The sequence below is a fragment of the Bufo gargarizans genome, chromosome 1 (genome assembly GCF_014858855.1).
Source record: "Bufo gargarizans isolate SCDJY-AF-19 chromosome 1, ASM1485885v1, whole genome shotgun sequence".
In the NCBI taxonomy this organism is placed as follows: Eukaryota; Metazoa; Chordata; class Amphibia; order Anura; family Bufonidae; genus Bufo; species Bufo gargarizans.
Window position 1 is genome coordinate 409,133,280 of NC_058080.1, and position 139,433 is coordinate 409,272,712.

Here is a 139,433-nt window from a genome sequence, read left to right on the forward strand (position 1 = left end):
GGAGCAGCCCCCCTGGGAATTCATCCAGCATTGCGACTTCCTCATCTTCCTGCTCCTCCACAGCTTGATCAATGACACGACACAATGCACGCTCCAGAAAGAAGGTGTAAGGTACGATTTCACTGATGGCGCCCTGGCTGCGACTGACCAGTTTGGTGATCTCATCAAATGCCTGTCCTGCTGCAGAGTTCGTACAGGTAGTCATTAACTGCACGTTTCTGCTGGAGCAGCCTATCAAGCATATAAAAGGTGGCGTTCCATCGTGTCGGGCAGTCACAAATCAGACGTCTGACGGGCAGGTGGTGTCGCCGCTGAATGTCAGCAAGGCAAGCCATGGCTGTGTAAGATCTTCTAAAATGGCCAGAGATTTTCCTGGCATGCCGCAAGACGTCCTGGACCGCGGGTATTTGGCAACGAATCGCTGCACGACTAAGTTCAGGACATGTGCCATGCACCGCACGCGTGTCATTTTGCCCTGTTTCAGCGCGCTCAGCAGATTGACACCGTTGTCGCACACCCCTTTACCAACTGTCAAATTGAGTGGGGTTAGCCACTGATCTGCCTGTGACCGCAAAGCTGAAAGGAGTGCAGGACTGGTGTGGCTCTTGGCTTCCAGGCTCAACAGATGCAGCACAACATGGCAACGTCTCCCCTGGCACAACAAATAGGTTCTGGGGATTTAGGGGACCCAGCTGAAGACACGATAGCAGCGGAAAAGGAGGAGTCAGCTGAGGAGGAGAGGGAGGATGGAGTAGGATGAGGAGAAGAAGAGGCAGGTCTGCATGCAGTATGCATCAGTGGCGGTAACACCAAATCTACACGGGTGCCACGGGTTGCATGCTTGATGGCCATCAGAAGGTTCACCCAGTGGGCAATAAAAGTGATAGACCACGTGTCTGTGGTCAGATGTATCTTGGCACTGACACTGTGTGCCAGAAAAACATTCACTTGCTGCTGAACGTGGCCATATAGCTCTGGGATGCCCTTCTGGGAGAAATATTTCCTTCCGGGGACCTTCCATTGCGGTGTTCCAATGGCCACAAATTTTCTAACGACCTCAGAGTCCACCAGTTTATATGGCAGTAGTTGGCAGGCTAGCAGTTCTGATAAGCCAGCGGTCAGCCGTTGGGCAAGAGGGTTATCCGGCGTCATCATCTTTTTTCGCTCGAACATGTGGGGCAAGGAAGACTGCCTTTTCCAGATGAACGGCACAGTAGAAGGTGGAGTGGAGGATAACTGGGAGGAGAGAAGAGAAGGAGAAGAGGCAGGACGGTGAGCGTCGGGAGAGTGGCTTTGTGGGTTCTGACGGTGTTGCTCCCAATGGGCTCGGTGATGGGAGGCCAGGTGCCTTCTTAATGCGGTCATCCCTAAGTGAGTATTGGGCTTACCGTGACTTATGCGTTGACAGCACAGACTGCAGATGGCAACACTATTGTCAGCAGCGGACACCTAAAAAAAAGCCCACACTGCGGAGCCATGTGCCGGCTTCCTGGGAGCGCCAGATGTGACTGTGCATTGTGGATGTTTCGTTCCAGATACATTAGCAGTCTGCTTTTTGCCTCCTTTGCACTATAAGTTATGCCTGCTTCTCCTCCCTATCTGCTGCTCCATTTCTCCCTCTGAAATCCCTCCTCTTCCTCTCTTCTGGGCACCCACGTGATGTCCATTCACACGTCATCATCGGATTCATCACCTTCACCACCACTGACATTAGAGATCTCGGAGTAGTCAGCAACAGCGGGGACCACCCTCTTTGGGCTGATCTGGGTACTGTTGTCAGACTGTTGGGTGGCGACTTCTGATACATCCTCTTCCTGATCCGATGCCAAGAATGGCTGCGCATCGGTAAAGTACTGGAATGGATGGTGTGGCGAAACCAACCTCGCCACTGGGTTTTGGAGGGGCCTGGCTACTAGCCTCTTGCCCCAGGATTATGGGCCCTCTCATCAGCCAGGCCTCCTTTGTTCACAAAGGACTTGGACTAACTTGAACCCCTGGTCTAATTCGTGCCATTTTGGGATGTTAAATGTCTATGTGTATTGAAAGGGTGGGACATTGTATACGTTGAGTAGGGAGGTCTGTTCCATTGTCTCTCTGTGTGTATTGGCAATGTCCTTTGTCCTGAGAGATAATTGTATTACGTCTCGGTTGTCTCCAGGACAGAGGATATTGTGTATTCGCCTGCCTGTGATGATTGCATCAACCCAGTGTGAGGTAATTCTATCACGGGCAGAGGGGAGGATTTTGTGTGGGAGTGTCTGAGTGTATTGTACGTGGTTATTGGCTGTTTTTACAAAACCCTGTGGGTGGTAACCTTGTTGGAAGATGCTATATCACAATACTCCCCTGAGTATAAGCTCTTGTAAGAGCTTGTTCATGGCTCCTGCTCTTTGGATGTAGGAGAGGTTCACCCACTGGAAGCTGAAGCCTGGTCTTGGGTCCAGCGTGGGTGGAGGACGGTGAGACCCCCAACCAAGCTGCGGCAGTTCGTGGGGTCTGCAGTGCTTACGGTGTCAAGTGGAGGGCTTGGAGTCCTCTGAAAGCACTAGGAGCATCTATCGATGGAGGTACCCAGTCGGAGTGCCAGGAGATCCTTTACATTTGGTGGCAGCAGTGGGATGGCGTCCTAGTGCGAGGAGAAGCAGCTCAGAGACACCGGTAACGTGTGGAGTTACAAATTGAGGGCAACGCTAGCACTCGTGCAGCACCCCTGGGAGCAGAGGTATCCAGCGACTTGGAGCAGACAAGTATGGAAGGCTCTGAAGATGACTGGCTGGCCGAGGTGAGGCAGCGAGTGGCCCAGTATGGAGATAATGTGTCCATGGATATATACCAGGCCATCTGGAACCAGGTCACAGCCAAGCGACACGCAAGGATGGAACGAGAATTACGACTGGCGAAAGAGAGAGAAATTGCTCAGCAGAAGGAGTGTTACAGCAGCCAAGCAGAGGCTGCATCCAAGGAGGTTAGCAGTCTCCCCCTGAGGCGGCCAGAGGAACCTGAAGTAAGGGTCCTCATAGACTGGTCCTGTGAGGAACCACAACAGGCAGGTGGAGATTGGACTGAGGTCTCTCCACTGGGATGCTGGGCAGCTGGTCCAGACCCTCAGCAGCAGCCGGAGTTGCCAGGTGTGGACGCAGGTGGTCCTTACTCGCAAATGTTGAGGGACCTCACAGACTGGTCCTGGGAAGACCGACAGATGGCAAGTGGAGATGAGACCGAGATCTCTCCGCCGGCCCTACAGGGATGCTGGGCAGCTGGCCCAGATCTCCAACTTCAGATGGGGGTAATACAGGGAGAGAAGTGTGTCGTCCTCCCTTCCCAGCGGCAGAGGGTGTTAATAGGAGAAGAGACAGCCGGTCTCTCTCCCCATCGGCAGTGTACTTTGAAGGGAGAGGAGACAACCGGTCTCTCTCCCCAACCACAGGGGGACAGCACCCCTAACTCCAATGACGCGGATGGGACCGCAGTCTCTGCACCAGGCCTACCAGGATGCTGGACGGCCGGTACAGAGTCCCCACCAACCCCGCAGGAATGCCAGGAGGAGGAGGTAAGCGATCCCTCCTGTCCACAGCTGATCCGCAACAAGGTCCTGGGGGTAGGATTCCCTGACCCCATCCCAGCGGAAGAGCTGGCATCTGGGCAGAGCGCAGTTGGCCTCTGCCCTCCTCTATCCTCTTCTCCAGAGGCTGACTCCACACAGGCTTTCCCAGCAGAAGAGCTGGCATCGGGGCAGAACACAGTTGGCCCCTGCCCTCCCCTATTCTCTTCTCCAGAGCCGGACTTACCACAGGCTACCCCAGTGGAAGAGCTGGCATCCGGGCAGAGCGCAGTCGGCCTCTGCCTACCAAGTACCTACAGCTCCAAGCTAGAGAACCACAAGGAAGCAAGGAGTCGCAGATGCCCACTCAACAGCTGGGGACATACAGAACAGAGCCAGGCCCCAGAATTTAACAGGTCCAGTATTGGGTTGTGGTTGGACTGCCAGACTAAATCAGGTACTGACCGTGAGGTCAGGTATCTGGTTAGTCTTCCCTGGGAGGGGGAGATGTGTGATGAAACCAACCTCGCCACTGGGTTTTGGAGGGGCCTGCCTACTAGCCTCTTGGCCAAGGATTATGGGCCCTCTCATCAGCCAGGCCTCCTTTGTTCACAAATGACTTGGACTAACTTGAACCCCTGGTCTAATTCGTGCCATTTTGGGATGTTAAATGACTATGTGTATTGAAAAGGGTGGGACATTGTATACGTTGAGTAGGGAGGTCTGTTCCATTGTCTCTCTGTGTGTATTGGCGATGTCCTTTGTCCTGAGAGATAATTGAATTACGTCTCGGTTGTCTCCAGGACAGAGGATATTGTGTATTCGCCTGCCTGTGATGATTGCATCAACCCAGTGTGAGGTAATTCTATCACGGGCAGAGGGGAGGATTTTGTGTGGGAGTGTCTGAGTGTATTGTACGTGGTTATTGGCTGTTTTTACAAAACCCTGTGGGTGGTAACCTTGTTGGAAGATGTGTATAAAATGCTTGTGTGTTAAAATAAAGGTGCTGCTTTATACCTTCATGAAGTTTTGGCTCATGTTTGGGGAATGCGATAACTACACTCTTGGGGATTGCTATATCACAATACTCCCCTGAGTATAAGCTCTTGTAAGAGCTTGTTCATGGCTCCTGCTCTCTGGATGTAGGAGAGGTTCACCCACTGGAAGCTGAAGCCCGGTCTTGGGTCCAGCGTGGGTGGAGGACGGTGAGACCCCAACCAAGCTGCGGCGGTTTGTGGGGTCTGCAGTGCGTACGGTGTCAAGTGAAGTGCTTGAAGTCTTCGGAAAGCACTAGGAGCATCTATCGACGGAGGTACCCAGTCGGGGTGCCAGGAGATCCGTTGCAGATGGGAAAATAATTCCTCTGACTCGAGTGGAGGGGATATGGTGGTGGTGTTGGTGTCTTTGGGGGTGGACACAGCAGAGAGTGAAGAGGGTGCAGATAGAGAGGATGAGGAGGGTGCAGAAGCGGAAGGCTGAGTGAGCCACTCAACCAAGTCTGGTGCATCCTTTGATGTAATCGCATGCACCTTCTGCAACTTCCCACTTAGGCTCCGGCCTGGTGCACCTGCCCGACCCCTACCACCCCTGCGGAATGGCCTGCCTCTTACTCTGCCTGTCATTTTCAAAATGACCCTGTGACAAAAGTTCCTATAGAAGAGCAGTATTTGTGGAAGAAGGTATATCACACCCCTGCCTCAATCAGTTTTTTTGGGGGGGCAACTGGTAAATCACATCAGTTGAAATTATTGGTTCCAATAGTGTTTGTCACTCTGTGTAGATGCGGTAACGCAGCAAAACCGCAAACAAATACTGCACTACCTAAATGCACTATATATAACGTATATTATTGGTATATAAAATCCCTGCTTCAAACAGTTTTTTTTTTTGGGGGGAGGGGGGGGGGACTGGTAAATCACACCAGTAGAAATGATTTCTTCAAATAGTGTTTGGCACTCTGTGTGGCTGCAGTATTGAAGCAGAACCGCACACAACTGCTGCACAATACAATTGCACTATAATATACTTTCTATGTTAGAAAGTATATTATATGTATATTACACCCCTCAGTATGTCACACCTATCGATAGCATACCTATACCGGTCCTTAAAAGGACTTTTGTGGCCCTATTAGCTAGCGATTTGTGTCCCTATCAGTCTGTATCTGCTCCACGCCGCAACCTCTCCCTACACTGGCAAACGACTTAATGTAAAATGGCGCCCAGATCAGGTTTATTTATAAGGTAGGGGGTATGTCCATGTGCTGAAACGTCTCAATTGGCTGTCCTGTACCACCTGATGGATGTGTCATTGGTCAAAGTTCTTCACAATGTAATAGAATATGGCGGGCGTGAATATCGTGATATGTTTGCATGCTCGGCGAATCGTGAACGCTCAAAGTTTGCCGCGAAATGACCGCCGGGCTAACCCCAAGGCCATCTCTACTGTTATCCAGTATATTGGTGTGTACAATATGTTCACTGCTAGTATATACTGTATTTATGTGTGCAGTATAGCCACAGCTGGTAAACAGTGTATTGGTGTATATGATATGTTCACTGCTAGTATATATTTATGTGTGCAATATATTCATTGCTAGTATACAGTATATTTGTACATGCGATATGTTCAATGCTGGTATATATTTATGTGTGCAATATAGTCACTGCTGATATATAGTATATAGGTGTGTGTGCAGTATTTTCACTGCTTGTATATATTTAGGGTATGCTACACGGCGAGTGGTGGTGATCCCATAGAAATGTATGTGATAGCAGAGAGAATCACAAACAAATTCAGCAGTGTTGTATTTTTTGTGATTCGCGCTGCTATCATATACATTTCTATGACATCTCTGCCACTCTGCGTTCCTAGACGCGACCCGTGTTGCCATGTAGATGTACCCTTATGTGTGGGTTACATTCAGTTGGCTACTTGTTTTTCTAACCTTTGATTTAATTGCTAGAATTGGCCCTGGTGTAGCCCCAGCCTTTCATGGGTTTTATTGCAAAAAAACCTTCACATGCGACGTTATCATGTAACCTCAGCCTGAAAATAATTGCTGCATTTTAAAGGAAAATTGTATGTAACTTCTTTATGATACAGAAGAACTGCTCAATCCATGGTGTGAACATTACTCATGACTGGAGCCTGCTACCTTCAGTATGGGAGGGGGCGGCCACTGAGTTCAGCTTTGGGGAACTAATTACATATTCGAGGAGGGGCAGCACACCAGGAAGGGAAGTTGTAAAAAGCGCTTTCTTCTTGGATATTAAACAGTCTGTGGTGACACTTCAGCAGCACAAGGCTTACAGAAGGATTTGAGCACGTGGCCTTCACATCCTGCAGGTAAATCTACAGATACTTGGAGACCACTGATGAGAATGCTAGTCAGAGACCAGCCCCTTCTCCATTCAACTGTGGGCTACACACTGCACCTTCATATTATAGGGGGGTGCTGTAATCAATAGCAACCATGGGGTCTGTTGAATCTGTACAGGACATGTGCATCTTCACTTGTAAAGGTAACGTTTCAGTATGAATTTAGGTGGTGACGTTTCAGAGATTTCGACATGTTCACATGTGACAAATTTGTACTTGAACTTTCTGTGATTGTTCTGTTTATTTGAGGTGGACCTTGCAGAAATCCATACGCATGCTGCAAAAACAACCCCGTTCATATGGATGTAAGATATTCACAAAGCGGCCGTGAGTAAACTTATCCTGAAGGCTATTCACACAATGGCATTCCAGACGTATATTGTGTCCATAATGCTTGTGTGTGTCATGGCCCAGTGCAGAGTTAAAGGGGTTACCAGTCTGACACACATTTACAACAGGTTTTTTTACACACATATTTCTATATAGGACTCCCCTTCCTGCACCTCCCAGGATTAATTACAGTTAGCTCTTGTTAACCCCGTCCTCCCCTGCATAGAAAATAGTCCCTCATATAGCCCCAGAGATACATAGGGTATGTAATGTAATGCCCCCATAATTTCCTCCTCCTCTGTTTAGAGAGAGAGAGGGATTTCTCTGAATTTAGCAGTAGGGATAGATAAATGAATGGTGTCTAGGCCACAACACTTGCTTTATATGAGATCACTATGCTAGCAGTGAGAGAAGGGGAGCAGGGAAGCTACTGAGCATGTTACTCCACCACTAAATGCAGGAGAAGGTGGACCAGAAGGATAAGACTACTTTCACACCTGCGTTCAGTGCGGATCCGTCTTGTATCTGCACAGACGGATCTGCACCGATAATGCAAACGCTTGTATCCGTTTAGAACGGATCCGTTTGCATTATTCTTTAAAAAAAAATAATAATACTCTAAGTCAAAACGGATCTGTCCTGACTTACATTGAAAGTCAGTGGAGGATGGATCAGTTTTCAATTGCACCATATTGTGTCAGTGAAAATGGATCCGTCCCCGTTGACTTACATCGTAAGTCAGGACGGATCCGTTTGGCTCCGCATCGTCAGGCGGACACCAAAACGCTGCAAGCTGCGTTTTAGTGACCGCCTAAAAAATGCAACGGAGACCAAACGCAGCCAAATTGATGCATTCTGAACGGATCCTTATCCATTCAGAATGCATTGGGGCTGAACTGATTTTTTTTTTTTTTTTTTTTTTTGGGCCGCTTGTGAGAGCCCTGAAACAGATCTCACAAGCGGACCCAGAAACGCCAGTGTGAGTGAAAGTAGCCTAAACAGCAGGGAGCGCTACCATTGAAGAAAATGGTATGTACGTCAATAACCTTGCAATGTTTTTATTTCATGTGTATTGCAATATTTCATTTGGAATGCCTAATTAATTGCATAGCAATGCTTTTTGTGGGATAACATAACATCGTCGGGATCTAGCAGATTCTGCATGTCTCCACCTGCTTCTCCTTATTCACAAAAGTGGCCAATATGTCTGCACACATCTGGTCTACCCACCTCGAAAGTTATTAAAGGGGTTCTCTGGGCCCTCTTTTAGTCTGCGTTCACATCTGAAGAAGTTGCTTGGGGAGGGCGCTCATGGGGACCATTCAAAAAATTTCTGCAGGGCCCAGTCATTTCTTCTTACTCCATTGACCCACAGAGTATTTTTTCAACAATATTTACTCCTTTATCTAGGACTAAATGTTGGTAAATCTATCGAGGCCTATATCCGGTCTCTGACACCGCAGTGCAACTTTTTATTTTATTTTTCTGCCACACAATGGAGTAGCACAGTTTATAATTGACCCAGATTGAACAGTACTTGCCCTTCAGTCGCTCTGCTGATTCTTTGATCCTGGGATCATGTAACTGGCTGAGGGCTCTTCCTTTCACATTGCAACCGAATGTGTGCCTATTAAGCTGCATAATGTAGATGTAGCTGAACAGGGGTCATCTGGTTGTGACATCAGAGGAGGAGCCCACAGACAGTCTCGTGGTCACATGATCTCAGTTAGGATTGCAGAATCGGTGGAGTGTCAGAAGGGTAAGTAATGATCAATGTGTCTTCCCCTCACAGGTTAGCTAAAAGAGATGTTTTTCATACAGGCTCAGTCAACCCAAGTTTTTGGACGTTATCCCCTGTCGATAGGATAGAAGATGACTATTAGGCCTCATGCACACGAACGTTGCTTGGGCCCATTCGCTTCTACGGGGCAGCAAAAGATGCGGACAGCACTCCATGTGATATCCGCATCCGTACTTCCATTCCGCAGCCCCGCAAAAAAAAATAGAACAAGTCCTTTTTGTGTCCATATCATGGACAAAGATAGGACTGGTCTATTGAGGGACAGACATTCTATTCCGCCAAATGCGGCAGGCACATCGCACACAGCCGTTATCCGTGTTTTGCAGATCCGCGATTTGCCACTAATGCAGAGGGTCCTACAGAAGATTGCCATCTGTATTGTCAGTGGTTTTTCACGGACCTATAGGCTTTAATGGGAGTGTTGGGTTCACATCAGGGACCAAAGTGGCGCATGCTCACGTGATGGAACCACTGATATGTAAACAGACGCATTAAAAATCAATAGGTACATCGTGGAGAACATGGACAACACACATCCGTGATGCAGTGAAGTGCAAATGGAGGCCTTAGGCTACTTGCACAAGAAATTTGTTCTGAATTTCTGCAAGACAGCCCGCATCTGTGTGCAGTTAGCCTTGGGGCTGTTTCACACGAGCGGATGCCGTGCGTGGCATCCGCTCCGTGAAAGAGTGCCAAGACCCGATGCAGACTGCAGAGGCACGGAGCATTAACATGACTGATAATGCTCCGTGCCTCTCTGTGACCTCTTTACTACGAAATCACAGTTCTGCTCACAAGTGCAGATTTCAAAACAGAAATTCTGCATGGATTTTTGTGTGCATTTCCACACCAAAATCTGCTTATGTTACTTTAGTTTTTGTTGCAGATTTAATGCGGAGCTCAAGCTTTGCATTGCAAAAGTTGAAATCTACACAAAAAAACGCACAAACAACTGACATGCTGAGGATTTAAAAATCCGCATGGGAGGTCAATTTCTGTACGGAAAGAAAAGCGAAATCCGCATGGCAAGTCCATTTCTGTATGGAAAGAAAAGCGAAATCCGCATGGCAGATCCATTTCTGTACGGAAAGGAAAGCGAAATCCGCATGGCAGGTCCATTTTTGTACGGAAAGAAAAACAAAGTGTACATCAGATGTTAAATCGCATTAAATTTTGTTTTCTGCACGAAAATCCAGGAGGAAAAACTAAGCATAATCCGCAAAGTGTGCAGGTAGCCTTAGTTCTTCATTGACACTGGATGTTTAGGAACAATGGAGGTCATTTTGGCATAAAAAATGTCACAAGACCTTCTTTTTTATTTTTTATATTTCTTTGTGACAATATTTACTATCCGTGACACCTGAAAACAGCCAGAGGATGAAGTAGTTTTTACCTCAGGCGCATGGACTATAGCCTTACCATAAATTAGGCTCTTTTCTCTGCAAGCGCATCGGGGGAAACAAAGACCAGCATAAAAAGACGTTCTTTGTTAATGACTCCCGATACCTTTTATTTGCTTGAGGGCCTCATCATAGCTGGATTACTAGGCCCAGACATGGTCTTTGTCTGTCAGTCTGTTTGGTGGTTCTCATATATTTGTGGTAAAATGTGGTGAGAATTTTAAAGAGGAGCGTAGTTTACAAACCCTAGCAGCCTCTGAATGGCTTGTACATTGTCAGGCTTTGGTAAATCTAAAATTGCTCTTAGGGAGAGTTCACATCATCATTATATTGTTGTTCTTCTGAACAGAAAAATACAGAAAAAAAAATTGATCTAGTACTTGTACCCCATCCCCCCCCAATCCCTTGATGTCTATACAATTTAGATAGCTGAAGGCTAAATGATCCCTAGGCCATTGGGGTTCCCTCCCAACATCACCATACACATGCACACTTACTGAAATTCCTTATTCACATGTCAGTGATTCACATACGTGCGCTGTCTATGTTCTCCATGTACAGCACACGTACCTATTCATTTTAATGTGTGTATTCACACATCTGTGTTTTAAGCCTGGTCCGTGGTTTTAGCCCGGGAGCATGCCCTATTTTGTCCGTGTTTACAGATCAATCATGTCTTTTATAATCTATGGATCCTTGAAAAACACGGATGCCATTAATTTTCAGCTGTGCAGTGTCTGTGGAACACGGACACACGGACCAAACAGGGTATCTTTACAGACATCTTCATGGATGAATTACTGACCATCTTATCATGGATTTCATCACGGATATGTGAATTAGGCCCAAGGCTGCTGTTTTTCTGTCCGCAAATTGGTACCAGCCATGTGCGTTCCACATTTTGTGGAACGCACACTCCCAGCCCTGTGATAGAAATGCCTGTTCTTGTCTGCAATTGCGGAAAAGAATAGGACATGCTCTATCTTTCCAGGACATCGCCCATGACAGCACATGGGAGGATGTCCAATCCAATCTCTGTAGGGACAGGAAGTGAGACAGGTTAAAAGCCCCCCCTCCTTCCCTCCGATCTCCAGTGTCTTCCTGTCCCTACAGGGATAGGCAAGTGAGGCAGGATTTCTCTTAGGAGTGCTTACCTAGGCACCTGGGGCCAGGTCTGGTCGGGGGTCCCGCACTCCCCTCTCAGTCCAGATCAGGCGGCATCCCGCACGGCCCCGCTAGCTCCCCCTTCAGGGGTTCTCTAGCTTTGTCCCGGCCTGCCTTGGACGGCGGCAGGCGGGACGCCGAAGCCGCTTCTCCTCCGGGAGCTCTGGGCTCAGCGGCGCGCTCCTGATCCTAGATCACATCACGTGACGCGGCTATGACGTCACTTCCGGGTCAGCCGGAAACAAGATGGCGGCACCCAGTACAAGCGCTGGAGACCAGGAAGCCCGGTCTCGCACTCTGGGGTTGACTCCCTCCCCCTGGGGGGAGTTCAGGGCAGTCGGCTCTCCAAGATCCCAAAAGGAAACCGAGAAAATGTGCGACTTGCGGGGAAAAGATGCATATATCTTACAAGAAGCAGTTATGTGCCGATTGCATTGCCAGGTTAATGAAGGATGAGCAGCCGTCCTTTCTCACAGAACTTAGGAATATCATTCGTGAAGAAGTACAGGCTACGGTTTCTTCTCTAAACCCTCCGCCACCTCCTTCTCAACCTTACTCCCCTCCCCCAAAAAGGAGGACTCAGGAGGACTCTGATTCTGAAAATCAGGAAGTCTCGGACGGAGAGATTGAGGAAGACACCATCTCTGCTTCAGGTTCTTCAGACCACCCTAAAAGATATTTATTTTCTACTGAGGACCTAGACGCCCTCCTCCATGCGGTTAGAGATACCATGCAAGTAGAGGAAGCTAGCCCTCCCATATCCGTTCAGGACGAGATGTTTGGGGGGTTAGGGGCAAAAAAGACTCGCCTATTCCCAGTAAATTCCCATCTGAAGGAGATAATTCTGGAGGAATGGAGGGAGGCCGAAAAGAAATTAGTTATGCCTAAGGAATTTAAAAATCGGCTGATATTTAATCCCGAGGATACTAAACTATGGGATGAAGTTCCCAAGATGGACATTCAGGTGGCTAAGGTCACAAAGAAGACCTCCATTCCCTTTGAGGATTCCTCAAATTTAAAGGACCCTATGGATAGGAAGACGGAGGGTCTACTTAAGAAGGCCTGGGAGTGTTCGTCTGCTCTTATTAATGTCAATATTACTGCCAGGTCTATGGGGTTATGGCTGAATCAGCTAGAGAACCACCTTAGATTAAAACCCCAAGGGAGGACATTTTAGAATCCATTCCCCTTCTTAAGATGGCTACGGCCTATCTGGCGGACGCTTCGGCCGAATCCATTAGAATTTCAGCTAGAAACAGCACCCTGGCGAATACTGCTAGAAGGGCCCTTTGGCTAAGAAGTTGGTCAGGGGACGTAGCTTCAAAGAATAGGCTCTGTTCGATCCCTTTCTCAGGTTCACATGTGTTTGGCCCAGTCCTAGATACAATCCTCGAGAGTGCCGCGGACAAGAAGAAAGGCTTTCCGGAGGAGAGATCTAAGAAGACTAGGTCCTTTCGGAAAAATTCAGGCCAGGGACAGACACAGAATTTTTCAGGTAGAGGGAAAGGCAAGTCGGGCAGGTGGAGCTACCCCAAAGGTGGGAAGGGGAGGGGGTTCCTTCTCAAACCCAACACTTCCTCTTACCAGAACAAATGACGCCAGACCGGTGGGGGGGAGACTTTGGTTCTTCAGTCATCAATGGTCTCTAGTAACTCAGAACCCCTGGGTACTTCAGACTGTATGAGAGGGGTACAAAATAGAGTTCAGTCGTCCTCCTCCTCAGAGATTCCCAGTCTCCGTCACTAAAGAACCAGATGGTTCAGGACTTGGAGAAACTTTGCGCAATGGAAGCAATAGTTTTTGTTCCAAGACCCCAACAGGGCAGAGGCCACTACTCCAAACTGTTCTGGGTAAAAAAAAACAGACGGTTCACTAAGAACTATCATAAACCTGAAGTTCCTGAACAGATGGATTCAATATTTCAGGTTCAAGATGGAGTCAATACGTTCAACAGTTCCACTGATTCCAGTAGGGGCATTGATGTGCACAATCGATCTCAAAGATGCCTACTATCATGTCCCCATACATCCGAGCCATCATCAGTTCCTCAGGTTCGCGGTGACGTTAGACGGCATGGTTCATCACTTCCAGTTCCAATGTCTTTCATTCGGGATTTCAAGTGCTCCACGCATTTTTACGAAACTAATAGTAGAGATAATGGCTTTCCTGAGACAACAGGGAATAACAATAATCCCGTACTTAGACTACTTCCTCCTGACAGCATCCTCAGAGGTCCTTCTGCGGAACCATCTGCAGACGACGTTAAGGGTTCTACAAGATTTAGGCTGGATAATCAACCTAGAGAAATCAGATCTCAGCATGAGCGAAAGAAAGATCAAAACGCGATGCATTTACAGAAGAAGTATCCTCCTTCCAAAGAAGAAACCTCTGCTCCATTAGAGAGGCTATGCGTATACTAGGCTTGATGACATCCTGTATTCAGATGGTCCAGTGGTCCCAGATCCACTCGAGGCCACTACAGGGTCTAGTTCTTACCAAGTGGGACAAGGACCAAAGGTCTCTAGACAGGAAGATCAGGATTCCAATGTCCATAAAGGAGTCCTTGAACTGGTGGATAACTCCCGCCAACCTGCAGAGAGGGGTTCACTGGTTGAGAAGACCTTGTTTGACCGTGGTAACCGATGCCAGCATGTCCGGTTGGGGTTCACACATAGAAGATAATTTCTTTCAGGGTTCATGGTCCCTAGCAGAGAGTCAGCGTTCCTGAAACGTAAGGGAATTAATGGCGGTACTAAAGTCTCTCCAAGCAGCAGAACTTCTCTTAAGAGGGAATCGCGTTCAAGTTCTATCAGACACTATAACTACAGTCTGCTATATAAGGCATCAAGGGGGAACTCAGAACCCAGGTCTTCAGGAGGTCGCATAAAAAATCTTTCTTTGGGCACAGGAAAATATCCTATCTATCTCAGCCCTCCATATCAGAGGGAAGGACAACGTTACAGCAGACTACCTGAGCAGAAGAAGATTCCATCCGGGAGAATGGATGCTGAACAGGCAGGTCTTTTATCAGATCTGCAGGAAATGGGGGTACCCCCAGGTGGACCTTCTAGCCTCCAGAGAAAACGCCCAGGCATCTCAGTTCTTTTCCCTAGATCCCAGCGGAGATCCTCTGGGGATAGATGCCATGTCAAAACCATGGGACATTGATCTAGCATACAGGGCTGTGGAGTCGGAGTCGGAGTCAATTTTGGGTACCTGGAGTCGGAGTCGGCAAAAAATACTCCGACTCCGACTCCTACTAAATTTAAATTGGAATAAAAAAATAAAAAAGCAAGTTTAAATGTCCGAATTCATAAACAGTTATAATTAATGACTTCTCTACTGTAAGAATAAAGGCCAATGCATGCAGTGCCTCACGTAACCGCAAAACAAACGCGTTCAGTGATGTGAAGAAGCATGCTTTTCATATGCTTCACTATATGGCACGCAATGCACAATTAGGAGTGACAATACATATACTTTCCATTGTGTTGTGTTCTGATGTTACAGGGAACACAATGCCCATGGTTTACCTAGCCTCTCACTGATAAGGGATTAAGTAAATATGTGTTTTGCAGGACTAGAGACACTTGTATAAGTGAAGGGAATGGAGGGTCAATAGTTCAAGACTGAAGCTGTAAACCATGGATGTCAAACTCATGGCCCTCCAGATGTTGCAAAACTACAACTCCCATCATTCCCTGATAGCTGTAGTATGCCCAGGCATGATGGGAGTTGTAGTTTTGCAACAGCTGGAGGGCCATGAGTTTGACATCCCTGCTGTAAACCATTGGAAAAACTGCTGTCATTCAGCTAAGGCTATAAAACGTGTAAACTCAGAATGTTATCTTAAACTTTAAACATGACTATGGGATTCTTCTAGGGAAATCATGTTTTAAAATAAATGTCCCTTCTTGGATCCTCCCACTGCCCTGTCTTCAGCAGAAGATCAGCACACAAAGAAGAAAGGCAGCAGCTTCTGCCCAACTACCTCTCTGTGCTAGAAGAGCTTAGAAGAACTTCTTTCTTTCCTTCAAGGAATGAATAAAATACATTCGCATATTAAATACAGAGGAGTCGGAGTCGGAAGTACAAAAAACTGAGGAGTCAGTCGGAGCATTTATCTACCGACTCCACAGCCCTGCTAGCATATGTCTTCCCGCCAATCCCGCTTATCCCGGCCACCTTGAGGAAGATCAGCGAGAGCTCGGGGAAATTCATTTTCATAGGTCCAGCTTGGCCGAAGAGGAGCTGGTATCCCCTGTTAGACAGGCTAAGGGTAGAAGAACCTATATCACTCCCTCTGAGGCCAGACCTTCTCACTCAGGGGTCCCTTCTCCACCCGAAGCTGGAGAAATGGAATCTGAAAGCCTGGATCCTGAAAGGAGAATGCTGAGCAGGCAGGGCTTGTCACATGCTGTGATCTCCACATTACAAAAAAGTAGGAAACCAGTGACAAATACTATTTATAGGAAAATCTGGAGCAGATTTAATTCCTGGCTGGCAGATACACATCCGTCCAGATCAACTCCTTCCATCGTGCAGATTCTTGACTTCCTACAGAGGGGCTTTGACCTAGGGCTACGCCCTAGCACGATCAAGGTGCAGATATCAGCCTTGTCATCCTTTCTGGACTACCCGCTAGCAGAGCATCGTTGGATAAAAAGGTTCGTAAAGGCTATATCCAGACTAAAACCCACTCTGAGACAGACTGTTCCTCCTTGGGACTTATCTATAGTTCTAGATACCCTCTGTAAGGTGCCCTTTGAACCCTTGGACACCATTCCGTTAAAATTGCTCTCCTGGAAGACGGCCTTCTTGGTAGCCATCACTTCAGCACGCAGAATTGGTGAACTTCAGGCCTTATCCATGAAGGAACCTTTCTTAAGTCTGCCCGGATCGAATAATTCTTCAGCTAGACCCAGGGTTCCTCCCTAAGGTCGTTTCTACTTTCCATAGGGAACAAGAAATATTCTTACCTTCTTTTTACGCCTCTCCTAGAGATCCAGAAGAGGAGAAATTCCATTGCCTGGACGTCCGTCGGGCAGTCCTTGAATATCTTCGCCGAACAGAACCTGATAGGAAGGACTCAAACCTCTTTGTACAATTTGGTAAAGCAGGAAGAGGGAAGAAAGTGACTAAGAGGACTCTGACACAGTGGATCAAGTCAACAATTGTGGAAGCATATCGTCTTCAAAATAGTCCCTGTCCTATCTCTATCAGGGCACATTCTACTACAGCAGTCGCAGCTTCCTGGGCGGAGAAGGCGAACGCCTCTATAGATCAGATTTGTCAGGCAGCCACCTGGACAAGTTATAACACCTTTTGTAAACATTACAGGTTGAACCTGGCGTCCAATCGTCAGCTTTCCTTTGGGCGTAAGGTTCTACAGGCTGTGGTCCCTCCCGATGGCTAAGTTGGTAACTCTCCCATGTGCTGTCATGGGGGACGTCCTGGAAATCGGTAGTTAGTCTTACCGGTAACGTTCTTTCCAGGAGTCCAACATGACAGCACTCCTAATTCCCTCCCTAATATGTGATTCAGTGTGATGTTAACATTGCTTATCATATTAGTAATAAAATTGAGTTGCATCCATCCGGTGTAGTAATTTAGAAGACACTGGAGATCGGAGGGAAGGGGCGGGGGCTTTTAACCTGTCTCACTTCCTGTCCCTACAGAGATTGGATTGGACATCCTCCCATGTGCTGTCATGGGGGACGTCCTGGAAAGAACGTTACCGGTAAGACTAACTACCGTTTTTTTTTTTTTTTTTTTGTTTTTTGTGGGTCCACAGAAAGGAATTACGGATGTGGACAGCACACGCATCTTTTGCGGCCCCATTGACATTAATGGGGGCTGACTGGTGAGTCCTGTATTGGACCCAGAGGAGGACGTTCTATGTTGAATCAGACATGGCTGATATCGAATGAGGCTTAATGCAATCAGTTGCCATGCATCTGTCTGAATCCTTTCCTTGAGGGGTGAATCATAAGGCATCCTTCTGGAAACTAGTCACAATTAAACCGCGCTACCTGGTCGGAGACTCGACCCGCAGGTTTACTAACAGGGATGCCATGTGACCATCACAAACACACTCTACCGTACTATTATCTATCCAGTACGCCGCACTGAATTGGACATTGGGCACCTTATAGATACAAGGTCCGCCTTCTATTCATGACCGCTACGAGACCCTCATCTGCTCATTGAGTGGTTACCTGACCGTATGTGCTTCGTCCTCCTATACTTATCATCGCTGGGTCTAATCTAAAACGATTCCTTAGCACCAACAACGGTGCTTTGCACCCGCTTAACGGAGCTCGGTTTATTTACTTGCTCTCCTTTTTTGATTATCTAGGTTTATCTGTTTTCTTTGATTATCCATATATCTAACTTCATCACCCCCTGATGATCCCACTTTGTGGGGGAAACGCGTCGGGGTTCTTTTGGATTGCTATCCTAATTATCATATTATAGGGTGTGTTTTTTAGAATACTCGGTGCACTGTGTACCTCTTGATGTGGTCTCACGTCATTAGGGCTGTATACATTGGGCACCTTTTCTATATGTTTGTTTGTCTGATTTTTTTGGTAGCCCACCACTGAGCCAGCATCCACCACCTGTCTCCATTTTAGGGAACGGCAGGAGGCGGTAGGTTAGGCTCGAGGACAGGGAGTCCCCACCACCAGGGGGCGTCCCTGGGCTCAGGTGTAACTCAGGGCACCAGCGTAGGGATACTATTCCCCAACCCACGATTAGCTCACCTAGCCAGTTGAGGGTCTACCTTTTAAACAGTATAGTGGAGTTTGTCATGTCTTGCGTGTTTGATTCTCATTTAAAATTAGCTATATTTTCTCATAAGGGTTGACTCCATTGCTGGACTACATTGACATTAATGGGTCTGCACTAGTTCCGCAACATTGTGGAACGGATGCAGACCCAGTAATATGGTTGCGTGAATGGACCCTTACTAAGAACCCCCACTGAAGTTAGGTGCACATAAATTAAGAGGCGTACACTTCTTAATAAATTAGGAGCCTTTTTCAGCAGGCCATGCAACTGCATGCAAAACAATACCGCTCTGAGCTATGCCAAGCTGTGTTCTGCTAACAAGGTTAATGTCACAGATGAGGTCAGAAATTCTCTTCCCTACTCACACTAGAACCATACAAGTCACTGTAAGACTACCTGTGCACAGTGTAGATTTTGTAAGTAGAAGATCTACATAAAATAAGCATACCAAAAGCACTAAATACTGTGCCAAAACTTTACTTTTGTTAAGCCTGGCAGGATTTCTTCTGTGTTGGGCATTAGATAATGTGAGCGTTTCGGTGCTTTATTTAAAAAGTCACTGTTTTTCACACAATTTAATAGAGTACGGTGTAATTAGAAAATGTCTATATCACTTCATTTGAAAAGTCTGCCTCATCCACCCAAAAAAAAAAAAGCCATGGCCACTAGGGGTCTCACTTCTACCTAATTTGCAGTCAACTGCCTGTTAGGCACCATTCATCTCCAACAACAAAGACCTAGACTGTTCAAAGGAAATGGGGGCATGTCAGAGTTGAGATCCTGAGTCTGAAAAAAGAGCTGCATCTACACAGCTTTTCTAGAGCAGATGAGTAGCCTGTGTGTCTGGTCTGTAAGTGTGTTCTCAACCCCTCCCCATCTGCACTGTGGGCTACCTAGATGAAGCTAGTTGGAAGTAAGAGAAAGGTAGTCATTGCCAGTATAATACTGGCAGACTTTCAAAGTAGGGAGATGCCCACTGCTTCTGAGAGAAATGCATCTAGCTATGCACATGAAGCGGGGAATAACGTGGTTGAGAAAGATATAAAGGGAAGCCCAAACAAGACTTATTGCTTAATAGTTTTGATTGTACAATGAAGCACAGCCATTATGCACCTTCTCTCTGTGTGTATTCAGACATCAGTGTTTTAGCACGGTCTGTGGGTCAGTGTTTTTAGCACGGATGCATGCTCTATTTTGTCTGTCTTCATGGATCCATCACGTCCATTATAGTCTATGGGTCCGTGAAAACCACGGATGCCATCCCTGTTGCATCCATGTTTCACGGATCATTAAGAAGAGATGCTTTGAAAAAATTTTTTTTAGCTGTTCAGTGTCAGTGAAACGCGGATGCAACACGGACAGCAATAGCTGGATAGCTTCACTGACCACCTGCTCACGGATGTGAGCACGGACGTGTAAATGAGGCTTACTGTAACTCTGCTTTGAGTGGAGCTTGCACTCTAGATGGTTGTGTTGCACATGAAGTATTGCTTTATCGATTTCCCCTCTCATTGCCGATGGTGCGCCGCAATCTCGCGCATGCGCCCTAAATCCACTGGTCAGCGCCCGTGCGGTGTCCTGGCAGCAGCCTCAGCGCAAGATTACGGCGCATCATCGGCGATGAGAGGAGTGCATAATTAGCAGTGGGGCGGCGCTGGGCTACGAGATAAGGGGCGCTGCTGGGCACAAACGGCCGGAGGGACAGCCCCTTGGGCATGTTAGTAAGGTAATTAGCATGTTAATAAAACCGATTTTTATCCAAAATGAAAAGACAGGTGGGGTAAAACTAGTATATTTTTAATTAGATAATGGAGACTGAGAGGATGATATGAACAGCTCCATATCCACACTAGTATTAATATGTTCTACATTCAGAGTAAGGCTACTTTCACACTAGCGTTCGGAGCGGGTCCGTCTGATGTTTCATCAGACGGATCCGCTCCTATAATGCAGACGTTTGCATCCGTTCAAAACGGATCCGTCTGCATTATAACTTAGAAAAATTTCTAAGTGTGAAAGTAGCCTGAGCGGATCCGTTCAGACTTTACATTGAAAGTCAATGGGGGACGGATCCGCTTGAAGATTGAGCCATATGGTGTCCTCTTCAAGCGGATCCGTCCCTATTGACTTCCATTATAAGTCTGGACGGATCAGCTCGCCTCCGCACGGCCAGGCGGACACCCGAACGCTGCTTGCAGCGTTCAGGTGTCCGCTCGCTGAGCGGAGGCTGAGCGCTGGCAGACGGATGCATTCTCAGTGGATCCGCCTCCACTGAGAATGCATTAGGGCCAGATGGCTGCGTTCAGGGCCACTTGTGAGCCCCTTCAAACGCAGGTGTGAAAGTAGCCTAAGCGGACCCATTTTCTGACATGTATCTGCTGAGAGAAGTGGCTTGTGTTTTTCTTTCACTTGGAATTGCAGTAGATAAGCTTTATCATTGTATGTCCAATTTAGATTACATTGACCCAGAAGTATCATATATGTATCTGTCACCGCCGGCCTTGGGAGAAATCTTTAGAAGTTCAGATAGATCGAAGACTCAGGAATCTATCTGACAGATCTCTCTTGTTTTCATTGTTGCTGACAGGTTTTCACCCCTTCGCAGATGCTGCTCATTATCAGTCAGGTGGCTCTTTATATGTTCCGCCTGTCACTTGTTTCTCTGAGGCTGATAGTACTTCTGTGGAGTGCTCTGCTTGTGTGGTGGTTCTTTTCCAGTTACATCTCAAGCTAAGGGCTCATGTACACAAACGTTTTTTTCGTTCTGTATATGGGCCGTATTTTGATTCCGTATATGGAACCATTAATTTCAATGGGTCCGCAAAAGATGCGACCAGCACTCTGTGTGCTGTCCGCATCCGTTGTTCCGTTCCGTGGCCCCGCAAAAATTTTGAAGCATGTCCTATTCTTGTCCGTTTGGTGGACAAGAATAGGCATTTCTATAATGGGCCTCCTGTCTTGTTCCGTTCCGTTCCGTTCCGTTCCGCCAAAAAAAGGCACGGTCGTGTGCATGAGCCCTAAGTCCTTATCCCTTTTCTTGATATGTCTGTTCCAACTAGGCCCTAGGGAGACACTAAGTTCTTCAGTTTGGAAGGAGCCGGTTGCCTCTTTCCCCGTTCCCTAAGTTGAGGGTTTGGTGCAGTGTTGCAGCAGTCTTGGGATTTTGACATGTTAGCTACTTAGGGAGAGTATCAGGGATTGCTAGGAGGTGACCTCTTCGTTCCCTAGATTTGGGGCCTAGTCTGTTGTTGTTTAGTTGTGGTTCCATTTGGTTGTCTTTTCTTCACCATACTTCCCGTGACAGTATCCTTGCTCTGCCCAGCAGTGTTAGAAAATGATTCTATTTCTTTCTGCCAGGGTTTTGGTAATTCTCAAGTGTTTAACCCCTTAAGGACCAGTGCCGTACATCTATGGCAGGCTGATCAGGTGAGTGCAGGAGCTGTGCCCACCCGATCAGCGACAGGGGTCCGGCAGTCACTGATAGTCGGAGCCCTGCTGTATGCACCGGCATTGGTGAAAACACCAATGCTGGCGCAATAACCCTCGCACTACCATGGTCAGTGATGACCGCGGCATGTACTGGATCATGCCAGGTGTGCTGTGGCCATCGGGTCAACGCGCTGCTGTGACGGGGACCCGATGGCAGGGAAGGCAGCCCGATGCCTTCCTTAGGCATCGTGGCTGCCTTTTGTGACAGCCTGTGAGATCCAGCACCCTGGATCTCACAGGAAGCTGGCTGTAGGTGTATTACAGTGTGTAATACACTTACAGCCAATGCATTACAATACAGAAGTATTGTGATGCATTGTAAAGGGGTTCAAACCCCCAAAAGTTGAAATCCTAGAGTGGGACAAAAAATAACGTTTAAAAAAAATAATTGTTTCAAATAAAAAACAAAAGCATCCTTTTCTCAAAATAAAGTAATTATTATTATTTTTTTAAATGGGGAAAAAAGAAAAGTAGACATATTAGATATTGCCACGTCCATAACAACCTGCTCTATAAAAATATCGCATGACCTAACCTCTCAGGTAAACACCGTAAAAAAATAAAGAGTGTGTCAAAAAAGCAATTTTTTGGGGGTCATCTTACATCACAAAAAGTGTAATACCAAGCGAAAGCCATATCAAACAGTCTTCTCATACCGAAAAAAATGAGCCAGTCGCCCAAAAAAATACAAAAAACTTTAGCTTTCATAATATGGAGACGGTAAAAAAATTTAGAATTGTCATGTCCGTAACAATCTGCTCTATAAAAATACTACATGATCTAACCTGTCAGATGATGATAAAAAATAAAAACTGTGCCAAAAGAGCTTTTTTTTTTTTTTTTTTTTTTTTTTTTTGTTACCTCGCCTCACAAAAAGTGTAATATAGAGCAACCAAAAATCATATGTAGCCTAAAATGGTACAAACAAAACTATCCCGTAGTTTTCAAAATGTTTTTTTTTTTTGTTTTGTTTTTTTAGTTTCTACTCTAGTGGTGCATCATGGAACCCCTTCAAATGTGACATGGCAACTTAAAATTATCCCAGTAAAATCTGCCCTCCAAAAACCATATGGCGTTTCTTTCCTTCTGTGCCATATACGGGGTTTTTCTGTAGACTACAGAATCAGAATAAATATTGAATCTTGTTTGGCTGTTAACCCTTGCTTTGTTAACGAAAAACAATTAATTAAAATGGAATATCTGCAAAAAATGTGAAATTCTGAAATTTAATTTTCTTTTTCCTTTTAATTTTCGTGGAACACCTAAGGCCTCTTTCACACGGGCGTCCCGGATTTGCTCCGGATGCGTCGCGTGTGCATTGCAGGAAAACCACGCGAGTAGGCAAGCAATAGCAGTCAGTTTTGACTGCGATCATGTTCAGTTTTTTCCACACGAGTGCAATGCGTTTTGCACGCATGTGAAAAAAAACTAAATGTGATACCCAAGACCCAAACCCGGACTTCTAAAATGCGTTGCATGAAAAATATAGAACATAGAGAAGCCTCTAGTCACCAGGACACATCAGTAGAGCTGTCATTCTGCATATCTCCTTCTTAAACTCCACCATTCTTGTAAAATCATATTTGGTGAGAGATCTACCTTTTGTTTCAGGGACATGTTATGCAGAGCTGTTCATCTAGTTGTAATTGTTATTCAGGGAGTTACTACTGTTAGCTAGACATGTAATCTTATATACAGGCAGCCATTTTACCATATGCTTCAGTGTTAATGCAAATGTTATAGTACATGCTATCTAAACTTAATACTTATACTTGCGATTTGTATTCTTATAGATTTACCAAACAATACTGTTTTGCCAATCAATTGCACACTTGTACAATCTCTCTCACGCACATCGTGAAGAGAGTACAACCTGTTGACCAATAAACAAGTTAAACTACAAAGAACAGTCCTCTTATTTGGAAGACAGGAATGGTTTATGCTGAATATCAGACAGCATATTGTGTCAACGTGCAAGAAGACAGAACAATCATTATAGAATTTTAATTTGACATTGCTTGTCTGCACTGTTGACTTTTTTCCTCCATAAATATTTTTCTTTCAACTTAAGTCTTTATATGTCATAAGGTTGCAGGTCACCCCACAGTCAAACTGACAAAGTTAGAGGCATTTATGAAATATTTACACCACTGTTGTCACCAAGTTATAGCTTCTAGCACACTGAGGGGAAGTTTTATCAGAACTGGTTCAAATGAATACCCATAGCAACCAACCATATTGATCCTTTCATTTTCCAAAGGAGCTCTGAAAAATGAAAAGTGGAATCTGATTGGGTAGCCAAGCCAGTTTTCCTTAAACAGGCCATTATAGCTAATAAAAGGTATTTAGGAATATGTTTTATAATAAAGTAATTATTTAAGTATTTTCAGTAATTTTATTAATTCCTGGAGAATTCCTTTATGAGGCATCTCTTAATAAAGTAACTTTTCCAACTTTTTTGCCAATGCTGAGTTCTAGTGATACAAACCACTGTGTTTATTGCTCCAATTTGGTGAATAATAATGATTCTTCCGAGCTGCTGCTCTTGATCTGTTCAGCCATATATACTTTGGCATGTGATTTTTGTCTGCATACTCTAGAAAAATGTTTATTATATTTTTTTTTGCACTTAGAACAGGTTTCTCCATATTCAGGACAGTGGTCTTTGCCCCAGGGGTGGTAGCTTCCAGAGGATCTACATCTGATGCCAGAAGACTACTTTTCTTTTCACCTAGTTTTCTTTGATGTGCTGTTTTTTTGTGTGTGTGTGTTTTTGCAGTATAATTTAAAGCTCCAGTTTTGCTTTTGCGATCTTGCATTGCTTGTATTTCTGTAAGTTCATGGCTTCCATACATGCCAATAGCTCTATGTAGAATCAGGTCTGGTACTCTGAGTATTCTCTTTTTAGCATTAATGTCTTTTGATCCCAGAACTATGGTCTCTGATAAGTTCATTGTGTAATACTCCAAACTCACATGTTGTGGTAAGCTGCCTCAGCTTTGTCGCATATCTATAGTTTCTAATGGGCCTTGGCTTATGATATTAATGATCTACCTCTTTTATATATGATGTTACATGAGGGCATAAGATATTTTCAGTATGCCCTGCTTTTTGGCATCAGAGAGTGAGCAGTGCTAACAAATATGCAGACAGTCTCCGCCCATCTTTCAGAGTAATGTCGCTATCCTTACCTTGGCGTCTTTCTTACCATGCTCAGTTGCCACCTCTTCCCAATAGGATTTGAAATGTGTCCAGTTTTCTGCCAGCTCCCCCTTACAGTCCATTGGAGATGGTACATGGAAGTTGTTTGCAGCCATTTTCTGTACCACTATGGGTTTCTTATTAATTAAGTAACAATTCTTGTTGATTTTTGTTGTGACAATAGGACTTTAATAGCTTCTAAAATACCAAGTCCTCTCCACTTCTGACACCATGGGTGATATTTATCAAAACTAGTGTAAAGAAAAGTTGGCTAAGTTGGCCATAGCAACCAGTCAGATTCCACCTTTCATTTTTCAGAACTCCTTTGGAAAATGAGAGGTGGAATCTGATTAGCTGCTATGGGCAACTAAGCCAGTTTTCCTTTACACTAGTTTTGATAAATCTCCCCCTAGTTATTGAGACACATACAAATGCAGACGGTAGTAAACATGTTAACAAATGTATAACACCTCAGGAAGAATATATGCTCATGCAGCGAGCCCTGGAGGAGCTGGTGAAGAGGATGAGAGTGGTAGTGGCCCCAGTTGAAGTGTTGTCACAGTGTACTCCCTCAGACCGCTGCTCCCTGGGGATCGGTGCAGTGGAAATGTAGTTTTGAAAAATGAGGCCAGAAGTAAAAGTACATTCTAAGTGCAACATGGATCTTCAGGTACATTCAATAGCAGTGAATTCCAAGAGCTAGTAAGGAATACAGAGGCAGGTTGGATGGCTGCAATTTAGCACTAGTATTGTACTGGCCTATTATTATTCAGGGAGATGGGTGTCTTAGCCATAGTCCCTCACTGCACAGCAGAGTCTTTGATGGAGGTATTAGATGTCTGACTTCTCAAGGTTTTACTTGAGGACTTGTATTGCTGATCTCTATGGAGAATCCTTCTTAGGAGCAGAAGCTCAGCAGTGCGCTTCCTCTCCCTTCTGTGGTTACACAGGAATTCTGTCTTTTGGCAGGAAGCAGTACAAGCCCACTCCTACCAAGAGGGTATGAAGAGGCTGGTTAGCCTGTTCCTTACCAACCATTGCCAGCCATATACTTACTTGTAGTAATGACCATATAGCTAGGGATGAGCGAACCCAAACTGTATAGTTCGGGTTCGCACCGAATTTTGGGGTGTCCGTGACACGGACCCGAACCCGGACATTTTCGTAAAAGTTCGGGTTCGGTGTTCGTCGCTTTCTTGGCGCTTTTTGAAAGGCTGCAAAGCAGCCAATCAACAAGCGTCATACTACTTGCCCCAAGAGGCCGTCACAGCCATGCTTACTATTGGCATGGCTGTGATTGGCCAGAGCACCATGTGACCCAGCCTCTATTTAAGCTGGAGTCACGTAGCGCCGCACGTCACTCTCCTCTGATCAGCATAGGGAGATGTTGCAGCTGCGACGTTAGGGCGAGATTAGGCAGTGATTAATTCCTCCAAAAGACTTCATTCAGAGATCGATCTGCAGCTGTGGATGATTGAACTGCTGCTATTGAATTGTTCACTGTTTTTAGGCTGCCCAGAGCATTTTTCTGTCACTTTTTTCTGGGGTGATCGGCGGCCATTTTGTGTCTTGTGGTGCGCCAGCAGAAGCTGCCACCAAGTGCATTTAACCCTCAATGGTGTGGTTGTTTTTTGGCTAAATCCTACATCAGGGTCAAGCTGTCACACCAAGTGCATTTAACCATCAATAGTCTGGTTATTTTTTGGCCATATACAACATCAGGGGCAAGCTGAGCCTGTCACCAAGTGCATTTAACCCTCAATGGTGTGGTTGTTTTTTGGCTAAATCCTACATCAGGGTCAAGCTGTCACACCAAGTGCATTTAACCATCAATAGTCTGGTTATTTTTTGGCCATATACTACATCAGGGGCAAGCTGAGCCTGTCACCAAGTGCATTTAACCCTCAATAGTGTGGTTGGTCAAGCTGTCACACAAAGTGCATTTAACCAGCAATAGTGTGGTTATTTTTTGGCCATATCCCAGTCTAATTCTGTCGGTAAACGTATACCTGTCACCCAGCGTCTAAATACTAGGCCTCAAATTTATATCCAGCTAAATCTGTCGTTACTGCTGTGGCTGGTCAAGTTATTTAGTGTCAGTCAAAGCACAGTTTTTGTTCTGGGTTGAAATACAATTCCCAATTTAGCAATTTCCTAATTTAGTGGTTTCTGCTGTATCAGAGCTATTTTAAATCTATCCCTAAAAGGGTATATCAGATTCAAGGTGCACATAGGGTCATTCTGAATAACTTCACACACACACGCTACTGTGCATTTCCAAGTCTAATTCTGTCAGTAAACCTATACCTGTCACACAGCGCCTAAATAATAGGCCTCAAATTTATAGTCGGCTAAATCTGTGGTTACTGCTGTGCCTGTATTAGTGTAATACGGTACCTAAATAGATAGCCAGATAGTGTTAGTTGTCTTTAAAAAAAAAAGGCCTGAATTTGAATTCAATACATTGGGTCAAATAATATTTTTGTTGTTGTGGTGAACGATAACAATGAGGAAAACATCTAGTAAAGGACGCAGACATGGTCGTGGTGGTGTTAGTGGACCCTCTGGTGCTGGGAGAGGACGTGGCCGTTCTGCCACAGCCACACGTCCTAGTGTACCAACTACCTCAGGTCCCAGTAGCCGCCATAATTTACAGCGATATTTGGTGGGGCCCAATGCCGTTCTAAGGATGGTAAGGCCTGAGCAGGTACAGGCATTAGTCAATTGGGTGGCTGACAGTGGATCCAGCACGTTCACATTATGTCCCACCCAGTCTTCTGCAGAAAGCGCACAGATGGCGCCTGAAAACCAAGCCCATCAGTCTGTCACATCACCCCCATGCATACCAGGGAAACTGTCTGAGCCTCAAGTTATGCAGCAGTCTCTTATGCTGTTTGAAGACTCCGCTGGAAGGGTTTCCCAAGGGCATCCACTCAGCTCTTCCCCAGCGGTGGAAGACATAGAATGCACTGACGCACAACCACTTATGTTTCCTGATGATGAGGACATGGGAATACCACCTCAGCATGTCTCTGATGACGAAACACAGGTGCCAACTGCTGCGTCTTTCTGCAGTGTGCAGACTGAACAGGAGGTCAGGGATCAAGACTGGGTGGAAGACGATGCAGGGGACGATGAGGTCCTAGACCCCACATGGAATGAAGGTCGTGCCACTGACTTTCACAGTTCGGAGGAAGAGGCAGTGGTGAGACCGAGCCAACAGCGTAGCAAAAGAGGGAGCAGTGGGCAAAAGCAGAACACCCGCCGCCAAGAGACTCCGCCTGCTACTGACCGCCGCCATCTGGGACCGAGCACCCCAAAGGCAGCTTCAAGGAGTTCCCTGGCATGGCACTTCTTCAAACAATGTGCTGACGACAAGACCCGAGTGGTTTGCACGCTGTGCCATCAGAGCCTGAAGCGAGGCATTAACGTTCTGAACCTTAGCACAACCTGCATGACCAGGCACCTGCATGCAAAGCATGAACTGCAGTGGAGTAAACACCTTAAAAACAAGGAAGTCACTCAGGCTCCCCCTGCTACCTCTTCTGCTGCTGCCGCCTCGGCCTCTTCTGCTGCTGCCGCCGCCTCGGCCTCTTCCTCCGCCTCTGGAGGAACGTTGGCACCTGCCGCCCAGCAAACAGGGGATGTACCACCAACACCACCACCACCTCCGTCACCAAGCATCTCAACCATGTCACACTGCAGCGTTCAGCTCTCCATCTCACAAACATTTGAGAGAAAGCGTAAATTCCCACCTAGCCACCCTCGATCACTGGCCCTGAATGCCAGCATTTCTAAACTACTGCCCTATGAAATGCTGTCATTTAGGCTGGTGGACACAGACAGCTTCAAACAGCTCATGTCGCTTGCTGTCCCACAGTATGTTGTTCCTAGCCGGCACTACTTCTCCAAGAGAGCCGTGCCTTCCCTGCACAACCAAGTATCCGATAAAATCAAGTGTGCACTGCGCAACTTCATCTGTGGCAAGGTCCACCTAACCACAGATACGTGGACCAGTAAGCACGGCCAGGGACGCTATATCTCCCTAACTGCACACTGGGTAAGTGTAGTGGCAGCTGGGCCCCAGGCGGAGAGCTGTTTGGCGCACGTCCTTCCGCCGCCAAGGATCGCAGGGCAACATTCTTTGCCTCCTGTTGCCACCTCCTCCTACTCGGCTTCCTCCTCCTCTTCTTCCACCTGCTCATCCAGTCAGCCACACACCTTCACCACCAACTTCAGCACAGCCCGGGGTAAACGTCAGCAGGCCATTCTGAAACTCATATGTTTGGGGGACAGGCCCCACACCGCACAGGAGTTGTGGTGGGGTATAGAACAACAGACCGACGAATGGTTGCTGCCGGTGAGCCTCAAGCACGGCCTGGTGATGTGCGATAATGGGCGAAATCTCGTTGCAGCTCTGGGACTAGCCGGTTTGATGCACATCCCTTGCTTGGCGCATGTGCTGAATTTGGTGGTGCAGAAGTTCATTCACAACTACCCGGACATGTCAGAGCTGCTGCATAAAGTGCGGGCCGTCTGTTCGCGCTTCCGGCGTTCACATCCTGCCGCTGCTCGCCTGTCTGCGCTACAGCGTAACTTCGGCCCTCCCGCTCACCGCCTCATATGCAACGTGCCCACCAGGTGGAACTCCACCTTGCACATGCTGGACAGACTGTGCGAGCAGCAGCAGGCCATAGTGGAGTTTCAGCTGCAGCACGGACGGGTCAGTCGCACTACGGAACAGCACCACTTCACCACCAATGACTGGGCCTCCATGCGAGACCTGTGTGCCCTGTTGCCCTGTTTCGAGTACTCCACCAACATGGCCAATGGCGATGACGCCGTTATCAGTGTTACAATACCACTTCTATGTCTCCTTGAGAAAACACTTAGGGCGATGATGGAAGAGGAGGTGGCCCAGGAGGAGGAGGAGGAGGAGGAGGAGGAGGAGGAGGAGGAAGAGGGGTCATTTTTAGCACTTTCAGGCCAGTCTCTTAGAAATGACTCAGAGGGAGGTTTTTTGCAACAGCAGAGGCCAGGTACAAATGTGGCCAGCCAGGGCCAACTACTGGAGGATGAGGAGGACGAGGATGTGGAGGAGGATGAGGATGAAGCATGGTCACAGCGGGGTGGCACTCAACGCAGCTCGGGCCCATCACTGGTGCGTGGCTGGGGGGGAAAGGCAGGACGATGACGATACGCCTCCCACAGAGGACAGCTTGTACTTACCTCTGGGCAGCCTGGCACACATGAGCGACTACATGCTGCAGTGCCTGCGCAACAACAGCAGAGTTGCCCACATTTTAACGTGTGCGGACTGCTGGGTTGCCACCCTGCTGGATCCACGCTACAAAGACAATGTGCCCACCTTACTTCCTTCACTGGAGCGTGATAGGAAGATGCGCGAGTACAAGCGCACGTTGGTAGACGCGCTACTGAGAGCGTTCCCAAATGTCACAGGGGAACAAGTGGAAGCCCAAGACCAAGGCAGAGGAGGAGCAAGAGGTCTCCAAGGCAGCTGTGTCACGGCCAGCTCCTCTGAGGGCAGGGTTAGCATGGCAGAGATGTGGAAAAGTTTTGTCAACACGCCACAGCTAACTGCACCACCACCTGATACGCAACGTGTTAGCAGGAGGCAACATTTCACTAACATGGTGGAACAGTACGTGTGCACACCCCTCCACGTACTGACTGATGGTTCGGCCCCATTCAACTTCTGGGTCTCTAAATTGTCCACGTGGCCAGAGCTAGCCTTTTATGCCTTGGAGGTGCTGGCCTGCCCGGCGGCCAGCGTTTTGTCTGAACGTGTATTCAGCACGGCAGGAGGAGTCATTACAGACAAACGCAGCCGCCTGTCTACAGCCAATGTGGACAAGCTGACGTTCATAAAAATGAACCAGGTGCAGATTAGACATTAACTACCTCCCCTTAACCATATATTATTGTACTCCAGGGCACTTCCTCATTCAATCCTCTTTTTATTTTCATTTTACCATTATATTGCGGGGCAACCCAAAGTTGAATGAACATCTCCTCTGTCTGGGTGCCGGGGCCTAAATATATGCCAATGGACTGTTCCAATGTTGGGTGACGTGAAGCCTGATTCTCTGCTATGACATGCAGACTGATTCTCTGCTGACATGAAGCCAGATTCTCTGTTACGGGACCTCTCTCCTCTGCCTGGGTGCTGGGCCTAAATATATGACAATGGACTGTTTCAGTGGTGGCTGACGTGAAGCCTGATTCTCTGCTATGGGACCTCTCTCCAATTGATATTGGTTAATTTTTATTTATTTTATTTTTATTTTTATTCATTTCCCTATCCACATTTGTTTGCAGGGGATTTACCTAGATGTTGCTGCCTTTTGCAGCCCTCTAGCCCTTTCCTGGGCTGTTTTACAGCCTTTTTAGTGCCGAAAAGTTCGGGTCCCTATTGACTTCAATGGGGTTCGGGTTCGGGATGAAGTTCGGATCCCGAACATTTCCGGGAAGTTCGGCCGAACTTCTCGAACATCCAGGTGTCCGCTCAACTCTACATATAGCAAAACTGCATAACACAATAACTATATACAATATTGTAGTACCCCGAGGTCTTATTTTATCCTCTGCGCTGGGGCATGTCATTGCTGCAGCTAAGAAGATGATGCCATGGCTGTAAGACAACAAGCATCAGAATGTGGTGCTGGGGCATGTGAAATAGGTGAGTATATACACAGTATGTTCTATTTTATGGCAAGTCAGGGCACAATTTTTTAATAACTTGGGCAACCCATTTAGTACTTCCTTTTTTCATATAATAATGCTGGAAAATACAATATCTAGAACTCATATGTATGGCATTATATAACCTGATCTGTGTTAGCTCCTTTGTGTCCACTGTGAAAGCTCCGCTCAGAGGTGTCCTTGATACAGTGGTTACAGTGTGGTTGAGAAGGTATTTGGCTTACAGTACAGGGAGATGTGATCCTGAAGTATACCCACAAACATTTCCATTTAATGTGTTTTTGTTTTTTTCTCTCTCCTGATTTACAGGTTAACGAAAATGGTTGTGTCTAAGTCATGGACAATGGTGAAGCACTTTGTTGGTGCACCAAAACCTGAGGACTTCAAACTGATAGAAAAAGAGCTGCCACCACTGCAAGAGGGAGGTAATGGAACCCTGTTTCAAACACCGTTTTCACTTCTCAGAACCTTCCAACACCATATTCATTAATATTGCTACTAGGATAAAACACACATATAATATAACTTATGCTTCTCATACATTTTCCAGAATATGGGCTAAAGTCTACCATCTGTCAACTAATGTAGAGATGAGTGAATCGATACTAAACAAATCACATTTGTTACAAATTTCACAAAAAATCATCCACCAAACGAATCCGAAGCTTTTGGGATTCTCTTCGGACGAATTGTATAAAATTGTGCCATTGTACTGTTAATATGGGCAGTTAGAACCACAAGGGAGGAAGTAGACTGAGGATCCCATGACACTGGAAGGAAGTGTGTGGGTTGGATGGGGGGGAGGCTTGCCCTGATTGACTTAGAGGGGGAAAGACAGTCTAATCAGCCAATCAGGGGGCAGCAGGCAGGCAGATTCTTATGCCTGAGATAGAAGAATCATTCTGTGACCTAGAAGGAGTGTGTGTCTCATAAAAAATGATTATAAACACAAGCCACTAATGTAATGTGATGGAAATACTATAGGGAGAGAGAGAGAGAGAGAGAGAGAGAGAGAAGTAATTTATATAGATTTTAGGGAAAGCTTTGAGGCAGTAAAGGGCTGGTCACACTGGAATAATACAGCAGCGTGCTGTTGCAACAGCTCAGGCTGTCAGTTCTGCATTACAAACCCCCCCCCCCCCCCCCCCCCTGGCCTGCAAAAGAAAAAAATCTTTTTTTTTTCTGTATATGAAGGGGGACAATTTTTATTTTTTTTATTTTTTATTTTTTCTTTAGAACCTGAATTTTCTATGTTGCCAGGACAACACCCTAATAGCATTCTACTGCAAAAGCTACTATGTAGTAATTGTACATTGTTCAGTGCCCGTGCGTTATATCCATGCTATTAAATGCATTACATTATAGCTAAAGCATTTTACGGCAATAACGCCATGTTTTACCCATGTTATTGAATGCATATTTGAAAGACATTTCACTGCAAATACTGCATTGTTATTTCTTTTTTCACGGACTCATTACTGCATCAGACCATGTGTTTCATGGACATTTTAGTATGTACATTTTAGCATAGCTCAAATACATTTTAGGGTCCATTCACGCGTCCGCAAAATGGATTTGAATCCGTTCCACAATTTTGCGGAACAGATGTGAACCCATACATTTTCAATGGGGCCGCAATGTGCTATCCGTTCCGCAAAAAAATAGAAGATGCCCTATTGAAAATACATTTTCTATGAGAGTGCTGGCGATGTGCGGTCTGCAAAATGCGGGACGCACATTGCGGATATCCGTGTTTTGTGGATCCGCAAAACTCATACGGACGTGTGAATAGACCCTAACAGTGTGTTTGTAGAAGGGGAGGGACATTTAATTTGCCTCTGTTTTAATGACCGAAAACCCACTTGCAATTTTACTACTGCCATTTAATAATCTGCTTGTACCAGACCTATGATTTTTCATTAATAGGGAACTTGTAGCTTTTTTATGTATAGGCCTCATACTAAAATAAATGGATGAGTGCAAAACGAAAGACCTAGGCCTTGGCCTCCCAGAGTCAGAATGTAGGTAGTAGCAGTATTCGCAACGTCAACCATCCATCCAATAGTAGTAGTGGGCCACAGTTCTCCCAGATTCTAAAAGGGTCAACTCACAATATTGTACACAGTATTTCACAAACTCGCTGGGGGACATTAGCAAGGTGGAATGCAGAAGGAGAGGCGCAGCCAGGGTGCTAATGTTGGCAAGATGGCCAACACATGGAGCGTCAGTGGTGTGGGAAAACCGTGCCACTTGTCTAGTGTTACAGCCTGATGCAGCAAGCGCTGCATCTCCCTCCAGCCTGTACCCCCTCTCCAGCAGTAAGGGCTCGACAACGTCAGTAGAAGGAAAAAAGATTTTCAGTAGGATGCTAATGGCTTGAAAAAAAAGATTCATACCCCACTTCTGCTAGTCAGATGGTGCCCGGGTCCACAATGTGTGCAGCTTTTTGCTGACATAGCGGGAATGTTGCTCACCCAATCACTGGTTGCAGCAGTAATGTGCCTCACCCAGTGATTGGCTGAGTGACATTCCCAGCCATTTTCTGCTGTGTGAGGATCTCAGCAGGGAATTGATGACAGTGGAGACTTGGGCACCATCAGAATGGCCGCAATGGGGTTGGAGAGGTGAGGTACCTATTATTTTTTTTTATTTTTTTTTCCCTCTGGATATATTTATATATTTTCCACATGAATTTATAATAACATTTTTATTTACATGTATATATTTTCAGAAATTTTGCTGGAATCGGTCTTTTTAAGTGTGGACCCATATATGAGGTAAATAAGTTTAATAATAATCATAGTAAGGCCTCATGCACACGACTGTATGTATTTTGCGATCTGCAAAAAACACAGATGACGTCCGTCTGTATTTTGTGGAACGGAACATCTGGCCCCTAATAGAACAGTACTATACTTGTCCGTAATGCGGAACGGAAATACGGACATACAGAAACGCAATGCATACGGAGTAACTTCAGTTTTTTTGTGAACCAATTGAAATTAATGGTTCCGTATACGGTTTGCAAAAAAAAACTGAACGGACACTGAAAATACGTTTGTGTGCATGAGCCCTAACTTATACTTTGTTGGTCAATTTGATTGTTGGGTTGTTGGTGTACCAGTAAATGCTGAGTATAGTACTAGGTGAGAAGCCGCTAAAATGGCACAACATCCCAGAACAAATATTATGAATGTAAATATATATATATATATATATATATATATATATATATATATATATATATATATATATATTTATACACTTCTCTACATACATGAATATCTCAGCAATAATCATTTTTCCCCTCTTGTTTTGTTTTATGTGGTGTTTTTTTCTGGTGTTTTTTATGCACACAATGGGGGTCATTTATCAATCTGAAATATGCCTAAATTAGGTTTATTTCAGGTGCAAATTGAAGCGCAACGGTTAGTGGCGCTGCAATATCTGACTTCTCCCTTCTCAGGCTAGGTCTAAAATTATTGGATTGGGAAGGGGATGGGCCGTTAGGCTTATCTCATTTACCATTTTCTACGCCTGTTTTAGGGGTAGAAAAAGGTCTAAATGTAAGACAGTTCAAAAGCTGTGTTACATTTAGAACTGTCGGAGGATCTGCCGAAGTTATGGGGAGGCCGGCGCCTCTTCTTAACCTCGCCGGATCCACCGCCAATTTTACGGCTTTATTAAGACTGGCGTCTAAAATGTTGCTCTTAATCAATGTCTCCCCAATGCGTCTTAACACTAGACTTTTCCCCCTATAGAGAATGGGATGAAAACGCCAGCGCTTAAGCCTTTTTGAAAAAAAAACAAAAAACAGAACAACAAAAAACTCTATTAAAAAATAAAAAAGTGGTGCAAAAAAAAAAAAAAAATCGCAAAAATGTGGTGAGAAAAATGATGAAAAACAGCAGTAACTATAGCAGAAATCCTTAAAGGAACAATGGCCAGTACCACATGTTAATATATCTTATTCTTTACAGTTTTGCTACTGCGTTTTTTTTACATGGGCAGTCCAAGGAAAATATTCCTAGTACTGCTTTTATGGAAAACCATGTTGCAATACCTCATGTAAAACAATGATCATGTGGTTGTTAAATAATGTTTTTCCCATCAAAGTCAGTAGTGGAAGAGGCAGACCCATGATTAATATGCTAAGCTACATTTTAAAGGGGATAAGCTCAATAATTTTATGTTTAGCAAAATAACACTAACACAATATGGGAGATTAAAAAAAAAAAAAAACTGGTGTGAAGTAGAACTGGTTGCTGTGGGCAACTAAGCCAATCAGGTTCCACCTTTCATTTTTCAGAGCTCCTTTTGGAAAATGAAAGGTGGTATCTGATTGCTTGCTATGGGCAACTAAGCCAGATTTTCTTTACAACACTTTTGGTAAATATTCCCCGTAATTCTGAGCATCTTTTATAATTATGTATATTTGGAGATTACATTTAAGATCTATAATAGCGCCACCTAGCAGTTCAGCCCAATAGTACACCCTCTTTTCTACATGTTCAGAAATGGACATACATGAGCTGTTTCTGTGCTCTGTCTCCATCTTTGGTGTGGAAGGATCCCTGAGATTAAAGGGGTTGTCCATGATTAGAAAAAACATAGCTGCTGGCTTCCAAAAAACTGCACCACCGCTGTCCACAGGTTGTGTGCAGTATTGCAGCTCTGCCCCATTTACTCCTACAGAGGTATGCTGCAATACCAGGTGGTGCTGTTATTGGAAGAAACAGCCTAATGCTGGACAACCCCTTTAAGCCTTCCCTGCTCGTCAGAAGAGGAGAATGTCATTGTGCATGTTCAGCGTCTCTACTCACAAGCAGAGGAAAAGAAAATGATGTTCTTTTCCTCTGACAAGCAGAGAAGACAATGCAGATTATGGGACAGTGTGCCCCGCAGCAGGCATCACCCCACTCCTAAAGATTACAAATTGCATATACTTATCCACATCTGGACTCATGAGCTTATTCAGTACGGGGAAGGGAGGGGGGGGGGGGGCCTGAACCTCTGGGTAGTGCTTAGAAATTAAATATCCGTTCACATAACATATTTAATGTGTCTCAATATTAGTTTCGTTCGAGCACCAAAGTGCTCGAGTAGAACATTTAGGGATGCTCAGGTGCTCAGTAGAGCACAATGGAAGTCAATGGGAGAACCCGAGCATTAAACCAGGCACCCCCTGCTCTGAAGAGGGGAGGGTGTCTGGTTCATAGGAAAAGGTCAGAAATTGATGGAAACACCACTGAAATGGTTCGGGAACAGCATGGGGGGAAGTCTGGATGCATCTTGAACTCCCAGGTCACTGCTGGGAACGATGTTGTCCGAGTAGTACGCCACTTTTACAGACTGACAATAATACGCACCAAACCGAAGATAAAATCGATCTTGGAGGAAGAATTGTTAGGAAACATTCTTTCCTGTATATTTACTTGTATATAAAGTGCAAGTGCTGCCAAACATTACACGGAAAAGGCACTCCGCTACAACCTGTATATCCTATAATGGAGGGCCTCATTCACATTGTGGTACAATTATTCAGATAGTGGGACTCCTACACTCATAAAGCCTATGCACTAAGTGAAAGGTCTTCCAAAAATTACATGGAACCGGCACTCCAATACACCCTTTATTACACATAAAGGAGGGCATCATACACACCCTTGAGAAATTATGATTGATGGCCTGCTGGTGACCCTCTAAAACATTATGGGCGTGGGCCTGCTGCTGAGCTGACCATCTAAAACATTATGAGGGAGTGCATGCTGCTGAGCTAACCATTGAAAAAATTATGGGCGAGTGCCTGCTGCTTAACTAACCAATGACATTTTTTTGGGTGAGGGCCTGCTGGTGAGCTGACCCTCTAAAAGATTGTAGGTGAGGGCCAGCAAGTGAGCTGACCCTCTACAACATTAGGAGTGAGGTCAGGATAATAAGCATGTTGATATGATGGAAGAGGAGGAGGACGAGAAAAGGAAGATTGAACCATATAACCTTTTTTTGTGGTGGAAGGGGTGCATGGGAATAAGGTGTATTCAGTACATTATAAACAACACATTTAAAGTGCCTTTATGTTCAGCCGCTTTCCTCTAGTGGAGTAGAGAAGTCAGGGGCAATCCAGGCCTTGTTTCACATAAAGGGTCTCCAGGTGACTTCTCCTCTGATGTAGAATTTCTCTGTCATAATCTTCTCCATTCGATCTGTACAACTTCTCTTAGCCGCCTCGTCTCTGCAGAGTGTGACACACAGACCTCTCAGTGTCCTCACTTTTCTATCATCATCCCCCAACCTGGAGTCCCCACAGTGTTATCCTGCTGCTCGCTCTGCTCCCCAATACCCCCAAATACTATCCTGAAGAAATAATAGTGCCCCCATAGTAATAGTGCTCCTCATAGTCACATTATGTAATTTGCCCCCCCCCCCCCCCACACACTGCCCCCATTAAGTAATTTGCCCCCACACTGCTTCATATTATGAAATCCCCCCCCCCCCCCCAGGTCTCGTGGGATTACGCACTGCACTACTGGGTTGCGCTCTGAAGTGAGTGAATTTATGACCGCCTAGCAGATTAATGGACAAGTACAAGGGGGGTGGGGAATAGCATTCGGGGCACTGGCTCAAGCCTGGAATGTTTTGACCTAAGGACGCTGTACTTGCGGCGGTGTCGGGTGGGAGCCAGAGCGAGGCCCCCACCAGCGCGAGGCCTTAGGCAGCGGCCTAAGTGGCCTAATGGAAGAGCTGCCTCTGGACTCGCTCCCGGCCTCCACAGCGTTCACCCAGTGTGCTGTCATGGAAATGTAGTGTCCCTGGCCGAAAGCACTTGTCCATGTGTCAGTGGTTAAGTGGACCTTCCCAGTAACTGCATTGGTTAGGGCACGGGTGATGTCAGGGGACACATGCTGGTGTAAGGCTGGCATGGCACACCGTGAAAAATGGTGGCTGGGGAGTGCGTAACAAGGGACGACCGCCGACATCAGGCTGAGGAAGGTCTTTAGTGTCCAAAAGCCTAAATGGCAACATTTCCAGGGCCAGTAATTTGGAAAGTTGCGAATTTAGTGCTATGGCCTGTGGGTGGGTGGCTGGGTATTTGCGCTTGCGTTCAAATGCCTGGGGTAAGGACATTTGTATGTTGCGCTGGGACACGGAAGTTGATGTGGTTTCTGATGGTGCTTGCAAAGGTTCAGGTGCAGGGTGGGAGGCATCCGGGCCTGTGCCTTCGACAGGGGATTGACCAGCACGTAACACAGGGGAAGAGGAGGCAGTGGTGTGACCCGCAGACAGATTGTGCACCCAGGCGTTCGGCCCACCTATTAGGATGCTTTGATGCTATGTGGCGGATCATGCTGGTGGTGGTGAGGTTGCTAGTGTTCACGTCCCTGCTCATTTTTGTATGGCACTGGTACAAAATAAAAATTATTTTGTCGTCTGCACTTTCCTCAAAAAAGCACCAGACTGCGGAACACCTACCCCTTGGCATCACGGCCACTTCCCTGTCCCTTACTGTTTGCCTTCTTCATATTAAATGTTATGCTTGAAAGTATGTCACACTTACAGTAGCGTAGGATTTGTAAGTATGCGCAAAAAACGTACATTTATTTGAGATGTGAAATCGTTACAAAGGAGAAATACTGCAGATAATGTCACTGATGTCAGCAATGGCTAATATAAAATTACAGGGAATTTCACAGGTATTTTGGATGTGCACACGTTACACAGGAGATGTAGCCCAGCTAATGTCACTGTCCGCAGCGCAAACAGTCTACGGAAAAAGGACACTGGATGTCGCACATATTTTGGGGATGCGCACACGTTACACAGGAGATGTAGCGCAGATAATGTCTCTGTCTGCAGCGGCCTAACTATTGCACACTTTTTAGTGCAGGATGCTCTAAAAATAGATATTACTGCCACACACAACAGTCCTTAAAAGGGCTTTTGGGTCTGTAAAGGTTGCGCTAAAAGTATATATTGATGCTACCACACACAATAGTCCTTTAAAGGACTTTTGGGTCTCTGACAAGTTTTTCGAATGAAAAAAAAGAAAAATTAACTCCCTACACTATCTGTCCCTTCTTCAGCACAGCTCTTCCTGACTAACACTGAGCCGAACACGTGTCATCGGGTGCTATATCGCGTTTCGGTCAGCCAATCACTGTAATGCCAGTAACCAACATGGCTACGGCATTACAGTGATGGGCAGTACTTACCTGCACGTTTATTAGCTGCATAGCATGCTCGATCAACACTACTAAATATAAAAGATGTTTTAATCACGTGCTGTGTGTGACTAATTATAAAATTGTGGGATAACCACTTTAACTCCCTTCTCTCACAGCACCATAAATATACAGCAGATGTGGGTGTTTTTAAAGATGGCACCAATTTTTTAGAGCAGCAGGCACCATAGCCACCGGTGCTTGCTATTTTAAACAGCAGACACCCTAATGTCTGCATTCAGTGATAATGCTGATGGAGATATTTAACCCTCAGACGCCATGGTAAAATGTCAACACAGCACCTAAGAGCACTAAAACCGGAAGCCCAATGCTTCCGGCCCAGGACGTCTTCCCCTGGTTGAGATCGGGGAAGATATTCCATAGTAGTAATAGGCCTGAGCCTGTACAAGGCTTCCATGCCTATTACTGGTATATTCCAATGCTGCAGCACTGCCTTGTAATACAGTATACTGAATTCTATAATGGATAAAAATCCTTTGCAGAATACAAATGGTAATATAATGATTGCAGGTTATAGTCATCTAGCGTGACAAAACAAAGTAAAAAAAAAAAAAAAAAAAAGTTAATGTTTTAAAAATATAAAAAATATTCAACCCCTTTTCCCCAAAAGTAAAATAAAAATAAATGAATATAAAAATAAACACATGTACTATTTAAATGCATATAAAAATGGTCAATTTGTTGTTTTCATTGCTTCACCTCCCCAAAAATACATACTGATTAAAAAGTCCTACACAACCCAATGACATAATTGGAAAGTACAGATCATTCAGCAGAAAATGAGCCCTCAAACAGCTCCATGGACATAAAAGTTAAGTTGCGGGGGTTAGAATATGGTAATGCAAAAAATAAATAAAAAATAGCCCCTCCCCCCAGGCTTCCCACTACATTGTATGCAACAGTAAATGGTATCATTAGAATGTACGACTTGTCCTGCAAAAACCAAGCCTAAATATGGCTATGTGAATGGGCAAAAAAAAAAACTTTTATGTTTTCGGGAAGGCCTAGACCAGTGATGGCTAACCTTGGCACTCCAGCTGTGGTAAAACTACAACTCCCAAGATGCCCCCCCTTGCTTGGCTGCTCTCAGAACTCTGTAGAAATAAATGGAGCATGCTGGGAGTCGTAGTTTTACCACAGCTGTGGTCCCAAGGTTAGCCATCACTGGCCTAGAGTAAAAAACGCTCAACCCCTTCAATCCAGGAGGATTTTTTGTTAAGGGTTGTTTAAGACGCAGCAGTTTTTTGAGCTAAAGCCAGGAATACTTGGTCAATTTATGACTTAAATTATTTTCAAATGGTCCATGAGACCAACAAAGACTTTTTATCCCATATGGTATTATTCAATTTAAAACATAACTTTTATTCCTCAATGTAAATTGTCTACTGACACTTAAAATTATCAGCCGTGTCTTTGGTTATTTTGTATGTTGTCTATCATCCACAGTGTATTATGCCATACAGAGGGATGTAGTGAGTCATAACAGCACCTTCTGTGCGCTCACTAAACTTCCACCCCGATCTTAAATGCTAAATCAGATGTACATTAATTATTGCTCTCCATTCAGAATGCATGGGGATAAAACTGATCAGTTCATTTCCAGTATTGAGCCCCTAGGACGGAACTCTATGCTGGAAAAGAAAAACGCTAGTGTGACAGTACCCCCTGGCAAAACATGTCGGGGGGCAGCGTTTGAGATTTTAGACAGCAAGTGCCTCCGGTTATAAATAATTAATGTACATCTGAGCATTTAAGATAGGGGTGGAAGTTTAGTGAGCGCACAGAAGGTGCTGTTATGACTCACTACATCCCATTGTATGGCATAATACACTGTGGATGATAGTGTTACAAATAGACAACATACTAAATAACCAAAGACACGGCTGATAAATTAATAAAACTGTTTTGAAATGATTAATTTCTGAGTCTGAAGAAACTGGTAATACATATTTTCTTTTTGTCAGATGTTATTGTTAAATACCACAGAAATGGGCATTTTTTTGAAGGGTAAAACAATATTTTGTGAATACTCATACTCATGATAACATGCAAGCAGCGCTAACCTAATTCTTTCATATTTCACAGGGTGTATAGTAGCCGGTCTATGAAAGAAGGGGATGTAATGATAGGATCCCAAGTTGCCAGGTAATATATAAAATCCATGGCTTTTAGGACAGATGGGTCTTGGGTTGTCAGACAGCAGGTTACCAGATTCCTATTTATTTTTCACTTCTGTTAACTAAGCAGAATATTTGTTTAATATGTTTGATACTGTACAGTAAAAAAAAGTTATTAATTAAAGAAACCATCCATTTCAAGAAAAAAAAAATCACATTAACTGGGTAACAAAAAGAATACTTTCGTGGTGCTCTCCTTTTCATCTTTTTAGTTGCAGATCCTGCTAGTTCTCAAGCTCCTCTTCTGTCATCCAAAAGGGGTTGTCTGGTAATTTTATATAAGGATAGGTCATAAATATCAGATCTGTAGGGGTCCGACACTTGGAAACTCCTGCTGATCAGCCGCTAGAAGAGGCCATGTGATGTCACCGTAAATCTGTATCATCAGCCTAATTGCAGCTCAGCCCCATTGATGCGAATAGGGCTGAGGTGCAACGCCAAGAAAAGACGCTGTACAATGTACTTAGCGGTGCTTGGAAAGATGCTGGGAGCCGGATTTGCTCACCAAAGCTCCAGTGAGTACAGCGGCTCCCTGATTAAACTGGTCAGCCGAGGTGCAATAACTTGGACCCCTGACGACGTGATAATGATTAGTGATGAGCGTCAGGGGCTAAATTCAGATTCGCAATATTTCACGAATATTTGGGCGAATATTCGTCATATATTTGCGAATTCGAGATTATTTTCTTGATTGCAAAAAATCAGCAGTGTAATATTTGCGAAATACAGGCGTTGGTCACTTTTGCTACATTTTTCCAAGCTGCTAGAAGTTTCCTGAGACTGGAGAAAATGGTTGGCACAGCAGAACATTAAAAATGGCTTTATATGCGCTAATCGGCACTAATGATGCAAATATTTTGCCGCAATACGTAAAAATTCACATTTTAGCAGGTCTACATGTATGTATGGACAGCAGAACCCATCACACTACCTAACACACTGCTACACAATATCCGGATATAACCTACACTGACTATTTCCCACTAACTATCTGTAATATATATGCTATCTAACTATCTAATGTAGTGTGGAAAGCACAGAGCATAGCAATGACACTGCTGTAGCTCTCAGAACTTTAAAAAACTGTAGAAAATGGCTGCTGGGGAGGTTCTTATATAGTAAGGGGTAGGCAAATTTCCTACTGGTTGCTAGGAATGTTGCTAAGCTCAAACAAGGATATTGCAGCCTTCTCATTGGCCCACAAGCAAGAAGCAGTGAGGTTACTGATGAAAAAAATCTAGAATATTCGAAATTACGAAATATATATCCCTATATTCTAAATAATAGCAAATTCTCGAAGTGCCGATTTTCGCGATTCGAATATTCACGCCCAACACTAATAATGATGACCTACCCTGGGGAGAGAATGTGGTCGATCTTTGCCAGCTACACATACAAGTGAAACACCCTCCTCAAGTGTGAGTAGGTGACAGAACCTTCAGCGGTATTTGGTCGGGCCAAATGCGGCTCTGTGAATGGTGAGGCCAGAACAAGTACAAGCGATAGTAGATTGGGTTGCTGACAGTGCCTCCAGTTCCTTTAGATTGTCTCCTGCTGAAAGATCAGAGTTGCCTGCAGCCGATGTCCATCAGTCTTTCACCTCACCCCCTTGCAAAACAGCCAAGCAGTCTGAGCCCCAAGTCATGCAGCAGTCTCTTCTGCTTTTTAAAGACTCTGCTAGCAGGGTTTCCCAGGGCCATCCACATAGCCCTGCACCAGAAGTGGAAGATATTGAGTGCACCGATGCCCAACCACTTATGTTTCAAGATGAGTACATGGGAGGACCACCGCAGCATGTCTTGAATGATGACGAAACACAGGTGCCAACTGCTGTGGCTTTCTGCAGTGTGCAGACCGACAAGGAGGGCAGGGTTGAAGACTGGGTGAAGGATGACGTGGAGGACGATTAGGTCCTCAACCCCACATGGAATCAAGGTCATGTGAGTGACCTGTGTAGTTCGTAGGAAGAGGCGGTGGTCGCACAGAGCCACCAGCACAGCAGAAGAGGGAGCAGGGTGCAAAAGCGGAGCGGCCGTCCTCTAGAAAGTATGCCTGCTACTGCTTACCACATCAAGGGACCAAGCACATCAAAGCCAGCTCCAAGGAGTTCCCTGGCATGGCAGTTCTTCAACCAATGTGCTAACGATAAGACACAAGTGGTTTGCAATCTGTGCAATCAGAGCCTGAAGCGAGGCATAAACGTTGTAAACCTGAGCACAACCTGCATGACCAGGCATCTAAGTGCAAAGCACGAGCTGCAGTGGAGTAGACTCCTCAAAAACCAAGTCTCTGGCTCCTCCTGCTTCCTCTTCTGCTGCAGTCTCTGCCTCTTCCTCCACCTCTGGAGTGACAGTGGCACCTGCCACCCCGCAAACAGAGGATCTTCCAGCAACCCCAACACCTGGGTCACCAAGCAACACCAACACCTGGGTCACCAAGCATCTCCACAATGTCCCACAGAATCTCCCAAACACTGGAGCGGAAGAGGAAGTACCCCCTTACCCACCCGCGTTCCCTGGCCCTGAATACCAGCATTTCAAAATTACTGGCCTTTGAAATGCTGTCATTCCGTCTGGTGGAGACAGAGTTTTAAAAGCCTTATGGTGGTGGCTGTCCCACAGTACGTCGTGCCCAGCCGCCACTACTTTTCCAGGCGTGCCATCCCTTCCCTGCACAACCAAGTGGGGGACAAAATTAGGTGTGCACTGCGCAACGCCATCTGTTGCAAGGTCCACCTAACTACGGATACGTGGACCAGTAAGCACGGTCAGGGACGTTATCAGTTATATTGGATAGCTGTTTGGAGCATGTCCTTCCACCACCGAGGATTGCAGGGCGCTTCAGTTTGCCTCCTGTTGCTTCCTCCTCCTACTCCGCTTCCTCATCCTCTACCAGCTCCTCATCCGGTCAGTGTAACACCTTCACCACCAACTTCAGCACAGCCAAGGGTAAATGACAGCAGGCAGTTTTAAAACTTATCTGTTTGGAGGGACAAACCCCACACCGCGCAGGAGCTGTGGACGGGCCTTGAACAACAGACCAATGAGTGGTTGGTGCCAGTGAGCCTCAAACCTGGCCTGATGGTGTGCGATAATGGGCGAAATCTCGTAGAAGCTCTGGGACTAGCCAGCTTGACGCACATCCCTTGCCTGGCGCATGTGCTGAATTTGGTGGTCTAGAGGTTCCTTAAAAATTACCCTGATATGTCAGAGCTGCCGCAATAAGTGCGTGCAGTTTGTGAGCGCTTCTGGCATTCTCGCCCTGCTGCTGCTCGCCTGTCAGCGCTGCAGCGTAACTTCGGCCTTCCAGCTCACCGCCTCATATGCGACGTGCCCACATGGTGGCACCCCACCTTTCACATGCTGGCCAGACTGTGCGAGCAGCAGCAGGTGATGGTGGAGTTTCAGCTGCAGCACGCACGGGTTAGTCATTCTGCGGAACAGCACCACTTCAGCACCAATGACTGGGCCTCCATGCGAGACCTGTGTTCCCTGTTGCGCTGTTTCGAGTACTCCACCAACATGGCCAGTGGCGATAACACAGTTCTCAGCGTTACTATCCCACTTCTATGCCTCCTTGAAAAAATGCTTCTGGCGATGGTGGAAGAGGATGTGGCACAGCAGGGGGAGGAGAAATGGGGATCCTTTCATAGGGTTTCCGGCCAGTCATTCACAAGTGGCTCCGAGGGTGGGTTCCTGCACCCACCAACCTAAGGTACACAATTGTCCAGCCAGAGCACAGTTCTGGAGGAGGAGGAGATGGAGGAGGAACTGTGTTCACAGCAGGGTGGCAACCAAACCAGCTCTATGACATCACTGGTGTGCAGCTGGGGGGGATACAGAGGACACAGACGATACACCTTCCACAGAGGACAGCTTTTCGTTGCCTCTAGGCTGAGTTGCCCACATTCTAACTTGTGCTGATTACTGGGTGGCCACGCTGCTGGATCCCCGTTACAAGGACAACGTACCGTCCTTAATTCTGTCACTGAAGCGTGATCGTAAGATGCGCGAGTACAAGAGTACGCTGATAGTCGCGCTGCTGGTGGCATTCCAACCTGACAGTGGAAGCACAAGGCGAAGGCAGAGGAGGAGGAAGAGGTCACCAATGCAGCTGGGGCACCTCCAGCACCTCAGAAGGAAGGCATAGCCAAAATGTGGAAAAGCTTTGTCAGCACGCCACAACAACCAGCACCACCAGCTGATATAGAATGTCTTAGCAGGAGTCAGCATTTCAGCAACATGGTGGAGCAGTATGTGTGCACATGCCTACACGTACTGAATGACTGGTCTGCCCCCTTCAACTTCTGGGTCTCCAAGTTGAGCACATGGCCTGAGCTTGCCCTTTACGCCTTGCAGGTGCTGGCCTGCCCTGCAGCCAGTGTATTGTCTGAACGTGTGTTTTAGCATGGTAGGGGACGTCATTACAGACAAGCGCAGCCGCCTGTCCACAGCCAATGTGGACAAGCTCACGTTCATTAAAGTGAACCAGGCATGAATCCTACAGGACTTGTCCGTACCTTGTGCAGAATAGACATGTATACTGGCCTTACCCAGTCATTGTTATACTACAGCGCAATTGCTCATTGTTGTATTTTTGATATTTCCCACTCTTTTGGGGTGTACCCTAATAAAAAATAAAAAATTAAACCAAAAACCAGCGTTGGCTACCTCCTCCTCCACTGCCGCTTCCACCTACACCGCTATGTCCACTCCCTCCTCAAGCTCCTACTCCATATGGACCTCCACCTCAAGATTATTTTGTAAAATTTGTACATATTTTATTTAATGTAATTTCACTAATTTTGTCAGTTACATTTTCGGGTTAAATTCACAAATTTTTGTCTGTGATATACCCCTGCTCTACACAGTAGATGAGGAAATACATTTAACTAATTCGTTATATTGTTGGGTGACAAATGATCATCTTTTGCGCTAGAAAGTACTTTTGCGGCCTACATTGCATTTAGGACAGTACGAATCAGGTGAGGCCAGAACAAGTACAGACTATAGTATATTGGGGGGCTGACAGTGCCTACAGTTCCTTCGCATGGTCTCCCACCCAGTCCCCTGCTGAAAGATCAGAGTTGGCTCCTACATCCCATGTCCATCTGTCTTTCAACTCGCCCCCTTTCAAATCAGGCAAGCAGTCTGAGCCCCAAGTCATGCAGCAGTCTGTTGTGCTTTTTGATGACTCTGTTGGCAGGGTTTCCATGGGCCATACACATAGCCCTGCACCAGAAGTGGAATAAATGCACTGTTGTCCAACCACTTATGTTTCAGGATGAGGACATTGGAAGACCACCGCAGCACGTCTCTGATGACCAAACACAAGTGCCAACTGCTGCGGCTTTCTGCAGACCGACAAGGAGGGCAGGGGTAATGAGTGGGTGGAAGATGATGTGGACGATGATGATATACTAGACCCAACATGGAATCAAGGTCATGCGAGTGACCTGTCTAGTATGGAGGAAGAATATAAGTTAAATCCACGGCACTCCAAGAGTTGATGCAAAAAAAGTAATCTCATTTAATTCTCAATAAACAGAATGCTGTTCACATCCAGCGCATGCCTACACTCTCCTTGCCTTCAGATCCCGCTGAAGAAGGTCGCACAGACCGAAACGTTCGGGATATATTTCTTTATCTGATATGGCATAAATACTATATGTATATTTATTTGCACTGGATGTATACTAAACAGCATTCTGTTTATTGAGAATTAAATGAGATTACTTTTTTTGCATCAACTCTTGGAGTGCCGTGGATTTAACTTATACTGTCTAAACCACTCTCACAGGCACCCACACTGGATCCAAGGTGTGCAGAGTACACAATTATTCTAGTATGGAGGAAGAGGCGGTGGTCGCACAGAGGCACCAGCACAGCAAAAGAGGGAGCAGGGTGCAAAAGCGTCTGTTACATTCTTAAGTGACATTTTACCATTTTTGCTGTATACAAAACCCTGCTCTGAATAGGTGACAGGGACCTAATTTTTGTAAAATCGTCTGTTCAATTGGTGGGTGACATTTTACCAGTTTTGCCATTAATAAACCTCTGCTCTGCATAGTTGACAGGGCCCGAAATTTTCTAAAATCGTCTGTTCCATTGGTGGGTGACATTTAAACTATTTTCGCCAATGAAAAACCCCTGCTCTGTATAGGTGACAGGGACTTAAATTTCTAAAATTCATCTTTAATTGGCCCTTTCATTCGATCCTTTCTCTTTAATAGCTTGTCCCACATTTGAGCTCGATCACATTGGAGCCACTGACCTTCCTTGGATGTGGTATCTTTCTCACGCTCCCTCTCTGGCGTGGAACCCTGATTCGCTGCTAACTGTGATCAACATGGTAGGCGCAAAAAAGAACATCGAAAGTTGATAGAGCAGATATCCAATTGGATCGTGGACATCACTGGGACGTGCGACATGGTGGAGCAGTATGTGCGTACACGTACTGACTGATGGGTCTGCCCCCTTCAACTTCTGGGTCTCCAAATTGGGCACATGGCCTAAGCTTGCCCCCCCCCCCCCCGTGTATGCGATCGCAGAAAACCACATGTCAATTCAGACCTGCGGTTTTCTGCGTTTCCGGGTTATTCGGGTCTCTGAGGACCCGATAACCCGGAACAGGATGGTGATCGGTGGTGTGATTTTACCCCACCAATCGCCATCCTGCGATCCTAAGTGGTGATGGTGACATCACCACTCAGGATCGCTTCTGATTGGTAGGAGGGTGGGCCGGCGCCAGTTTCAAATGATGGCAGCGCTCCTCTCCTCCTCCTTTTGTGTCTGGAGCCCAAGGAGAGAGGAGCTGCCTGCACGGGTCTGATCTGTGCCCCAGCACCCATTCTTGCCCCCGGGATCCGATCTGTGCCCCAGCACGCCCATCTTTATCACCAGGTAATTAGGGAAAGTATAAGGAAAGGTTGGGCTAGGCAGGGATATAAAAGGGAAAGTTAAAGTTTGATTGCATCACCCTAAGGCCTATTGCACACGACCGTATGGCTTTTTCAGTGTTTTGCGGTCCGTTTTTCATGGATCCGTTGTTCCGTTTTTTGTTTCCGTTGTGTTTCCGTTTCTGTTCCGTTTTTCCGTTCCGTTTTTCCGTATGGCATATACAGTATACAGTAATTACATAGATAAAATTGGGCTGGGCATAACATTTTCAATAGATGGTTCAGGAAAAAACGGAACGGAAACGGAAGACATACGGATGCATTTCCGTATGTGTTCCGTTTTTTTTGCGGAACCATTGAAATGAATGGTTCCGTATACGGACCGTATACGGAACGCAAAAAACGGCCAGTAAACGGAAAAAAAAAACGGCCGTGTGCAATAGGCCTAAGTAAGGTGTCTGGGGTCCACAGCACAGCTGGGGCTCAGGCAATTTTTTAAATGTATTTTCTGTGCATATGCTGACTGTGGCCGGCACTCTTAGCGTCCGGCCACTGTTAGCGCATCGCACACCCCACCGCCGATCAACTTCGGACGGTTGATCAGCGGTTTTGAATTAATTTTTTATTTTTTTACTTTATCACATTTCCCCCCCTTCTTTTTTTTTTTTTTTTTTTTTTTTTTGGGGTTAAGTCTGCGAACACCCGTGCCCCCACACACACGCACACCAAATAAAGATTTAAACACACACAGACACCCACTCCCCTATGGCCCGCCGGACATTCTCGGCCGAGGAGGCATACGCCCAGCTTGCCTCCGACTCAGAGTCCCAGTGAGGACGAGGATGACCCCACTTTCCTGTTGTCATCCGCGTCCTCATCTAGCGATGATGATGAGCCCCCAAGGCGGCGGAGACGCCGCCAGGCGGAGCAAGGGGACCGCCATGCTAGGGACCCTATGGCCAGCTCTGGGGCTCGTACTAGTTTTCCGGCCCACCAGTTAAATCCACCGAAGCACCCTGCCGGTGAACCTGTCTGGTGTACCCCAGAGCGATATGAGCCCGTGATTCCTGATTTTGTAGGGCAATCAGGAATCCAGATTTCCACAGTGGGCTACACTGAATATGACTTTTTTAGTAATTTTTTTCAGTTCGTTGCTCAACACCCGGGCTCCTTTTTGGCCAGGTCCGGTGGCTGGACGCCTGTCAGTGCAGCCGAGATGAGGACATTTTGGGGCCTCGTGCTGCATATGGGCCTGGTCAAGAAACCTAGTGTCAGGCATTACTGGAGTGGGGACGTCCTCTACCAGGCCCCACTTTACAGTACGGCCATGACACGCTCCTGGTTTGAGGCCATCCGGAAATGTCTGCATTATTCAGATAATGCAGCATGTCCCCCCCCCCCCCAAGGTGATCCTGCCTATGACCGTCTGTATAAGATACGGCCGGTCATCGATCATTTTGGGGACAAATTTGTACAGGCCTATGTACCTGGAAGGGAGGTCGCGGTTGATGAGTCTCTCATTGCATTCAAGGGCAGACTCATTTTCCGCCAGTAAGTTCCCTCCAAGCGTGTGAGGTATGACTGAAGCTATACAAACTTTGAGAGTACCTCAGGGTACACTTACAAGTTTCATGTATACGAGGGGCGAGATTCCCGTATTCAACCCCCAGAATGTCCCCCCACTCTGGGTGTTAGCGGGAAACTTGTGTAGGACCTTATGTACCCACTGCTAGATAATGGTTACCACCTTTACGTGGATAACTTTTATACTAGTATCCCCTTGTTCCAGTCCCTTGCCACCAGATCCACGTCCGCTTGTGGTACCGTGCGGAAAAATCAACGCGGCCTCCCTGCCCACCCCCTCCAGGTACCTATCCCCAGGGGTGCGACCCGTGCCCTTACCAGTGAAAACCTGTCGCTGGTCAGATATAAGGACAAGAGGGATGTCCTTGTACTGTCCACAATTAATGATAACGGCATCACCCCTGTCCCTGTGCGAGGTACCGAGGCAACGGTCCTCAAGCCCGATTGTATCGTTGACTACAATCATTATATGGGAGGAGTTGATCTCGCTGATTAAGTTCTCAAGCCATATAACACCATGTGCAAAACCCGGGCATGGTACAAAAAAGTTGCGGTCTACTTGGTGCAGGTTGCCTTGTACAACTCTTTTGTACTATCCCGAAGCGCTGGCAACACAGGGACATTCCTTCAGTTCTATTAGGCAGTCCTCAAGGCCCTGATCTTTTCGGACTGGGAAAGAGCAGGCCGGAGTACCTCGGTAACTGGAGGCGCCCGGATCGTCCCTGGCCAACACTTTCCAGGTGTGGTCCCCCATACTGGAAAGAAGGGACGAACCCCAAAAAAGTGCAGAGTATGTCGCAGGAGGGGGATACAGAAGGACACCACTACTCAGTGCGACACGTGCTCCGATCATCCGGGCCTCTGCATTGACTGTTGCTTCAGGGAGTATCACACTTCCATGGAGTACTACATTTATATCCCAATTTAGCCACTGACATCGGATAAAAAAACTGGTTCACAGACTTGAGACACCCAAAAAAACTAAAATAATTTAAAAAAAGTATACAAATTAGGTATCGCTGTGGTAATAATCTCCTCTATAAAAAATACCCCATGACCTTACCCCCCAGAATAACACGGTCCAAAAAATAAAAATAAAGTGCAAAAAAAGAACTTTTTTTTGTCACCTTACACAACAAAAATTTTAATAGCAAGCGATCAAAAAGTCCTATAGCCCCCAAAATAGTGCCAATACAACCGTTCTCTCCTCATCCCGCAAAAATTGAGCCCCTACATAAGATAATCGGCTAAAAAAAAAGACTCGGACTTTAGAGATACAAAAACATTTTTTTGGTATCAAAAAGAATAACATAGTCTAAAACCTAAATAATTGTAAAAAAATAGACTTATTAGGTATTGCCACGTCCGTGAGAATCTCCTCTATAAAAATACCCCTAACCCCCCAGATTAACATGGTAAAAAAAAAGTGCCAAACAGCTATTTTTGGCACTTTTCCATTTTAATCCGTTTTTTCCAGTAACTAAGCAAGAGTTAACAACCAAACAAAAGTTAATATTTATTACCCTGATACTGCAGTTTACAGAAACGCCACATTTGTGGTCGTAAACTGCTGTATCGGTAAAAGGGAGGCCGCAAAAAGGAAAGGACTGACCTGGTTTCTGGAAGGCCGATTTTGATGGCCTTTTTTATTGACACCATGTCCCTTTTGAAGTCCCCCTGATGCCCCCCTAGAGTAAAAACTCCACAAAAGTGACCCATCTAAGAAACTACACCCCTCAAGGTATTCAAAACTGATTTTACAAACTTTATTAACCCTTTAGGTGTTCCTCAACAGTTAATGGCAAATGGAGATGAAATTTCTGAATTTCAATTTTTGGTAACCTTGCCTCACACAAATGTAATATAGAGCAACCAAAAATCATATGTACCCTAAAAATAATCCCAACAAAACCGCCACCTTATCCCGTAGTTTCCAAAATGTGGTCACTTTTTTATGGAGTTTCTACTCCAGGGGGGTTGAAATAGGACACGGTGTAAATAAACCGGTCCATAAAAATCAGCCCTCCAAAAACCAAACAGTGCACCTTTTCCTCTACGCCCCGCTGTGTGGCTGTACAGTAGTGTATGGACACATATAGGGTGTTTCTGTAAACGGCAGAGTCAGGGCAATAAAGATACAGTCTTGTTTGGCTGTTAACCCTTGCTTTGTTAGTGGAAAAAATGGGTTAAAATGGAAAATGTGGCAAAAAGAGACATTTTTCAAATTTCATCCCCATTTTCCAATAACTCTTGTTCAAAACCTAAAGGGTTAACAAAGTTTGTAAAATCAGTTTTGAATACCTTAACAAAGTTTGTAAAATCAGTTTTGAATACCGTGTAGTTTCTAGAATGGGGTCATTTTGGAATGGTTTCTATTATATAAGCCTCACCAAGTGACTTCAGACCTGAACTGGTCCCTAAAAATAGTTTTTTTTTTAAATTTCTGAAAAATTTCAAGATTTGCTTCCAAACTTCTAAGCCTTGTAACATCCCCAAAATATAAAAAATCATTCCCAAAATGATGCAAACTTGAAGTAGACATATGGGGAATGTAAAGTAATAACTATGTTTTAGAGGTATTACTATGTATTATAGAAGTAAAGAAATTGAAACTTGGAAATTTTTGGAAAATTTGGTATTTATTTTTTTTTTTTATAATATAAAAAAAATCTCAGAATGGCCTGGATAAGTCAAGCGTTTTAAAGTTATCACCCCTAAAAGTGGTCAGATTTGCAAAAAATGGCCTGGTCCTTAAGGTGAAATAAGGCTGGGTTCAGACCTGAGCGTACTGAACGTACGCTCTGTATGCGCGATTGTACGGGCGTTTGCAATCGCGCATACAGAGACAAGCGAACGCCCATTGTCTCGCGTTCCCGCTGAAGTCTATGTACGGGAACGCGCAACAAGACGCCTCAAAGAAGCTCCTGTACTTCTCAGGGCGTCGGGCGTTTTACAGCGCGATCGTACGCACTGTAAAACGCTCAGGTGAGAACCATTCCCATAGGGAATCATTGGTTCTTGCCTGTTGAGCGTTTTACAGCGCGTAGGAACGTGCTGTAAAACGCTCAGGTCTGAACCAGCTGTTAGGAGGCTACCCCAACTTCCACCTACACCGCCACATCCACCACCTCCTACTCCATTTGGACCTCGTCCTCCTACATCAAGATTATCATTTTTTATTTTTACTTATTTTATGTTATTTAAAGTCATTTCCCTATCCACATTTGTTTGCAGAGCACTTGCCCTCTAGCCCTTTCCATGACCTTTTCAGAGCCATTTGAGTGCTCAAAAGTTTGGGGTGAAGTTTGGGTCCCGATCTCGAACTTTTTTTGTGAAGTTCAGCCGAACCCTAACATCCAGGTGTCCGCTCAACTCTAAGTAGTATTAGTAGTATTGAAATTGGCTAACTATGAATTGTACAACATTTGCATCTTTCTAGACATGGTTGTTCATGTTTAAAGACCTGCAACATTAGAGTAATCATAAATGTACCGTAGTAAAAGTGGGGGGGAAATGCCCCTGCGTCTTATGGGGCAAATGCTGCCATTTTACATTGCGGGCTGACTTGCGAGCATCCAGAGCAGGCAGAGCGGCTAGCAGCGTTACGTCACTCGCTGACATTGCACGCCTGCTCCTCCCACTTTTATGAATGAAGCAGGCGCGCAATGTCAGTGAGTGACGTTACGCTGCCAGCCGCTCTGCCTGCTCCGGAAGCTCGTTAGTAAGTGCTGATACAGGGGAGAGCGCAACTTTAGTTAAAGTTATTAAGAGGCTAAGGATTACTGTTTAGAAATACTGGTGAGCGGCGGGGCCCAGTGTATTGGGGGACAATGTTATGGGGGGAAATCTATGGATGACACATATATAGCAGTTCCTCCACCCCATAATAGTGCCATCCACAAATCCCCCCTCCCCATAAAAGTGCCATCCACAGATGCCCCTCCCCATAAAAGTGCCATCTACAGATCCCCCATAATAGTGTCATGCACAGACCACCATTAGTTCAAAACCCACCAAAAGCACACCTTTTGGTTAAAAATATTTTTTCTTCTTTTCCTCCTTTAAAACTTAGGTGCGTCTTATAGGGCGAAAAATACTGTACTTTGTCTACTTCATCTTTTCTACCCAAAATATTTAGAAACCTTTTTTTACAGTAGCAGTCATTAAAATTGTAAAAAAAAAAAATTAAAAAGTGTTACTGGTATCCTAAATTATGTTAACAGGAGCTTCTTTTGAAAACTTTCAACTTTTTTGTCATTTAGGATAATAGAAAGCAAAAATTCGGCATTCGCAGTGGGTGGATATTATGTTGGAAACTCTGGCTGGACAACACACTTTATATCTAACGGCAAAGATCTGCGTCCACTACCTTCTGAATGGCCTGGATCTCTGCCCAGATCACTGGCTCTCGGAACAGTAGGCATGCCTGGGTAAGCGTTTATTTAATGTTGATTTGATCTGGTTTACACGGGGCAGTTTTGGTTTTGAGGGAATTTTAAAGGGAACCTGACAGGTTATTTGTGCTAGCGTTTCTAAAGGCGGAACAAAGAAGTGACAGACATGCTGAGGGCACTGCTGTACCCTATATAACTTTTATACTTGGACCCTGCACCCTGTATACACTGCTGTACTACATATACCTTAATATATGGACCCTGCACCCCATATACCCCGCTTTAAAGGGGTAGTCCGGTTGTTTGAAGTTATCCCCTATCCACTGGAAAAAGAGGGCGTGGTGGGGAGGAGCCAGGGCAGTTAGTGGGATGGGCAAAAGGTTCAGACTCTTGCTATGGGGCCCAATGATTTCTATTTACGCCCCTGACTTGTGTGTAGGCAAACTTTAAAAACTTGATACTTTAAACTTTTTTCATGGCCTGCAAGTCCAACAATGATCATGATATGCAGGAAATCCCCTGCCGGCTGCTTATTGACAGATTTTCCCCATTATCCAGTCAGCATGTGCCAGCAGCAGCTCTTATGTAATACTATTTGAGATTTACGGATTTTATCTGTAACAGTGTAGAGGGCATAGGTCATATTAAATTGAATATCAATGGGGCATGTGATAAAAGAATATGTAGTGTACCGTATATGTCAAGTTTATAGCTAGTTAGTGTTATATGCCAGTTTGCTTGCAACTCTCCACATATAACACTCCCCACCCACGCTGCTTGTACTGTGCCTAGGGGTGGATTGGCCATAGACTTTACAGGGAAATTTCCCGGTGGGCCGATACCCAGTGAGCCGCCTGAGCCCTCCCCATGGCCAGCCAGTGGAAGTCTTTGGCGATTGTATTTTGTGCTGCGGGCAGTATTTTGTGATGGACTATGGTATTTTGCTCTGTTGGGGTGATATAATGTGCCACAATATGGTATTGCTGGCTCTGCCTTCCATCAATTTGGACCTGACTCCAAAACTGTGCCACTTTTAGTATTTTTTCCAGGACCACTTTAAGTTCTCAGTCCGCCCCTGACTGTGCCACTGGTGTGTTTTATACTTTGTGATTTATCAGCACTATTCTGTATTTTATTAGTTTAACTGCATATTTTGGCCTTTTGGAAATCTGCAATCCTAAGGAAGGAGATGTAGTTCTTGTCAATAGTGCTGCTGGAGCAGTCGGATCAGTTGTAGGACAGATCGCCAAGATAAAAGTAAGTAAATGTGAAAGCTAACCCACTGTTTTTCATTAAAACTTAATTTATTTCCTAGTGCATTTCAGATGACTTTCTTCCAAACCTGGTAAAATTAAGATAGCATTTTGTTTTACTGTTCTGTAGTTTAATAGTCAAAGGCGTTGGGCCATCTCACATTTTGATGGCATATCAGTAGGATATGTCACCAATGTCTGATTGGTGCAGATCCCACCTCTGCAACCTGCATCTATCTCTAGAACAGCGCCGCCAACGGGAATTAGGGTGCATTGCACAAGTGCGGCCACCATTCACTTCTATGGGAGTACCAAAAATAGCTGTGCGCTGACTCGGTTATTTCCGGAACTCCTGTAGAGGTGGCCGTGCCTGCACTGTGCACTCTTAATTCGCTTCTATGGGAGTTCCAGAAATAGCCAAGAATACTCACTCGGTTCTTTTTAGAACTTCCATAAAAATGAATGGAGAGCATGTCGCATATGTGCAGTGCACTCTCCTTCACTTTGCAGGCCCCATTCTAGAGATAGGTGCTGGTCCCAGAGGTAGGACTCTATTGGACATTGGTGGCTTATCCTAGTGATATGCCACCAAAGAGTGAGATGGACCAACCCCTTTAATGCTATTCTGTTTCACATTGCAAGCATCACAGACAACTTACTGTTACATTGTTGTGACCAAACACTGTTGCTTGACCTCTTTTGATGAGTCACCATAACTGGCAGCAATAAGTTGCCACGATCATGTAACATAGTAACATAGTACATAAGGCCGAAAAAAGACATTTGTCCATCCAGTTCGGCCTGTTATCCCACAAGTTGATCCAGAGGAAGACCCCTCTCTAGTAGCTATAGCCTGTAATATTATTAAGCTCCAGAAATACGTCCAGGCCCCTCTTGAATTCCTTTATTGTACTCACCATCACCACCTCCTCAGGCAGTAATGTCACTATTGATAGAACATTTTTATGTCCCAAATAGTTTTTTAAATGCAATTTGTCAGAAAATCCTTAAATGTTTAGCGTTATATGAATGCCCTAAAAAGTTGTCTTTAAGTGGAAGAAATTAATGCCATTAGAGAGGGATGAATCACCTTTTGTTCGTTTGTATGTTTTTTTGTTTTTTTTTTCTTAATTGACTCTGGATCTGTGATATCACCTGTTTGAAATGTTGGATTCTGTGTTCTGTAGAGAGGTTAATGATTGATAATAATAAAAAAATTAATTGAGGCGAATTTTTAGATAAGAAAGTGTTACATGTTGCATGGCATATATTATAAACTGTCCCAGCTTTGCTCTATTTTTTAAACCTCAGGGTGGTGAACAGGCTGAGGTATGGAAGTGGCCAGCCTAAAAACCAAAGTCATTATAGTAATTCCATCCAAGGGCAAGCACATGATCAAAGGTGTTTTACAAGACTTTTTTTTACTAATGATTAGGGATGAACAAATCGACTTCGGATGAAACATCGGAAGTCTATTCGCATATGACTTCGTTCTAATACTGTACCTCTGGATAGGTCATTAGTATCTGGTCGGTGGGGGTCTGACACCTGGGACCCCCACGGATCTGTTGCATGAGAAGGCAGCGGTGCTCCCAGTAGCGCTGAGGCCTTCTCTCAGTTCAACAAGCACAGCACCAGATATTGTATAGTGGCTGTGTTTGGTATCGCAACTCTGCCACATTCATTTCAATGAGGCTAAGCAGCACCTTGGCCATATGACCAATGAACGTGATATATGGCCTAGAGAAAGCTGCGAGAATGTGGTGGGGCTACTGGGAGTGCTGGTGCCTTTTCAAACAGCATTGACAGGGGTCCAGAGTGTTGGATCCCCACTGATCAGATAATCCAAAGGATAGGCCATCAGCTAAAAAAAAAACTTGGAAAACCCTTTTAAGCACAGGAGTGAGCTCTTCAATAGGGTGTTGGTGTCCTTAAAGTGTACTGGCTGTGCTAGTATGGTAAGTCAGAGGCTTTATTTCTTTCTGGCTGGGTGCTATATTCTGGACAGCTAAGGATCACGCACAGTGGCCAGATTTACTAATCCTAAAGATGGCGTAAGCTTAGACAGGCTGTCTATCCCTGCACAAGATTTATCACAAGGGCTCCAGCAGGATGATAAATGTGGTGCAGGAATAGCTACTCTGACTCTATATCAACTAATGGTTGGCTTTTCAGATGCCAAATTTTATTTTTTTATTTTTTTAGGCAAAATTGTGCATTTTAAGCCCTGCCCTTTCCCACAAAGATCCACCCCTTTCCACTAAGTCTTATTTCCTTGTGTGTGAAAATAAAAAAACTGGTGTAAAGTAGAACTGGCTTAGTTGCCCATAGCAACCAATCAGATTCCACCTTTCATTTTTCATAGCTTATTTGGAAAATGAAAGGTGGAATCTGATTGCTTGCTATGGGCAACTAAACCTGTTGTACTTTTCACCAGTTTGATAAATCTTCTCAGTATTTTGTTCCTTTTATTCTGAAGGTGGTCTAAAAGTAGAGTGTGGGCCCGTCCCATATCAAAATGTCATATGCAATTTTTGTATTTCTCCTTAGGGCTGTAAGGTAGTGGGATCTGCTGGCTCAGATGACAAAATCCAATATTTAAAAGAAATTGGCTTTGATGAAGCTTTTAACTATAAGACAGTGAGTTCTTTGGAAGAAGCCCTGAAGAAGGCATCTCCAGAAGGCTATGATTGCTATTTTGAGAATGTGAGTTTTGCGCTCTCTTGTATTGGGAAGGGAGAGGGAAAACTAAGCCACTTGAATTTAGAATAAAATGTGCATATGTGTACATGAATGATGACGCTATATCTGACCATAGTATGACTTTTATCTGGCATATTTTAGAAGCTTTCTCTTTTGCAGGCTATATCTCTAATTCTCAGTTGGATATAAGCTGGTGGGTGGAAACTAACTGCTCCCCATATAATACCCCTAGAGATAACAAATTTGGCTCCATAATTCTGTTTCACTCAGAATCGCGCAAAAGTACAGTATGGAATATCATAGAGAAGTACTGGGCTAGTATAGATGTGAATAAAGCACTTGAGTGCTATATAATTTTTACTGTTAGCTGCTGAATCATGCCTGTACTGTTCTGGGAGTTCTATGTAATGATGTAATCTGTAGCTATCATCTCCTATATCCGAGGGTGCATATATCAGTGAGACCTTATGGATGAATTAGATTGGTTTTGAATAATCAAGAACATTGCTACTTCATTCTTCAATGTAAATTTATGTGGAACAAGCAATAAATGTGAATACAAATACACAATATATTAAACAAACACATTTTGTTCTTTGCTCTGTAGGTTGGTGGGAAATTTTCCGATGCTGCACTACCACAAATGAAGGATTTTGGAAGAATTGCTGTCTGTGGTGTGATATCCATGTATAATGATGCAGTGCCTCCATCAGGTAAATTTCTATGGCTGTTAATCAGTTTAATTCATGTATTAAATGGTTTTTACAAAATGGGGAGGGTTTTAGCAACCTCTTGGCCGGACCTATAAAGAAAAACTTACTTACCTGCTCCCTGCTCCTTCTCTTCCAGCTCTGCTGGGTTCCCTTGCTGAAAACATTTACTTTGACATTGCCATGGCCAGTGATTGGCTGCAGGCAATATCAAACCTGATGTTTACAGAGAGGGAGCCCAGTGACACAATTTTTAAAGGTCCAGCCAAGTGGAGGAGTTGACTAAAAAAACAATTCTTGCACAACCCATTTAAGGACTAGGCTACACTACAGAATGTGAGGCTTCACCAGTTGTGTGGCAGAGTTGAACTATTTATTACCCAAGATACTGCTGCACATATTTTTTTAATAATTACTTGAATGAACTGAACTTCGGCATTCAGAAGTTATATCATCCAATTTCAGGTGCATGCTAAATTTATCTTTAATGATCCTGAAAGTATTCCAGCTACATAGCAAAGGTCCTATAGACAGTCCCATAATGACATCTAAGACACATTCATGTAATTCATTCTCTCTACTTGTTAGAAAAGCCCAAATGTGGGAGATCACCTTTAAATTAAAACTTGTGCGGTATATTCAGCTAACATTTAAGTCGCCTAATAAAATTGCTGGGTTAGTATGGTTAGGGTCAAGCTATCCATGGCTCTACCGTGGTAGTGGTTACTGAAAATGAAAGGCATATTTACATATGTAACATGTGGCATCTTTCCTTCAATTTAACAAAAGAAATCTGCGGACCTAATGAATGTCAAGCTTTTAAAAAATGTTAAATTCACCTGAAAATAGATGTATTTCTTACCAACACTTTAAGAGGCACAATGGCCTAGATTTACTCTATTAATGTCTGTTATAGATGCATCAATCTTTGCAGACAGATTTTTGTTTCTACACTTTTTTTCCAAATACATGACAAGGGGGCAGGGCTTAGTGGACAGGGATGGAGATTCATGAGAAAGGGTGAAGGGCCTAATATGCGCCAGAATCTGGCTTACAAATCTACTTCAAAGTAAGCCAACCAATAGTTGTTATAGAGTCAGAGAAAAGTGTCTGTCCCTGCACCAGATTTATCATCCACCCTGTGCCATTGTGATAAATCTGGTGCAGGTCTAGACAGTCTGCCTACGTTTATGCTATCTTTAGGATTATTAAATTTAAAAAAAGGCTGAAATTTTAGCATATCCTACACCAAATAAAAAGATCAATTACAAGCTATCAATAACTCTTATGTACACCAAAATGATGCCAGTGAAAATTACAAGTCACAAAAATCAAGCCCTCACACAGTTCCTTATAAATAAAAAGGATAGAAGTCTTGAGATGTAGAGATGCAAAACCATTTTTTAAAGTGGTTTTATCGTGCAAAAGTAATAACTTAAAAAAAAAGACCTACAGTATATGACGCAAAAGAATGTTGTAAAATTTACACTGTAGAAAGGCAAAGGCAGTATTGATGTTTTTCTTGCACTCTTACCCTGAAAGAGTTACACGTAATAATTTGAGTTTAGCGGAAACCTGGATGTTCGGGTTCGGCCGAACTTCGTGAAAAAGTTTGAGTTTGGGGACCCGAACTTGAACCCGAACCCCATTGAAGGCAATGGGGACCCGAACTTTGGAGCACTAAAATGGCTCTAAAAAAGTCATGTAAAGGACTAGAGGGCTGCAAAAGGCAGCAAAATGTGGTTAAGAGCATGGCAAGTGCTCTGCAAACAAATGTGGATAGGGAAATGACTTCAAATAACATAAAATGCTTAAAAATTCAAAATAATAATCTAGATCTAGGAGGAGGAGGTCCATATGGAGTAGGAGGTTGAGGCGGTGTAGGTGGAAGCGGCAGTGGAGGAGAAGGAGGAGGAGGAGGAGGAGTTGGCCAACACTTTTTTTTTTTGGTTTAAATTTGGGTAGACCCCAAAATATTGGGAAATATAAAAAATAAAACAAAGAGAAAGTACGCTGGAGTACAACAATGGCTGGGTGAGGCCAGTATACATGTCTATTCTGCACAAGGTACGGACAAGGCCTGTGGGATCCCTGCCTGGTTAATTTTAATGAACGTGACCTTGTCCACATTGGCTGTGGACAGGTGGCTGTGCTTGTCTGTGATAACCCCCCCCCTGTTGTGCAAAACACACGTTCAGATAATACACTGTCTGCAGGGCAGGCCAGCACCTCCAAGGCGTAAAGGACAAGCTCAGGCCATGTTCCCAATTTCGAGACCCAGAAGTTGAAGGGGGGCAGACCCATCAGTTAGTACGTGAAGGCGTGTGCACACATAATGCTCCACCATGTCGCACGTCCCCATGACAGCCACGATCCAATTGCATATCTTCCCTATAAACTTTCAATGTTCTTTTATGCGCCTACCATGGTGGTAACGGAGAATCGGGGTTCCATGCCGGAGACGGAGCAGGAGAAATGGATACCACATCCAAGGGAGGTCAATGGCTGAAATGTGATCGGGTGGAAATGTGGAACAAGTTATTAAAGTGGAGGAATCGAATGAATGGAGGGGGCGCTCGTCAATTACCCACTCCCGACTCGGGGAGGTAGTGACGATAAATAACAATACAGGACTCTAAGATGCCCTGTTATTGGATTGAGTTTTAAAACTGGAGTGGCCCTGTTACCGCTTTGTTGATTCTAGATAACTTCTTAGATAACACACAATATAGTATAACTCTATCTTTATTAATTAAAAGAGAATAAATAAGTACATGATACTTCAAATTACAATTACATATAGTGGTAGCAGTGCAGAAGTGTACTGCGACAAGTATAACAACCACCCTCCCTCCTACAATACTATTAACTCCTATGGTATGTTGGGCTCTGTCAAGGAGATTGCACACCTACAATACTGCGATACCAATGTAATATACATATATAACAACGCAGGAAGTAGGCAACTCAATACTTGACCTCATGTTGTCATTTCATCCTGCCCATAGTACTACCACTGCATAAAAGTCAGTATGGGGTCTATACAAAAGAGTCCCAATACATCAACAGTTTACTGACATACATGCAGCCATAAGACAAGGGGCAATGGATGAAAGAGAGGGCATGAAGCTCCTAATACTAACCAGGAGAGGAGAGAGGATGATGGCACCAACCCGACGCGCGTTTCGCCTCACTTCTTCAGGGGGCGTCATTGGGCTGCTCTAGCAGAAACGTGCCGTTATCAAGCATATAAAAGGTGGATTTCCAGCGCTTTGGGCAGTCACAAATCAGATGTCTGACAGGCAGGTGGTGTCGCCGCTGAACGTCAGCAAGGCGAGCCATGGGCCGTGTAAGATCTTCTAAAATTGGCAGAGATTTTCCTGGCCTGCCGCAAGACGTCCTGGACCGCATGGCAACGTCTCCCTGGCACGTTGAATAGGTTCTGGGGAGCTTGGGGGGCAAAGTGGAAGAGGCGGTAGCCGTGGAAAAGGAGTCCGCTGAGGAGACAGATGATGAAGGAGGAGAAGAAGAGGCAGGCCTGCATGCAATCCATGGTGGTAACACCAAATCAACACTGGTGCCATGGGTTGCATGCTTGACGGCCGTCAGAAGGTTCACCCAATGGGCAGTAAAAGTTATGTACCTTCCATACCTGTGTTTGCTAGACCACGTGTCTGTGGTCAGATGTATCTTGGCACCGACACTGTGTGCCAGAGATACATTCACTTGCCGCTGAACGTGGCCATATAGCTCTGGGATGCCCTTCTGGGAGAAATATTTCCTTCCGGTGACCTTCCATTGAGGTGTGCCAATGGCCACAAATTTTCTACAGGCCTCAGAGTTCACCAGTTTATATAGCAGTAGTTGGCAGACTAGCAGTTTCGACAAGCCGGCAGTCAGCCGTTGGGCAAGAGTTATCCGGCATAATCATCTTTTTATGCTCGAACATTTGGGCCATGGAAGCCTGCCTTTTGCCAGATGAATGTGACAACTGCACGGTGGAAGGTGGAGTGGAGGACAAATGGGAGGAGAGAGAAGAGGCAGGATGTGGAGCATCGGGAGTGTGGCTTTGCGGTTTCTGATGATGTTGCTCCCACTGGGCTCGGTGATGGGAGGCCAGGTGCCGCATTAAGGCGTTCATCCCAAGGTGAGTGTTGGGCTTACCACAACTTATGCGTTGACAGCACACGCTGCGGATGGCAACTCTATTGTCAGCAGCTGACACGTTAAAAAAAAAAAACACACTGCAGAGCCATGCGCCGGCATCCTGGGTGCACCAGATGTGACCGTGCATGGTGGATGGCTTGTTCCAGATACATTAGCAGTCTGCTTTTTGCCTCCTGTGCACTGTAAGATCTGCCTGCTTCTCCTCCCTATCTGATGCTCCGTTTCTCCCTCTGAACTCCCCTCCGCTTCCTCTCTTGTGGGCACCCACGTGATGTCCATCGTCACCTTCACCATCACTGACGTTGGAGATCTCAGAGTATGCAGCAACAGAGGGGACCACCCTACTTGGGCTGATCTGGGTACTGTCGTCAGACTGCTGGGTGGCGACCGTTGATGCCTCCTGTTCCTGATCTGATGCCAAGAATGGCTGCTCATCAGTAAGGTCTTGGAATGGATGGGAAAATAATTCCTCTTACTCGAGCAGAGGGGATATGGTGGTGGTTGTGTCTTTGGGGGTGCACACAGCAGAGAGTGAAGAGGGTGCAGATAGAGAGGATGAGGAAGGTGCAGAAGCGGAAAGCTGAATGAGCCACTCAACCAAGTCTGTTGCGTCCTTTGACGTAATCGCACGCACCTTCTGCAACTTCCCACTTAGGCTCCGGCCTGGTGCACATGCCTGACCCCTACCACCCCTGCGGAATGGCCTGCCTATTCCTGTGCCTGTCATTTTTAAAATGACCCTGAGACAAAAGTCTCTACAGAAGAGCAGTATTTGTGGAAGAAGGTATATCACACCCCTGCCTCAATCACTTTTTTTGGACTGGCAACTGGTATATTACACCAGTAGAAATTATTTGTTCCAATAGTGTTTGTCATTCTGTGTAGCTGCGGTAACGCTACAGAACCACAAACAAATTCTGCACTACCCAAATGCACTATATAGAAAGTGTATTATTGGTATATCACACCCCTGCTTCAATCAGTTTTTTTTTTGTTTTTTTTTTTGGGGGGGGGGGGGGGGGGCAACTGGTATATCACACCAGTAGAAATGATTTGTTCCAATAGCGTTTGTCACTGTGTAGCTGTGGTAACACAGCAGAAACGCACACAACTACTGCACAATACAAATGCACTAAAATATACATTCTATGTTAGAAAGTATATTATAAGTATATTATAAAAAGAACCAAAGCATTGGGTGAGCACTCTACATTTGGTCTTAGTAGTAAAACTGTTTAATTAAACATCAAAAGTCTAATTCTTATATAGCATAAAATGAAATAAAATTCACATAAAATTGGAAAATTGCGGGTATAAGTAGTCTCTTGTATCCAACAACAAATTCGCTATAAGGAATTCTGTGCTGCAACAGAATAGTAAGAGTGCTTTATAGTTGTTTGCAATTAGATTATATAAATGTGTCCAGTCTGATCTCTGGCAACCGCCGAAAGTAAGTTTTCACTTCATATGATGTTACACATATAGTTAGGTTCCTTATGTTTCTATAGGAAAACTGTTAGTGGATGTTATGGCAAATCGTGTGTTGTGTCTTTTCAGCTGTAATCACTCTTGTGCCAGTAATTTACAGTCTCGTATGAGCTGGTTCCTCTTACCTTCCTTTTATTCTTTCGTGCCTCTATTTAGTTTGGCGAGGGTCGGGCGGCGCGGGACTTGATCAAGTCTATCAAGGAGCTCCGAATATCGCCATTAAAAACGATTACTGACTAGAAGTGGAAGTGGCACTCATCTGGTCATTGTCCCGACCTGAAACCCTATTAAAGGAGTATTCTTAAGAAAAGTACATAGCCATATCCATGGCTAGAACATTCTAGTGATATCCTAGATTTGAGTCATAATAATAAATTTCCAGTAATGTAATTAACAAACATGAGGAACTATCAGATGCACCTATATCTCTATTCTTTTGGATACCGTAATATATAGATTATCATCATTTTACTTTAATTTGTTTATGTACTTTTTAATGGTCATTTTATATAAACTATTGTTTGATACTATATTATAGACATCGCAAAGGAACCCCAATGGTGCACTACAAACTACCATTAGAGCTTCCTCTCTTTTACAACGCCAGCTACTTGAAATACCAATAACTTCTACATGCAATCTCGAATATGAGATTTTTTTTTCTATACAAAATGCTCAGCAGGACTCAATGAATATATGTTGCAAAAAATGCTAATATGCCAAAAAAGACGCATGAGAGATGCACAAAAAACGCATATGATCTTCCATCCAAAAGGAAATCCAGTTATCCATAGATTGGTGCTGATCTTGAAAATAAAAGGCGGAGGCAAACAGGTAGTGCGGTACCACTGATGAAGGGAAGGAGAGTTCCCGAAACGCATCTGGGCTGGATCGCACACTTGCTTAGAAGCACCTCCGCAATAACAAGCATGACCATGCTGTATAACTGAACAAAAATAATGCCTCAACGACTATAACTAATATCAAGAATCGAGACAGACACTCTCTTTTCCTATTGCACTGGATGAAAGTCACGTGATCCAGGTAAATCCGAGACATCGCTCCAACTCCCGCGAGATCTCGGGTAAGTTGGCTCGAGGAGTACATAGCGAGACGCCGGCTTTGTCCCGCGCCGTCCGACCCTTGCCAAACTAAATGGAGGCACGAAAGAATAAGAGGAACCAGCTCATATGAGACTGTAAATTACTGGCACAAGAGTGATTACAGCTGAAAAAACGCAACACACGATTTGCCATAACATCCACTAACAGTTTTCCTATAGAGACATAAGGAACCAAACTATATGTGTAACATCATATGAAGTGAAAACTTACTTTCGGCGGTTGCCAGAGATCAGACTGGATATAAAATTGTAGATTCACACTGAAGGCATCAAAACTATGAATTAACACATGTGGAATTATATACATAACAAAAAAGTGTGAAACAACTGAAAATATGTCATATTCTAGGTTCTTCAAAGTAGCCACCTTTTGCTTTGATTACTGCTTTGCACACTCTTTGAATTCTCTTGATGAGCTTCAAGAGGTAGTCACCTGAAATGGTCTTCCAACAGTCTTGAAGGAGTTCCCAGAGATGCTTAGCACTTGTTGGCCCTTTTGACTCCACTCTGCGGTCCAGCTTACCCCAAACCATCTCGATTGGGTTCAGGTCCGGTGACTGTGGAGGCCAGGTCATCTGGCGCAGCACCCAATCACTCTCCTTCATGGTCAAATAGCCCTTACACAGCCTAGAGGTGTGTTTGGGGTCATTGTCCTGTTGAAAAATAAATGATGGTCCAACTAAACTCAAACCGGATGGAATAGCATGCCGCTGCAAGATGCTGTGGTAGCCATGCTAGTTCAGTATGACTTCAATTTTGAATAAATCCCCAACAGTGTTACCAGCAAAGCACCCCCACACCATCACACCTCCTCCTCCTCCTCCATGCTTCACGGTGGGAACCAGGCATGTAGAGTCCTTCCGTTCACCTTTTCTACGTCGCACAAAGACACGGTGGTTGGAACCAAATATCTCAAATTTGGACTCGTCAGACCAAAGCACAGATTTCCACTGGTCTAATGTCCATTCCTTGTGTTCTTTAGCCCAAACAAGTCTCTTCTGCTTGTTGCTTGTCCTTAGCAGTGGTTTCCTAGCAGATATTGTACCATGAAGGCCTGATTCACACAGTCTCCTCTTAACAGTTGTTCTAGAGATGTCTGCTGCTAGAACTCTGGCATTGACCTGGTCTCTAATCTGAGCTGCTGTTAACCTGCGATTTCTGAGGCTGGTGACTCAGATGAACTTATCCTCCGCAGCAGAGGTGACTCTTGGTCTTCCTTTCCTGGGGCGGTCCGCATGTGAGCCAGTTTCTTTGTAGCGCTTGATGGTTTTTGTGACTGCACTTGGGGACACTTTCAAAGTTTTCCCAATTTTTTGGACTGACTGACCTTAATTTCTTAAAGTAATATGGCCACTCGTTTTTCTTTACTTAGCTGCTTTTTTCTTGCCATAATACAAATTCGAACAGTCTATTCAGTAGGACTATCAGCTGTGTATCCACCTGACTTCTACACAGCCCCATTTATAAGGCAAGAAATCCCACTTATTAAACCTGACAGGGCACACCTGTGAAGTCAAAACCATTTCAGGTGACTACCTCTTGAAGCTCATCAAGAGAATGCCAAGAGTGGGCAAAGCAGTAATCAAAGCAAAAGGTGGCTACTTTGAAGAACCTAGAATATGACATATTTCCAGTTGTTTCACACTTTTTTGTTATGTAAATAATTCCACATGTGTTAATTCATAGTTTTGATGCCTTCAGTGTGAAACTACAATTTTCATAGTCATGAAAATAAAGAAAACTCTTTGAATGAGAAGGTGTGTCCAAACTTTTGGTCTGTACTGTATATATCTATCTGATTGCAAACAACTATAAAGCACTCTTACTATTCCTTAGTATATACTCTTACTATTCCTTACTATATACTATTCCTTAGAGCGAATTTGTTGTTGGATACAAGAGACTTATACCCGCGATTTTCCAATTTTATGTGAATTTTATTTCATTTTATTTTATGCTATATAAGAATTTGACTGTTATGATGTTTAATTAAACCGTTTTACTACTAAGACCAAATGTAGAGTGCTCACCCAATGCTTTGGTTCTTTTTATAATATTCACAATTAGAGGGTTGGGTGTTCCTCTATTTTGGGCTTTGCAGCACCATATCCATAATTCGCCCAGAGTGAGCCAACGTTCTCAAGTTGTAACTTTTATACTTTATAAGTATATCACACCCCTCTGTAAGTCACACCTATCGATGGCACACCTACTGTATACCAATCCTTAAATGGACTTTTGTGGCCCTAATAGCTAGCGTTTGGTGTCCCTAACAGTCTGTCCCTGCTCCACACAGCAACCTCTCCCTACACTGTCAAAAGACTGAATGTAAAATGGCGGCCAGATCGGGTTTATTTATAAGGTAGGGGTATGTCCATGTGCTGAAATGTCTCAATTGGCTGTCCTGTACCACCTGATGGATGTGTCATGGCTCAAAGTTCTTCATAATGTAAAAGAATATGGCGCCAGGCAGACATCGCCATATGTTTGCCCATTCGGCGAACTGCGAATGAGCAAAGTTTTCCATGAAACGACCGCCGTGCGAACCGCAAGGCCATCTCTACTGCATCGTCGCGAAGGTGCTGTCACGGACAGCGGGTAAGGGAAAGCTAAAAAACTGGCTCCACCCACACCTCTGTCCCTGCCTACTTGCACTTACCTATCCTAACTGAGTGCAACTGGGCAGCAGTCACTGATCTAAGTAAGTGCATAGGCGACAAACGAGACAGACAACAAACAACAAGGTCAGACAAGCTAGGTCAAATGCCAGGAGGTAAATACGGTACCAGGGAGTATACAATACCAATAACGGAGACAAGCAGAGGGTCAAAACCAGGAGGAACAAACCAGACCGAAAGAAGCAAACAAAGGGAGTCCAAATGCCAAGCGAGAGTCGATACCAGGAGATACGCAAAGATCCAAGAAGAAGGCAAAACCAGAATTCAAAACACGAGCTGAGATTCCACACCTAGACTAGGAGACCACAGAAATGATCACCTAGCTGATGACCTAAATCACAGGCAACCTATGGCCAGCAGTTTGCCAGTTTAAATAGAGGGAAATGGTCATGTGACGTGGCCAGCTTCACATGACCTGTCCTCCTGCCTACTGCTACCGAGTGATCAGCTCAGCGCTCAGATCTACAATGATTCCCATGGGAGCGGAGAACGCCGGCCATGCTGAGAGGAAGTGTGTGGCCGGGTCCTCCCCACTGTGCGAGTACTCGCTCCGAACTATTCAAAGGGCGCCGGCGTCAAAGCGGAAGCGGACCGCACGGTCAGCACCCCGTGACAGGTGCCTAATGGATATGGGTGAAGGGGTTAAAATAATTTAAGGTCACATTATCAGCACATAGCAGTTCCCAAAAAGAACACAGTGAAAAGTATGTCAAGCAATGCAGTGCCCATACGGTATATGGCAGTCACCATGATATATATTCTTATATAAATGTGTAATTTCTCCACAGATAACGTTTTACTTTTAGTTTCAATTTGTTTTGCATGTCTTTTATAGGACCTTATATACAACCCACCATTCTCTTCAAACAACTGCGAATGGAAGGTTTCATTGTGACACGCTGGTCAGACAAATATCAAGAAGGACAAAAACAGCTCCTGCAATGGGTTTTAGAGGTAATCTTATACACACGGTATATGGTAATGTTATATATGGTATTTTATAATAATGTTATTCCATGGCTACATACACTATGACAATATGATCTAGAGTTAAGTTATGCTAATAAAGAGCGGCACTGCTTGTGGCCAGTCACTTAAAGGGTTTATCCAGCTATCTGTAACTGATAACCTCTGGATAGGTCATCAGCATCTGATTGGTGCTGAGCTGAGACCAGGCCACGTGACTGATGGTCATGATGTCACTTGCCTATGGTAAGCAGCTAATCTGAGGGTGTCCTGGGTGTCAGATACCTACTGATCAGATGATGACCTATTCACAGGATCAATTACCATAGCCGGATAACCTCTTTAAAGGAGTTATCCCATGGTTAATGTAAAAAAATAAAAACCAGACATATAGTACATGACAAAGCTAGAACCAGCCCTGTACCTCCCATGGATCCCGAGCTCTCCCCATTCATTGTTCCAGTCACTCTGCAGGATTTATATCAAGCTGGCAGCTCAGGGAGCATGTACCTTCTGTTGCAACTCTCTCCCTATCACAGTTTAAAAGGCAGTTGTAGGGTGAAACTAAGCATGTGCGTCCACCTAAGCGAGGTGGACAGAGAAATAAAAAAAGCAAAAAGCAGGTGGCACTAATACAGGTACATTTTATTGAATAACTCAGTGGCTGCACTAAATTGCTTTTATAATTGCATATAATTATATTCAGATCCAGGTGCTGGTTTTAAAACTGCAGAATATTTTTCGTCTGACAACCCCTTTAATGAGAACTTTTTAACCACAAAATGCAGCGCAATTTGCAGATAGCATGTTAAACAGGAGAAACTGATTAGATTGATATATAACATTATGGGAAAAGATTTAGTAAAACTTGCAATTTAATACCTTTTATCTCTGCTTTTTCTTACTTAAAGGGTTTTTACCATCACAGACAATGGGGGCATATCGCTAGGATATTCTCCCATTGTCTGATAGGTGCGGGTCCTACCTCTGGGACCCACACCTACAATGAGAATGGAGCGGGGAAATGAACCCCTGCACTGCGCATGCACAGCCGCCCTCCATTCATTTTTATGTGGCCGCCTAAAATAGCCGAGCACTGTCTCGGCTATTTCCGTCTGCCTCATAGAAATGAATAGGAGCAGGGGCCGCGCACGTGCGGTGCGCTCCCATTCACTTCTAAGGGAGCAGCAGGGAGCACCACTTGGTGGTGGACGGACACTAGGAAATCCAGGGTCCTCCAGCCACAACTCTCCCTGCTCCGTTCTCGTTGTAGGTGCAGGTCCCAGAGGTTTGGGTTCATATCCTAGCGTTATGCCCCCATTGTATGTGATGGGAATACCCCTTTAAGACTGCTTCCGTGTACAGCTATGCAATAAGAACTCCAGAACGAAACAGAACTTGTGCAATTCAAAGTGATACTTATTGGAAGGCGGCTGTACAAATCATGACGTTTCAACCATGCCGGGATCAGGGAGCAGGTCACTTCCTTCAAACTGTTGCTTCTTAGAGATGTAGATTGAAAACAAGGAGTAGTGCGCTCTGGTAGATAGTGTGCATATACGCTAGAGAAAATGCGCTGTGTACATCTATCAGTGCCTGACAGCTATCTCTGTATACACACTTACACAGAAAATGCTATCACTGATAACATCTCCCCTGTATGCAACAGAAGTCAGAAAATGCACAGGTTTAAATGTATAAATTACAAGTTATACAGAATATTTTCCTACAAAACTCTATATCAATCCGCTCAGCTCCTCCTGCTCTATATCATGCTGCCTGCCGATTGCACTGCATTTTGGGGTGGTGACAGCTTCCCTTTAAATAGCCAGCATGTAATACTAGCTTCACTAGCACTGGGCTTGTAGTAGCAGAAATGGCCATCTTTAATTGATATGACTGAATATGGTGAATAACTTCGGGATTTGATTTTTCAACTTGAAAACCACTTTAAAACTTAGTTCCAAAGTTGGTGTCGGTACTGAAGCTGACTTTGAATACCTGTTTTAACCGCCCCAGGACCGCCTAACGCAGGATCGCGGTCCGGAGGTGGCAGTCCCAGGCAGAGTCACGCATATATGCGTCATCTCGCGAAACGTTTGCGCATCGCTGGCCGGCAAAAGTTTGAGGGTGGTCACGTCATCAGCTTGCCAGCCAATGATCGTGGCTGGCAAGCTGATGATTTAAAAAAAAAAAAAAAAACTAATCAGAAGCCAGTTAACACATTATATTTGTAAATATAATGTGTTAAATGGCTTCCCTGCTCCTCTGCTAGTCCTTTTTGTCGGTTGGTCTCAGCAGAGGAGCAGGCATCACAGTGAGTAGCACCAAACACCACACCTTAGCCCCAGATCACCCCCCTGCACCCCAATTAACCCCTTGATCACCCCTTCTTGCCCCTGTCAATCACCTAGTGAAAGGAAAAAAGTGATCAGTGTAAACTGTCACTTTTTTTTTTTCACTGGTATTGACTGTTAGGTTTTAGGGATAGTTTAGGCCCCTTGGTTAGGTACTTTAGCGATTGTTTAGCGCCCAGCCCACCGCACCACTTATCACTTATTCGCTGATTAGCGTATCGCTAATCAGCATTTGTACTTTTATAGTATCTGTAAGTGATCAAAACTGATCACAGTCAGATCTATAATAGTATTAGTGTCACCTTAGCTCACCCTCCACCCAAAACGCAGTGCTTGCCCGATCAGGCCTGATCGGTCACCCACACGTGCGTTCACCCACGCCCGCCCTGCCGCAGTGACAAAAAAATATATTTTTTTGATCACTGCACAATCACTTTACAAGCGCTGCGGCGATGAAAAAAAAATCTGTTTTGATATTTTTTTATCAACCCGCAGTGGCCTCCGGTACTTTGCTAGCCTCCCATTTGTAAGACAGGCTTGCTTTTTTTCTTGGGTAGTCTCAGGGAATACCCCTAAATTTAATAGCCCAAATGTCAAACAGGGGGTATTCTTCTGAAGAGTCCTGCAGGCTTCTGACCCAGTCGGATGAGGAATAAGAACCCTCATCAGATGAATCTAGCGGGTCAGAATATGAACCTGTAGAAAGCAGTGGCATTCTGACACAAAGTTCGGACGAGGAGGTTGAGGTCCCTGATACCACCAGGCGTACCCGGCCCCGTGTCGCTAGACCACAGCTTGCGCAGGATCCGCTTCAAGGGCAGCAGAGTGGGGCTGGCGCTGTCAGATTACGTGGTGAGGCATACACCAGCAGCGCAGCCCTCCCTGGACCTAGTACCAGCACTGCCGTACAACATGGTGAAGTGGCGAGCACCAGAAGGGCAGCTGGTACGGTGGCACGTGCAGTAGTTACCCCGTCGCAGCCACCGCACAGACAGGCCTGTAGACCCCCTAGAATCCCTGAGGTGCTGGCAAATCCTGATTGGCAGTCCCCAACTTCAGCCAGGCCATTAGTTCCCCCTTTCACCGCCCAGTCTGGAGTTCAGGTTGAGACAGCTCAGATCAGTTCGGCCCTGGGATTTTTTGAGCTGTTCTTGACTGCGGAGCTCTTGGACATATTCGTGGCAGAAACAAACCGGTATGCCACACAATTTATAACCGCCAACCCGGGAAGCTATTATGCCCAGCCTTTCCGGTGGAAACCAGTCCAAGTTTCCGAATAAAAAAAAATTCTGGGCCTTCTCCTCAACATGGGTCTAACCAAAAAGCATGAATTGCGGTCATATTCTTCCACGAACCCAATTCATCACATGCCCATGTTCTCTGCTGCTATGTCCAGGGCACGTTTTGAGGCCATCCTGCATTTCCTGCACTTTAGCGACAACACCACCTCCCGTCCCAGAGGCCACCCAGCTTTTGACCAGCTCCACAAAATTCGGCCCCTCATAGACCACTTCAACCAGAAATTTGCAGATTTGTATACCCCTGAGCAAAACATCTGCGTAGACGAGTCCCTAATACATTTTACCGGGCGCCTTGGCTTCAAACAATACATCCCAAGCAAGCGCGGCCTGTATGGGGTCAAATTGTATAAGCTCTGTGAAAGGGCCACAGGCTATACCCAAAAATTTTGAATCTGAGGGAAAAGATCAGACCCTGGAGCCGGTCGGTTGCCCAGACTACCTGGGGAGCAGTGGAAAGACAGTCTGGGACTTGGTGTCACCCGTATTTGGCAAGGGGTACCATCTTTGTGGACAATTTCTACACAAGTGTGGCCCTCTTCAGGCATTTGTTCCTAGAACAGATTGGCTGCTGTGGCACCACGCGAACTAGTCGCGCGGGCTTCCCCCAACAGCTCGTTACCACCCGTCTTACAAGGGGGGTGAGGGTGAGGGCTGCCTTGTGTAACGAAGAACTGCTCACGGTGAAATGGAGAGACAAGCATGAAGTTTACATGCTCTCCTCCATTCACGCAGACATGACAATCCAAATTGAGCGAGCGACCAGTGTCCTTAAAAAGCCCCTCTGTGCCCACGACTATAAGTTGCTCATGGGAGGGGTGGACTTCAATGACCAGATGTTGTCTCTGTATTTAGTTTCCTGATGCACCAGACGCTGGTATAAGAAGGTGTCTGTATATTTAATTCAATTGGCTGTATATAATAGTTTTGTTCTCTACAGTAAGGCTGGGAGAACAGGATCCTTCCTCAAATTTCAGGAAGAGTTCGAGAACCTCCTGTATCCAGGAGGTTCCGTGGCCCCATCCACCAGTGTAGTTAGCCGTCTACACGAGCGACATTTCCCCAGTGTCGTTGCCGGTACCTCAACCCAACCGTCACCCCAAAAAAGATGTTGTGTCTGTAGCAGGAGTGGAATAAGGAGTGACACCCGCTATTTCTGTCCTGACTGCCCTGACCACCCTGCCCTATGCTTTGGAGAGTGTTTCCGGAAGTACCACACACAGGTACACTTAGCATAGGGATCACATCTCACAGGACAGGCACACAGGGCTATTAGGGCCCATTCACACACAGCTGCTGCAAACCTCTCTTTTCACCTGGGACAAAGTGCATTTTTTATTTTATTTTTTAGCCTTCCAGGTGGACCAACCGATCGACTAGCTGCAGCACTGATGTGCATTCTGACAGAAGCATTGCGCTGCTGTCAGATTACACAAAAGTCGGTGTATGCGGCGCTGCAAGACGAGATTTCTCCTCTGCAGCAAAATATACGTTTGCTGAGGATTATGAGCTGAGGAGGTGGCGGTGTTCATATGCTTTGGCAAACACTTTGTGTGTATGTGTGTGTGTGTATATGTATATGTGTGTGTGTATATATATATATATATATATATATATGTGTATATTTTTTTGCAGAGATTTTTTCATCCACATTGATCGATGCGAATGAAGAAATCTGTGCCGTTCATTTTTTCTTTCAACCCAGAGGCTGAACGAAAAAAAAAAAATCTTATTACCCGTATGCTCAATATAAGGAGAATAGCAGAAACTCCTAATGCTGGCCATACATGTAATGATTGCGGAGACCCTCAATTGCCAGGGCAGTACAAACACCCCACAAATAACACCATTTTGGAAAGAAGACACCCCAAGGTATTCGCTGAGGGGAATATTGAGTCCGTGAAAGATTTAATTTTTTGTCTCAAAGGAAAAAAATGCCCTCCTAAAAGGAATTTGGGCACCTTTGCGCATCTAGGCTGCAAAAAAGTGTCACACATGTAGTATCGCCGTACTCGGGAGAAGTTGGGGAATGTGTTTTGGGGTGTCATTTTACATATACTCATGCTGGGTGAGATAAATATCTTGGTCAAATGCGAACTTTGTATTAAAAAATGGGAAAATTTGTCTTTTGCCGAGATATTTCTCTCACCCAGCATGGGTATATGTAAAATGACACCCCAAAACACATTCCCCAACTTCTCCTGAGTATGGCGATACCACATGTGTGACACTTTTTTGCAGCCTAGATGGGCAAATGGGCCGACATTCCAAAGAGCATCTTTTGGATTTCACAGGGCATTTTTTACAGATTTTGATTTCAAACTACTTCTCGCACATCTGGGCCCCTAAAATGCCAGGGCAGTATAACTACCCCACAAGTGACCCCATTTTGGAAAGAAGACACCCCAAGGTATTTCATGATGGGCATAGTGAGTTCATAGAACTTTTTATTTTTTGTCACAAGTTAGTGGAATATGAGACTTTGTAAGGAAAAAAAAAAGAAAAAAAATAATCATTTTCCACTAACTTGTGACAAAAAATAAAAAGTTCTATGAACTCTCTATGCCCATCAGCGAATACCTTAGGGTGTCTACTTTCCGAAATGGGGTCATTTGTGGGGTTTTTCTACTGTCTGGGCATTGTAGAACCTCAGGAAACATGACAGGTGCTCAGAAAGTCAGAGCTGCTTCAAAAAGCGGAAATTCATATTTTTGTACCATAGTTTGTAAACCCCATATTTTTATTTATTTTTACAACTGAAAGTGAAAAATGTCACTTTTTTTTTTTTTTTTTTGCACAAATTTCATAAAATTTCGATTAATAACAAAAAAAGTAAAAAAGGCAGCAGAAATGAAATGCCACCAAATGAAAGCTCTATTAGTGAGAAGAAAAGGAGGTAAAATTCATTTGGGTGGTAAGTTTCATGACCGAGCAATAAACGGTGAAAGTAGTGTAGTGCAGAAGTGTAAAAAGTGGTCTGGTCTTTAAGGGTGTTTCAGCTAGGGGGGCTGAGGTGGTTAAAATGGTTTTCAAGTTTAATAATCAAATGCCTGTTATTCACGGAAGTCTCATGAGCCCATACATTTTAATGCTGTACAGAGACGGATCTCCGCACGGCATTAAAAGGAAGTTTTGAGTGAAGCAACTTCGGATCTAGGATCCAACGCTCGCTTTGCTTATCCCGACCTGTGATATTCTAAATGGGTTTTATCAATGCAAATGTAATGAATTGACAAACAAAATAAAAAAAAACTATTTTTGTATCTGAAATTTCCACATAAAACTACAAAATTCTTTACATATTGTTGGTTTAGACATCACCGAATATGGTGGTTTAATATAGATGTACACTATTATAAGATACAGTAACATTCATTATTTTCTTTTAGGGTAAGGTGAAATATCATGAACACATCACCAAAGGTTTTGAGAACATGCCGGCTGGATTCATAGGAATGCTCAGTGGAGAGAATACCGGCAAAGCAATTATACAAGTTTAAATATGTCTGTATACAGTTTACATTACTATGTCCTGCCATCTGTTAAGCTGAATACTGCTTGTAGAACTTTATACCTACATGTGATTACCACATAAAAACTCAGCAAATATACGTACATTCAGAAGATATTATGATTTTCTTAATGTGATCATGAAGAAAGTTATACACTAAACAAATACAACTTTTTGACCTTCCATATGCTGACTCAGTGTGTTGTGTTCTGATTTCATTTTATGCATGAGGTATCATGCATATTGTTTAGTTATTTTTTTTAATCCATGGCATTTCTTTTACAAATGCAGCATACCTTTGGTATGGAGTGACCAAAAATACCACAAGAGAGAATAGAATTGTGGAAAATTGTCTTTTATTCTGCAAAAAATATGGGGCATACTCCCCCCTACTGGCATTCTCCCTTGCCATAACAGTCTGCTCATTTAGCTTTGAATGTGTATTTTTTTATTATTATAACAAAAAATTGGTGTAGAAGAATTGTTCAGTGTACCATATTTTTCGGACTATAAAACGCACCTAGGATTTGGTGGAGAAAAATAAGAAAAAATATTTTTCATCAGGTCTCATATCGGACCCCTGTCAGGCCTCAGATTGGATGGTAAAAAATAAATACAGTATTTTTCGCTTTATAAGACACTATAAGGGGGAAAATGGCATTGCGTCTTATAAAGAGAATTCTGCCATTTTTACTCTGGTGATGCTGGTACATTGCAGGCCGCTATGCTGAACAGCGCGGCCTGAGATGTATTAGCGGGGAGGGAGGAGGGGCTGAAGGTCGGCAACTAGAATTGCAGTCACTGTACTCTATTACACCGGGCCCTGCCTGACAGCAGTCTTTATATGTAAAGTGTAGTCATGGTCAGCAGCATAACGTCACTCGCTCCGTCATGCACCTGCTCCGCCTGCTTCATTAATAAAGTGGGAGGAGCATGCGCATGACTGAGTGAGTGAAGTTACGCGGCCGGCCTGCCTGCTGCGGTAGTTTTAATAGTGAGTACTAAAGAGTGTTGCGCTACTGCAGAGGATTGTGCTACTTCTAACAAAGCTCCCATGGCTACACTTTACATATAAAGACTGCTGCGAGTGGGGCTCGGTGTAATAGAGTACAGTGACTGCATCGGGCCCCACTGTGATTCCAACAGCAGTTACTGGCCTCCACTCCCTGTATTGGGGGTCACTATTAACACAGGGACACTGGTATGGGGGGGGGGGGGGGATCTGTGGATGACTCATATAGCATAAGATGCTATATATATGTGTCACGGTGGGGAGTGGGGGAAACTCCCCATCGTACGATGTCGGGAATTTGGGAAAGCAACGAGGCCTGGATGCTGGGATCAGGGAGCAGGTCACCTCCTAAAGCGTCCCTGATTCACACCCTAACTCCTTACCGTATGAGCGGACCTGGATGGTAGGATAGCTAATACCCAGGAAACCTAGGACCCTGAGTTGTCCTGATAATCCCTCACATAGGAGCAGGGGAGAGACGACCTGTTCTTCCAAGAAATGGATGAACAGGAGTCTCAACCGGCCTAGTAGCAGAGAAAAGCCAAGTGGAACAGCAGGTAAGTATCCAGTGGTATGAATAACCACTGAACCAAGAACTCTGGAATGCATGGTAACTTACCTGCTGCAGCTGCTGGACAGCACAACAGAAGACACACCAAGGTAAACTGGCACCTATGCAAACGTACTGCAATCCGAACACAGGACTCAGTACGTACTGAAACCCAAAGGAACCAGCACTCCAGCAACAGCTCACTGACTTGACTTTTGGTTCCCCCACCGGGGAACCCTGAGACCCCCTTCTGATGGTACAACAGCCAGGGAAATACCTTGCATTCATGCAAGACATAAAACACCAACTGACCAGACCTGAAACAACAACAAGGCGTACAACATACCCTAAACATAAACACACACCAAACATCAACACAGGTAAGGTAGGGAACATGGAAGAAACATAAGGAAGACATCGCTGGATACATTGATGTCCCACTAAGTGGCCCCAAAGCACTTAGTGGACTGCAGCAGAGCTCCAGCACAAACGACAGCTGAAGTACCACTGACTCCATTCAGGAAGCCACAGTATATAAAACCCTAGTGGCCACAACCAGACAGGAAGTTAACCCCTCAAGCACCAGACAGGGGAGGAACCAGGAGAAGTGGAGAAAAGCACATACAAGCCAACATCAATGCGTTGCCTCTGGCAACCGGCATGCACGGCAAGGTGTCGCGCGCACAACACAGAGGCCGTGACAATATGCGTCATCCACAGATGCCCCCATAACAGTGCGTCATCCACAGATGCTCTCCATAAGTGTCATCCACAGATCCCCCATTATAGTGTCATTCACAGACCACCATTAGTTCAAAACCCACCAAAAGCACACCTTTTGGTTCAAAATATTTTCTTTCTTATTTTCCTCCTCAAAAACCTACGTGCGTCTTATCAGGTACATCTTATAAAGTGAAAAATAAGTTTATTTTGAAATTACCGTATCTCTGTTTTTCTTCTGACCTGCTCTGCACTGTGACCTAATATTGCATAGCATCAGGTCATAGTGCACGTAGGAACGCACTATGACCTGTACGCCGTCAGAATAGAATGCAGAACAGGGCCCAGAGGAAGACCAGGGTAGGTGAGTACTGCACAGCCACACGGCTCCCCATGCCTCCTGCATGCTGATGACTACTTCCATAATGCACATGCTCATTAGCATTTGGACTATAAGACCACTGCCACTTTATCCTCACTTTTGGGGGATAAAGTATGTCTTATAGTCAGAAAAAAAGGGAAATAACTGCTAAATGGAAATAAGAATAGCTAAATGCTAAAACTGTGAAATGCAGAATAAAAAAAAATGGCATGCCAGCATTTTATTTTACCACTATCTGGGACACCTTGCCTGGTATGCCAGTGCCAACTTTGCTATGAAAGATAGCTAAAACTGACTATTTAACTTACCTTTCTCCATTACGATTAAAAAAATCACTTACACTACTAATGTAAAGCACTTATTCTACGCAGGGCTAAAAATATGAACTTGTAGGATTGTATGTATGTAAATTTTGACTGGTATAAAAACAGGCAAAGCATTCTTAGAATTATCAGAATGGTTTCACTTTGGAACTGATTGCAAGAACCACACATGATATATACAGGGGCAGATTTATTAAAAGGAGCCTCCAACTTTTTTATACTGATGACCTCTCTTACACTAGGCCACATTGGTCATATGGCCTAGGCTCAGCTCAGTCCCAGTTAAGTGAGTAGGGCTGAGTTGCGATGCCAAGCACAGCCAGTTTACAATGTGAGGTGCTGTGAGGAGGCAGCGGCGCTCAACGGTGTGCTGCAGTCTCCTCAAACAGCTGATTGGCAAGCGTCCTGGGTGTTGGATCCCCACTGATTAGATACTGATGATTCTCAGGATAGGTTATCAGTATAAAAAAAGTAATAAACCCTTTTTTTTATTTAAAATAAATATAAGAATGTACATAACAAACATCTCAGTACTATGAATTAAACAAACAGGTGTTAGAGAGGTCCTCTACAGTGTATAACAAACGATTTAAGCATATAAGAAATGTATACTTTGAAATTCTCCCATATGAAGTTGGATTAGGCCAACAACATACATTAATCCAAAAAGCAATGAAACTACCAGGAACAATTGGGAAGGGATAGTGTACAAGCGAGGTATTTAATTTTATGTAACTATATAACTCCTAAAGGCGTGTACCAGGCCGGCCAACTGTCACCTGAGAAAGGGCACGTCTGTGAAAGAGAATATCATAATTTTTTTTTAAGATAAATTGCTGCCAGGGCCCCCTGATACATGCAAAAAACTAATGGGTTTGTGTTTGATCTGGTGAATCTTTTCTATCCATAAAGCAATCAAAGGTAGTTGCTTCTGTAGCCACAACAATAGGATAAAACATTTGGCTCTAGACAGAAGGTGCATAATTAAGTTGCACATGGAAGGGCAAAATGGTTGTCGGGAAGCCTATTGTTCTTTCCGTAGATGTGGTGAATGTCGGTGAACAGTTGAGCGTTCTCCAGATCTGATACAAGGACCCCACTCCCAAGCCACATCTCCAGCATAATTGACTGTAATAGAAGCCAAGTTGATACAATTGTTATGATGTCCAATACCTTGTGGACAGAAACCTATAATGACTTTCCTAAAGTTTCATGCATCTAGAGAAGTAACATGGTTACTACTAAGAACAAGTGTCTTCTGCTCTGCTGATCGCCAGCTCCTCCTCCGGGAAGTGAGGTGAAGGGGAGGCACCATGAATCGGTCATAAAGTGTTGAAATCCTGTGCCTGGAGGACTTATGGGTGAGTATTAGTTTTTCAAAACATTGTAAGTTCCAGATAACTGTGTGCTTTCCCAATAAATGGTTGATATGTAATAAGGAAACGGAGGGAGAGCCAGTGAGTGTACTTACCAGGTCTGCAGTAGCCATATTATTAGAGAGAGTGAGATCTGATGTATGAGTGGAAAGGAGAATCCATATTTCACCTGTTCACTAAGTGTCCACACCCACCATTTGAGGAAGCCGGAGTCAAATGCGAGGATGGTGGGAATAAGGTCTGCAATTTCTCCAAGCGGGATCAGACTAAGGTGCCTCTGAGGAAGGGGTTTGTGAGTAGGGTGACATCAGGCTGCTTATGTTAACAAAGGATAGTCAAGAGATCCAACTTTAAAAAAGCAAATTCCAGTTCATCTCCCAATACAGAAGGCACAGAAGAGACAATATCCAAACATCTTTGAAGATGTATAGCTTCATAATAGCCTTCCAAATCGGGTAGCCCAAGGCCACCAACAGTTTTCTTTTGCATTGGGAGGCAGAGGGGAAGCTGTAATCTCCTCTGTTTCCATAGGAAGGAGAAAAATCCTCTATGGATGGACAAGAAAAAGTGTTTTGGTAAATGGATGGGAACCATCTGCATAATGTAGAATAAATAAGGCATTACATAAGTTTGGAGGAGACTCTTGCATCTTATTCAGGAAATAAAATGCAGAAGCTGAATGCCCAAGTAGGTGATTGAAGCCATTTAAAGAGTGTGGAGGGTTCAAGATGTCCTACGTGGTCCTCTGGTATAGAAACATTTAAAATCTCCACTTTATAGTAATTGACTTTGAAATTAGAGAGCTTAAATTGGTGGAGTATGTGAGGAAGAGCCTTATAAGGGTTTGTCAATATTGAAAGTAAAGCATTGGCAAATGCAGCGGCCAAATGAGGGGAGTTACCCACAACATAGCCACAAAATAGCTTGTCCCTCCGCAGGCTCTGCAGTAAGGTCTCCATGACTAAGATGAATACCGAGAGGGATAGAGGACACCCTGTATCGTCCCATTGGCTATTGTAGCCGTAGGGGCTTTGTAAAGGAAGGGTGCGTTAAAGGCTAGAAGAGCATGGCGCATATAGTCCCTGGCTACCCTATTTGAAAGCCCTCTTGGCATCAGTAACTAGGAGCAGCAAAGGAGTATGCATAAACTTGGCATGATGTATCAAGTTTATTAGTCTAATTGCATTATGTTTGCACTTTCGGCACCTCACAAAACCCATCAGGGTGGACAAGCCCAGGTATCTCCTTTTCCCTGTCTCTCTTGATTTTAGTTACAAGGGAGATAGATAAACCCTAATATAACCCTTATGGGTAGTGCTGAGCAAAGTGGAATTCGATTCGAAGTTTAGGAAAAATTTGCAAGGTATCCAAATTTCCTCACGCTTAGTGGTAACAAATATAGTTTTTTTTACCTGAAATGGCATCTACACATGTTGCAAAGTGAAAGTAATAAGCCCAGGAAAGCAATATCAACAACCAGCCAATCCAAAGATAGCCATCCCCTTTGATGTCACAGCCCTATAAAAGTCTCACCCGTGTGGTCTCCACCATTTCATTGTGAGCTAAGCTTAGGGAGAGATGTGAAAAGCACGAACTAGAGACAGTGTTGCTCTAAACAGTTAAAAAAAAGAAAACTGGAGCAGGACCGTGCAGAGAGATTGTAGGGAGAGTTTTTTTGAGACTGCAGGGACAGTGCAGGCTGAGTGTAATAACCCTGTGCATTTTGTTCACATGCTGCGCCATTCATACTTAATCTGTTCTGATATACATAGACTTACTGTCAGACTTAGAGCTCTTTCATATGAGCAGTTCCCGTGCGTGGAATCCGCTGCGTGAAAGAGTGCCAAGCCCCATTCCGGACAGCAAAGACAACGAGCATTAACATGATTGATAATGATTTTTGCCTCTCTGTGACCTTTTTAGTATAAAATTACAGTTCCAATTTTATCTCACTGTGATTTTGTAATAAAAAGATCAGATTATCAATCATGTTAATGCTCTGTGTCTCTGCTGTCTGGAATGGGGCTTGGCACTCTTTCACGCAGTAGATTACCCGCATGGCATCTGCTTGTGTGAAAGAGCCCTTAGTGTCAACAGGCCGTCTTATACTGTATATCGCCGTGTTTATCTTGTTGACCTGCTGCATATGAAAACCCAAAAATAGAAAAAGGCACCGGGATTACAAATACTTGAATTACCATAATAATACATTATAAATAATAATTTTTTTTATGTTCAATAATGTTTTTTATTTGCAGGTTTCAGGCGTGTCCATGGGGGGCTAAATTCTCCCCATCCATTGCCAATATTTTTATGGCGTGGTGGGAGAAGCGTTTTCTCCTAGTGAGCATGCACTCATTTTCTGAGACGATACGATAGTATGGCCTGGCCGTTACATTGACAACTTGTTTGTATGATTGGTGGATGTGGCAGCCATACCATCCTTTTTTGTCTATTTAAATCAGTGTTTGGATATTATATCCTTTAATTGTCAATTTGTTGCCTTGTCCATTTATTTTCTGGACTTGTGTCTTAGGGGTGATGTAGCAATGTCAAGAGTATTTACCTCTACATATAGGAAAGACACAGAGGGCAATACAATACTCCTAGCAACTTCATGTCACTCTCCCCATGCGATCCATAACATTCCTAAAGGGGAAATGATTTGTACCAGGCGTAATTGTACTGATGTTGAAACATAAGGTCAAGAAAAGGTTGGAGCATAGGCTTCATGCCCCACAATTGACCCTAGGTTGTAAATACCTGGCATTGTCATTAGATAGAAAATTAGAAATTTTCCCAAACAATACCATTGAGGATGAAAAAGAAAATGCTAATCTATCTAAGGATAAGGCTATCATATTTGCTACTAGTTACAGTGAAGAATTTAGGGATATTTGCTAAATTATAAAAAAGCCTCTTCCTGTACTAAGCTATAATAAGAATTGGGCTGCATTCACAACAAGCGGCATTAAATGTGTGGCACGTCGGGCTTCTACGCTGGGAAATATGCTGAGCCCTAGTTTATATGTGGATACTCCTAAGGCAAACCCAATTTGGCTGACTAGTAATGGAAATTTCAAGTGTGGAAATGGTAGATGCTTTTGTTGTAATCATATGAAAGTAGACAAGACCTTCGAGTCTACGTTAAATTGTAATACAAAATTTGTCGTATATTTAATTACTTGTGGGCTTTGTTCACTTCAATATGTAGCTTGTACAACTAATGAGATTAAAACCAGGATAAGAAAGCATATTTCTGATATACCTCACTTTAAAACGCGAAATGTCTCTGCCGCTAGTCTGCACTTTGTCCTAGTGCACGGAGGTGATACTTCAGCTCTAATTGCACAGGGCATAGAAAGGGTTACAGCTCCGCTGCGGTGTGGAGACCATCGGAGAAAGCGTCTCAACAGAAAGGCTTCTTGGATGTTTCAGCTAGGTACGTGATTCCCTATAGGTTTGAACAAGAAACATGACTTGATCTTACAGTACCGTTGATAAAATATTTACCATTGAATATTGCATTGTTTTGATATTTGATTTTAGGAGTTTGTGGATTTTTATGGAAGAATATCATGTGTTCAGATTTTTATGAATTAGTTTCCGATCATGTGACACCTTAATCATTACGGATAGGTGTAAGAGGAGTATATAGGAAACTGTTTTGTATATGTTATATAGTATATGTCTTGATTAAGGACCGGAATTTAAGGGTCTGAAACACATAGACTAATCCTTGCATTTGTGAGTTGGATGTTTTTACCGCATTGCAAATAAAGTATTCCCTGTTGTTAGAGCTGGACTTTTCTTCCATTTTTTTAATTTTAATACAGCCGTGTCCAGGCTGGTATCCGAGATCACAACAGGTGCAACAGGGGAGAGTTGCTCTTTTTTTGTATTAATTGTTTCTGCCTGTGTGGACTGCGTGCCTGCAGTATAATTCAGTCAACATTTCAGTTCCTTATTTCTCTCAACTTTCTGGGATATGGCTCATGCTTCACTACAGTAAATGTAAGTGATTCAATACCGAAAGAAAAAAATGGAAGTGTCACGAGGGTGTCAAGAGCCACGTCTGACTCCGTTATACCCGGGGTCAGGAAGTCGCAGCGGGTGGCTGCGCGCTCTATGTCTAAAGATCACGTTGTTTCTTAGTGATTGTTTTCTGTGTTTGCCTTGCAATCCTTTTTGTCTCACTCAGGGATCCGTAGCTTCTCCTCCTCAGCTGTTTCTTGTCTGCCACTCCCAACCTCCTTATATTCTCCTCTCACACTTCTCTAGTTGCCAGTTATAGAGCTTCCTGCCTGGACTTCTATACTGACCCACTGGAGCTGTGAATCCTGGTTGTTGTTCCAGAGTGCTACCCTCCGGATCCCTGTTGGGCTTTTTGTTGTCTCCTGTTGTCGCCCACCTGGGATTATATGTTTAGTCTGTATTGTCTGTCCTCCCCTTGGTGTTTTCCTTTAGAGCTAGTGGTGCGGACTAGTGTTCCCACCGCCCTGTTCACTATCTAGGGAAAGCCAGGGTTTTAGGCACGTGATCGGCGTACGGGTGAGGAACCCGTCTAGGGACTTCAGGGCAGCCAGGTGCCAGCCGCAAGGTGAGTCAGGGGTCACCACCTTCCCTCTCACTTGGGCAGGGCCTTCCTCTTTCCCTCCCTCTGTGTCACGTATGTGATAGTCACGCCGATCGTGATATTATAACTAGCCCTTATTTTTTGAGAGAAAAAAAAAAAAAAATATTATTTATTTTTTTTCTCTCTACTTAGAATCCAATATGGATCCTATTGCTGCTTTGGCAAAACAGCTTCAAGGCCTGTCTTTGGAGGTGGCAGGATTGAAGGCGTCTGTCCTCCAACAACAGCAGCAAATGCAGCAGACCGCAAGCCCAGCGGTTGCTATGGGTAACCAGGTTGTTACAGAACCCAAGGTTGTTCTTCCTGACAGATTTTCTGGGGGAAGGGACAAATTTGTGACGTTCCGTGAGGCCTGCAAATTATATTTTAAACTGCGCCCTTACTCCTCAGGTAATGAAGAACAGCGGGTGGGGATTGTTATTTCCCTGCTTCAGGGGGACCCGCAATCCTGGGCATTCTCGTTACCCCCTGGTTCCCAGGCTCTCCGGTCAGTGGAGGGATTTTTTGGGGCTTTGGGTCTCATATATGATGACCCTGACCGAGTCGCCCTGGCTGAGTCGAAGTTACGGAGACTCCTACAGGGAGATCGGCCAGCAGAGGAATATTGCTCAGAGTTCCGTAGGTGGGCTACGGATACTCAGTGGAACGACCCGGCTCTCAGGAGTCAGTTCTGCTCTGGGTTATCTGAAAGGGTTAAGGATGCGCTGGCGCTGTATGAGACCCCCCTTTCCCTTGATGCTGTTATGTCCCTCTCTATCAGAATAGATAGACGTCTTAGGGAGAGATCGAAAATTCCTGAGCAATTGGTAACCTCTCCCAAGCAGCAGTTAGTCTGTACTGACTTAGATGAGCCTATGCAGCTAGGAGGAACTTCTCGTCAGGTCCGTCCTCCTGAGGTTCGCCGTAGGTGGGGGGCTTGTTTTTTCGGTGGGGGGAGGGGTCATTTCATTAATGTCTGTCCCTCCTTTCTCAAAAACAAAAGACAGTCGGAAAACTACTAACCCCAGGCTGTGCGGAGGATGTCAGCCGGGGGGTATACGTTTCCTCCATACGAACATCTCAATTTGTGTTGCCAGCGGTTATTGTTTTTGGTGTTAAGACGGAGTCTATTTCTTTTTTTTCTAGACAGTGGAGCAGGGGTAAATTTGATAGATGCCCATTTTGCCCGCACTATGGGTTTGTCTCTCTGTACGCTGCAGAGACCTATTCCCATATTCGCTATTGATTCTGCTCCTCTGTCTCAGAGAAACCTCACTCACATTGTCCATAACTTACACCTTCGGGTAGGGGACCACCATAATGAGTGTCTTTCATGTTACGTTCTGGATGGCCTTCCCTCTCCTGTGGTATTGGGTCTTCCCTGGTTGGTAGCGCACAATCCAGTGGTGGATTGGCAGGCCAGGGAGATATTGGAGTGGAGTGAGCATTGCAGAGAGAATTGCTTAAATAACAATTGCTTAATCGCCTCCATAGCTTCCCTACCTACATTTATTTCGGACTTTGAGGACGTTTTTTCTGAAAAGGGTTGTCAGAAGCTACCACCTCATCGTCCTTATGATTGCCCGGTTAACCTGATTCCCGGTGCAAAATTACCCAAGTCCAGGTTGTATAATCTTTCGGGTCCCGAGAGACAAGCCATGAAAGATTATATCTCCGAGAGTCTAGCTAAGGGACACATCAGACCCTCTTCTTCTCCCGTGGCTGCAGGGTTTTTCTTTGTTAAAAAGAAAGATGGGGGCCTGCGTCCTTGCCTAGATTTCCGTGAGCTAAACCGGATAACCATCCGAGACCCATACCCTCTTCCTCTCATTCCTGACATTTTTAATCAGATTGCGGGTGCTAGGTGGTTCTCCAAACTTGATCTTAGGGGGGCCTACAATCTGATTCGTATCAAGGAAGGGGATGAGTGGAAGACAGCTTTTAACACCCCTGAGGGGCATTATGAAAATTTAGTCATGCCTTTCGGTCTGACCAATGCCCCTGCTGTCTTCCAACATTTCGTTAATGATATTTTTAGTCATCTCATCGGCAGGTTTGTAGTCATATACCTAGATGATATCTTAATTTATTCGGCTGATCTGAAAACACATGAAGTACATGTCAGGCAAGTACTGCAGGTCCTACGGACGAATAAATTATATGCGAAAATTGAAAAATGTGTCTTCGCCGTTCAGGAAATACAGTTCCTGGGATATCTATTATCTGCTTCAGGTTTCCGTATGGATCCTAGGAAGGTCCAGGCAATTTTAGATTGGGATCTTCCTGAGAACCTTAAAGCTCTACAACGGTTTTTGGGTTTCGCAAATTTCTATAGAAAGTTCATTAAAAATTATTCAGTGATCGTTAAACCCCTTACTGACATGACTAGGAAGGGGACTGATTTTTCTAAATGGTCTGACGCCGCTAAAATTGCATTTTCCTCTCTAAAAGAGAGATTTACCTCGGCACCTGTTCTAATTCAACCTGATGTCTCCCAGCCTTTTATTGTTGAAGTAGATGCGTCAGAGGTGGGAGTGGGGGCTGTATTGTCTCAGGGTCCGTCTCCTGGCAAATGGCGTCCTTGCGCTTTCTTTTCCAAAAAGTTATCTACAGCAGAAAAGAACTATGATATTGGAAATAGGGAACTGTTGGCGATTAAACTGGCGTTTGAAGAGTGGCGTCACTTCTTAGAGGGAGCAATCCACCCCGTCACGGTGATTACGGATCACAAAAACCTTCTGTACCTAGAATCGGCTAAGCGTCTCACCCCTAGACAAGCTAGGTGGTCGCTATTCTTTACCAGATTTAACTTTGTAATCACCTATCGTCCTGGGGCAAAAAATACCAAGGCAGACGCATTATCTCGGAGTTTCCCTGGAGGGGGTAATGTTAGTGATCCGGTACCTATTTTACAAAGAGGAGTGGTTGTCTCTGCTGTACACTCTGTTCTAGAGGGAAAGGTGTTAGAGGCCCAGGGGGACGCCCCGGCCTCTTGCCCCTCAGAGAAATTGTTTGTACCGTTAAACCTGCGTCTTGAATTATTAAAGGAACATCATAATTCGGCACTTGCTGGGCACCCGGGTAGTAAAGCAACCTTGGAGCTATTGTCTCGTCGTTTTTGGTGGCCAAGGTTGCGTCAGGATGTAATGGATTTCGTGTCTACTTGTTCTACTTGTGCATGCGCGAAAGTCTCTCATACACGTCCAGCAGGGTCTTTATTGCCACTTTTCATCCCCAATAGGCCATGGACACATCTGTCAATGGATTTCATCACTGACTTACCGTTGTCTGCGGGTAAAACAGTTAAGCTAAGACTCTTGCTCAGGTGTTTATCAGTGAAATCGTGAAGCTTCACGGGGTCCCTTCCGATGTGGTTTCGGATCGGGGAACCCAGTTTATTTCTAAGTTTTGGAAAGCTTTTTGTTCCCGTTTGGGGGTACACTTGTCCTTTTCCTCAGCTTTCCATCCTCAGTCGAATGGACAGACTGAGCGTACCAACCAAAACCTAGAAACATATTTAAGGTGTTTTGTGTCTGAAAACCAAGAGGTGTGGTCATCATATTTACCGTTAGCCGAGTTTGCCATAAATAATCGCTGTCAGGAATCCACTGGCAAGTCACCATTTCTTGGTGCATACGGTTTTCATCCCCAATTTCGTACTTTCAAAGAGGGGGGTCTTCTGGGGTTCCCGAAGAGGAACGGTTTTCTTCATCTCTTTCATCGGTATGGCAGAAGGTGCAAGCTAACTTGAAAAATATGAGTGGTAAATATAAATGCATGGCCGATAAGAAACGGTCGCCAGGTCCGGACCTAGGAGTGAATGACTATGTGTGGTTGTCTACTAGGAATATTAAGTTGAAGGTTCCCTCTTGGAAACTGGGCCCTAGGTTCATTGGTCCTTATAAAATAGTAGCCGTCATTAACCCTGTGGCTTTTCGCCTGGAGCTACCTCAGACTTTTAAGATCCATAACGTCTTCCATAAGTCGTTACTCAAGAAGTATGTTCCACCTCTAGAACCATCACCGCTGCCACCTCCTCCTATTATTGTGGATGGTAATCTGGAGTTTCAAATATCCAGAATTGTTGATTCTCGTCGGGTCCGCCGCTCTCTTCAGTATCTGGTGCATTGGAGGGGTTACGGTCCCGAGTAAGGAATGTGGGTTCCAGCGTAAGAGGTAAACGCCAACAGGTTAATTCAGGCTTTCCATGCCTCTCATCCTGAGAGACCTGGTCCTGAGTGTCCGGAGGCCCCTCGTGAAAGGGGGGGTACTGTCACGAGGGTGTCAAGAGCCACGTCTGACTCCGTTATACCCGGGGTCAGGAAGTCGCAGCGGGTGGCTGCGCGCTCTATGTCTAAAGATCACGTTGTTTCTTAGTGATTGTTTTCTGTGTTTGCCTTGCAATCCTTTTTGTCTCACTCAGGGATCCGTAGCTTCTCCTCCTCAGCTGTTTCTTGTCTGCCACTCCCAACCTCCTTATATTCTCCTCTCACACTTCTCTAGTTGCCAGTTATAGAGCTTCCTGCCTGGACTTCTATACTGACCCACTGGAGCTGTGAATCCTGGTTGTTGTTCCAGAGTGCTACCCTCCGGATCCCTGTTGGGCTTTTTGTTGTCTCCTGTTGTCGCCCACCTGGGATTATATGTTTAGTCTGTATTGTCTGTCCTCCCCTTGGTGTTTTCCTTTAGAGCTAGTGGTGCGGACTAGTGTTCCCACCGCCCTGTTCACTATCTAGGGCTCATCTTAGGGAAAGCCAGGGTTTTAGGCACGTGATCGGCGTACGGGTGAGGAACCCGTCTAGGGACGTCAGGGCAGCCAGGTGCCAGCCGCAAGGTGAGTCAGGGGTCACCACCTTCCCTCTCACTTGGGCAGGGCCTTCCTCTTTCCCTCCCTCTGTGTCACGTATGTGATAGTCACGCCGATCGTGATATTAAGCCATTTTTAATATCCTGGAACAAACATTGCAAGATAATTTGGACTTAAATATTCTTATGTCTTCGCTCGAAAAGTCAATGAATTTGGATTGTGAACTTTGTAGTTTGCAATTGTATGCAATTGGTGAAACTGTAAGTAAAGACACATATAACTGGTTCAGTATACAGTTCTAATCACTATATTAATAGTAGGAGCTCTTAGTGGAGTGTATGCCTGTTCAGCTTCTCTCCTCTGGTGTAATGATTTCCCACACAGGCTGTGTGTGTGAGGCTGGCTGTGATTGGTCAATACTTCTGCCCAGCAACAACAGTTTAACTTTATGCTTTTTGTTGCTTATGCTGTGTTATTGAGCTTACCTCACAGCCATATAATGAGTCTTAAAGGCATATTATCTATTCTGACTCCGATTGTTGTAATAGCGATTTATCCCTAGTGAGACCTCTATGCCTGGCCTGTATAAGCAGATATAATCACTGCGGACAATCCTTATCAGATAGCTTGAACTCACCAACACCGAGTTTATCCGTGTAAGTTGCTTTTTTCTGTAAGCCAGATAACAGAGTACAGCAGAACAGATGGATTCCAGTATTGTGCGGTCAAAAGAGTATGCTTTTGTAAGCTTACATGAGAATACATGTGTACCTGTGCAAATGCTGGAGCAGTATGAATAAACAGGAAGTGAGGTACACAGAAGAAGGGGTGGAGCAAATACATGATCACAAATATCACAAACAGAAAAACCAAGTGCATTACCAAAAACGGCCACTAGATGGGAGCATATAACCAAATATAGAATATCATATGAATTAAACTTTATAAATTTAAACTGCATAGCAGCACACTCCCCACCTGGCATTAAAAATATCACTATTTAAACCATAACAGTAGTTATATAATTGCAAATAAACAATAGCACAATTTGCTTGACGTCTGAAGAGAACAGGCATATAATGCAACAACTAAGATGTAAGGCTTCAAGTGTATCAAGTAAAGTTCAAACACTTCTTGCTTGAAGTTTCAGGTAGGATTCAGCAGCCTAGACAAATGAGTTCATTCTCCAAAGGGCAAGAGCAGAATAAGTTCCATTATCGGCCTGATGAAAGTCTTTACAGGCCCTTGTCTTGCAACTTTCACCTCCACCTTGCGTACCTTACCGTCATCACTAGGAACGCTCTTCACAATAAGTCCCGTAGGCCACTCGATTCTTTCGGCTTGCTGGTCCTTGAGCAGAACAAGATCTCTAACTTGTATGTTAGGGTACTGTCGTTGCCATTTCCTGCGTCCTTGCAAAGTGGAAAGATACTCCATATTCCATTGATTCCAGAAGCGGTTGGCAAGGTTTTGTACTCTCTTCCATTGATCAAAGCACAGATTTCCGTCTTTAAAGTTTCCAGGTGGAACAGGAACGGACCCAAGCTTCTGGGTAAGCAGGGTAGCTGGGGTAAGGATAGTTGAAATCTTTGGATCCTTGTCAGGTTCTAGAATTTGCAAATACACTTGCAGACACTGGTCTAGTAGCATGATCTGCAGGATTAATTTCACATGGGACATAATGCCATTGTTCAGGTTTAGATGATTTCCTGATTCTTTCTACATGGTCGCGGACGTAGACATAGAAACATTTAGTCTGGTAGTATATGTAGCCCAGAACAACCTTACTGTCTGTGTAAAATTTGATGTCATCTATCTGAATGTCTAGCTCGCGTAATATGAAATCTGCGATTTCTACAGCTAGCGCAGTCCCACAAAGTTCAAGCCTAGGAATTGTGTGCTCAGGCTTAGGTGCTAGCTTAGCTTTCCCAAACAGAAACCCTATGCGGGTTTGATTAGAAGAGTTTCTCACCTTGAGGTAGGCAACAGCAGTGATGGCCTCAGTAGATGAGTCTGAGAAGATGTGAAGCTCTTTTCTCTGGCGCATAGCAAGGGAAGCTGAGGTGTAGCAGCGTAGTATATGGATTCCATCTAAGGCGTGTAGAGATTGCTTCCAGAACTCCCACTTTGAAAGCTTGTCAGATGACAGTGGAGCATTACCTTGTATGGTGATGGGAGCCACAAATCGCATTGGATCGTATAGGCTGTTTACCACTGACAGAACACCACGCTTGGTATAAATGGCTTGTCTGTAGAGCTGACTTGAAAGCTGAAAGTGTCCCACCGTAAGCACAGACTTCTCTGTATAGGTGCCATGTCCATTTCAAGATTTAAGTCCTCAAACCCTGTGGCATAATCGCCAGATTAAAAAGGCTTTCATAACAGCAACACTATTTGAGACAATTTTGTGTAGTTTGAGGTTAGCCTCAGAAAGCATAGCTTGTGTCGTTTGGAGTAGGTCTATGGCTTCTTCGTCTGTATTTAAAGACTTAAGTCCATCGTCAACATAAAAGTCTCTCTCAACGAAGTGTCGAGCATCCGCACCATACTTCTTTTCTCCATCAATGGCAGTCCTTCGTAAACCGTATGTTGCAACAGCGGGTGAGGGACTATTTCCGAAAACATGTACTTTCATGCGGTATTCAATAATCTCATTGTCCATATTGTTGTCATGGTGCCACAGAAACCTTAGGAAGTTCCTATGGTCTTTGCGTACAATGAAGCAATGAAACATCTGTTCAATATCAGCAGTTATGGCAACTGGTTCTCTTCTAAATCTCATAAGTACACCTACAAGGTTGTTGGTTAGATTTGGGCCAGTGAGAATATCGTTTAGGGATACACCTTGATGCTTGGCACTGGAATCAAATACTATTCTGATTTGTTTTGGCTTATATGGATGATACACTCCGAAGAAAGGCAGATACCAGCACTAGAGTTGAGCGAACACCTGGATGTTCGGGTTCGAGAAGTTCGGCCGAACTTCCCGGAAATGTTCGGGTTCGGGATCCGAACCCGATCCGAACTTCGTCCCGAACCCGAACCCCATTGAAGTCAATGGGGACCCGAACTTTTTGGCACTAAAAAGGCTGTAAAACAGCCCAGGAAAGAGCTAGAGGGCTGGAAAAGGCAGCAACATGTAGGTAAATCCCCTACAAACAAATGTGGATAGGGAAATTAATAAAAATAAAAATAAAATAAATAAAAATTAACCAATATCAATTGGAGAGAGGTCCCATAGCAGAGAATCCGGCTTCACGTCACCCACCACTGTAACAGTCCATTGTCAGATATTTAGTCCCAGGCAGAGGAGAGAGGTCCTGTAACAGAGAATCTGGCTTCATGTCAGCAGATAATCAGTCTGCATGTCATAGCAGAGAATCAGGCTTCACGTCAGCCACCACTGTAACAGTCCATTGTCATATATTTAGGCCCAGGCACCCAGGTAGAGGAGAGAGGTCCCGTAACAGAGAATCTGGCTTCATGTCAGCAGAGAATCAGTCTGCATCTCATAGCAGAGAATCAGGCTTCACGTCAGCCACCACTGTAACAGTCCATTGTCATATATTTAGGCCCCGGCACCCAGACAAAGGAGATGTTCATTCAACTTTGGGTTGCCCCGCAATATAATGGTAAAATTAAAATAAAAAGAGGATTGAATAAGGAAGTGCCCTGGAGTACAATAATATAAGGTTAAGGGGAGGTAGTTAATGTCTAATCTGCATAAGGGATGGACAGGTCCTGTGGGATCCATGCCTGGTTCATTTTTATGAACGTCAGCTTGTCCACATTAGCTGTAGACAGGCGGCTGCGTTTGTCTGTAATGACGCCTCCTGCCGTGCTGAATACACGTTCAGACAAAACGCTGGCCGCCTTGCAGGCCAGCACCTCCAAGGCATGAAAGGCTAGCTCTGGCCACGTGGACAATTTAGAGACCCAGAAGTTTAATGGGGCCGAACCATCAGTCAGTACGTGGAGGGGTGTGCACACGTACTGTTCCACCATGTTAGTGAAATGTTGCCTCCTGCTAACACGTTGCGTATCAGGTGGTGGTGCAGTTAGCTGTGGCGTGTTGACAAAACTTTTCCACATCTCTGCCATGCTAACCCTGCCCTCAGAGGAGCTGGCCGTGACACAGCTGCCTTGGCGACCTCTTGCTCCTCCTCTGCCTTCGCCTTGGGCTTCCACTTGTTCCCCTGTGACATTTGGGAATGCTCTCAGTAGCGCGTCTACCAACGTGCGCTTGTACTCGCGCATCTTCCTATCACGCTCCAGTGCAGGAAGTAAGGTGGGCACATTGTCTTTGTAGCGTGGATCCAGCAGGGTGGCAACCCAGTAGTCCGCACACGTTAAAATGGGGGCAACTCTGCTGTCGTTGCGCAGGCACTGCAGCATGTAGTCGCTCATGTGTGCCAGGCTGCCCAGAGGTAAGGACAAGCTGTCCTCTGTGGGAGGCGTATGGTCATCGTCCTGCCTTTCTCCCCAGCCACGCACGAGTGATGGGCCCGAGCTGCGTTGGGTGCCACCCCGCTGTAACCATGCTTCATCCTCATCCTCCTCCACATCCTCGTCCTCCTCGTCCTCCAGTAGTGGGCCCTGGCTGGCCACATTTGTACCTGGCCTCTGCTGTTGCAAAAAACCTCCCTCTGAGTCACTTCGAAGAGACTGGCCTGAAAGTGCTAAAAATGACCCCTCTTCCTCCTCCTCCTCCTCCTGGGCCACCTCCTCTTCCATCATCACCCTAAGTGTTTTCTCAAGGAGACATAGAAGTGGTATTGTAACGCTGATAACGGCGTAATCGCCACTGGCCACGTTGGTGGAGTACTCGAAACAGCACAACAGGGCACACAGGTCTCACATGGAGGCCCAGTCATTGGTGGTGAAGTGGTGCTGTTCCGCAGTACGACTGACCCGTGCGTGCTGCAGCTGAAACTCCACTATAGCCTGCTGCTGCTCGCACAGTCTGTCCAGCATGTGCAAGGTGGAGTTCCACCTGGTGGGCACGTCGCATATGAGGCGGTGAGCGGGAAGGCCGAAGTTACGCTGTAGCGCAGACAGGCGAGCAGCGGCAGGATGTGAACGCCGGAAGCGCGAACAGACGGCCCGCACTTTATGCAGAAGCTCTGACATGTCGGGGTAGTTGTGAATGAACTTCTGCACCACCAAATTCAGCACGTGCGCCAAGCAAGGGATGTGCGTCAAACCGGCTAGTCCCAGAGCTGCAACGAGATTTCGCCCATAATCGCACACCACCAGGCCGGGCTTGAGGCTCACCGGCAGCAACCACTCGTCGGTCTGTTGTTCTATACCCCGCCACAACTCCTGTGCGGTGTGGGGCCTGTCCCCCAAACATATGAGTTTCAGAATGGCCTGCTGACGTTTACCCTGGGCTGTGCTGAAGTTGGTGGTGAAGGTGTGTGGCTGACTGGATGAGCAGGTGGAAGAAGAGGAGGAGGAAGCTGAGTAGGAGGAGGTGGCAACAGGAGGCAAAGAATGTTGCCCTGCGATCCTTGGTGGCGGAAGGACGTGCGCCAAACAGCTCTCCGCCTGGGGCCCAGCTGCCACTACATTTACCCAGTGTGCAGTTAGGGAGATATAGCGTCCCTGGCCGTGCTTACTGGTCCACGTATCTGTGGTTAGGTGGACCTTGCCACAGATGGCGTTGCGCAGTGCACACTTGATTTTATCGGATACTTGGTTGTGCAGGGAAGGCACGGCTCTCTTGGAGAAGTAGTGCCGGCTGGGAACAACATACTGTGGGACAGCAAGCGACATGAGCTGTTTGAAGCTGTCTGTGTCCACCAGCCTAAATGACAACATTTCATAGGCCAGTAGTTTAGAAATGCTGGCATTCAGGGCCAGGGATCGAGGGTGGCTAGGTGGGAATTTACGCTTTCTCTCAAATGTTTGTGAGATGGAGAGCTGAACGCTGGCGTGTGACATGGTTTAGATGCTTGGTGACGGAGGTGGTGGTATTGGTGGTACATCCCCTGTTTGCTGGGCGGCAGGTGCCAACGTTCCTCCAGAGGTGGAGGAAGAGGCCGATGCGGCAGCAGCAGAAGAGGCCGAGGTGGCAGCAGCAGAAGAGGCCGAGGCGGCAGCAGCAGAAGAGGTAGCAGGGGGAGCCTGAGTGACTTCCTTGTTTTTAAGGTGTTTACTCCACTGCAGTTCATGCTTTGCATGCAGGTGCCTGGTCATGCAGGTTGTGCTAAGGTTCAGAACAGTTAATGCCTCGCTTCAGGCTTCTGATGGCACAGCGTGCAAACCACTCGGGTCTTGTCGTCAGCACATTGTTTGAAGAAGTGCCATGCCAGGGAACTCCTTGAAGCTGCCTTTGGGGTGCTCGGTCCCAGATGGCGGCGGTCAGTAGCAGGCGGAGTCTCTTGGCGGCGGGTGTTCTGCTTTTGCCCACTGCTCCCTCTTTTGCTACGCTGTTGGCTCGGTCTCACCACTGCCTCTTCCTCCGAACTGTGAAAGTCAGTGGCACGACCTTCATTCCATGTGGGGTCTAGGACCTCATCGTCCCCTGCATCGTCTTCCACCCAGTCTTGATCCCTGACCTCCTGTTCAGTCTGCACACTGCAGAAAGACGCAGCAGTTGGCACCTGTGTTTCGTCATCATCAGAGACATGCTGAGGTGGTATTCCCATGTCCTCATCATCAGGAAACATAAGTGGTTGTGCGTCAGTGCATTCTATGTCTTCCACCGCTGGGGAAGGGCTAAGTGGATGCCCTTGGGAAACTCTGCCAGCAGAGTCTTCAAACAGCATAAGAGACTGCTGCATAACTTGCGGCTCAGACAGTTTCCCTGGTATGCATGGGGGTGATGTGACAGACTGATGGGCTTGGTTTTCAGGCGCCATCTGTAAGCTTTCTGCAGAAGACTGGGTGGGAGATAATGTGAACGTGCTGGATCCACTGTCGGCCACCCAATTGACTAATGCCTGTACCTGCTCAGGCCTTACCATCCTTAGAATGGCATTGGGCCCCACCAAATATCGCTGTAAATTCTGGCGGTTACTGGGACCTGAGGTAGTTGGTACACTAGGACGTGTAGCTGTGGCAGAACGGCCACGTCCTCTCCCAGCACCAGAGGGTCCACTAACACCACCACGACCATGTCCGCGTCCGCGTCCTTTACTAGATGTTTTCCTCATTGTTATCGTTCACCACAACAACAAAAATATTATTTGGCCCATTGTATTGAATTCAAATTCAGGCCTTTTTTTAAAGACACCTAACACTATCTGGCTATCTATTTAGGTACCGTATTACACTAATACAGGCACAGCAGTAACCACAGATTTAGCTGACTATAAATTTGAGGCCTATTATTTAGGCGCTGGGTGACAGGTATACGTTTACAGACAGAATTAGACTGGGATATGCACAGTAGCGTGTGTGTGAAGTTATTGAGAATGACCCTATCTGCACCTTGAATCTAATATACCCTTTGAGGGATAAATTTAAAGTAGGCCTGATACAGCAGAAACCACTAATTTAGAGAATTGCTAAATTGTGAATTGTATTTCAACCCAGAACAAAAACTGTGCTTTGACGGACACTAAATAACTTGACCAGCTACAGCAATAACGACAGATTTGGATGACTATAAATTTGAGGCCTATTATTTAGGCGCTGGGTGACAGGTATACGTTTACAGACAGAATTAGACTGGGATATGCACAGTAGCGTGTGTGTGTGAAGTTATTGAGAATGACCCTATCTGCACCTTGAATCTAATATACCCTTTTAGGGATAAATTTAAAGTAGGCCTGATACAGCAGAAACCACTAATTTAGAGAATTGCTAAATTGTGAATTGTATTTCAACCCAGAACAAAAACTGTGCTTTGACGGACACTAAATAACTTGACCAGCTACAGCAATAACGACAGATTTGGATGACTATAAATTTGAGGCCTATTATTTAGGCGCTGGGTGACAGGTATACGTTTACAGACAGAATTAGACTGGGATATGGCCAAAAAATAACCACACTATTGATGGTTAAATGCACTTGGTGTGACAGCTTGACCAACCACACTATTGAGGGTTAAATGCACTTGGTGACAGGCTCAGCTTGCCCCTGATGATGTATATGGCCAAAAAATAACCAGACTATTGATGGTTAAATGCACTTGGTGTGACAGCTTGGCCCTGATGTAGGATTTAGCCAAAAAACAACCGCACTATTGAGGGTTAAATGCACTTGGTGACAGGTTCAGCTTGCCCCTGATGTAGTATATGGCCAAAAAATAACCAGACTATTGATGGTTAAATGCACTTGGTGTGACAGCTTGACCCTGATGTAGGATTTAGCCAAAAAACAACCACACTACTGAGGGTTAAATGCACTTGTTGGCAGCTTGTGCTGGCGCACCACAAGACACAAAATGGCCGCCGATCACCCCAGAAAAAAGTGACTGAAAATTACTCTGGGCAGCCTAAAAACAGTGAGCAATTCAATAGCAGCAGTTCAATCATCCACAGCTGCAGATCGATCTCTGAATGAAGTCCTTTGGAGGAGTTAATCACTGCCTAATCTCGCCCTAACGTCGCAGCTGCAACCTCTCCCTATACTGATCAGAGCAGAGTGACGGGCGGCACTATGTGACTCCAGCTTAAATAGAGGCTGGGTCACATGCTGCACTGGCCAATCACAGCCATGCCAATAGTAGGCATGGCTGTGACGGCCTCTTGGGGCAAGTAGTATGACGCTTGTTGATTGGCTGCTTTGCAGCCTTTCAAAAAGCGCCAAGAAAGCGACAAATACCGAACCCGAACCCGGACTTTTACGAAAATGTCCGGGTTCGGGTCCGTGTCACGGACACCCCAAAATTCGGTACGAACCCGAACTATACAGTTCGGGTTCGCTCATCCCTAACCAGCACTCATCGTGTCTGGTTCAGCGTGATCATTGTCAAAGATCCTTTTCATAAAGGCGATAAAATGGTCCTTCATTTCAGGCCTGTTCCTTAATGTTCGTTGAAGTGAGTTGAATCTGGATAAAGCCTTTACACGACTGGTCGGGAGTTTGGCCCTTGTAGCACAAAGAGGTTATGGTGCAACCCAGCTGTTAGACTCATCCTTAAAGAATTCCTTATCCATTATTTTGATGAATTCTCTGTCTTCAACTGACAAGAATATTTTGTTCTCCTCACTTGTAGTACAAAACAGTGTGGTACCTGGGTTGTCATCACAAAGGACAGGAGTGACATCAGGTACTTGGATGATGTCAAGAAGCTTCTCCTTTACTTAATAATGGTGAGGGCACTGTTTGAAGTGGGATGCACGTCCGTTTCCCAACACGTAAGTCTTAAAGGAGTGGATCTCAGATGGCTTACACATCCTGTCCAAGCATACATCGCCCACTATTACCCAGCCTAGGTCATATCTTTGTGCATAAGGGGCGTGTTCAGGCCCATCGCGCTGATAGTGTACTTTATGTACTCTGAGAATGTCCCTTCCTAACAGGACTAAGATTACAGCACTCTTGTCCATTGCACGAATCTCATCAACAAGGTGCCTTAAATGAGCATGTTAATACGCATCTTCTGGAGTGGGAATCTCTTCCCTTTCATCTGGTATCTGGTCGCACTCGACTAACGTTGGTAGGGGTATGTCCTCTCCCTCGTTAATATGAGAGACCATGAATCCATCAACCCTTCTGCTGAAGGTCTCTACACAACCAGAACAGGTTCTGAGAGTATTTGGTGTTGCGTGACCTTCTATGCCAAAGATCTCAAAGAATTTAGGCTTAACCATGGATCTGTTGCTCTGTTCATCTATTATGGCATACATCCTAGCAGCTTTCTCAGGATGATCCCTTGGGTATATCTTGACTAGGCATATCTTGGCACAGCATTTGTGGTCCTTGCCTTCTCCACAGACTTCTGTACATGAAGAAGAGACATTATCTTTGGTTCACCGCCATGATTTGAGATGGGAGTTGAGGTAGGAAGCATGACTGTAACATGTCTGTCGCTACCGCATTCTGTGCACTTGATGACAACTTTACAGTCTTTAGCAAAATGGCTATAAGAAACACAGCAATTGTAGCATATTCCAAGTTTCCAGAGAATCTCCCTGCACTCTTGTAAAGTCTTTGCCCTAAGCCCACAAAATTTCTTAAAAGGGTGAGGCTTCTTGTGAATAGAACACTAACGATTAGAGTCTTTATCTCTGTCATCCACAACACCCTGATCAATAGGTGAGGTTGCGAATGGTGAGATGTCTGTCCTTTTAACAGATATTGCTCGATTTAAGTCTCTACCTTTAGCTACTGTGTTATCATACCTTGATGATGGTGAGGATGAAGCAAGCAGGTTGGGTTCACTAAAGCTGAAGCTGGGATCGTTTCTCATCCAGGCTTGATCAGTAATTAACCTGAAGAAATATGAGAATGGAGGAAAGGATACATTATAGTCTCTTTTGTATCTTAAGCCCTGTTGTGCCCATTTCTCTTGTAGGCCCTATGGCAGTTTAGACACCACTGGGTTGACACCATGAGCGGTGTCCAGGAAGCTTAGTCCAGGTAGACGTGGGTCAGTCTTTGCCAAATCTAGCTCCATGAGGAGGTCACTTAGATCTTGGAGCTTGCGATAATCTTTGTTCCCTATTTTTGGGAAGTTTTGCAGCCTCTTAAATAGAGCGCTTTCTATGGCTTCAGAGCTACTATAGGCTTGCTCAAGTCTTGCCCATGGAGCAACAAGACCTGCATCTGGGTGGTCAACATGTACTGTTCTGAGTCTTTTAACAGGAACTGCAGATTCTGGTCCGAGCCACTTTGAGCAAATCAAGTTCTTCTTTAGCAGTAAGGTTGAGATCGGCAATAGTACCTTTGAAGGTTGATCTCCAGGCCCTGTGGCTCTCTGGACAGTCGTCAAACCTTGAGAGGCTGGTGTTAATGAGCTTATGACGTACCATGTATCTGGCACAGTCATTCATGTCTGGTCTCTCACTCCTTGGTGTCAAAGTAACTTGTGAGTGTGAAAGTTCTCTGGTGATGTAGGGTGAGGTTTACCAGGGTAAAATGATGTTGCATGAGCGTTTAACTGTGGTGTAGTCTCTAAGGCTTGTGCTGGCTTCGGTTTGAGCTGTGGTTTATTACTGGAAGTCACCTTGTTGTTGACATGAGTTGATCTGGTTTGCTGCATAGATATACTTGCGTTGTGGACTTGAAGAGGCTCAGACATATAGAGCTGAGAGGTCAGAACAGTGTTGTTAGTAGGAGGTACAGCAGATGTTATGCTTTAAAACGTATACACTGGTGCGTTCGGCTGGATCTTCCAGTTCTGCTGGGATAAGGCAGTATGAATAAGTACTTTGTCCCATTGCTTGTTCAAGGACTTTCAGCCTTTTTAGGGAAGCTGCTTCCTCCCCTTCCATTTGCAGAATCTTTATTTGTGACTCTGCCTCTGCTTAGAGAGCTTTGCTTTGAGCTTCCATCTTGGCTTGATGAGCTGCCATTACTGCTTGCTTTCTGGTAAAGGAGCTTTGCACCTTCTTTGATTCGGCATCAGCGCGGGCCTCTATATCGCTTAATGTTGATCTTCTGGAACGAGAGGATCTGGAAGAAAGTGCAGTGCGCTTGGTTGTGGTGGATCTGTGAGATCTGGTCTCCTGCAGTTGAGTAATGCGGAGTTCTGCCTTAAACTTAGCATTTTCCACTGCGAGATCCCTTTGTTGGTTCAGTGCATCAGTCCTGGTCAGTTCTGCTGAAGAATACTCTATATTAGAGTCCTGCAAGAAGGCTGAGTATTTTGCAGACAGCTGCTGGTAGCGTACATACACAGCAAATAAGTGATTTATAGAGTCTCTTATTTCAGCTGGTTGATCATTAGAGTGTGACAAAACTGACATGCGGTGTGAGGTTCTGTCCCAGAGGTCTGACAGGTTACTGGAGAACTCCTCTCTAATGGCTTGATAGTTTTCTCTGAGTTTCTGTGTTGGTTTTATTGTACATTTGGGTCTTACACTCTGTTCGGTAATATCTGCAGAATATGCTCCCTGTACGTCTGCCGGTTCAGAGGCATGATGTATCTGCGTTGGTTCAGCCATAAAAGAGTGTTCAAAGCCTTGTCTAGACATTTTTTACTGTTTTACGAAAAATCGTACTGTCTCTTTAAGAAGACGAACAGCAGCTTAGACAGGTGAGGTAACAGTGCAATGTAGAGAAACCTTTTTCAACATTCACTTAAAGTGGAGTAAGCTTGTGCGACCATGTGCTTTCGCAAGATGGCGGATGGCACTGAGCTTGATTGCAGATTCGGCACACACATATACAAGGTAGGCTGTAGGAATTCTATGCATCTTTTGACTATTCTGACTCCGATTGTTGTAATAGCGATTTATCCCTAGTGAGACCTCTATGCCTGGCCTGTATAAGCAGATATAATCACTGCGGACAATCCGTATCAGATAGCTTGAACTCACCAACACAGAGCTTATCCGTGTAAGTTGCTTTATTCTGAAAGCCAGATAACAGAGTACAGCAGAACAGATGGATTCCGGTATTGTGCGGTCAAAAGATTATGCTTTTGTAAGCTTACATGAGAATACATGTGTACCTGTGTAAATTCGTGAGCAGTAGTGATCACTAATTAAACTTGTGAAGGTAGATTTTGGGTAATTTTTGGGTAGAATTGCTGGATGCTTCACTCTGCTAGGTAACAATGCATTTTCCAGTCTCCCTCCCACCCTCAGTATACCATCCTGCAGAACAAGATTAAGCTTGCACAATGGGTGGTTGTTTGGAAGCCTTTTAGATTCTTGACTAAGTCTCTTCAACTCTTCACTGTAGAATCTTATGAGTCATATGACTATTTTGTTTTTTCTTCTACATTCAATGATTCCTTCATTCTGATTCCCTTTGCCAAGCGTTGAATTCGAGCTACTACATTTATGAGTGTATTCCATTTTGAACATCTGGCTAGTCTTTCAAGTATGTCATCTTGACACTTAGCAGCAGTGCTCAATGTTTGTACAACTTTTACTTCTAGATCACCCATAGACAATTCTGTGTAACTTTTACTGGGCATGATTTCCTTTTCCCAAAGGAACTCTGGGCCTGTGTACCAGTTTCAAGTTTTTTTTTAATTCTGTTACATTCAAGCCTCTTGAAGCTTGACCTGCTGGGATATGTGTCAATGTGATGCCAATGTTCCCGATTTTGTTATTTCTCGAATTTTCTCAACTCTGTAGGCGACAAAGATATGGAATCTTCGAGCTTTGCTGTTTATGTATCGTAGGACAACTTGTGAGTCTGTCCAAAAATATTCTTCATCTATTTTCAACTCCCATTCTTCTTTCAGAAACTTGCTTACTGATGCTGAAACTACGGCTGCTGTAAGTTCAAGTTTTGGTATTGTCTGAATACTGGTAGGCGCAACTCTCGCCTTCCCATAACCAGGGACAGAGTGTATCTTTTCTTCTCCTATCACTCTGATGTAGGAGCACTGACCATAACCATAACTACTGGCATCTGAAAAGTGATGAAGATCTATTTTCTTGTACTTTCCGAAATCATGAGGTACAAAACAATCTTCTCTCAAGTTTTGCAAGTCTCTTATCCAACTCTCCCACCTTGGCCTCAAATTTTCAGGTATTGGTTCATCCCATCCTAAATTCTGTTTGCATACTTCTTGCAGTATTTCTCTTGCTTTGAGGGTCACTGTGGTAAAAAATCCTAATGGTTCATATATGGAAGCCACTGCGGAAAGAATGGTACGTCTAGTTGCAACTTTCTCTTTAATAGATACTTCAAAGAAGAACTTGTCATTCTCTACATTCCATCCCAATCCAAGTACGTTTTGAACTTGAAGATGATCATAATTGAGATCTACATTCTTCATTGTTGCTGCTCGTTCAGAGTCAGTAATGGATTGCAATACCTCTCTGTTGTTGAGATAAATTTGTGAAGGTGCAGGTTTCCTCTTGCGCATAACTCTTGGCTTTCTTTCACTAGTTAGATTGCAGATTCTGTGGACTCTAGACTTATGAGACCATCATCTACATAAATGTTTTTCTTCAGAAAATTTGCTGCTGATGGGCAATCCTTTTCATTCTGATTGGCAAGGTACTTCATACCATAATTGGCGCATCCTGGAGATGATGTTGCTCCAAACAAGTGTACTTTCATTCTGTATTCTGCTGGCCGTGTATCTGTATCTCTGTCATCCCACCATAGGAATCTCAGGAAGTCTCTATCTTCATTCTTCACATGAAACTGGTGGAACATTTTTTCAACGTCACACATGATCAATATGGGATACTTTCTGAATCTACAGAGTACTCTAGGCAGAATGTTTGTAAGATCTGGTCCTTTTAGTAGATGATCATTCAATGCAACACCATCGTACTTTGCTGAGCAATCAAATACTACTCTAATCTTATCTGGTTTCTTTGAGTGGAAAACGCCTTGATGTGGGATGTACCAGACTTCTCCTTCTTTAGGTTGGTTATTAACTGTCTCTGCATGTCCTTCTTCAAGGATGCCTTCCATGAATTTCAAATCATCATTCTTGAGTTTGGGATCTCTTCCAATCCTTTTCTTCAAACATTTCAATCTTGCCAGGGCAATATTTCTGTTATTTGGAAGACGAGGTTGTTCTCTCAAAGGTAAGGGCATTTCAAGATGACCTTGTTGATTCTGCTGAATACTTTCCTCTAGAGTGTGTGCAAACGTTATGTCTTCTTGGGATACACTCTTTTCTTTAGAACTTATGTCTGTAAAGTCGGATTCAATGACCTTGATTACTTTTGCTGGGCTTACAGTTGGTAACTCTTGAACAGATATTCGATGACACAATCCTGTCACCTGTCTTGAGTTTGCGATCTGCTGTTTGCTGCAATGATGCTCAATGATCATTTCAAAACTTGCCTTCCACTCTATGAACTTCAGTACGTCTCTTGAAAATACAGTAGGTTCCGGAACAGGAAGTCTAACGAAGACTGTTCTCTGTTGTCTTAGTGGGACAATGGTTGTAACATTCTCCTGACTGTTGCAGTGACATCTAGGAATAGAATCATCCAGTTCTATTTTCTCACTTAATTCTGAATTAGGTGAGTCCCCTTCTTCATTTTTTCCATTAGAGATAGAAGGTAAGTTCACACACCTTTTTCCTAACACTGGGCTAGGCTTCTATTTGTCTTTCTGTGCAGGGATGGAAGGATAATGACCTATTTCTTCACTAAGTGCTGGAAATTTCCTTCCATTCTCCTGGGAGTATGTAGGAAAGTAGGAGTCTGCCTCTTCACTTAGTACAGATTAAAAACTATGACTTCTCTGACTCATATCCTCCTCGTGTACTCTAAGTCTGGTTTCTATGATCTTAACTTTTTTCTGCCTTTCCAGATTTTTCATCTGTTGGTGCTGTGCTTCCATTTCAGCTTCCATCTGATGGCGTTGTGCATCCTTTTCAGCTTTCTTTTCAGCCATAAGTTGGCGCTGCGCCTAGATGGCAACTTCTAGTTCAATTTCTGCTTTCTTGACAACAAGTTGTTCAGCTAATTGCTTTCTTTTGGCTGAAGTATTTGAGGACTCTGATATGTGGGTGGCACTCCTGCTAGCGAAGGAAGTCACCCTTGAGATTGTGGTACCACCTAAGTACATAGCATAGTCTCTCATAAAAAGCTCATTCATTCTACTTCTTGCTTTAACTTCATCATAGTTTGTATGTATGATTTCCACCTATCATACATCCGGGTGAACTTTTTCTCTTTTAATTCTGCTTCTTGCTCCAAATTTTCCAGCATCTTTGAGGTCGGTTTTCTGGCACGTGATGAACGTCTTAGTTTATCTGTTTGGGCTATATTTGTTTGAGGCAAGACTAATGTTGCATCAGAATCTTCTACCTCAGGTCCCCTTGCTCTTCAACTTCTACGTTATCTTTCTTTGTATCCTCTAACAATGGCACTAGGGTCAGACATTTTTACTTTTAATGCTATAACAATTAATATGAATATTAAAGGACCTTTCACTTTAAATGCAATATTAATAAATGCAGAAATAAATGACTTTCACTTTAAATGTAACAGCGATAAATGCAGGCAATAAATGACTTTCACTTTAAATACTTTAGAGTCCGTGTACTACAAACTGTCCTTTGTTTTACTTTAAAGTATTTTATTCCTAAACACAAAAAATGGCTCTTTAGGCCAAAACCTACGGATGTAGCAGGGTTAACAGACACATGCTTTATGAGACATGTTATCTTAACTAAATGCAACTAAATGCGTTAAGCAATTGCTTTTATATGGCTTTTGTTTCAAGATAACGCGATGAGTGAAGAAATTTGAGTTAAGAATGTGCATGTTACCCCTGCTCAAGCTGTATGTGCAATGATAAGTAAAAAAAGGAAAGCTCTGACCTTATTCTGAAGAGCAGAAAAAAATGTCATTCTAAAAGGAGACGTGTCTTTTCTTGATGATACGATGCTCTGCGCTGACTTTTGATGCTCTGCGATGTCTTGCTATGCTCTGTGATGATTTGCGATGCTCTGTGCAGACTTGCGATGCACTGGCTTGGATACGATGCTGCAGACTTTGCGCCTAGTGGCAGGAAACTAGCTGGCTGCAGTACGTGGTCCCTGTGGATAGCGGTGCGGGCACTTTAGCTCTGGACTTTGGCCTTCCAACATGATTCTGTTTCTCTCTCTAGGGATCGCAGGAGGGTTGGCGCTCTTTCTCTGACTATTTTTCCGTTCAGCCACGTTAAGAGTCGGCTGCAGTTTTACTAATGCACACGTTCTATGGCCTCTATGGTAGCTCCGCTGAGGTGTCTTTTCTTGCTCACTCAGGGAACAGTTGCTGCGTGGCGGTATATGCTGGCGCTCTGCCGTTCTAATGCGCTTTTTACTGTGAAAGTTGAGGAGCGCTATCACTCCGCCCTCTGAGGGTAATAGTTCCACTGTGGCAGGTACAGCTCTATGAAGTGCCTTTTGCGCTTGGCATTAGAAGAATTCTGATATCTCTGACCTTTCGTCTAACCAGACTGTTTGTTACTCTGTAATTCCTCTAGCGCCGTTCTATGGAAACTGTAGGTTTAAAGAGCAGACCAAATGCTTTAAATAACTTCTTTATTAACTTAAACTTTTCATCATATAACACTGCTGCCTCCGCAGCAGATAGTCCATGTACAAAACATGTGTTGCATAAAGATTCATAAAATGGAGGTATGCATAAGATGGTGGTTCAACTGTTCAATCTTGTCATTCAGCATAAAATGGTGGATATATTTCTCTCTTCAGTATCTGTACTCTCACTTTAAGTTATTTAAGCACTTTATGATCTCTCTGAGAAGTATATCTGAGGTTAATCAATAGTCCACTTGCTCTACTTGGTTAGCAGTTTGCTCTATACAATTGCTTATGATCTGGTATGAGCAGTTTGGATTTGTATACAATTTGTTTGGATTGTATGATTGCATGGCTCAGTAGTTCATTTGCTGAATTTAGTTGCAATTTGCAGTATGCAGTTAGCAGTAACTATTTGCAGATTGGTTGAGCATGATCTGGTATGGTTGTATGCAAGTTGTAGTTTGCAATTGTATGCAATTGGTGGAACTGTAAGTAAAGACACATATAACTGGTTCAGTATACAGTTCTAATCACTATATTAATAGTAGGAACATTATATAACTGTTTTAAATGCCTATTTTTGCCTCTCTGCTTCTATAAAACACAGCTCTTAGTGGAGTGAATGTTCAGCTTCTCTCCTCTGGTGTAATGATTCTAGCAGCTCTTGCTAGGGGGATTTCCCACACAGGCTGTGTGTGTGAGGCTGTGTGTGTGAGGCTGGCTGTGATTGGTCAAGACTTCTGCCCAGCAACAACAGTTTAACTCTATGCTTTCTGTTGTTCTTGCTGTGTTATTGAGATAACCTCACATCCATATAATGAATCTTAAAGGCATATTATCTTTTCTGCTTCTGTGAACACAATATATATAACAGTTATATGACATCCAAACATGAAGTCACTGTAAATAACTCTGCTTTTGTCTTTAAGACACAAACTTAGGAATTGTATTAAGGTTATTGGCAGGTCTAGCTGTATAAACATATAAGCTATACACTACGTGCAGAATTATTAGGCAAATGAGTATTTTGACCACATCATCCTCTTTATGCATGTTGTCTTACTCCAAGCTGTATAGGCTCGAAAGCCTACTACCAATTAAGCATATTAGGTGATGTGCATCTCTGTAATGAGAAGGGGTGTGGTCTAATGACATCAACACCCTATATCAGGTGTGCATAATTATTAGGCAACTTCCTTTCCTTTGGCAAAATGGGTCAAAAGAAGGACTTGACAGGCTCAGAAAAGTCAAAAATAGTGAGATATCTTGCAGAGGGATGCAGCACTCTTAAAATTGCAAAGCTTCTGAAGCGTGATCATCGAACAATCAAGCGTTTCATTCAAAATAGTCAACAGGGTCGCAAGAAGCGTGTGGAAAAACCAAGGCGCAAAATAACTGCCCATGAACTGAGAAAAGTCAAGCGTGCAGCTGCCAAGATGCCACTTGCCACCAGTTTGGCCATATTTCAGAGCTGCAACATCACTGGAGTGCCCAAAAGCACAAGGTGTGCAATACTCAGAGACATGGCCAAGGTAAGAAAGGCTGAAAGACGACCACAACTGAACAAGACACACAAGCTGAAACGTCAAGACTGGGCCAAGAAATATCTCAAGACTGATTTTTCTAAGGTTTTATGGACTGATGAAATGAGAGTGAGTCTTGATGGGCCAGATGGCTGGATTGGTAAAGGGCAGAGAGCTCCAGTCCGACTCAGACGCCAGCAAGGTGGAGGTGGAGTACTGGTTTGGGCTGGTATCATCAAAGATGAGCTTGTGGGGCCTTTTTGGGTTGAGGATGGAGTCAAGCTCAACTCCTAGTCCTACTGCCAGTTTCTGGAAGACACCTTCTTCAAGCAGTGGTACAGGAAGAAGTCTGCAAGGTAAGAAAAACATGATTTTCATGCAGGACAATGCTCCATCACACGCGTCCAAGTACTCCACAATGTGGCTGGCAAGAAAGGGTATAAAAGAAGAAAATCTAATGACATGGCCTCCTTGTTCACCTGATCTGAACCCCATTGAGAACCTGTGGTCCATCATCAAATGTGAGATTTACAAGGAGGGAAAACAGTACACCTCTCTGAACAGTGTCTGGGAGGCTGTGGTTGCTGCTGCACGCAATGTTGATGGTGAACAGATCAAAACACTGACAGAATCCATGGATGGCAGGCTTTTGAGTGTCCTTGCAAAGAAAGGTGGCTATATTGGTCACTGATTTGTTTTTGTTTTGTTTTTAAATGTCAGAAATGTATATTTGTGAATGTTGAGATGTTATATTGGTTTCACTGGTAAAAATAAATAATTGAAATGGGTATATATTTGTTTTTTGTTAAGTTGCCTAATAATTATGTACAGTAATAGTCACCTGCACACACAGATATCCCCCTAAAATAGCTAAAACTAAAAACAAACTAAAAACTACTTCCAAAAATATTCAGCTTTGATATTAATGAGTTTTTTGGGTTCATTGAGAACATGGTTGTTGTTCAATAATAAAATTAATCCTCAAAAATACAACTTGCCTAATAATTCTGCACTCCCTGTATTAGAAACCTAGGACAGTAATCCATCACATCACAGGAGATTGTAGAGGATCTTCAAGTCATCAATTTTTCGGGGACTATACTATCACAGCAACAATTGAAGGTTCTCAAGAGGGGGTTATCCTTTTCACCGGCTTTTCATTTTGATTTGTATCAGACTATCCTAGATGTCAATAGAGTAGCCCGTAACTTAACACTAAAGAAACACTTTTAAGTAGAACGGGATTCTACAGAGGATGTTTTGCCATGTCATGAATCTCCTGGAGCAAATATTGTTAATATACATAGCATCTCAGGCATTAGTATGAGTTTCAGAGAATTGACACATGTTTGCTCCTTACAGGAAATGCGAGCAGAGCAGGGGAGCGCTGCATTGATTCATACTTCTTTGAGTTTTAAAACTACTAATAGGGATTTTTATCCCTTGCAGTCACACTTCCCTGCTATAAATCGCTTCCAAGAACTAGTGGAGAGGGACCTTTGTCTTTTACAGGACAAGATTAGATTGAATGTTAACAATATAATTTCATTCCCTAGATTACAAAAATATGTCCCCTGAGAAATGTACAGCTTTGCAAGAGTTAAAACAGAGACAGGATTTGATTGCTAAAAAGGCTGATAAGGGGGTGGGGGGTAGTGTTGGATAGTTTTATCTATAGAACACAGGTGGAGAAAATGTTGGATGAAGTATCAGTATATACAAGTTTGAGTTGCAACTCCCTTCCATTATTTCAAGAAGAAAATTCACAAATTTGGTCCAGGGGTTTGGAGATTGGAATCTTCAACCAGAAATAAATAGAATATATTGATGTACAGTATCCTAATATTTCCATTTTTCATGCATTGACAAAAATTCATAAGAATGTTTTCCCCCCACCTATGAGACTTATTGTAGCGGGGATAGGGTCTTTTTCAGAAAAAATATCAGAATGGGTTGATTCCCTTCTCCAACCCCTTGTTCCTCTTATTCCTGGATATATCAAGGACACTAGGTCTGTCCTGCAGGCATTTGAAGATTTTGAATGGAGAGATACATATGTCTGGATCACGGCAGACGTGGTGTCCTTGTATACGAACATTCCACATAACCTTTCATTAGTGGCTCTTCAATGGTTTATGCATACTTATAGTGATTACACAATAATACTACAGGAATACATTGAAATGGTTGTAGAGTTTCTCCTTAAACATCATGTTTTTATGTTCAATAATGTTTTTTATTTGCAGGTTACAGGCGTGTCCATTGCGGCCGAATTCTCCCCGTCCATTGGCAATATTTTTATGGCGTGGTGGGATAAGCGTTTTCTCCTCGTGGACACGCACTCCGTTTCTGAGACAATACGATGGTATGGCCGTTTGTCTATTTCAGTCAGTGTTTGAATACTATCTCCTATAATTGTCAATTTAATGCCCTGTCCATTTATTTTTTAGACTTGTGTCTTAGGGGTGATGTAGCAATGTCAAGGGTATTTACCTCTACATATAGGAAAGACACAGCGGACAATACAATGCTCCTAGCAACTTAATGTCACTCTCCCCATGTGATCCGTAACATTCCTAAAGGGGAAATGATTAGTACCAGGCGTAATTGTACTGATGTTGAAACAATTTTGCAGGAGTCTAATAAGGTCAAGAAAAGGTTGGAGCATAGCATTTATGCCCCACAATTGACCCTAGGCTGTAAAGAATTATACATTTTCCCAAACAATACCATTGAGGATAAAAAAAAAAATACTAATCTATCTGATAAGGCTATCATATTTGCTACTAGTTACAGTGAAGAATTTATGGATATTTGGCAAATTATAAAAAAGCATCTTCCTGTACTAAGCTATGATAAGGATTGGACCGTGTTCACAACAAATGGAATTAAATGTGTGGCACGCCGGGCTCCTACGCTGGGAAATATGCTGAGCCCTAGTTTATATGTGGATACTTCTAACGCAAAGCCATTTTGGCTGACCGATAAAGGAAATTTCAAGTGTGGACATGGCAGATGCATTTGTTGTAATCATATGAAGGTGGACAAGACCTTTGAGTCTACGGCAAATCTCAAGAAATTTGAGATTAAAGCTCATCTCAATTGTAATACTAAATTTGCCGTATATTTAATTACTTGTGGGCTTTGTTCACTTCAATATGTAGGTTGTACAACTAATAGAAAAATTATGACTCCTGTACTACACTGAATTGCTTCGAGTGTTGTATTATATTATGAAAGCGGATTTCCAGTTCAAATGAAATATAGAACGTTTTCGGCATTTAGCCTTCTTCAGGACACTGGAATAATTTAAAGACATACAATCATTAGAAAATAGTGCAAATCATAATATAATCTGATATGGTGTAATGTATATACAGTGGGATGCGAAAGTTTGGGCAACCTTGTTAATCATCATGATTTTCCTGTATAAATAGTTGGTTGTTACGATAAAAAATGTCAGTTAACCTGCTCACGACCGATGTACGCAGGATTGCGTCTTCTCGGCGGTCGTGCTCTTCTGGGTGCATGCGCATCGCGGGCCGGCAAAATTCAAAGAACAAGTTCGTCATCAACCTGCCAGCCACGATCATTGGCTGGCAGGTTGATGATTTTCAAAAAAACTAATCAGCAGCCAGATAACCCATCATATTAGTAAATATGATGGGGTTATATGGCTGCTGTGCTCCTCTGCTCCTTCTTTTGGTCGGTTGGTTCCAGCAGAGGAGCAGAGGAGCACACATCACTGTGAGTACCCACCAACACCACACTTAGCCCCCAGATCACCTCCCAGCACCCAATTAACCCTTTGATCACCCCTTCTTGCCCCTGTCAATCACTAGTGAAAAGGAAAAAAGTGATCAGTGCAAACTGTCACTTTTTTTTTTTCACTGGTATTGACCGTTAGGTTTTAGGTATAGTTTAGGCCCCTTGGTTAGGTAGTTTAGCGATCAGTTAGCGCCCAGCCCACCGCACCGCAGTCCATTATTCGCTGATTAGCGTATCGCTAATCAGCATTTGTACTTTTATAGTATCTGAAAGTGATCAAAACTGATCACGGTCAGATCTATAATTGTATTAGTGTCACTTTAGTTCGCCCTCCACCCAAAACGCAGTGTTTGCCCGATCAGGCCTGATCGGTCGCCCACACGTGCGTTCGCCCACGCCCGCCCCACCGCAGTGACAAAAAAATTATTATTTTTTGATCACTGCACATTCACTTTACACGCACTGCGGCGATAAAAAAATCAGTTTTGATATTTTTTATCAACCGCAGCGGCCTCCGGTACTTCGCTAGCCTCCCCTTTGTAAGACAGGCTTGCTTTTTTTTTCTTGGGTAGTCTCAGGGAATACCCCTAAATTTAGTTGCCCAAATTTCTAACAGGGGGTATTCTTCTGAAGAGGCCTACAGGCTTCTGACCCAGTCGGATGAGGAATGGGAACCCTCATCTGACGAATCTAGCGGGTCAGAATACGAACCTGTAGAAAGCAGTGGCTCTCTGACCCAAAGTTTGGACGAGGAGGCTGAGGTCCCTGATAGCACCAGGCGTACCCGGCCCCGTGTCTCTAGACCGCAGGTTGCGCAGGATCTGCTTCAAGAGCAGCAGAGTGGGGCTGGTGCTGTCGGATTACGTGGTGAGGCATACACTAGCAGCCCAGCCCTTCCTGGACCTAGTACCAGCACTGCCATACAACCTGGTGAAGTGGCGAGCACCAGAAGGGCAGTTGAAGCTGGTACGGTGGCACGAGCAGTAGTGACCCCGTCGCAGCCACCGCAAAGACGTGCCCGTAGAGCCCCTAGAATCCCTGAGGTGCTGGCAAACCCTGATTGGCAGTCTCCAACTTCAGCCGCACCTGTAGTTTTCCCTTTCACTGCCCAGTCTGGAGTTCGGGTTGAGACAGCTCAGATCGGTTCGGCCCTGGGATTTTTTGAGCTGTTCTTGACTGCGGAGCTCTTGGACTTAGTCGTGGCCGAAACAAATCGGTATGCCACACAATTTATATCCGCCAACCCGGGAAGCTCTTATGCCCAGTCTTTCCAGTGGAAACCAGTCCAAGTTTCCGATATTAAAACTTTTCTAGGCCTCCTCCTCAACATGGGTCTAACTAAAAAGCATGAATTGCGGTCATATTGGTCCACGAACCCAATTCATCACATGCCCATGTTCTCTGCTGCTATGTCCAGGACACGATTTGAGACCATCCTGCGTTTCCTGCACTTTAGTGATAACAGCACCTCCCGTCCCAGAGGCCACCCTGCTTTTGACCGGCTCCACAAAATTCAGCCCCTCATAGACCATTTCAACCTGAAATTTGCAGATTTCTATACCCCTGAGCAAAACATCTGCGTAGACGAGTCCCTGATACATTTTACCGGGCGCCTTGGCTTCAAACAATACATCCCAAGCAAGCGCGCCCGGTATGGGGTCAAATTGTATAAGCTCTGTGAAAGGGCCACAGGCTATACCCACAAATTTCGGATCTATGAGGGAAAAGATCAGACCCTGGAGCCGGTCGGTTGCCCTGACTACCTGGGGAGCAGTGGGAAGACAGTTTGGGACTTGGTGTCACCCTTATTCGGCAAGGGGTACCATCTTTATGTGGACAATTTTTACACAAGTGTGGCCCTCTTTAGGCATTTGTTTCTAGAACGGATTGGCGCCTGTGGTACCGCGCGAACTAGTCACGCAGGCTTCCCCCAACGGCTCGTTAGCACCCGTCTTGCAAGGGGGAAGAGGGCCGCACTGTGTAACGAAGAACTGCTCGCGGTGAAATGGAGAGACAAGCGTGACGTTTACATGCTCTCCTCCATTCACGCAGACACGACAATCCAAATTGAGCAACCCGTGTCATTGAAAAGCCCCTCTCAGTCCACGACTATAACCTTCACTTGGGAGGGGTGGACTTCAATGACCAGATGTTGGCTCCGTATTTAGTGTCCCGCAGAACCAGACGCTGGTATAAGAAGGTGTCTGTATATTTAATTCAATTGACTCTGTACAATAGTTTTGTTCTCTACAGTAAGGCTGGGAGAACTGGATCCTTCCTCAAATTTCAGGAAGAGATCATCGCGAACCTCCTGTACCCAGGAGGTTCCGTGGCCCCATCCACCAGTGTAGTTAGCCGTCTACACGAGCGACATTTCCCCAGTGTCGTTCCTGGTACCTCAAACCGACCGCCACCCCAAAAAAAATGTTGTGTCTGTAGCAGGAGTGGAATAAGGCGTGACACCCGCTATTTCTGTCCTGACTGTCCTGACCACCCTGCCCTATGCTTTGGAGAGTGTTTCCGGAAGTACCACTCACAGGTACACTATTAGCATAGGGATCATCTCACCAGGACAGGCACACAGGGCTATTAGGGCCCATTCACTCACACAGCTGCTGCAAACGTCTCCTTTCACATGGGACAAAGTGCATAACGCACTTCGCCACATCTTTGGGCGATTTGCGCTTTGCACATTGACCCATGGGGAAGGAGAGGTTTGTTCAATAAAGGTAAAAAAAAAAAAAAAAAAAAAAACACCAGTAAGCAAACGGGTTAATGTTTAGTTCAAAAAGTTAAAGTTTATGTATTCTGTTCCAAAGTTAATAAAATTGTTGCGTTGTGGCCTGTTTTTTTTTTTTTACCTTCCAGGTGGACCAACCGATCTACTAGCTGCAGCACTGATGTGCATTCTGACAGAAGCATTGCGCTGCTGTCAGATTACACGCAAGTCGGTGTATGCGGCGCTGCAAGACGAGATTTCTACTCTGCAGTAACAGATACGTTTGCCGATGCATACGAGCTGAGGAGGAGGCGGCGTTCCTATGCTTTGGCAAACACTTTGTATATAAAAATAAATAAATCCCGGCAATGATTTATTCATCCACATCGATTGATGTGAATGGAGAAATCTGGTTTGCCAGGGCATACGAGCTAAGTGGGTATGGATGTTGGGCAGAGCTCCTATGTCCTGGCAGACTCCTTTCCCCTCCTTTTTTTTTTTTTTGGCAGAGATTTTTTCATCCACATTGATCGATGCGAATGAAGAAATCTGTGCCGTTCATTTTTTTCTTTCAGCCCAGAGGCTGAACGGAAAAAAAAAATCTCATTACCTGTATGCTCAATATAAGGAGAATAGCAGAAACTCCTAATGCTGGCCATACATGTAATGATTGCGGAGACCCTCAAATGCCAGGGCAGTACAAACACCCCACAACTGACCCCATTTTGGAAAGAAGACACCCCAAGGTATTCGCTGAAGGGCATATTGAGTCCATGAAAGATTAAAATTTTTGTCCTAAGTTAGCGGAAAGTGAGACTTTGTGAGAAAAAAAAAAAAATAATCAATTTCCGCTAACTTATGCCAAAAAAATACATTTCTATGAACTCGCCATGCCCCTCATTGAATACCTTGGGGTGTCTGCTTTCCAAAGTGGGGTCACATGTGGGGTATTTATACTGCCCTGGCTTTTTAGGGGCCCTAAAGCGTGAGAAGAAGTCTGGGATCCAAATGTCTAAAAATTCCCTCCTAAAAAGGAATTTGGGCACTTTTGCAGCCTAGATGCGCAAAAGTGTCACACATCTGGTATTGCCGTACTCAGGAGAAGCTGGGGAATGTGTTTTGGGGTGTCATTTTACATATACCCATGCTGGGTGAGATAAATATCTTGGTCAAATGCCAACTTTGTATAAAAAAAAATGGAAAAGTTGTCTTTTGCCAAGATATTTCTCTCACCCAGCATGGTTATATGTGAAATGACACCCCAAAACACATTCCCCAACTTCTCCTGAGTACGGAGATACCAGATATGTGACACTTTTTTGCAGCCAAGGTGGGCAAAGGGGCACATATTCCAAAGTGCACCTTTCGGATTTCGCTGGTCATTTTTTACAGATTTTGATTGCAAAGTACTTCTCACACATTTGGGCCCCTAAATTGCCAGGGCAGTATAATTATGCCACAAGTGACACCATTTTGGAAAGAAGACACCCCAAGGTATTCCGTGAGGGGCATGGCGAGTTCCTAGAATTTTTTATTTTTTGTCGCAAGTTAGTGGAATATGAGACTTTGTAAGAAAAAAAAAGAAATAAAAAATCATCATTTTCCGCTAACTTGTGACAAAAAATTAAATATTCTAGGAACTCGCTATGCCCCTCACGGTATACCTTGGGGTGTCTTCTTTCCAAAATGGGGTCACTTGTGGCGTAGTTATACTGCCCTGGCAATTTAGGGGCCCAAATGTGTGAGAAGTACTTTGCAATCAAAATCTGTAAAAAATGACCAGCGAAATCCGAAAGGTGCACTTTGGAATATGTGCCCCTTTGCCCACCTTGGCTGCAAAAAAGTGTCACACATCTGGTATCGCCGTACTCAGGAGAAGTTGGGCAATGTTTTGGGGTGTCATTTCACATATAACCATGCTGGGTGAGAGAAATATCTTGGCAAAAGACAACTTTTCCCATTTTTTTATACAAAGTTGGCATTTGACCAAGATATTTTTCTCACCCAGCATGGGTATATGTAAAATGACACCCCAAAACACATTCCCCAACTTCTCCTGAGTACGGCAATACCAGATGTGTGACACTTTTTTGCAGCCAAGGTGGCCAAAGGGGCACATATTCCAAAGAGCACCTTTCGGATTTTGCAGGCCATTTTTTACACATTTTGATTGCAAAGTTCTTCTCACATATTTGGGCCCCTAAATTGCCAGGGCAGTATAACTACCCTACAAGTGACCCCATTTTGGAAAGAAGACACCCCAAGGTATTCCGTGAGAGGCATGGCGAGTTCCTAGAATTTTTTATTTTTTGTCGCAAGTTAGTGGAATATGAGACATTGTAAGGAAAAAAAAAAAATCATCATTTTCCGCTAACTTGTGACAAAAAATAAAAGATTCTAGGAACTCGGCATGCCCCTCACGGAATACCTTGGGGTGTCTTCTTTCCAAAATGGGGTCACTTGTAGGGTAGTTATACTGCCCTGGCAATTTAGGGGCCCAAATATGTGAGAAGAACTTTGCAATCAAAATGTGTAAAAAATGGCCTGCAAAATCCGAAAGGTGCTCTTTGGAATATGTGCCCCTTTGCCCACCTTGGCTGCAAAAAAGTGTCACACATCTGGTATCGCCGTACTCAGGAGAAGTTGGGGAATGTGTTTTGGGGTGTCATTTTACATATACCCATGCTGGGTGAGAAAAATATCTTGGTCAAATGCCAACTTTGTATAAAAAAATGGGAAAAGTTGTCTTTTGCCAAGATATTTCTCTCACCCAGCATGGTTATATGTGAAATGACACCCCAAAACATTGCCCAACTTCTCCTGAGTACGGCGATACCAGATGTGTGACACTTTTTTGCAGCCAAGGTGGGCAAAGGGGCACATATTCCAAAGTGCACCTTTCGGATTTCGCTGGTCATTTTTTACAGATTTTGATTGCAAAGTACTTCTCACACATTTGGGCCCCTAAATTGCCAGGGCAGTATAACTACGCCACAAGTGACCCCATTTTGGAAAGAAGACACCCCAAGGTATTCTGTGAGGGGCATGGTGAGTTCCTAGAATTTGTTATTTTTTTGTCGCAAGTTAGTGGAATATGAGACTTTGTAAGAAAAAAATTAAAATAAAAAATAATCATCATTTTCCGCTAACTTGTGACAAAAAATAAAAAGTTCTATGAACTCACTATGCCCATCAGCGAATACCTTAGGGTGTCTACTTTCCGAAATGGGGTCATTTGTGGGGTTTTTCTACTGTTTGGGCATTGTAGAACCTCAGGAATCATGACAGGTGCTCAGAAAGTCAGAGCTGTTTCAAAAAGCGGAAATTCACATTTTTGTACCATAGTGTGTAAACGCTATAACTTTTACCCAAACCATATTTTTTTTTGCCCAAACATTTTTTTTTTATCAAAGACATGTAGAACAATAAATTTGGCAAAAAATTTATATATGGATGTCGTTTTTTTTGCAAAATTTTACAGCTGAAAGTGAAAAATGTCATTTTTTTGCAAAAAATCGTTAAATTTTGATTAATAACAAAAAAAGTAAAAATGTCAGCAGCAATAAAATACCACCAAATGAAAGCTCTATTAGTGAGAAGAAAAGGAGGTAAAATTCATTTGGGTGGTAAGTTGCATGACCGAGCGATAAACGGTGAAAGTAGTGTAGTGCCGAAGTGTAAAAAGTGCTCTGGTCATGAAGGGGGTTTCAGCTAGCGGGGTTGAAGTGGTTAAATATATCATATAGGAGACACACACAGTGATATTTGAGAAGTGAAATGAAGTTTATTGGATTTACAGAAAGTGTGCTATAATTTTTTAAACAAAATTAGGCAGGTGCATAAATTTGGGCACCACAAAAAAGAAATGAAATCAATATTTAGTAGATCCTCCTTTTGCAGAAATTACAGCCTCTAAACGCTTCCTGTAGGTTTCAATGAGAGTCTGGATTCTGGTTGAAGGTATTTTGGACCATTCCTCTTTACAAAACATCTTTAGTTCATTCAGGTTTGATGGCTTCCGAGCATGGACAGCTCTCTTTAAGTCACACCACAGATTTTCAATTATATTCAGGTCTGGGGACTGAGATGGCCATTCCAGAACGTTGTACTTGTTCCTTTGCATAAATGCCTTAGTGGATTTGGAGCAGTGTTTAGGGTTGTTGTCTTGTTGAAAGATCCAGCCCCGGCACAGCTTCAGCTTTGTCACTGATTCCTGGACATTGGTCTCCAGAATCTGCTGATACTGAGGGGAATCCATGCGTCCCTCAACTTTGACAAGATTCCCAGTCCCTGCACTGGCCACACTGCTCCACAGCATGATGGAACCACCACCATATTTTACTGTAGGTAGCAGGTGTTTTTCTTGGAATGCTGTGTTCTTTTTCCTCCATGCATAACGCCCCTTGTTATGGCCAAATAACTCAATTTTAGTTTTATCAGTCCACAGTACCTTATTCCAAAATGAAGTTGGCTTGTCCAAATGTGCTTTAGCCCACCTCAAGCGGCACTTTTTGTGCTGTGGGCGGAGAAAAGGCTTCCTCTGTATCACTCTCGCATACAGCATCTCTTTGTGTAAAGTGCGCCAAATGGTTGAACGATGCACAGTGACTCCATCTGCAGCAAGATGATGTTGTAGGTCTTTGGAGCTGGTCTGTGGGTTGACCCTGACTGTTCTCACCATTCGTCGCTCCTGTCTATCCGAGATTTTTCTTGGTCTGCCACTTCGAGCCTTAACTTGAACTGAGCCTGTGGTCTTCCATTTCCTCAATATGTTCCTAACTGTGGAAACAGACAGCTGAAATCTCTGAGACAGCTTTCTGTATCCTTCCCCTAAACCATGATGGTGAACAATCTTTGTCTTCAGGTCATTTGAGAGTTGTTTTGAGACCCCCATGTTGCTACTCTTCAGAGAAAATTAAAAGAGGAGGGAAACTTACATTTGACCCTCTTAAATACCCTTTCTCATAATTGGATTTACCTGCGTATGTAAGCCAGGGGTCACTGAGCTTACCAAGCCAATTTGAGTTCCAATAATTAGTTCTAAAGGTTTTGGAATCAATAAAATGACAACAGTGCCCAAATTTATGCACCTGCCTTATTTTGTTTAAACAATTACAGCACACTTTCTGTAAATCCAATAAACTTCATTTCACTTCTCAAATATCACTGTGTGTGTCTCTTATATGATATATCTAACTGACATTTTTTATCGTAACAACCAACGTTTTATACAGGAAAATCATGACGATTAACAAGGTTGCCCAAAGTTTCGCATCCCACTGTACATGAATCAATTGAACAGTGTTTAAGACAAAGCATGAAATCCCACAGTGAGTAATCCAGAGACCATATAAAGTAATAGTCTTTATACAATCTGCTTAAATGGGGAAGGAGTACTCTCCGTTGGGTCCAGATGGTTAGTTGGATAAAATCCATATACACAAGTATAGGAAGATAATTAGCATGTTCACTGTGCGATATATTCACTAAATAAGAAAAAAAAAAAAATCACAGCAGTATTTCCGAGCATTTGAGACAACAATATAAAGGGGGGGGGTATCGTCAGTAGCAACACATTTGTGGTACTATAATGCAGCGATAGTTAGCTGCTGCCTAATAGGAGTGTCATCTGTCACAATTATGGTATACAATGTACGGATAAAGAGAAAACGCTTACCTGGATGAGCCGGACTTAGTGAAGAAAATTAAAAAGGGGTAGAAAAACCCACAGCCTTTGGCAATTGGAATAAAGGAACCAAAATGGTCCTATTATGCTGGGCTCTATGGCCCTTGTCAGCGCTATGTTTAAACTGTGTAACTGCCCTGTAGGAGTGGTGCCATGGATCGTTAGGCACTTGTGGAGTTTTTTATCCTGCCACAGGTGCAGGGACTGAGATAGGAAGGGGAGGTATCGATATGACGTATACTGAGGCAGGCGGGTTCTGAGCATGCTCAGGTTTTGGCAATGATTGGCAGGAATGAGTACTTCTGCTTTAAATGTGGAGCTTGCAGGATAAAATGTCTGCTCGGTAACTCTGTTCTGCACTTATCTGTAACTTCTGCTGTGTGGGGACAAACTAGCTGAGGAGGAATAGGCTTCTCCGAGGCTCTGGACTTCTCTCACAGATGGATTCTCAGGGGATGTTTTCTTCCTTGAACTCTGGAGTTTGGCTGTAGTTTCTGCTCTCTTCATCCAGCAAAGCTGAAGGTGCTCAGACTCGGTGGGTCTATTGCGGAGACGCGCCCCTACTTTCTCCCCTAAGAAGGGAATATCACTCAAAACCCAGCTATCACTGGCTCTATGTCATGCCCTGCTCGGACGGTGTGTGGAGGTCTGTCAGATTGGCAGCACGTGTCTAACCTTTTGTTTGTTTTGGAATCATGCTGGATCCGCCTTCCTTCAGGTGCTCTGGGTGGGGTCATTGGCTTAAATTGCCTTCAATCCCAGAGCGCCGTGCGGGTAATAGAATTCTGTCTGGCCTTGGATTCAAGGAAGGAAGGATTGTCTGTTCCAGCTCAGATAAGTTTGGTTTCTGTTTGTGTTGTATGCGGTCTAGGCTATTTGTGTGTCTTCTGCCCCTTCTCCCCTTTCACCATCTCAGGGATTCTAGGGTGTTTTGCAGTCCAGGCACGAGGACACTTCATTCCTACCATCAAGGTCTGAATGTGGGCTTAGCAGCATAGGGAGAGAAGTCAGGGATGTGCTAGGAGGTGACCTGTCCCCAGCATCTAGCCTAGACACTTGTGTATTTGGTTGTCTGTGTATCTGAGATCCTGTCCGCTGTGACACACTAACAGTTTTTTTTCCCTCCCTTGCTGCAGGAAGAAGGACTAGCCCAACTCTCTCCAGAATAGAACAGGAATGTTCCACTCTGAAGTGCCATAACATTAAGACTATCTCTGCCAATGATTCTTTCACCCGCTGGTAACCAGGATAATTACATGAACCATTACATTTAACATAGTTTTATATGCACATTTCTGGAGGACATAATGTAAATTATATCAGATGACATTATAAGAGGCACTTAGAAGATAGTAGAGGAGTGTAGTAACAGAACTGCACTGACCGACTGACTGCTACCGCTGCTACTTCCGTGAACCCCTGCACCACTACTTTCTGGGCAGGTAGGCTCCTGCGAAGCGGGTGGTCTACCCCGGGCACGTTTGGCTCCCGACCTCCCACTGCTGCCACCTTGCTGACTCCCGGCCACGCTAGCGACTTGCTGGCTCTGCCGCTGCCTCACGGGCACCCTCTTCTCTTGATGATGATGAAGCCCCTAATTCACCCGGCTCCCAAGTGCGATCAGCAACATCATCATCATCGAATACTGTATGCACGTCACTGATGTCCTCCTCAATGGTCTCTGACCACTCGCAACACCACCTCCCATGCCACTCTCCTCATAAGGAAGAAGCAGCAGATGTCTCCTCCGCATCTTGCCTGGCCAGTAGCTGCTGACTGTCCTCTAGTAGCTCGTCCTTGCTGTATAGTGGAGCTGAGCCCACAGCATATAATACTTCTCTGGCTGAGGGAACAGAAAAGGACAGAGGCAGGTTGAGGACAGGTGAGGGCACAGGGCCTGCTCCCTGGCCATGCCAACTAAGGGTTGTGTCTGACGAACCCACCGACTCTTGGTTGGGGGTGTCTGATGTCACTTGGGACGAAGTGGATGACCGAGTCAACCATTCAAGAACCGCTGGGTTGCTGGTCAAGACACCACCGCTAGATGACACCGGGAGCCTAGGCCTCTCGCTGCGACTTCTGCTGCCACGCCCCCTTACTCTGCTGCGACATGTGCCTGCGCCAGAAACATTTAGGCCGCTGCCACTCCCCTGTGCAGGGCCTGGCACTTCTCTGTCTGACATACTGTTAGATCAAATAAATAAATAAAAAGGAAATTAAAACACCCCCAAAAAGTCTGTAATTTTCTCACTTCACCATACAACGGCTAATAAGCCCTTTTTTTCCACTAATATACATTAAAAAGGGCTTTAGAACATATAACTGCACCGGTGAACGGCAAATAGGCCCTTATTTTTTCGACTTATACACGCCACAAAAGGCTTTAGAACATATAACTGCACTGCTGAGCGGCATATAATATATATTGTTTTTCCACTAATACACGCAAAAAAAGGGCTTTAGAACATATAACTGCACCGCTGAATGGCAAATATATATTTTTTTTGTCACTAATACACGCCAAAATGGGCTGTAATTATCTCACTTCAACACACAACGGCAAATACTTTAGAACATATAACTGCACCGCTGAATGGCAAATAATATATATTTTTTTGCCACTAATACATGCCAAAAAGGGCTTTAGAACATTTGCACTGCTGAACGGCAAATAGGCTCTTACTTTTTTCCACTTATACATGCCACAAAAGGCTTTAGAACATATAACTGCATAGCTGAACGGCAAATAATAAATATTTTTTTGCCACTAATACACGCCAAAAAGGGCTGTAATTTTTTTCACCACACAACAGCTAATAAGCCCTTTTTTCCCACTAATACAAGCCAAAAAATGAAAATGCTTTTGAACATAAAACTGCACTGCACAAAGGCAAATAAGACATAGAAATACAAACCGGATTCCAAAAAAGTTGGGACACTAATACACGCCAAAAAGGGCTGTAATTTTCTTCACCACACAACAGCTAATAAGCCCTTTTTTCCCACTAATACAAGCCAAAAAATTAAAATGCTTTTGAACATAAAACTGCACTGCACAAAGACAAATAAGACATAGAAATACAAACCGGATTCCAAAAAAGTTGGGACACTAAACAAATTGTGAATAAAAACTGAATGCAATGATGTGGAGATGGCAAATGTCAATATTTTATTTGTAATAGAACATAGATGACAGATCAAACATTTAATCCGAGTAAATGTATCATTTTAAAGGAAAAATAAGTTGATTCAAATTTTCACGGTGTCAACAAATCCCCAAAAGTTGGGACAAGTAGCAATAAGAGGCTGGAAAAAGTAGATTTGAGCATAACGAAGAGCTGGAAGACCAATTAAAACTAATTAGGTCAATTGGCAACATGATTGGCTATAAAAAGAGCTTCTCAGAGTGGCAGTGTCTCTCAGAAGCCAAGATGGGTAGAGAATCACCAATTCCCACAATGTTGCGCAGAAAGATAGTGGAGCAATATCAGAAAGGTGTTACCCAGCGAAAAATTGCAAAGACTTTGCATCTATCATCATCAACTGTGCATAACATCATCCGAAGATTCAGAGAATCTGGAACAATCTCTGTGCGTAAGGGTCAAGGCAGTAAAACCATACTGGATGCCCGTGGCCCTTAAACGACACTGCACCACAAACAGGAATGCTACTGTAAAGGAAATCACAGAATGGGCTCAGGAATACTTCCAGAAACCATTGTCAGTGAACACAATCCACCGTGCCATCCGCCGTTGCCAGCTGAAACTCTACAGTGCAAAGAAGAAGCCATTTCTAAGCAAGATCCACAAGCTCAGGCGTTTTCACTGGGCCAGGGATCATTTAAAATGGAGTGTGGCAAAATGGAAGACTATTCTGTGGTCAGACGAGTCACGATTCGAAGTTCTTTTTGGAAATCTGGGACGCCACGTCATCCGGACCAAAGAGGACAAGGACAACCCAAGTTGTTATCAACGCTCAGTTCAGAAGCCTGCATCTCTGATGGTATGGGGTTGCATGAGTGCGTGTGGCATGGGCAGCTTGCATGTCTGGAAAGGCACCATCAATGCAGAAAAATATATTCAGGTTCTAGAACAACATATGCTCCCATCCAGACATCATCTCTTTCAGGGAAGACCCTGCATTTTTCAACAAGATAATGCCAGACCACATTCTGCATCAATCACAACATCATGGCTGCGTAGGAGAAGGATCCGGGTACTGAAATGGCCAGTCTGCAGTCCAGATCTTTCACCTATAGAGAACATTTGGCGCACCATAAAGAGGAAGGTGCAACAAAGAAGGCCCAAGACGATTGAACATTTAGAGGCCTGTATTAGACAAGAATGGGAGAGCATTCCTATTTCTAAACTTGAGAAACTGGTCTCCTCGGTCCCCAGACTTTCTGGGCAGGTAGGCTCCTGCGAAGCGGGTGGTCTACCCCGGGCACGTTTGGCTCCCGACCTCCCACTGCTGCCACCTTGCTGACTCCCGGCCACGCTAGCGACTTGCTGGCTCTGCCGCTGCCTCACGGGCACCCTCTTCTCTTGATGATGATGAAGCCCCTAATTCACCCGGCTCCCAAGTGCGATCAGCAACATCATCATCATCGAATACTGTATGCACGTCACTGATGTCCTCCTCAATGGTCTCTGACCACTCGCAACACCACCTCCCATGCCACTCTCCTCATAAGGAAGAAGCAGCAGATGTCTCCTCCGCATCTTGCCTGGCCAGTAGCTGCTGACTGTCCTCTAGTAGCTCGTCCTTGCTGTATAGTGGAGCTGAGCCCACAGCATATAATACTTCTCTGGCTGAGGGAACAGAAAAGGACAGAGGCAGGTTGAGGACAGGTGAGGGCACAGGGCCTGCTCCCTGGCCATGCCAACTAAGGGTTGTGTCTGACGAACCCACCGACTCTTGGTTGGGGGTGTCTGATGTCACTTGGGACGAAGTGGATGACCGAGTCAACCATTCAAGAACCGCTGGGTTGCTGGTCAAGACACCACCGCTAGATGACACCGGGAGCCTAGGCCTCTCGCTGCGACTTCTGCTGCCACGCCCCCTTACTCTGCTGCGACATGTGCCTGCGCCAGAAACATTTAGGCCGCTGCCACTCCCCTGTGCAGGGCCTGGCACTTCTCTGTCTGACATACTGTTAGATCAAATAAATAAATAAAAAGGAAATTAAAACACCCCCAAAAAGTCTGTAATTTTCTCACTTCACCATACAACGGCTAATAAGCCCTTTTTTTCCACTAATATACATTAAAAAGGGCTTTAGAACATATAACTGCACCGGTGAACGGCAAATAGGCCCTTATTTTTTCGACTTATACACGCCACAAAAGGCTTTAGAACATATAACTGCACTGCTGAGCGGCATATAATATATATTGTTTTTCCACTAATACACGCAAAAAAAGGGCTTTAGAACATATAACTGCACCGCTGAATGGCAAATATATATTTTTTTTGTCACTAATACACGCCAAAATGGGCTGTAATTATCTCACTTCAACACACAACGGCAAATACTTTAGAACATATAACTGCACCGCTGAATGGCAAATAATATATATTTTTTTGCCACTAATACATGCCAAAAAGGGCTTTAGAACATTTGCACTGCTGAACGGCAAATAGGCTCTTACTTTTTTCCACTTATACATGCCACAAAAGGCTTTAGAACATATAACTGCATAGCTGAACGGCAAATAATAAATATTTTTTTGCCACTAATACACGCCAAAAAGGGCTGTAATTTTTTTCACCACACAACAGCTAATAAGCCCTTTTTTCCCACTAATACAAGCCAAAAAATGAAAATGCTTTTGAACATAAAACTGCACTGCACAAAGGCAAATAAGACATAGAAATACAAACCGGATTCCAAAAAAGTTGGGACACTAATACACGCCAAAAAGGGCTGTAATTTTCTTCACCACACAACAGCTAATAAGCCCTTTTTTCCCACTAATACAAGCCAAAAAATTAAAATGCTTTTGAACATAAAACTGCACTGCACAAAGACAAATAAGACATAGAAATACAAACCGGATTCCAAAAAAGTTGGGACACTAAACAAATTGTGAATAAAAACTGAATGCAATGATGTGGAGATGGCAAATGTCAATATTTTATTTGTAATAGAACATAGATGACAGATCAAACATTTAATCCGAGTAAATGTATCATTTTAAAGGAAAAATAAGTTGATTCAAATTTTCACGGTGTCAACAAATCCCCAAAAAGTTGGGACAAGTAGCAATAAGAGGCTGGAAAAAGTAGATTTGAGCATAACGAAGAGCTGGAAGACCAATTAAAACTAATTAGGTCAATTGGCAACATGATTGGCTATAAAAAGAGCTTCTCAGAGTGGCAGTGTCTCTCAGAAGCCAAGATGGGTAGAGAATCACCAATTCCCACAATGTTGCGCAGAAAGATAGTGGAGCAATATCAGAAAGGTGTTACCCAGCGAAAAATTGCAAAGACTTTGCATCTATCATCATCAACTGTGCATAACATCATCCGAAGATTCAGAGAATCTGGAACAATCTCTGTGCGTAAGGGTCAAGGCAGTAAAACCATACTGGATGCCCGTGGCCCTTAAACGACACTGCACCACAAACAGGAATGCTACTGTAAAGGAAATCACAGAATGGGCTCAGGAATACTTCCAGAAACCATTGTCAGTGAACACAATCCACCGTGCCATCCGCCGTTGCCAGCTGAAACTCTACAGTGCAAAGAAGAAGCCATTTCTAAGCAAGATCCACAAGCTCAGGCGTTTTCACTGGGCCAGGGATCATTTAAAATGGAGTGTGGCAAAATGGAAGACTATTCTGTGGTCAGACGAGTCACGATTCGAAGTTCTTTTTGGAAATCTGGGACGCCACGTCATCCGGACCAAAGAGGACAAGGACAACCCAAGTTGTTATCAACGCTCAGTTCAGAAGCCTGCATCTCTGATGGTATGGGGTTGCATGAGTGCGTGTGGCATGGGCAGCTTGCATGTCTGGAAAGGCACCATCAATGCAGAAAAATATATTCAGGTTCTAGAACAACATATGCTCCCATCCAGACATCATCTCTTTCAGGGAAGACCCTGCATTTTTCAACAAGATAATGCCAGACCACATTCTGCATCAATCACAACATCATGGCTGCGTAGGAGAAGGATCCGGGTACTGAAATGGCCAGTCTGCAGTCCAGATCTTTCACCTATAGAGAACATTTGGCGCACCATAAAGAGGAAGGTGCAACAAAGAAGGCCCAAGACGATTGAACATTTAGAGGCCTGTATTAGACAAGAATGGGAGAGCATTCCTATTTCTAAACTTGAGAAACTGGTCTCCTCGGTCCCCAGACTTTCTGGGCAGGTAGGCTCCTGCGAAGCGGGTGGTCTACCCCGGGCACGTTTGGCTCCCGACCTCCCACTGTTGCCACCTTGCTGACTCCCGGCCACGCTAGCGACTTGCTGGCTCTGCCGCTGCCTCACGGGCACCCTCTTCTCTTGATGATGATGAAGCCCCTAATTCACCCGGCTCCCAAGTGCGATCAGCAACATCATCATCATCGAATACTGTATGCACGTCACTGATGTCCTCCTCAATGGTCTCTGACCACTCGCAACACCACCTCCCATGCCACTCTCCTCATAAGGAAGAAGCAGCAGATGTCTCCTCCGCATCTTGCCTGGCCAGTAGCTGCTGACTGTCCTCTAGTAGCTCGTCCTTGCTGTATAGTGGAGCTGAGCCCACAGCATATAATACTTCTCTGGCTGAGGGAACAGAAAAGGACAGAGGCAGGTTGAGGACAGGTGAGGGCACAGGGCCTGCTCCCTGGCCATGCCAACTAAGGGTTGTGTCTGACGAACCCACCGACTCTTGGTTGGGGGTGTCTGATGTCACTTGGGACGAAGTGGATGACCGAGTCAACCATTCAAGAACCGCTGGGTTGCTGGTCAAGACACCACCGCTAGATGACACCGGGAGCCTAGGCCTCTCGCTGCGACTTCTGCTGCCACGCCCCCTTACTCTGCTGCGACATGTGCCTGCGCCAGAAACATTTAGGCCGCTGCCACTCCCCTGTGCAGGGCCTGGCACTTCTCTGTCTGACATACTGTTAGATCAAATAAATAAATAAAAAGGAAATTAAAACACCCCCAAAAAGTCTGTAATTTTCTCACTTCACCATACAACGGCTAATAAGCCCTTTTTTTCCACTAATATACATTAAAAAGGGCTTTAGAACATATAACTGCACCGGTGAACGGCAAATAGGCCCTTATTTTTTCGACTTATACACGCCACAAAAGGCTTTAGAACATATAACTGCACTGCTGAGCGGCATATAATATATATTGTTTTTCCACTAATACACGCAAAAAAAGGGCTTTAGAACATATAACTGCACCGCTGAATGGCAAATATATATTTTTTTTGTCACTAATACACGCCAAAATGGGCTGTAATTATCTCACTTCAACACACAACGGCAAATACTTTAGAACATATAACTGCACCGCTGAATGGCAAATAATATATATTTTTTTGCCACTAATACATGCCAAAAAGGGCTTTAGAACATTTGCACTGCTGAACGGCAAATAGGCTCTTACTTTTTTCCACTTATACATGCCACAAAAGGCTTTAGAACATATAACTGCATAGCTGAACGGCAAATAATAAATATTTTTTTGCCACTAATACACGCCAAAAAGGGCTGTAATTTTTTTCACCACACAACAGCTAATAAGCCCTTTTTTCCCACTAATACAAGCCAAAAAATGAAAATGCTTTTGAACATAAAACTGCACTGCACAAAGGCAAATAAGACATAGAAATACAAACCGGATTCCAAAAAAGTTGGGACACTAATACACGCCAAAAAGGGCTGTAATTTTCTTCACCACACAACAGCTAATAAGCCCTTTTTTCCCACTAATACAAGCCAAAAAATTAAAATGCTTTTGAACATAAAACTGCACTGCACAAAGACAAATAAGACATAGAAATACAAACCGGATTCCAAAAAAGTTGGGACACTAAACAAATTGTGAATAAAAACTGAATGCAATGATGTGGAGATAGGCAAATGTCAATATTTTATTTGTAATAGAACATAGATGACAGATCAAACATTTAATCCGAGTAAATGTATCATTTTAAAGGAAAAATAAGTTGATTCAAATTTTCACGGTGTCAACAAATCCCCAAAAAGTTGGGACAAGTAGCAATAAGAGGCTGGAAAAAGTAGATTTGAGCATAACGAAGAGCTGGAAGACCAATTAAAACTAATTAGGTCAATTGGCAACATGATTGGCTATAAAAAGAGCTTCTCAGAGTGGCAGTGTCTCTCAGAAGCCAAGATGGGTAGAGAATCACCAATTCCCACAATGTTGCGCAGAAAGATAGTGGAGCAATATCAGAAAGGTGTTACCCAGCGAAAAATTGCAAAGACTTTGCATCTATCATCATCAACTGTGCATAACATCATCCGAAGATTCAGAGAATCTGGAACAATCTCTGTGCGTAAGGGTCAAGGCAGTAAAACCATACTGGATGCCCGTGGCCCTTAAACGACACTGCACCACAAACAGGAATGCTACTGTAAAGGAAATCACAGAATGGGCTCAGGAATACTTCCAGAAACCATTGTCAGTGAACACAATCCACCGTGCCATCCGCCGTTGCCAGCTGAAACTCTACAGTGCAAAGAAGAAGCCATTTCTAAGCAAGATCCACAAGCTCAGGCGTTTTCACTGGGCCAGGGATCATTTAAAATGGAGTGTGGCAAAATGGAAGACTATTCTGTGGTCAGACGAGTCACGATTCGAAGTTCTTTTTGGAAATCTGGGACGCCACGTCATCCGGACCAAAGAGGACAAGGACAACCCAAGTTGTTATCAACGCTCAGTTCAGAAGCCTGCATCTCTGATGGTATGGGGTTGCATGAGTGCGTGTGGCATGGGCAGCTTGCATGTCTGGAAAGGCACCATCAATGCAGAAAAATATATTCAGGTTCTAGAACAACATATGCTCCCATCCAGACATCATCTCTTTCAGGGAAGACCCTGCATTTTTCAACAAGATAATGCCAGACCACATTCTGCATCAATCACAACATCATGGCTGCGTAGGAGAAGGATCCGGGTACTGAAATGGCCAGTCTGCAGTCCAGATCTTTCACCTATAGAGAACATTTGGCGCACCATAAAGAGGAAGGTGCAACAAAGAAGGCCCAAGACGATTGAACATTTAGAGGCCTGTATTAGACAAGAATGGGAGAGCATTCCTATTTCTAAACTTGAGAAACTGGTCTCCTCGGTCCCCAGACTTTCTGGGCAGGTAGGCTCCTGCGAAGCGGGTGGTCTACCCCGGGCACGTTTGGCTCCCGACCTCCCACTGCTGCCACCTTGCTGACTCCCGGCCACGCTAGCGACTTGCTGGCTCTGCCGCTGCCTCACGGGCACCCTCTTCTCTTGATGATGATGAAGCCCCTAATTCACCCGGCTCCCAAGTGCGATCAGCAACATCATCATCATCGAATACTGTATGCACGTCACTGATGTCCTCCTCAATGGTCTCTGACCACTCGCAACACCACCTCCCATGCCACTCTCCTCATAAGGAAGAAGCAGCAGATGTCTCCTCCGCATCTTGCCTGGCCAGTAGCTGCTGACTGTCCTCTAGTAGCTCGTCCTTGCTGTATAGTGGAGCTGAGCCCACAGCATATAATACTTCTCTGGCTGAGGGAACAGAAAAGGACAGAGGCAGGTTGAGGACAGGTGAGGGCACAGGGCCTGCTCCCTGGCCATGCCAACTAAGGGTTGTGTCTGACGAACCCACCGACTCTTGGTTGGGGGTGTCTGATGTCACTTGGGACGAAGTGGATGACCGAGTCAACCATTCAAGAACCGCTGGGTTGCTGGTCAAGACACCACCGCTAGATGACACCGGGAGCCTAGGCCTCTCGCTGCGACTTCTGCTGCCACGCCCCCTTACTCTGCTGCGACATGTGCCTGCGCCAGAAACATTTAGGCCGCTGCCACTCCCCTGTGCAGGGCCTGGCACTTCTCTGTCTGACATACTGTTAGATCAAATAAATAAATAAAAAGGAAATTAAAACACCCCCAAAAAGTCTGTAATTTTCTCACTTCACCATACAACGGCTAATAAGCCCTTTTTTTACACTAATATACATTAAAAAGGGCTTTAGAACATATAACTGCACCGGTGAACGGCAAATAGGCCCTTATTTTTTCGACTTATACACGCCACAAAAGGCTTTAGAACATATAACTGCACTGCTGAGCGGCATATAATATATATTGTTTTTCCACTAATACACGCAAAAAAAGGGCTTTAGAACATATAACTGCACCGCTGAATGGCAAATATATATTTTTTTTGTCACTAATACACGCCAAAATGGGCTGTAATTATCTCACTTCAACACACAACGGCAAATACTTTAGAACATATAACTGCACCGCTGAATGGCAAATAATATATATTTTTTGCCACTAATACATGCCAAAAAGGGCTTTAGAACATTTGCACTGCTGAACGGCAAATAGGCTCTTACTTTTTTCCACTTATACATGCCACAAAAGGCTTTAGAACATATAACTGCATAGCTGAACGGCAAATAATAAATATTTTTTTGCCACTAATACACGCCAAAAAGGGCTGTAATTTTTTTCACCACACAACAGCTAATAAGCCCTTTTTTCCCACTAATACAAGCCAAAAAATGAAAATGCTTTTGAACATAAAACTGCACTGCACAAAGGCAAATAAGACATAGAAATACAAACCGGATTCCAAAAAAGTTGGGACACTAATACACGCCAAAAAGGGCTGTAATTTTCTTCACCACACAACAGCTAATAAGCCCTTTTTTCCCACTAATACAAGCCAAAAAATTAAAATGCTTTTGAACATAAAACTGCACTGCACAAAGACAAATAAGACATAGAAATACAAACCGGATTCCAAAAAAGTTGGGACACTAAACAAATTGTGAATAAAAACTGAATGCAATGATGTGGAGATAGCAAATGTCAATATTTTATTTGTAATAGAACATAGATGACAGATCAAACATTTAATCCGAGTAAATGTATCATTTTAAAGGAAAAATAAGTTGATTCAAATTTTCACGGTGTCAACAAATCCCCAAAAAGTTGGGACAAGTAGCAATAAGAGGCTGGAAAAAGTAGATTTGAGCATAACGAAGAGCTGGAAGACCAATTAAAACTAATTAGGTCAATTGGCAACATGATTGGCTATAAAAAGAGCTTCTCAGAGTGGCAGTGTCTCTCAGAAGCCAAGATGGGTAGAGAATCACCAATTCCCACAATGTTGCGCAGAAAGATAGTGGAGCAATATCAGAAAGGTGTTACCCAGCGAAAAATTGCAAAGACTTTGCATCTATCATCATCAACTGTGCATAACATCATCCGAAGATTCAGAGAATCTGGAACAATCTCTGTGCGTAAGGGTCAAGGCAGTAAAACCATACTGGATGCCCGTGGCCCTTAAACGACACTGCACCACAAACAGGAATGCTACTGTAAAGGAAATCACAGAATGGGCTCAGGAATACTTCCAGAAACCATTGTCAGTGAACACAATCCACCGTGCCATCCGCCGTTGCCAGCTGAAACTCTACAGTGCAAAGAAGAAGCCATTTCTAAGCAAGATCCACAAGCTCAGGCGTTTTCACTGGGCCAGGGATCATTTAAAATGGAGTGTGGCAAAATGGAAGACTATTCTGTGGTCAGACGAGTCACGATTCGAAGTTCTTTTTGGAAATCTGGGACGCCACGTCATCCGGACCAAAGAGGACAAGGACAACCCAAGTTGTTATCAACGCTCAGTTCAGAAGCCTGCATCTCTGATGGTATGGGGTTGCATGAGTGCGTGTGGCATGGGCAGCTTGCATGTCTGGAAAGGCACCATCAATGCAGAAAAATATATTCAGGTTCTAGAACAACATATGCTCCCATCCAGACATCATCTCTTTCAGGGAAGACCCTGCATTTTTCAACAAGATAATGCCAGACCACATTCTGCATCAATCACAACATCATGGCTGCGTAGGAGAAGGATCCGGGTACTGAAATGGCCAGTCTGCAGTCCAGATCTTTCACCTATAGAGAACATTTGGCGCACCATAAAGAGGAAGGTGCAACAAAGAAGGCCCAAGACGATTGAACATTTAGAGGCCTGTATTAGACAAGAATGGGAGAGCATTCCTATTTCTAAACTTGAGAAACTGGTCTCCTCGGTCCCCAGACTTTCTGGGCAGGTAGGCTCCTGCGAAGCGGGTGGTCTACCCCGGGCACGTTTGGCTCCCGACCTCCCACTGCTGCCACCTTGCTGACTCCCGGCCACGCTAGCGACTTGCTGGCTCTGCCGCTGCCTCACGGGCACCCTCTTCTCTTGATGATGATGAAGCCCCTAATTCACCCGGCTCCCAAGTGCGATCAGCAACATCATCATCATCGAATACTGTATGCACGTCACTGATGTCCTCCTCAATGGTCTCTGACCACTCGCAACACCACCTCCCATGCCACTCTCCTCATAAGGAAGAAGCAGCAGATGTCTCCTCCGCATCTTGCCTGGCCAGTAGCTGCTGACTGTCCTCTAGTAGCTCGTCCTTGCTGTATAGTGGAGCTGAGCCCACAGCATATAATACTTCTCTGGCTGAGGGAACAGAAAAGGACAGAGGCAGGTTGAGGACAGGTGAGGGCACAGGGCCTGCTCCCTGGCCATGCCAACTAAGGGTTGTGTCTGACGAACCCACCGACTCTTGGTTGGGGGTGTCTGATGTCACTTGGGACGAAGTGGATGACCGAGTCAACCATTCAAGAACCGCTGGGTTGCTGGTCAAGACACCACCGCTAGATGACACCGGGAGCCTAGGCCTCTCGCTGCGACTTCTGCTGCCACGCCCCCTTACTCTGCTGCGACATGTGCCTGCGCCAGAAACATTTAGGCCGCTGCCACTCCCCTGTGCAGGGCCTGGCACTTCTCTGTCTGACATACTGTTAGATCAAATAAATAAATAAAAAGGAAATTAAAACACCCCCAAAAAGTCTGTAATTTTCTCACTTCACCATACAACGGCTAATAAGCCCTTTTTTTACACTAATATACATTAAAAAGGGCTTTAGAACATATAACTGCACCGGTGAACGGCAAATAGGCCCTTATTTTTTCGACTTATACACGCCACAAAAGGCTTTAGAACATATAACTGCACTGCTGAGCGGCATATAATATATATTGTTTTTCCACTAATACACGCAAAAAAAGGGCTTTAGAACATATAACTGCACCGCTGAATGGCAAATATATATTTTTTTTGTCACTAATACACGCCAAAATGGGCTGTAATTATCTCACTTCAACACACAACGGCAAATACTTTAGAACATATAACTGCACCGCTGAATGGCAAATAATATATATTTTTTTGCCACTAATACATGCCAAAAAGGGCTTTAGAACATTTGCACTGCTGAACGGCAAATAGGCTCTTACTTTTTTCCACTTATACATGCCACAAAAGGCTTTAGAACATATAACTGCATAGCTGAACGGCAAATAATAAATATTTTTTTGCCACTAATACACGCCAAAAAGGGCTGTAATTTTTTTCACCACACAACAGCTAATAAGCCCTTTTTTCCCACTAATACAAGCCAAAAAATGAAAATGCTTTTGAACATAAAACTGCACTGCACAAAGGCAAATAAGACATAGAAATACAAACCGGATTCCAAAAAAGTTGGGACACTAATACACGCCAAAAAGGGCTGTAATTTTCTTCACCACACAACAGCTAATAAGCCCTTTTTTCCCACTAATACAAGCCAAAAAATTAAAATGCTTTTGAACATAAAACTGCACTGCACAAAGACAAATAAGACATAGAAATACAAACCGGATTCCAAAAAAGTTGGGACACTAAACAAATTGTGAATAAAAACTGAATGCAATGATGTGGAGATGGCAAATGTCAATATTTTATTTGTAATAGAACATAGATGACAGATCAAACATTTAATCCGAGTAAATGTATCATTTTAAAGGAAAAATAAGTTGATTCAAATTTTCACGGTGTCAACAAATCCCCAAAAAGTTGGGACAAGTAGCAATAAGAGGCTGGAAAAAGTAGATTTGAGCATAACGAAGAGCTGGAAGACCAATTAAAACTAATTAGGTCAATTGGCAACATGATTGGCTATAAAAAGAGCTTCTCAGAGTGGCAGTGTCTCTCAGAAGCCAAGATGGGTAGAGAATCACCAATTCCCACAATGTTGCGCAGAAAGATAGTGGAGCAATATCAGAAAGGTGTTACCCAGCGAAAAATTGCAAAGACTTTGCATCTATCATCATCAACTGTGCATAACATCATCCGAAGATTCAGAGAATCTGGAACAATCTCTGTGCGTAAGGGTCAAGGCAGTAAAACCATACTGGATGCCCGTGGCCCTTAAACGACACTGCACCACAAACAGGAATGCTACTGTAAAGGAAATCACAGAATGGGCTCAGGAATACTTCCAGAAACCATTGTCAGTGAACACAATCCACCGTGCCATCCGCCGTTGCCAGCTGAAACTCTACAGTGCAAAGAAGAAGCCATTTCTAAGCAAGATCCACAAGCTCAGGCGTTTTCACTGGGCCAGGGATCATTTAAAATGGAGTGTGGCAAAATGGAAGACTATTCTGTGGTCAGACGAGTCACGATTCGAAGTTCTTTTTGGAAATCTGGGACGCCACGTCATCCGGACCAAAGAGGACAAGGACAACCCAAGTTGTTATCAACGCTCAGTTCAGAAGCCTGCATCTCTGATGGTATGGGGTTGCATGAGTGCGTGTGGCATGGGCAGCTTGCATGTCTGGAAAGGCACCATCAATGCAGAAAAATATATTCAGGTTCTAGAACAACATATGCTCCCATCCAGACATCATCTCTTTCAGGGAAGACCCTGCATTTTTCAACAAGATAATGCCAGACCACATTCTGCATCAATCACAACATCATGGCTGCGTAGGAGAAGGATCCGGGTACTGAAATGGCCAGTCTGCAGTCCAGATCTTTCACCTATAGAGAACATTTGGCGCACCATAAAGAGGAAGGTGCAACAAAGAAGGCCCAAGACGATTGAACATTTAGAGGCCTGTATTAGACAAGAATGGGAGAGCATTCCTATTTCTAAACTTGAGAAACTGGTCTCCTCGGTCCCCAGACTTTCTGGGCAGGTAGGCTCCTGCGAAGCGGGTGGTCTACCCCGGGCACGTTTGGCTCCCGACCTCCCACTGCTGCCACCTTGCTGACTCCCGGCCACGCTAGCGACTTGCTGGCTCTGCCGCTGCCTCACGGGCACCCTCTTCTCTTGATGATGATGAAGCCCCTAATTCACCCGGCTCCCAAGTGCGATCAGCAACATCATCATCATCGAATACTGTATGCACGTCACTGATGTCCTCCTCAATGGTCTCTGACCACTCGCAACACCACCTCCCATGCCACTCTCCTCATAAGGAAGAAGCAGCAGATGTCTCCTCCGCATCTTGCCTGGCCAGTAGCTGCTGACTGTCCTCTAGTAGCTCGTCCTTGCTGTATAGTGGAGCTGAGCCCACAGCATATAATACTTCTCTGGCTGAGGGAACAGAAAAGGACAGAGGCAGGTTGAGGACAGGTGAGGGCACAGGGCCTGCTCCCTGGCCATGCCAACTAAGGGTTGTGTCTGACGAACCCACCGACTCTTGGTTGGGGGTGTCTGATGTCACTTGGGACGAAGTGGATGACCGAGTCAACCATTCAAGAACCGCTGGGTTGCTGGTCAAGACACCACCGCTAGATGACACCGGGAGCCTAGGCCTCTCGCTGCGACTTCTGCTGCCACGCCCCCTTACTCTGCTGCGACATGTGCCTGCGCCAGAAACATTTAGGCCGCTGCCACTCCCCTGTGCAGGGCCTGGCACTTCTCTGTCTGACATACTGTTAGATCAAATAAATAAATAAAAAGGAAATTAAAACACCCCCAAAAAGTCTGTAATTTTCTCACTTCACCATACAACGGCTAATAAGCCCTTTTTTTACACTAATATACATTAAAAAGGGCTTTAGAACATATAACTGCACCGGTGAACGGCAAATAGGCCCTTATTTTTTCGACTTATACACGCCACAAAAGGCTTTAGAACATATAACTGCACTGCTGAGCGGCATATAATATATATTGTTTTTCCACTAATACACGCAAAAAAAGGGCTTTAGAACATATAACTGCACCGCTGAATGGCAAATATATATTTTTTTTGTCACTAATACACGCCAAAATGGGCTGTAATTATCTCACTTCAACACACAACGGCAAATACTTTAGAACATATAACTGCACCGCTGAATGGCAAATAATATATATTTTTTTGCCACTAATACATGCCAAAAAGGGCTTTAGAACATTTGCACT

General features: G+C 44.5%; 1 protein-coding gene across 2 annotated transcripts; it reads left to right on the top strand.

Annotated features, from left to right (window-relative positions):
* Nucleotides 1–6,753: 6,753 nt before the first annotated feature.
* Nucleotides 6,754–77,554, top strand: LOC122932077 (prostaglandin reductase 1-like). Of its 2 annotated transcripts, XM_044286279.1 has the most exons (11): nt 6,837–6,889; nt 7,172–7,249; nt 32,132–32,247; nt 34,554–34,599; nt 42,148–42,207; nt 54,984–55,151; nt 56,255–56,372; nt 58,919–59,074; nt 59,679–59,784; nt 70,073–70,191; nt 77,248–77,554. In XM_044286279.1, exons 2-11 carry the CDS (start codon nt 7,197–7,199, stop codon nt 77,356–77,358), a joined length of 1,053 nt encoding a protein of 350 aa, XP_044142214.1. In that variant the 5' UTR covers nt 6,837–6,889; nt 7,172–7,196; the 3' UTR covers nt 77,359–77,554. The 2 variants fall into 2 exon arrangements, with proteins under 2 accessions (XP_044142222.1, XP_044142214.1); XM_044286287.1 differs by lacking the exon at nt 7,172–7,249 and having other exon boundaries at nt 6,754–6,889.
* Nucleotides 77,555–139,433: the final 61,879 nt, after the last annotated feature.

Coding starts and splice junctions, on each gene's coding strand:
- LOC122932077 (XM_044286279.1), top strand. CDS start 7,197: ATGCTGCAAAAACAACCCCGTTCATATGGATGTAAGATATTCACAAAG. Junction 42,208..54,983: donor ATAGGATCCCAAGTTGCCAG/GTAATATATAAA, acceptor TTTGTCATTTAG/GATAATAGAAAGCAAAAATT. Junction 59,785..70,072: donor TGATGCAGTGCCTCCATCAG/GTAAATTTCTAT, acceptor TGTCTTTTATAG/GACCTTATATACAACCCACC.